General features: G+C 49.1%; 5 protein-coding genes and 1 long non-coding RNA gene across 13 annotated transcripts in view; 4 read left to right on the top strand and 2 right to left on the bottom strand.

Moving 5' to 3' along the window:
• The first annotated feature begins 787 nt into the window (after positions 1-787).
• Positions 788-9,677, top strand: LOC104478482 (sodium/nucleoside cotransporter 1). Of its 2 annotated transcripts, none has more exons than XM_086757124.1 (17): positions 788-1,238; positions 1,317-1,405; positions 1,858-1,949; positions 2,388-2,577; positions 2,945-3,086; positions 3,841-3,954; positions 4,348-4,425; positions 4,795-4,875; positions 5,196-5,276; positions 5,419-5,544; positions 6,773-6,903; positions 7,105-7,273; positions 7,451-7,648; positions 8,114-8,195; positions 8,576-8,674; positions 9,128-9,239; positions 9,332-9,677. In XM_086757124.1, the coding sequence occupies exons 1-17, from the start codon at positions 1,167-1,169 to the stop codon at positions 9,453-9,455; spliced, it is 1,980 nt and encodes a 659-aa protein (XP_086613250.1). In that variant the 5' UTR covers positions 788-1,166; the 3' UTR covers positions 9,456-9,677. The 2 variants fall into 2 exon arrangements, with proteins under 2 accessions (XP_086613250.1, XP_010117133.1); XM_010118831.2 differs by having other exon boundaries at positions 788-1,235; positions 1,308-1,405.
• A 292-nt stretch (positions 9,678-9,969) lies between these two features.
• On the bottom strand, positions 9,970-42,923 carry ALPK3 (alpha kinase 3). The gene is made up of 13 exons (XM_086757123.1): positions 42,712-42,923; positions 30,126-30,247; positions 23,510-23,627; positions 21,169-22,201; positions 16,385-18,251; positions 15,422-15,569; positions 13,798-13,925; positions 13,491-13,526; positions 13,094-13,368; positions 12,659-12,747; positions 12,191-12,408; positions 11,957-12,005; positions 9,970-11,795 (listed from the first exon to the last, which is right to left on the bottom strand). The coding sequence occupies exons 1-13, from the start codon at positions 42,921-42,923 to the stop codon at positions 11,474-11,476; spliced, it is 4,617 nt and encodes a 1,538-aa protein (XP_086613249.1). The 3' UTR covers positions 9,970-11,473.
• A 242-nt stretch (positions 42,924-43,165) lies between these two features.
• LOC147599285 (uncharacterized) lies at positions 43,166-47,887 on the bottom strand. The gene is made up of 3 exons (XR_015259953.1): positions 47,775-47,887; positions 43,536-43,747; positions 43,166-43,436 (listed from the first exon to the last, which is right to left on the bottom strand). It is a non-coding gene; the product is annotated as an uncharacterized LOC147599285 (long non-coding RNA).
• LOC104485229 (mucosa-associated lymphoid tissue lymphoma translocation protein 1) lies at positions 47,175-73,913 on the top strand. Of its 3 annotated transcripts, XM_086757704.1 has the most exons (15): positions 47,175-47,286; positions 48,225-48,319; positions 48,586-48,704; positions 48,988-49,141; positions 49,809-49,987; positions 51,415-51,511; positions 53,608-53,634; positions 54,435-54,638; positions 60,084-60,261; positions 63,710-63,784; positions 64,363-64,520; positions 64,772-64,903; positions 65,050-65,201; positions 71,365-71,490; positions 73,012-73,913. In XM_086757704.1, the coding sequence occupies exons 2-15, from the start codon at positions 48,310-48,312 to the stop codon at positions 73,372-73,374; spliced, it is 1,974 nt and encodes a 657-aa protein (XP_086613830.1). In that variant the 5' UTR covers positions 47,175-47,286; positions 48,225-48,309; the 3' UTR covers positions 73,375-73,913. The 3 variants fall into 3 exon arrangements, with proteins under 3 accessions (XP_086613830.1, XP_086613831.1, XP_086613832.1); XM_086757705.1 differs by lacking the exon at positions 47,175-47,286 and having other exon boundaries at positions 48,214-48,319; positions 64,393-64,520; XM_086757706.1 differs by lacking the exons at positions 47,175-47,286; positions 71,365-71,490 and having other exon boundaries at positions 48,214-48,319.
• Positions 73,914-93,490: 19,577 nt separating this feature from the next.
• On the top strand, positions 93,491-132,221 carry ZNF592 (zinc finger protein 592). 3 transcript variants are annotated; one of them, XM_086757061.1, is made up of 10 exons: positions 93,491-93,589; positions 94,642-94,755; positions 97,777-100,100; positions 115,156-115,334; positions 119,725-119,901; positions 120,461-120,620; positions 123,491-123,769; positions 125,167-125,279; positions 128,652-128,787; positions 130,154-132,221. In XM_086757061.1, the coding sequence occupies exons 3-10, from the start codon at positions 97,785-97,787 to the stop codon at positions 130,682-130,684; spliced, it is 3,891 nt and encodes a 1,296-aa protein (XP_086613187.1). In that variant the 5' UTR covers positions 93,491-93,589; positions 94,642-94,755; positions 97,777-97,784; the 3' UTR covers positions 130,685-132,221. The 3 variants fall into 3 exon arrangements, 2 of the variants coding, with proteins under 2 accessions (XP_086613187.1, XP_086613188.1); XM_086757062.1 differs by lacking the exon at positions 93,491-93,589 and adding an exon at positions 93,951-94,034; XR_015259876.1 differs by lacking the exon at positions 125,167-125,279 and having other exon boundaries at positions 130,154-130,166.
• A 73-nt stretch (positions 132,222-132,294) lies between these two features.
• The window catches only part of SEC11A (SEC11 homolog A, signal peptidase complex subunit), a 7,197-nt gene continuing 484 nt past the window's right edge, over positions 132,295-139,007 (top strand). The window contains exons 1-5 of one of the 3 annotated variants that reach the window (XM_086757063.1): positions 132,295-132,411; positions 132,535-132,644; positions 134,543-134,692; positions 138,324-138,443; positions 138,977-139,007. The exon at positions 138,977-139,007 is cut by the window's right edge and continues 27 nt beyond it. In XM_086757063.1, the coding sequence (XP_086613189.1) occupies positions 132,361-132,411; positions 132,535-132,644; positions 134,543-134,692; positions 138,324-138,443; positions 138,977-139,007 (462 nt within the window). In that variant the 5' untranslated portion in view covers positions 132,295-132,360. Of the gene's footprint in view, positions 132,412-132,534; positions 132,645-134,542; positions 134,693-137,680; positions 137,854-138,323; positions 138,444-138,976 lie in introns of those variants that run through there. The other 2 variants (XM_086757065.1, XM_086757066.1) reach the window with 2 other exon arrangements.

Here is a 139,007-nt window from a genome sequence, read left to right on the forward strand (position 1 = left end):
TAAACTGTGGTGGACCTGGGGAGGGGGGCTCCTCCTGATCCCTGCCAGGGTCCTGGTGAGGGGTCCCTGGGCCTTGGGGGCACTGAGGTCGCTGGAGGCCATGGAGGAGGTCTGGGGTCCTGGGTTGCTGCCGTGCTGTTGAGAAGCCACGAGCCCAGGGACACGCTGGGGGCCAGCCTGCCTCAGAGGTCCCCTTGGTGGCTCCACTGGCCTGTGGAGTCCACCGCCACCTTCAGTTGCTGTGATGTCTCACGTTGAGGAGAAAGTTCTCCAAAACTCCTCACCTCCACCCATTTCATTTGAGGCTGGGTGGCTCGCTTCAGCGTACCCTAATTCTCACACTGCAGGATGTGGGCAATGACTCTGCTAACTCCACCTTCTCCATGCAGACCTCTACGACTCTCCTCCAAAGCAAGGACAACTCTTACTGCCTCTCTCCTCACACAGGAGTGCTCCTACGGGCGATCTCTGCCTTCTCTGTGACTTCTCTGCTCTTCCCTCGTCCTTCTCCAGGTAGAGGAACCGGGAGGGTATCCAAATGGGATGCTTCAAGGGTTCCTGCCCTGGCATAACACTGGTTCTTCTGGCTTTGCTGGACCAGTTCTCCCAGTATGATCCTCCTTTAGGAGCAGTCTCCACGCAAACTACCACTTATTCCTACCCATCGCTCCTGTGCTGTGCTAGTCATCAGCATGAGAGGACCTTCTTCCTTGTCTTACTTGGTTGCACCAAGAGCTCTCGATGAGGGATGCAGCCAGATTTATTTTTTGCAAAATCCCTCTTGCAAAGGGGCTCATGGAGGCCAGTGGCCACTGACATTGACTTGGAGGAGGAGCACCACCTCTCCTTGTTGCATCTAATTGTCTTCTGCATTTCCTTGGAAGCACGGAAGAGCAAAGACCTTCCCAGAGTTACAAGAGCAGAAGGAAGACAGCACACCAGCCCCATGGCTCGAGGACCTCATGGGATGGTTCCTTTGTGTGCTGGTGCAGGAACTGCTCTGCATCCCTACTGCAAAGGGTGTTCTCCTCTCGGAGACCCAAAATTGAGAATCGAGGTTAGACACTTGTCCTTCCCAGAGCTGATCCCATCTTTCTCTCCCCAGCCAGCGTTGGTCCCTCGCAGTGCTATTTATCTAATGCATTGAAGCTGCGGCACTTCTGGAGATGGAAGAAAACCAGATAACCCTGGACAACCTTGAGAAGGGCACAGTTAATCCAGCTTTCAGCTCTGTGGTAGTTACCCCCTTCCCCTCCTGTCCGGGTACAGGAGCCGCTCAGGGTGCTCCAGCTAATGATGTTCTCCAGGGGGAAGAGAGACTGTGGGAGGAATGCGATGATCTGTCTCGTGAGAGCAAAGAGGAGAGGAGAGGAGAAGGGAAAGGGAGATTCTCCTCCTACTGCAGGTAGGTCAGCCCCCGGAGATGCGGGTATGTAGGGTATTTCCAGATGTCATAGCGAGTCTGCAGTCCTTGGGCCAGCGATTCTGGAGCCAAACCTGATCTGGGAGAAGAGCAGGGCATACTGACCACATAGTGGGGACAGTGCCTAGTGGCTCCATATGGCTCTGTAGGGTGGCAGTGGCAGGTCTCTGTCCCCAGAGCAGCCACTCAGAGCAAGCCTCCACTCATGGTTCCCAGATTGGAGCATGTGGTGAGATCTCCCCTGCCACAATGGGCCAGCTCGCTTCCCCCCTAGCAGAGCTGCTAGACGCCATGGCACACCCATACCACCACAAGCACCCTCTGGGATGCATGGTCATGACCTGGCTCTGTTGACTTGAGTTGGGCTGGGTTGGGCTGACCTTCAGGATCCATCTTCTGCACCTCTCATGTCTTTGGCATGTGACTCTCCCCAGGAAGGCCCTGCAGCCGACATCCAAGGCAAAGCGCTTCTGCAAGGCTCATGCCAAGGTGTTGAGAAGGGTTGTCCTGGGGCTCCTTGGAGTAGGTGAGGACTTCCCGGCACTGAGACTCCATCTCCACATCCCTTTGACTGGCTGTGCCCCTAGCCTCCAAGCACTGGGCATGCTCATCCATGTGGAGGTTGTATCTGCTCTCACCAGACCCACTGCCTGCCCTCTCCTCACCCCACCACTCCATGAGGGCCACCTGCACCTCACTGTCCTCCTCCCCTTACCCCATCTACTCAAAGGGTTTGCTGTGCCTCTTCTGCTTGCTCCACATGCCCCCAGACAGCTGAGGTGCTGTCACCAGTGAGCCTGGCTGCTGGGGCGATGCTCCCGAAGTTCTCACGCACAGATGGGAGCCTCAAGGGTTGCCAGGGAAGGGCGTTTGTATGAAATGAACCTCATTGTTGGCCCTGGTTAGTGTTACAAATCCGTGATCCTATGGCTCTGGTTTCTGACCCCCAATATGCCTTCTCCAGCCTACCTGTGCTACTTCATTGCGGCCTGTTGGCTCAACTTCCAGCGAGCCCTTGCCTTGGTTGTCATGACTGCTGTGGTTGTCTTCTTCATCTGCTGGAGCCTCTTCAAGAAGTACTGTGGGGCAAAGGTATTGCTGCTCCTCAGGCCCGTTTGGAAATGCTTCCAGAAGTCCTGGCCATGGCTGAAATGGTGAGTCAGGAAAAGGCAGGGCCAGATCCCTCCCAGCACCCAGGTCCCCTCTCCCATGGCTGCCCTGCCAGCGCAACCAACAGCTGATGGCATTAGGCACGTGCCCTAGTGCCAAGCAGGCACCTCACGAATGATGAGGCATGGCCCACCCTGGGGACTACATAAAAGCCATGGCAGAAACATCTTGCTACTCTACCTCAGTAGCGTGATGGCTGTTCACACCCCTCATTTGTGTCCAAGCCCCAGGTTTCTTCAGATACATGGACCTTCCAGTAGCACCTCCCACACAATTAGCTCCTGCCCTTCGTGAGCTCCACGCCCTTCATGGGGACATCGTCTCTGTGACAGTCTGGTGTTTCCTTTGCAGGCTGCTGTGGGTCGCCATCCTGGGAGGTCTGATTGCATGGCTGGCTTTGGACACCTCCAGAAATCCAGAGCAGCTCATCTCATTAGCTGGCTTCTGCTTCTTGGTGCTGTTCCTGTTTGCCTGCTCCAAGCACCACGGCGCAGTATGTATTTCAGGTGTGGCTTGGCCATTGGTCCCCTTGCAGGAGATGGCCATTCAGCACTGGGGAACAAGTGCTTCCATCCCCTGATGGCCCATCACTGGAGCTCCCTGGAGGAAGCAGAAGCCCAGCAGGGCTCCTGAGCAGAGCTGGGCACAGCCTGGGGAGCAGAGCTGGTCAGCTGAATGGAGTCCCAAAGACACCTCACTGCTCTCCTTCCCCCTGCTCAACCCAGGGCTCCCTCACAGTGACTCCATCCTGTTTTCCACTGTGTCCCTCACAGTGGGTCAGACCCAGAGACCCAGCACCAGACCCATGCCTGAGCTTTGGGTACCCTGGGTGTCTTGGGCGGAAGTGATTGAAGTCCCAGTGGCTTCCAACTCAACCTGCCTCAATATTTTGGGCAATCCCTCCATCCTCCTCCTCCAAAGGGTTAATGAAGAGGAAGTTTTGATCTAGGGAGTCTGTACCACCAGTCAAACCATCAGAAGGTCTCTGTGCTTGTCTCTTCCTGGGTAAGCCTGGCAGGTTATATTCTACCAGCCAGTTCCTGAGTCCCACCAACTTGTCTTCTTCCTCTATCACCAACATAGGTCCGTAGGTTTCTGTCGCACTTTATTAGCAACCCCGTGACCCTCACCCAAGGCACAGTGTAATGGTGTTTGTCACGTGCAGCTGCTGCAGGGGTAGGAAGCCAGAGAGGGAAGTCTGTGGGCTTTGCTAACATCTCAGTCCTCCTTCTGCTCTTGGTCCCCAGGTGTCCTGGAGAGCTGTCTTCTGGGGTCTTGGCTTGGAGTTCTTATTTGGGCTCTTTGTCCTCCGAACAACTCCTGGTGTCCAAGCTTTCCAGTGGCTGGGTGACCAGGTCCAGGTACTACATCTGCTCATCCCATCCCGTGCTTGTGCCCTCCGTGTAGCTCCCCCCTGGGACCAGCAAGAAGAGCAGAGGGTGGCATGGGGCGGAGAAGCTGCAGGAACTGCGCGGTCACAGATGTGTTTGTTAGGGACTAGAGAAAAGCCAGCCTTTTCCTGGTTTTCTGCAGCAGCCCAGACCCTTCGGTGCAGTCTCCATTGCAGGCTGGTGCAGTGGCCCATGGCTTGGAGACAGCCCACCAGTGTCCAGAGCTTAGGTTTCAGACGTTCATTTTCTGGAGGGGTAGTGAAGTGAGCTGTGGGAATGGGAGCACAGATCCCTGCTAGGTGAGATGTCAGGGAAGGAGCTAGTGGAGATCTCTGTCCTACCATGTAACTTCTCCACTTGCAGTTCTTCCTGGGCTACACCACAGCTGGCTCCAGCTTCGTCTTTGGGAACACGCTCATTGAAGACGTCTTTGCCTTTCAGGTCAGCTTGGGGAATGGGCTACGGGGAGGGAGAGGCAGAGCCTGGTTTTCTTCTGGTCTGGCTGCCTTGCTGGGTCCTGGAGAGCACAAACGCAGCCAGGTTTGCTGCAGCAGAGCTCAGCCAGCTCAAGGATGGGTCTCCCTCAGCTTTGTACCCACTCGTGGGCCTCAGCAGTACCATGGGGGATTTGCACTGGTCCCTGTCCCTCCTGCCAGCCTGGCCCAGTGTTGTGGCACCCCAATAGCGTGGGCTGGCTATGCAATACCATGCCATGCCCAGCTCATGACACAGGGCGGCTTGGTCCCCAAGTGTACTTAGGCATGTTGCTCAGCTCTCCTCTAACCCTGTGCCCTGGTGCCTTGCCTGCAGAGTCTGCCCATCATTGTTTTCTTCAGCTGTGTGATGTCCATCCTCTACTACCTCGGCGTCATGCAGTGGCTCATTGTCAAGGTAGGGCCTTGCACCTGGCTCTGGGTGGTGGTGGAAAGGAAAAGAACCTGGCTATGATCAGCTGAGGAATGTCCCAGGAAACTTGGGGTGGTACTAATTTGAGGTGATTTGTCCTGGTTAAAAGGATAGACACAAAACCTCTCTTTCTTGCACGTTCCCCTGAGAAAGCCCAGCCCTGGAGTTGATGTTGCTACCTGGTCTGTGGGCGCTTCTCAAGATCGGCTCTGCGCAGCTTGAGGGTCAAACAGTGCCCTGCTTCATGGGGTGGGTGGCAGGATGCCAGGAGCCTTTGTGAACATGGTGGCCTTGTCTTTCCCCAGATCTCCTGGCTGCTTCAGGTCTCGATGGGCACCACTCCCACTGAGACTCTGAGTGTGGCAGGGAACATTTTCGTGGGACAGGTAAGGTCCTGGGCAGGAGATCCAGCTCCTCAGCCCTTGCAGCTGAGCCTGCCCTGGAGGAAGGGTCTTCTCCTCCCTTCCAATGAGACCTGTGGCCCTCTGTGGCTCTTTCTCAAGGACAACAGGGTTTTCTCTCTCACAGACTGAAGCCCCGCTACTCATCCGCCCGTACCTTGCAGACATGACCCACTCAGAAATCCACGCTGTGATGACTGGTGGCTTTTCCACCATTGCAGGCAGTGTGATGGGTGCCTACATATCCTTTGGGGTGAGTGCACAAGCAGATGTATGCCACAGGCTCCCTGCTATGGGGTCCTGACACGCAAGAACTGCCCTGGACTTGCAGGTGGGAGAAGACCCCCAGCAGGTGCCCCATGATCCCTCTCCATAAGCAGGATGAAGGCAGGGTGCCTCCATGTCCAGCCTCACCTTTGCTGGCCTGGCCAAGATCCCGGAGCCCTGCCAGGTAGAAGGCACCTCAGTGGGATCCTCACTGCGTGTCGTTGCACAGCAAGCAGGGCAGATCTCACTGAATCGTGGGATAATTTAGCCTGGAAGGACCTTCTAGGGGGTCTCTGATCCACCCTCCTGCCCAAATGAGGTGATGGCAAGGCCCAAGGGGATGCCCAGGGCCTTGTCTAGGTTGGTGGTAAACACCCTCACCTCTCTGGTCCACCCCACAGGTGCCTTGGTCATGGGGAATAATTTTTTCCTTATATTCAAGTGGAATTTCCCCACTGAAACTGTGTCGTTGCTTCTCACTGGGCACCTCTGAGCAGTATCTTTCCTCTACTCTCCTTTTAAGTAGCTGGAAATGGCACCTACAACCCCCCCCAGCCCTCTTTTCTCCCAGCTGAACAAGTCCCGCTGCTCCAGCATCACCTTGGTGGTCCTGTGCCCCGGCCCCCCCGGGGAGGTGCCCTCTCCAGCTCATCAGTGTCCCAGCCCTGGACACGGTGTCCAGACGTGGCCTCATCAGCGCTCCGTAATGGGGAATAAACCTTCCCCTCGACCTGCTGGCTGAGGTCCCGCTATTTAAACATTAATTAGTCTCCTTAAATGGGGAGCTGAGGGTGAAAGGTCAGAGAAATGAGACGGTGTCACTGGGCCGGCAGGGCGAGACTGGGAGCTTGGTTCCTTGTCAGAGGGGAGAAGTTCGCAGTGTTGCACAACATATTGCTGTGATACCGATAAAAAGGGACAGGGAAGGGACAAGAATCACGATGAGGTCAAACAGCAGGAGACATTAACATCTCCGAGGCGTGATCGCTGCGGCTCCAGCAATGCCTCCCTCCAGGCAAGCTGCCCTACGTGCCATGGCTGGCTAAGATGGGAAAAATGGAGACCTTTGTTCCCACCCTGAGCAAACGGAGAGCCCTGAACTGCTCCGAGTGTCGCTGGCTGATGCCAGCCGGGTGCTGGGATACCCTGGGGTGGCACATCACGGGGTGCAGCCTCGTGCCGAGGTGCCTAAGCCTGCGGTCTGCGCATTGCAGATAGACGCAGCATCACTGATCGCAGCCTCCGTCATGGCTGCGCCCTGCGCCCTCGCCATGTCCAAACTTGTCTACCCCGAGGTGGAAGAGTCCAAGTTCAAGGGCAAAGCAAGTGTCCGCCTCTCCAGCGGGTGAGTGTGTGGAGAGGGATGGAGTGGGGCTGCACAGGTCCTGCCAGGGTGGGGAAGCTGCGTGGGCAATTTAGGGGCAAAAGTGGAAGTTGCAGGTGGCCCGAGGTTGGGAGAGCCTGTGGAGACATCCACAGAGCAAGAGCTGACCTTGCACAGGGGATACCTGGCCACACAAGCTGATCGGGGTCATTTTCCACGCAGGGAAGAGCAGAATATCCTGGAAGCTGCGAGCAACGGGGCTGCCGCCTCTGTGGGGCTCGTGGCGAACATCGCGGCCAACCTCATTGCCTTCTTGGCCGTGCTGGAGTTCATCAACGCTGCCTTGCGTTGGTTCGGGGAGATGGTGGACATCGAGGGACTCTCCTTCCAGGTATCCCCAAGGGTAGCCTCATGGTTCGGGCTGCCAGATCCCACATCTCCCACCCATCCCCACCTTTCCCCGTTGCCTCGGTAGGCTGCCGAGACCCTTGCTGGGCAAGGGGTGTCCAAGCCGGGGGCTATGCAGATGGTCAGCTCTGAGATCTCCCTTCTGGGATGCTTTTCCCAGGTGATCTGCTCCTATGTCCTCATGCCTGTGGCCTTTCTCATGGGCGCAGACTGGGCAGACTCGCCGCTGGTGGCCGAGCTCTTGGGGATCAAGATCTTCTTGAACGAGTTTGTGGCATACCAGCAGCTGGCCACGTACAAGAAGAACCGCCTGTCAGGCCTGGAGGAGTGGGATGGGAGCCGGAAGCAGTGGATATCTGTGAGGGACACCTGCCACCCTGCTGGGCACAGGGCAGGGATGGAGCCAGCCAAAATGGGGCATGGGACCTGGCCAGGCAGACGGGTGCTGGGCAGGCAGGGGGATGATGGTGTTGGGGGTGTGAGGGCACCTATGGCTAACGAGACTTGGATGTCCACTCACTGCTGGGTATGGGGTCATCTTGAAGGAATCAGTAAAGCCCTGTCCCATTTATCCTGCTCCTTGGTGGGGCAGATCAGGGTGCTACAGGGCCCTCTGTGCCCCCAGCTCAGCCTCTCCCAGGGGCAGGCTGCCCACCACCTGCATCCTGGCTCCCAAAAATAACTGAAGGAGAAGGCACTGGGGTGGGGGACTTCTCTCCATTGTGTCTGGCTGGGCTGGGAGCTGTGACATGGCGCTCAGCTCTGGGTGCTCTGGGGCTGCTCCTGGGCCAAGGCGACCGTCCCCTGCCACTGTGTCCTCCAGGAGCGAGCTGAGAGCATCGCCACCTTTGCACTCTGTGGATTCGCCAACTTCAGCTCCATCGGGATCATGCTGGGAGGCCTGAGTGAGTGTGACTCGCGTCCTGGCTGCCTGGGCACAATGCAGGGTGTGGGCAAGAGGAATTTGCTGTCCTCAAGCCTCCATGTTCCGTCTCTGCCAGCACATAGATAAGAAACAGAATTTGCATGAGGTGATAGGGATGATTTTGCACTGCACCCATGGGCAAGAGCACATGCATGTCCCACAAGCCCAGGTGCCACCCAGCCACGGGGCAAAGAGCAGAGACTTCAATGCCGAGAGCTCTGATTGATCACCCATGGGTGTAGGGCGGGCACGGTGCTCTGCCAGCACCCACCGCTGCCAGGATGGACAGACAGCATGCTGTCCCAATGCCTGGGTAGAGCAAGGATCTGAGTCGCCCTGCTCTCTGCTTTGCCCCCGCAGCCTCCATGGTACCCCAGCGCAAGAGTGACTTGGCCTCTGTCGTGTTGCGAGCCCTGCTCACCGGCATCTGCGTCTCCATGCTCAACGCCTGCCTGGCAGGTAGGTCCCTGTCCACCGCCAGCAGGGCCAGAAAGAGCCGAGCAGGGACAGGCAAAGGGCTGAAGACCCCTATAAATGCAGGTGCAGGGATGGGGATGACTGGGTTGTCCCCAGAGTCTCCAAACCCTCTCCTCTTCCTCCATGACTTTCTCAGGTGCTGCCCAAGCCCAAAAGCTCTGCTGGGGCCCCTCATCCACAGCTGGGTGGGTATCAGGACATTTGGGGCACTGCAAGGAGCTCCCTGGGCTCACTGCTGCAACCATCTTGGGGGTGAGGTGGGACGGCACAGGGGACCTGCAACCACAGTCCCAGGTACAGGAATTGCAAGCAAGCACAGTCAAGGTGTGGAATTTGTGAGCAGGGCTGGGGTACAGGATTTGCAAACATGCTCAGGGTACAGGATCTGTATGCATAGTCTCTCAAGAGCCCCAACCAGGAGACCGTGTCCCCCAGGTCTCCTTCACGTGCCAACGGAGGTGGGTGACTGCGTGACCTTCCTCAGCACGGCCAACTTCAGCTCTACCAGCTACACCATGTACACGTGCTGCAAGCAGCTCTTCTCCAGGTGGGTGTGAGGTGTCCCAGAGCCGTACAGCCCTGCCTGGGACCCAGGTGGTGGGGCAGCAGCTTGTTCTGACCATGCTTCTCTCCTTCCAGCTCGGTGCTCGAGAATGGGACGCTCTCCTTCACAGGAGCCTGGGCCGGCGTGGCGGAGAGCGTGCTGAGCCTGACACAGTGCTGCGGGCACTACAACCACACGTCCTGTGCAGGGACAACCTAGAAACGCACAGGACAGCTGCCCGATCCAGGGGCAAGGGGCTGGGAGCACCAGGGTCTGCCAGGCCTGACCCCAACAGTAGAAGAAACCCCGTCAGAGACCTGTGCATCCGGTCATCTCCAGTGCAGTGATGATGGACAGCCCTGTGCACCTTGCAACCAGCACCCTTAGGTACTGGTTTTGCAAGCACAAAAAAACTGCTCTCAAATAAACCATGGAAATCCCCGTGTGCTTGCCCTCAGCCCGCACCCGCAGCTGTCCCACAGGGCATGAGGCGCTCTGCTCAGGCTGCACCCCACAGCTCCAGCTGCTGTCGCCAGTGTTTGCTGCAGAGCTCGCAAGCTGAGCCTGCACCACGTGCCAGCTTTAGGGTCCAGCCCTGGCCCCCCTCTTTTCACCCACAGAGTGCGGATGGGGGTAAAGCTGTTACCTGAAGACACTTCTTCCCCCGAACACAAAGCCTCCCCATCCTGCTGTGCTTGGGTGCATCTTTTCTGCAGGGACCACAACACTGGGGAACAGGCCAGTCCTTCTTGCTTTATTGCACTCGAGAGCACCCATTCGCCAGCACAGCCACATTATGTACATCGTTATTTTACAATGACCCAACAACAAAGCACCAGGACCCCAGAGCATGCTGCACACCCAGCCCTGTCCCTTCCCTCCTCCGGCAGGCTGCACCGAGCCACCGTTTTGGACACCACCATGCTGGGTGGCATTGCTGATGCCCGGCACCCTCCTCCAAAGCCCTAGGGAAGGTGATGCTCTTGCAGCAAGATGAAGCAGGCAATGCTGGGGCTCTTTGCAAGCCTCGCTGGCCACTCCCACGCTCTGCCAGCTGCTGCACGCCTGAACGAGCTGACAGGCACAAAGGAGGCTCGATGCAACACAGGGTGCTTTACTTCCCAGCATGAACATCCCTGCCTGTCCATCGCCGCCTCCCGCCACAGCGCAGCAGGGCGTGGAGCGGGTGCTGCTAGCTGCCACTGGGGTAGGACATGTGCCAAGCAGGGCTGACGCTAAGCAAGCATGACTAGGTTGTGCTATGGGGCTGGGCAGTGCTTATGGGGTCTGCGTATGGCAGGTGGGCAAGGAGGGGCGAGTCCTGTGGGCTGGACACCCACACGTGTCAAAGCAGCACCTGGCACGGAAGGGAGGTCACCCCCTCGCCCCGCTCCTGGGTGCCCCATGTGAGGTAGAGCATCCTTATCGTGGCGCTGGCAGGCACCCACAGCAGCACTGCCAGCCTCCACCCAGCAAGGGGGTGAGAGGCTCACCCCAGGGTGCAGGGGAGGCCAGGAGAGCAGGGGTGCAAAATCTGATCCCCGTGCAGCCGCCAGTATGGACATCAGCACCCCGCCAAGGGACAGGCCTGCAGCCCGGAGTCCCATGTGATAGCAGCAGGAGCCCTGCAGCTCACCGCTAAACCCCTCTGCAGCAAAACCTTTTAAATCACGGGGTGCCAGGGCAAATGAGACCGCCTGGGAGCTGTGGGGGTTCACATCCTTGACACAGAGCATTGGCAGGGCTTGGCACGGTGGCTTTACAGAGGACACAAAGAGGGGCACAAGGTGCTGGAAGCCAGGAGGGCAGCCCAGACTCCCCGTTTGCTCGGGCGAGCCAAGCAGGGGACACGGTGCCAGCAAAGCCCGAGGGAGCAGCTCTGACTGCCGCTGCCTTAAGGAAGGCAAATGGAGAGACTGGAGAGAGGAAAGCGAGCCCGAGCGTGGGGGGACACATGGCCTCCAGGCTCCACCACTGGCAGCAGCTCTTGTAAAGAGGTACAGGTGAGGGGGTCTGCACCGCTGCCAGCTCACAGCCCCTCCATGACCCTGGCCGAGCCGCTCACACTAGCACACACCACACAACGTAAGCGCCGTGGGCCAGGGCAGGAGCCAAAGGGACAAGAGCAGCGGCAGCAGCTGCTGCCAGGATCTCCCCTGCCTGGCCTGGTTGCACGCTGCCTCAGGGCTGCTCGGGCTGGGGTCCGCAGCGGGGGGTCCCAGCCACAGCAGCTCCAGTTACTGTGGGCAGCCAGACCTACCGCTCTCTCCTGACCTGGGTTTGGAGGCTGTTGGGGCCTCCCCTGTTTCTGCAGCTCTCCGGGAGCTCTTGGGGCTCACAGCAGCCTTGCGGGTACCCTGGGGACTCACCATCCCCTTCTTCTGGAGCTGCGGGCTAGACTGGCCGGATTTCCTACCCATGGAGGGGCTCTTGGAGCCTTTGGGCTTGGCTGGCTCCAGCGTCTTCAGGCCCAGGATGCCGCAGTAACGGTTACACTGGTGAGTGGCCACGAATTGCTCCAGCAGGGAGGGGAAGCAGCTTTCCTTCAGCCCCTGGAACCTGCCAACATAGCCATCCTCAGCCCCTGCTCTGCACCAGGAGATGTCCCGCCGAAGCAGGGAGCCAAGGACGGAGCCCGGCTGCGCTCACTACCATGGCCCTTCACCATGTAAGCAGCAGAGCCGACAGCTGAGGCCACCCAGCAGCTCGGGGTCACTCACCCTTTCATACTGGTAGCGATCCGCACGTTGGTCATCTTCCAGCCCACTCCTGCAATGAAAGGGAGGACAACCAGTCTCTGCCCAGAGAGAAGGATGAGCACTGGCACGCAGCCCTGGGAGCTGGGCTCCACGGCACGTGGGAAAGAGGCAGGAGGACAAAGGTGGGGCTTTTCCTCCTTTTGCAGGCCAGAGGGTGGTGAGAGACCACAGGGATCAGATGGAAAAACCCTTTACCTTCCATGTCAGTCACAAGGATGTTTCCATTTGTCCACTGGTAGACCCAGTGCTGGAAGGTGCAGCATTTGAGCACAATCTCTGAAGTGTCTCGTGCCACCAAGCTGCCATCTCTCTCGGTGACACAGTACTGCTCACAAGGCCTGCCCAGGTCCTCCTCCATCGTGGCATAGGGGATGTTGTTGGCCGGTCGATAAATCAGGTACAGAGGAATTATCCTACATGGGAGCACACAGATGGGGTCAGCACCAGCTGGCAAGCTCTCCCACCGCAGCACATGGAGATGCACATTGCAGTCTGCAACTTTGGCTTTCACCTCCCCCCCGCCCAATATCACTCCTGCATGAGAGTGGGAAAACAGCACGCTGCCCTTTGGGATGTCCCCAGCACCCATGGGGAACCTTCTCACCACCCCCTGAGGTGCTCTGCTGGGATGTCAAGTCAGTGGAGCAGCGGCACCTTACTTACTCGGGCACTGCTCCAAAATCAGGGACGGCCCTTGCCTCAGCAGCAAAGATCTTGCAGTACTCACGGCTGGAATTTTGGATTTTACATTCCTGGAGATACAAGAAGAAGAGTCAGCGCACTGTCCCGCCTTGCACCAATGCCTCCCCAGGACCCCCCACCTGGCCAGGCATCTCCTGGGGCTGCTGCCAGTTGTTTCTATGTCCCAGCGGTCAAAGGACAAGCGACAGGAAAGCTTCGAGCAGCTCTGTGTTGCTCAGAGAGAACTGAAGCCAAGAATAACAAGAACATCACTAGCCCGCTGGCATGGCTCAGCTCCTCCAGAGCATTCAGAAAATTGGACGTAAATAAAGTGAGGACAGAGCTGGGGAGCGTGGCGCACACAGACAGGGAAGGAGTGGGGGACACAGGCAGAGGGAGCCCCCCAAGGATGCCCACCTGGATGGTGATATCGTAGTTCTTCTCGATGAGGCTGTTCTCATTCTTGGTCCCAAAGACAATGAAATTGTGCACTTTGATGATGCAGGTGCAGCCAGACTCAAAGATGGGCTCCAGGCCATAGATGGCTCTGGCACGGCAGGCTTTGTGCAGGAAACCAGCACCCACTTCCATGTCCTCGCTCACCACGCGCCCAAAGAGCTTATCCCCCCAGTAGCCTGCGTCAGCCAAGCCTTTTGCGAACACCATGGGCGTCATCTCGATCTCCTCTCCAACTGTGCAAGGGAATAGCTGGTGAGGGGGAACAATGGGGGCACATCCTGCCCCCTCCCCAGAGCTGCCTGCCCCTCCTGCAGCAAGGGGCAGCAGTTGCAGCTCGTCAGCACACGGTCCTTACCTTCGATCTCTTCCCGCAAGATAAATCCTGACAGCACTAGAGGAGACACAAAGCAAAGAGGTGTCAAAGTCCTGCCAGGATCCCACCCTGCCCCATGCACTTCCACACCCAGGGATGGCAAGAAGGATGGTGTGAATTGCTCATAAATTAGCACGTGGAGGCAAATGACCTTTGCAGAGCTGGTGTTTGGGGCATGCAACGCTCCCCCACCACAGCCTGGCACCAAGCCCTCTGCATGGCTTGCCGTGCTGCCCCATGGCACACCCAGGCAGCCAAGAGAGCTGCCAGCCTGCTGAGGGCTCCTCACCTTCTGGACTGAGCAGGAAATCAGTGGAGTCAGTGCCGTATTCGTTGCTGATCACACACCGGTAGACTCCGTAGTCCTTCTGGGATGCCTGCACGAGAGCCAAGGCTGCCTGGCCCTCGTCACCAGCGCTGGAAGAAACCAGAGCATGGGCCTCAGCCCCATGTGACACTAGGGACACAGGGGAGCCCCATCACAGGCACTGCGGGTGGCCACCACGCTGCCCTTGGAGAGCTGGAAGAGGGCTACAAAGGAAGCCAGCCCAAGGGCATCTCAGCTGCTCCCCTGGCACCTCATGGCACCAGGAGTCCTGCCCTGCAGTTTGTACTCACAGAGATGCTCGTCTTCTAGGCAAGCCCTGCAAATTCTGGCAGGGATTGGGCTACAGACTGATAAAGGTTACTTGCCTCTGAGTGTGGCTGGGTCAGGCCTATGCTTGGGCTAAGAGACCCACATCTGGATGAGATGGCTGGAAGCCAAACAGCCACAGAGGTGTCCAGCTTCATCTTTAGCCGTTCACGAGTGAGGGCAGACACCACTCCCCATCCTGCAGCCTGCCCTTCTCCGAGGGACCGGAAAAGCACAAGCTCTGTATCAGCAGGCTGCTGGTCTTCTCCAGCCTGCGGCACCAAGCTTTAGGCTGGCAGTTCCTCTAGCCAAGGTGATGACACATACTGGGCAGTTTGGTCTCCACAAGAACCAAAGACCTGTTTCTGCCCAGTATGGCCAGCGTGAACCAGCAAGGGGATTGCAGGCTGCAGAGGGAAGAGCTGGGACTGTCATCCTGAGACCCGCTGGCTGAGCAGGCTCTGCTCTGGTCAGCTAGAAGGCAATGGCCACTCCTGGTCCATCTGCCCCAGCTCAAATATCTGCTGTAGGAGATAGCTTCTGCCCCAGAAGCACCTCCTTCTAGCTGCCCATTATAAAGGGAGCTCAAGAGATGCTGCTCAAAGGTATCAGGCAAATCCTACCCAATGTGGGTGATGTTCACATATAAGCTCCCTTGGGCCTGAGAACAAGTTGCCCTCCATAATGCACCTAAAGTAGCACCCAGGATACAGCAAGCCACCCAGCGGTCCAAACATGCTCTCCCTGTGCAAGGGCAGTGCCAAGGGATAGAAAGGCACAGCCAGAGCTGCTTTTTCCCTGTGGGTGTTTGCCAGTGCTGGTGGTACGGAAGCACCTGCTTGAGTGCAGACCCTCCCAGCACAGCTGCCACCCTCACATGTATCAGTTGGGGTCCCAGTTGTGGAGCTCACACCCAACTCTCAAACTCTGAGATGGGCACAGGACCTTCCCTGCCCTCCCTGAGGTTCGGGGTCAGCCCTGTCCATCTCAGGGCCCTGCTACTCAAAGCATCAGCCCTTAAGCCAGGCTCCAAATGGAGCATCAATAGGAGAAATTTGGCAGCAGCTCCCCAGCTGCAGCGCCCCAGCTCCCCAGGGCGATCCCTCCCTCCCCGGGCACTGAGAAGGTAAAGTTCCCAACGTACCGTGCCATGCAATGAGCTTCCCATGCAGCCCAACAGACAGGGCACCTTCACCCCAGTAAATGCAAGGAGCTCGATTGAACACACGAACCCAGGGCTACGCACAAGGACTACAACAAAGCGGAGCTGGCAGGTTACCTCCTTTGGGCTTCTGCTACAGGGATCTCGTCCTTGTACCACATCAGCTTAGAATCACTCAAAATATTGAAGAACTGGCACCAAAGTTTCAGGTTTCCTGATGCATCGGAAAATTGTTCTGCCCTGATTTTACGAATCACCTGTGGAGCTAAGGACAGGGTGCAAAGAGATCGATGGTGAGACACACAGCGCTGGCTGCAGCTCCGGGGACAGGCGAGCCTACCCCGGCGGTGCTGCTCAGGACTGTTGGGGGTATCACACGTATGTCAGCACAGCCCGGTATAACGCTGCCTTCCCAGGGAAGGTCTCAGAGCTCCACTTGGATAAAGATGGTGGGATACAAGTGGTGCCATCTGTTCAACAGCGCAGCACTGCAATACCTAGTGGGGCTCGGCCAGAGGCAATGCAGAAAAACACTACGCGATGATGGAGGAAAAATTTGTCTGCTGAAGTAGGGATTTATCAAGGTTACCCTTACTTCTGCAAGAGTGTTGATTCCTTTGAGGGTGTCACCTGGCTCCCACAAACACTTCAACACCAGGATCATGCTGCTTCTAATTCACTTTCACAAGAGATCAAATTAGCCTCGACTATGGAGGTGGAAATGGGGTGTGCACCCCGCTGATGCCCACTGGACCCCCAACCAACACAAGGCATGGTGAGAACTAGGACATGCAGACAAAGAACAAGAGGATTATATGATTCCTTTGGCCAGGGAAGTTCAGGCCGTGGAGGCAGCCAGCCTCAGCACTGCTGTCTCTTGCGTTCCTCCACTCTCTCTGCACTAAGGAAAGAAGTCTTGGGGCAGACTTATGGCTTTCACATGGCTAAAGGGCAACGCTGGAAACCCTGCAAATGCACAAAACTCATGTGGCCCCAGCTGACTATCCCCAGCTCAATTGGCCAGGCTTCCTTTGTGGGCAACAAGGAAACATGCTTCATGGGAATTGCCACATGCCTTACCTTTAAATGGGTTATTTTCTTTCTTGGACTCTGCTGGCTGTGCTTCTGGCTTAGTATCTTCAGAGACCTCCTGGTCACCACTGCTGTCACCTGTGGGCTCCTCATACAGCTTAGGAACCTCCAATGTGGCCATCTTCCTCGTGAGGGTTGGCGAGCGCTGCTCTGAGGGAGGGGATGGAGCCAGGGCAGGCGATTGCAGCAGGGTCGCGTTCTTCCTGGATTGCTGTGGCGAAATGTTAGGACTTCTCACGCGCCCTGGGCTGCCTGGGGTTGCTTCCTCTTCTTCCTCAACCTGCTTGGGTTTTGGCAGGTATATTTTGCGACGGGCCCCAGAAGCAAGCTCCTCCGGTGTGGCACAAGGTAGCACTGCCACAGGGTCACCAGGGCTCTCTTTTTCAGGGCTCTCTGGGGGCAAATCAGGAATATTATTAGGAGACTGCCCCACTCCTGCTGCCACCATGTTGCCCACCACGATGGAGGGCACAGAGAGCTGGGGTGGCCCCTCCGCCTCAGAAGCGACGCGGCTACGCCTCTTTGGTGGCACAGGCCTGCAAGCCAGCATCTCCTTGCTGGTGATGAATTCCTCGTTAATCATGCCCGTGATCCGCCTGGACGTCCTGGGGGTCAGAGGCAAGTTCTCTGCTGTCTGGAAGAGCTGATTGTTCTGCACCTTTTCCAAAACTCTCCTTGAGGTTCGGGGGCTCAGGCCTGCAATGCCTATCTCCGGGACGATGACTTCCTCAGCATCGGGCTGCTCCTTGTCCTTGTCTTCTTTTGTGGCATCGTTACTGCTATCTGACATTTTTAAAAGCAGCAGCAGATAGTTCTTCAAGGAGGAAACAAGGGTTTTGTGCTGCATCTTCTCCTCCAAAGACATTTCCTGAGGTCTTTCGGAGCTAGGCAGGACCAGTGGTACTTGTGGCTGAACCTCAGCACCTCCTTCAAAAGTGCCTGAAGGTGCTGCCGATTCCTGGCATGGAGCTGTGGCTGTTAAAGTGCCTGAAGGTGCTGCCAGTTCCTGATGTGGAGCTGTGGCTGTTTGCTCTCCTCCTTCCTTCCCCTGAGGTCCCACAGGCACAGATTTGGCTGAAAACTCCTCTTGTGGGGCAGATTCATCTGCCTTTTCGATTTCAGCTTCTTTGCTTGCAGGAGGCAGCAGCTGGGCTCCAGACAGGACCTCTCCTGCTGTGGCCTCCATCTCTGGGGCACCGTGAGCTGCAAGTGGTGCCTCCTGAACCACCGACATCCCTGCTGCAGGAGCAGGACGCGGCTCTTCCTTGGCAACTCGAACTGAAGTAGGAACTGGCATTTCAGTCTCCTGATGTCCCAAAGGCGTCCCTCCCGCCTCCCTGTGCACAGTCCCAGGGGATGTCTCTGCTGCACCGCTCCCTCCTGCCTCTGCACTGGGATGGCTCACAGACAGCTCTACTCCTGCCTCCTTGCTCTCCCCATCTGTGGCTGCTGTGTGAAGTGTGATTTGCTCAAGACGAGTGTTTTCTCCAGGCTCTGGAGGACTTGATTTCTTTAGCAATGGCTCTTCCTCACCTTGGCTTTTGTCGTCTTGATTTAACAGTCCTTGTTGGGTTTCTCTGCCCTCAAGAGCACAGGAATGTCCTTCTGCCTGCTGCCTAGAGGGAAGGTGCTCCTTGCTGGACTGCAAGTGGTCTGGAGAAGGTGCTGGTGGCTTTGGTGGCTCCTGAGGCCTCAGCCGAGGGTTTGTCCTTTTCCCAGCCCCCCTGGTCTCCTGGCAGACAGCCATCTCTTTCCTCAGCTCCTTCAACTTATTGGCTTGCTGACCCGTCTCTACGGTTGGACCGGATACTGGATGTTTCAACTCACTAGCAGACTGTCCCACTGTTGCTACAACCTAGTGAAAAAAAGAAAACAGAAAATTAGCACCATTTTACTGCATGGGTCTGCTCAGCAGGACTTGTGGACCATCTGTACCATATGACACTGCTCAACTTCTGCTTCAATCAAGAGTATTCAGCTGGTATTGCTGATAGTCATCCAGGGACCCCTGGCTCCACCATCATTCCACAGTACTGGGTGCCACAGCCCACTGTCATGCTGCACAAAATGTTTTTTCTTTTAATCAGCTCCAACTCTTCTGCCTTTCAGCGCCTTGGTTGTGCACAAAGAGGCAGGAGATCTGCCTCTCTAAAACATTCAATGGCTTTTAATTCAATCTCCTCTGACATGGTGCCTTCCCAAAGAGCAGAACTTTCCCATTTTCACCAGCCGTTGCCTTGTATAATTTCCTTGCTCTTTTTTAAGACTCAGTGCTCCCCCCGTACTGCAATCTGTACTCTGAGAGGGGGTGATCAGCATGTCACACACTGTCTGGATGAGGCTGCCCAAATGATTTATAATGAAACCGTACACCGTGACGTTATCTGCGCTATTCAACCATCCTGTTTCTCTGACATTCGGGAAGCTCAAATGTTTCCGACTGCAGCTGCACACCAGCAAACATTTCAGCAAGCTGCCCACTGTGATGGCTGAGCTTTATCCCAAGGAGATCTGGCGAAATCCTCCAGCCAAGGGGCACTATCTATTTTTGTAGGATAAGGCTCAGGGGAGGCAGCGATACCGCTGATAAACGCTGTGCCCTGCTGACGCTCAGCTAGCAACATCAGGACAATCGCATGGGAACAGGGCGTGCACACAACGGGTTCCCCTTCCATCCCAGAGGATCTGCCGCTAAGGATTTTCTCCTGAGGTCTCTGATTTAAGCTTTAAGCCTCCAAAATGAGGTCCATGGGAAAGGAGGGCTGTGGCACAGAGGAGGCTCCATGCAATGCTGCTGGTCAACAGGGACATCTCTTTGGCTGAAGAGGACTTGGGCCTTGGGGAAACTTGCTTATCCTTGGTGCAGGAACTAAGGCTTACTCAGAAAAGCTTTCTGGGAGCTCTTCAGAAAAGTATCTATCCTTAAGTAATCGTAAAACACTCAAACTAGAGGCATATAAAAGAACTACAATAAAATAACCAGTTTCAAAGTTAGGCAAGAGTGTTCATAATGGAAATCCAGTTCCTTCTCTGCTCTTCTGTCTGAGGATGTTCAGAGGGATTTTGCAAAACCCTTCTGCTACGGATAAATCCAGCTCAAAAGAGAACTCCTGAGCATGAGGTCCAGCTAGGTCCCAAGGCCAGGAAAACATTCATGCTTCGATCCTGTCTTGTTTAAGAAAAAGATTAAAAAAGAAAAAGACAAGCAACCCGTGTCCTGGGGAGTGAAAATATCCTCAAACACATCCGGAGTCAGCTTTAAAGTGCTCTAAAATAGCTTATTTGGTCACACAAAAGCCTGAGCACTTTCCCCAGCATCACCAACTAGCTGATGCATTCAAATTCAAATCAAAAGCATTCTCTTTTGTCTACTCAAAGGCACACCAGCTGACAAGTTACCAGTTTCCCTCTGTGAGTGGGTTTTTGAAGAGGAAAATACCTTGATGCATGTCAAAGGCTCAAGGATGACAGCCCAAGCCTGGCTGCTACACACCAACACTTTCCACCCTCCTTAAGGGCAAGGGGCGTAAAAACGAACAGAGGGAGAAAACGAATTGCTTTGCTACGGGCTCGAATGCACAGCAATAATTTCTGCAGCAATATGTGATGCTGATGGGCCAGGTTAGAGATGGGTTCACGGTGCTGCACTGCGGCAAGAGCAGGACCCAGATGCTTGCTTCATTGCATAACACAGCAGGTTTCTTACCAGTAAACGGTGCTCCTACCTATGCCTAAAGAACACTAGAAGAGGAAGAAAGGAATTTTTTTTTTCACTGGAGCACCTGTCAGTCCCACTTTCTGTATTATGGATGTTTTCACATCCTGAAGTATTTGCATTACCTACTGAGGGAGCCCTGCTGCACCGAGTGCCTCCTCTGAAAGCCCTGGTCTGTACCGAAAGCGTGCACCTACCACAGCTCAAATGCCAAATCCTGATGGCACCTGCAAATTGGACTGGGAGAACCTTTTACCACAGAAGAGGTCATTAAGGAAAAAAAAAAAAAAAAGACTTGCAGCTTCCAGTCTAACATTTTCATGGAAAATGGTTCAGGTTAAGTGACAAAAATAGAAGTTGACTAAAAGACGCAGTGAGGGTCAGCAGCAGGTGCTGCGGCCTGGCACTGCATCACCACCACAATGAGCCTTGCAAGAGAGTTTTTTCCAACAGGGAAGAGCCAAAAAATAGCCCAGATCTACTGTATACATGTTGCACTGTAAACAAAATTCAGCGCCCTGCCCGGCGCAGCTCACGTGGCGTACCTGGCACGCTGTGCTCATTTGCATAGGGGCTCATTAAACGCAGGCTGAAGCTCAGGCTCAATTGCTAAACTGGACAGATGTCATCAGTCTCGTTGCCCGTTGTATGCACAAGGCATCCACCCCCAACTATAAATAGCCATTCAGTGCTCCCTGCTGAACTGATTTGGAAACATTTCGCATGAGGTCAGCTTGCCGATTAAACAGGAGAGCTCACAGCGTGCCCCAGGCCACCCGGAGACCAGCTGCTCAGCCGGAGGGCCCTGACGTACATCTCTTCTCACCACCTGATCTAACATTTATTCAGAGCTGGGGTAGAAGCACTGCTGTCTGGACACCTAAAGTCCAGAAAGCCTTTTTTCCTGGGTGCTTTTGCCAGTGGAGACCTACAAAGCATCAGCAGTAGATCCCATGGGGTACGCGCAGCCTCCCAGGGCTGGTGCCACAGTACAACCACGCGGCACAAATATTCTCTTGTTGCAGCCCCTGTGTTGGCTGCTTTCTGTCCTAGTTACCTCTGGACTGACGGCTTTGTTTCCCTCTGTCTTCTGTGCTTGGTGCTGGCCTTTCTGTCCCTCGGACGGCACAGGTCCTGCCTCCGGCCCCTCTGAGGACGACGGAGCCTTCTCTGTCTGTCTGCTGACTGCCACAGGCTGTAGGGCAGCCTCGCTCGCCGCCTCTTCCTTGGCTCCTGCCTCCTCCTTCCCTGCTGCTGGCTTCACTTGCTTATCAAAATACATTTCTTTCAAAGAGAAGTGCATGTCGCCATTGATTTTAGTGTCCTGACTGACAGCTTTCCCAGCCTCTTTGATTTTTGGACTGTTTTCCACTTCTTGATCACTTGCAACCCTCAAACGCGCAGTCTTGCGTAAGGGGACGGGAGGGGCAAACCTTGGATTTGGAGAGGGGCTGGCCCTGTCTCGCCCACTTTCTTCTCGCTTGGAAACTTCCTGCTTTGCTGCTGGAGGAACCTCCACCTTCTTTTTCTTTTTAGCTGCAGACTCTTTCGCCTTTGGCTTAGTCGCTAGGTCCTCTACCGTCTCGTAGAGGTACGCGAGAAAGCTGTTCCCGTTCTCCTCCACACTTTCCAAAGAGGCATCTCCATTGGCGGTCACCTCTACTTTCAAAGGTGCTATCAGGTTGTTCGGAAAGCCCTTGATCGCATTGACCGGCTGCTCCTTTGGTTCAGCAATATCTTCACGTAATCTCGTCTGAGAATTGGTGACATGCACTTTTGCTGCATCCTCCTTCTCCCACTGAGAGCCTCCCGACCGGAGATTCAGATCCCTGGCCAGTCTCCGCTTCCTCTGGAGCCGATCGGGGCTCATTCTCTGCAACTTCTCCACCTCCACATTCTCTTTCCCTCGTTTCTTGCCCTGCTCTATCTCTCGCAGCTTTTCTTCAGCTTTTCTCTTAATTTTTTCAAACCACTTCTGATGGATTTTGAACTCCGTCATGGTTCCCACTTCCAGCACACCAGAGCAGGACACGATGCCTTTGTTATTTCTAGCTGAGGCCTGGTAAATACCTGCATCTTCTTCTCGGCACCTGGAAACCAAAAGCTCTGCGTGAGACCTGCCCGTCCTCCCCAGGCACTACCACTGGGCACAAAGGCATGCATGCTCTCCCACTTCCTGCTCCAGAGGAGCCAGAAGATGAAGATCTGGCCCTTGAGCTGTCTGTAGCAGGCCTGGAGGCCAGGGGCTGGCCTCCCTCCCCAAGCTTTGCCTGTTCTCAGCACTAGCTGATAAGCAAGTTGGACGTTAAATCAGTGCCCAGCTCCCCCCTGGGTGGGGGGGGAGGGCTGTGATGGAGAAGGAACAGCTTGCACCAAGCTTCCCAACTGCTCTTGGACATATTCCTCTACAGGATCATCTCCTCTCAGCTCTTCACAGCCTACTTGACATTTCTGTTCTTCCTCCACCCTACTGCCTTACCAAAGCCTTCCCACCCCACATCATAGGCACCAGCACAAGCACACGCGTGCCATCCCTGCTGTCATCCCTCAGGAGTGCCTGGCTCACAGAGATCCCTGCTCCTGTGAGAGGTGGGCCAGCCTCTGATAGAAACCTGGAGCACACCTGGGGCGGTAGAAAAGCCCAGGCACAAGGATGACGGGACTATCAGCAATACTGATATTCTGCACTTTCAGACAGTGCCACACCTGTCTGACATCCCAAATCCAGGACTCAAGGTGCAACAGCTCTCTGCTTGCTGGGGACATGGTGTGCCTGGCTCTCCAGAAACACAGCCCTTGGGTAAACTTAAAAGAAGTTGGTAGCCAGGGCTGAATAAAGGAGGCCTTTGGCTCCATCAGTTGAGTGCCAAAGGAGCCCTTTTCTTCCCTGACCTCAATGTGAGAGCTAGGAAAGGCCCTCCCAGGACAGGGCAGCAGCTCTTTCCCCTCTTTGTGCCTGCTTAGGACACTCCTATGAACTGTTTCTGTCCTTGTCCTGCCTGATCCACTGGACCATCATCCTGGAGGCAGCCAGTGTTTTCCCTTCATTCACCTTCATCCAGCCCTCTACTCAGCTCCTGTCTGGTGCAGCCACAGCACATGCTGCTACCAGCACCAGAAGGCCCCAGAGAGAGGAATTTCTCCTGACCTTCCTTTTGCTTCCAGCATGGCAGCTAACCCTGGATGCAGTAATGGATCTCATACTGATGTGATCAGGGAGTCATCAGAGCAAAGAGCTGAAGGAGAAGGCACAGCTGGGAACATCACAATGGGGAGAAGAAGTGGCCAGCACAGGTGCTGGGGGGAGATCACTGCTGACAGTCAGCTTCTCCAAATACTGAAAACATGCTCAGAGCTCCCATCACCAAATCCAACCGCTCCTCAGCTTCTTTACTCACTTGTACAGCTGCAGGGTGTGGCGATTTCCATGACGGAATATCTGGTACTTGGGTAAGCCACAGTACCGGTCCATCTCTGTATCATCCTTATACCACGTCACCTCCGGCTGCGGGTATCCTGGGGAGCAGACAGATGGTACATCAGGGTGTGAAACATCGCGACCAGTAGCACAGCAAACCTGCTCCTATGGGGACAAGGTATCAATAGCAAAATGAAATACTCCGGCAGAATAGGATATGTGTTATTCTGGGCTCACCGCATTCTTTAAATCACAGAGCAGAAAAAGTTTTGTGAGTGGAAACCTGATGGGCTTATCCAAGTCTTTTATCACTCCTAGGAATAGGGCTATTTTTGAGAAAAAAATCCCAGCACTTCATTCCTGAACAGAGGGGAGTGAATCACACGATCGTCTCCTGTAACACTGGGAGGAAAAGGTGAGCATATTGTCACTTTTATACGAAGAGGCATGTTTTGATGAGACTAAGGCTAAGGTTAGAAAACAGGCGTTCGCCCCTCCATGGAGCTCACAGCATTTCACTAAGTGTCACAGCCTGTAAACTGATCCAAAAGTTTCCATTGAACAGAAACAACCTTGATTGCATCACAGCCAGCTTGGTGTCCTACAAATGTCACTTGACAACAGATGTCACCTGCCTTTTCAGTAGAATTACATCATGACATGTGTGACTGGCTGGCGAGCAGGCCAGGCACGCAGCCACGCTCCCCGCCACTGGCAGTGGTGGTGGATCAGCATGAGTGCCCCACATGGACTAGTACTAGCCACAGCCACAGCCACAGCCCCCATCTCCCACTGACAGCAGCTCTAGCTCAGAATAAGAGCAGTTTTCAGGAGAAAACTGCTCCAGTCAGTGGCCAGCATTGGTTCCCATACTTCACACAGGGTTCCCGGCACAGCCAAGCTGACCCTAAGGGCATGGGATAAAAGTTTCAATGATCACATCATGCCTCTGCTTAAGTCAATGCCCTCTACAGTTGTTTGAAGCCCCAAGGTAGATATCTGAAACTCATCTCCTCCAAATGCCCCTGCTGCCTTTCCACGCTGCCGAAGTGAAGGCATTCGGGATGCTGCTCCCCTCCACTAGTCCCCAAGGGTCTCCCCACCACCCCCCCACAACCCCAAACGCAGTGGGGGTCAGCTCTCATGGACAGCCCTGGCACAGGGCCAGTGAGGGCTCTCCAGGAATATCCAAAGTGTCTGGACTTGGTGGCTCTGAAATAGAGAGAGGGCAGGGACAGGGCACTAGCTACTTATCCCAGATACTTCCCAGCTGCCAACCCACAGGTTGGGCTCACCAGGACCCATTTCATCTCCAGGGTGAGGAGCCTCCTACTTGCACCAGCCAGAGATGCTGGCAGTCTGTAACAACGCCTGAGTCCAGCTTACGCCTGCTCCCACGAAGGTCCCAAAGTGTGACTGAAAGACCAGGAGCAGAGACTCATCAGGAATTCACCCTCGTTTTGGCCGATTTAAAATGCCTTTGACCACAAAAGCAGCAAATGCCAAATTTCCTCCTCATGTATTGCTTGGTTCCCCTCGCCCCAATCTGCTCTTCTGATACACTCCCTGTCCCCACCACTTGCTTTTTGGGGCTCTCCAGTGTCCTCTTGTTCCTCGAGGGATTTAGCCCACTGGAACCAGACAGAGTTGGGGAAATAGTCTCAGAAGAATTTTCCTTTCCCACTCCCCTCCATGAACAACAGCCATTCCTATAGCCCAGACATCCCCGCAGGCCAGATTTTACTCTTATTTTCCTTTCCTCACTGAAGTCTTTTACTCTGCACTGCCCCTGGCATCCACCCTCTCCATCCTCACTGCTGTTGGTAGCGCCTCATTCCTCCTGGTCTGCAGGAAGCCAAGTCATTATTTTCTCCTGAAGCCCTTCCTGCAAGGCTCTCCACCTCCCCTTCGGTCCCCATCTCGTCACAGTCTGCTCTTCGCTGCTGTTCTGGCCCTTCAAACCAGATTGTACTTGGCAGGAGGACCCTGGGCTGAATGAGCCTGTGGTGGTTTCTTTCTACTCCAGGGATGAGGAACAAAACAACATTCATACAGTCACATTTCGCCCAGAGCAATCCTACTCTTCCCAAGGGTTGCTCTGCAGGAGAGACCTTCAGGAGGCCCCCATGGTTTGTAACGCAGGGAGCTGGCAGGTAGATTTTCCTAATACCCTCTGAACAGCAATCACAGCACTTCATTCTGGGAACTGCAAGCATATCATTTCCGAGAAGCCCTGTGATGTCCCCCCATGGCCTCTGCAGCTGATTCCCATTCCCAGCTGACATCTGCCGGAAAGAGCTGCAATTTCTATAGCTGTGCAGTGCCTCAGTGAAAGGCTTTTCCTCCTGTTAAGCCTAAACTCCCTTTGACCTGTAGCACTTGGTGTCCTTGAGGCTACCTGCTCCCTACCAGGGGCTAAAGCCATACCAGCCCAGCAAGGAGGGACTAGCCCCTGCGGCATGCTCCAGCCTGCAGCAACAGGAGCTAAAGGCAAGTGCTGGCTGGAAACCCACAGGCAGAGGGAAAGTCTTCCCACCTCCCACGCAGAAACAGTAGCCCCAGCTGCCTGTCCAAACACCAGACATCCCTCCCCAGGGGCTGTAACCAGAGCCAGGCAGGGGATGGAGAGATGCCTGTGCAGGGACAAGGCTCTCTGGCATGCCCCACGCTCCGTTGCTGCTGACGCTGCAGGCATCTATCTTCAGGCTGCCGAGAAAATAAATTCCCCAGTCTGGGAGTGGGGGCGGGCAGGCATCGCTCTGGCTGAACCCCTGCAGCCACAACATCCGCAGCTCACCCAGCTGCTGCGATGGGACGGGGTGGCTGAGCCCAGGGCTTCACTGGCAGGCATCGCCATGCTGCAGGGCACCAGTAAGCGCGTAGCAAGACAGAGCAGCCATTCATAAATCAGGCACTGGCCATTCCAAAACCCGTCACTCCCGCAGACCCCCCATGCAGCTGGTGTGGAGAGGGATTTGCCAGCAGCTGGTCCCCTGCGTCCACCAGTGATGCCCCGCAGTTGCAGACAGAGTGGTGCCAGGTGTTCCTGAGGAGGAGGGAAGGCATCCGCCAGGCATCTTCGAGCCTAGAAAAGGTTTTTTGGGAAGCATGTCTTCCAGCAGCATGACTCTAGCATGATGGCCAGCCACTGCAAGATCCAGGAGACCTTTCTGAGCAAGGATTTTTTTTTTTTTGTGGAGACTGTCAGGTTTAGATCAAACATTCTTTTTTTCCAAAGCTGTTACAGTCTGAGAAATCTTCAAAGCTTTAGTATCCTTATCCAAAACAGTTCTTGCAACAGCAATCCAAAATCACCCAAAGAAACTCTCTTTAAAACAACTGTCTTTTTTTAATTTTTTTTGCGGGGGCGGCAGTGGGGAGGAGACAGTTTTCTGAAACTTGGGAAGGTGGAAAGAGTTGAGAACAATTACACATAATCTCCATGGTTTTCTGTTTCTGCTCTACACAAGCTATGTGGAGTGGGGGCTTCAGATAGTTTTGGGAGGAAAAGTCATGGTAAGATCTCATTCTTTCTGGCATTATGGATTTAAACCTCCCCACCACGTGAAGGTGATGAGGCTTCCAGCAATGCTGAGAGGAGGGACAGATACTCACTAAGAGCGGTAGTTCCCCATGCCACCAGCCTGCGACAGGTGCTCATCCTCCATCCCTCTCTTGCCCTGGCTGCCCCAAACCCAGGTATCCCCATCTCCCACCAGCCTGCTCTCTGCTCTTCTACTCACTATTCCATCCCCAAACCCATCCACCCACCCCTCCTGCAGCCCCTGCATTTCTTCAGACATCCTCCATCCAAGCACTTCACTCTCATCCTTCAAACATTTCCCTAAGAGGGACACCACGGATGCAACAAGTTGAACTCCTTCATGCTTATTAAAATCCTCATCCACTAAGCACGCAACTGTCTACTCACTTTACCCCAACTCTCTTGCCCAAGCCCCTTGTATGTAGCCCTACAATAAAACCAGACTGCTTCTGGGCACGTTGCTTTGTTACCATCCCCTCTGGGGATGTTGCTGCTCAACCTTGTGCAGATGTCCACGTTGACTGAGCACCTGCATGGGAGAGGTACCAGGCTGGACAACTCTTCAGTACAAGCACTGACCCATGAAGGGAGTGATGGGGCCGAGCTCCTGAGCTGATTATTTCATTAACCAGGTCAGAGGGGTTGAACCTGCCTACAAAGGGCTGAAACGACGCTGAAGAGGCAGCTGTACAACAGCAGGCAATACTGTGTACTGACATACAACGGTCTTGGCTAGATCCATTCATCACCTCTCCTGGCTCACCTCTTTCCCTAACAAGCAGACACAGATCCAGGCCCCTTCATCCAAGCCCCACATTTCATCAGCTGACATCTCTCCTTCTCAGTCCACACTATACAGAAATGACTGAAAAGCTGCAAAATCCTTGTAGTAGCACCTCCAATAAGGGCCGCTCTCTGAAGAGAAGAGGTCAATATTCACTCACTGGGAAGGATCTGTGATGATCCTTAAGATCCTGAAGTTCGGACAGACCCACCAAGCAAAACACTTGGTGTAGAAAAGTGGAGCACACTCTGCTCTGTAAGAAACTGCAGAGTAATGGAAGTGTTCTCGTTTCCTTATTCACATCTCTCAGAGAACAAAGGATGAACTAATTTTGACTAAAAAAGAAAACATGTCATAATTGATGCAAGATTTGACCCAAAACAATCAAATCAGACATACTAGGGACACTGGCAGCAGACAGAACTAGGCAACAGGAGGAAAGGAGGGTTTGTGCAACCACCCAGAAGCATTAGGAAGTCTGCCTCTGCCTGACTTGATTTTTTGTTGCCTGCACCACACAGCACATTTTGGAGACTGGCTCTTCAAACACTTCCATCTTCCTCCCTTCCTAGGACATGTCCAGCAAGTCACTCGTATTCACAGATGTGGAACTACCCTGTAACTCTCATTATTGGTCAAGAAGCAGAAAAAAAGAAAGTATTAAAATGTTATTGTAGGTCATGTATCCATATTTGAGGCTTTAGAGTCAAAACAGGAGTGGCTGACAGTCTGCCCTTTGCCTCCTGCAGGTCTATGAACCAAAGCGTCCCTGGACTCCAGCCACAGCAGTGGGACTGAGCTGGTTCCACTCTGGTCACCTAATTATGTTAGAGGGAACTGTCAACCTCGAGGCACAGTTGATGAAGACTTAAGCCAGTGAGAGAAGCCAGGACTAGGTACTTTAAAAAGGGCAAGAAATTCTAACAGGGAAAGCAGTGCTACCCCATGTCCTTGCAGTAGGCAGTCACGCTCTGGATCTGCAGCACTTCTACAGTGTGCAGCAAGGGGAGATAGAAGAAATAATTATATCTGCTCTTGGGATTTCCTAGTGTATCTAAACATTACTCATTTTTTGACCTCTGACGCTCACGGCTTGCAGAATAGTGAGTCCCATGCTACTATACAATATATCAAGCTTTTAGAAAACTTTAATTGGGAAAGCTCTTCTCACAAATCACTGAGAGGCATGGCTTGGAGGTATCTCCCTAGCAGCCTCCTTTTGCCCTAGAAGCAGGAAGTGGTCTGCTGAAGTTAAGTGTCAATAAAATCAATATATCAGTTGTATCCCTGCAAGTTCAGAAAGTCAGACCTATAAAACAAGTTAATCCATAAGAGAAGAGCCAAGAATTTAAACCCAGCAGCTCTCAGGTCTCAGTCTGTGTTTCCTGGTGCACGGCTTATTTACAGCATGTTTCTAATGGCAAACTAGACTTCCTAAATCTGAGTAAAGTCTTGGTCCTTGTGACTAAGAAGCTCACTGGAGAGACCCTCCTCTTTCCAAAACTTACAAACTTGTTTAATGTCTCTCACTGAGTAACCTGTCAGAATAAATAACATGGCCAACATCAGGAAGGAGTAACAGAGTTCACAGAGTTGCAAACAAGTACATACTACAGAAAAAAAAAAAGAAGTTTTAGAGTCTCCATGTTTAAAAGACAAAAGCTCATCAGCAAAGGAGCCACTTGCCTTTGCACCAATGCTCTGCCATGTCACATCACCACAATGCCCTCTTTTTCAACCTCCCCCGTCCCCTCTTACTGGCCTAATCCCTTCCTGCCCAAGGTTAGATTTTAGCTCACTGAGGAGAAACCAGCTTTTATTTCAGACGTTGACAAACACAGAAGTTTATCACTGATGCAAACGCAGCTCCACTCTAACCATCTACAGCCAGTAAAGAGAGCCCGAGTTGGCTCCAGTATGATAGCTTTAGTCTTCAAAACTGCACATTCCTGAGTTATGGAGTCCAGGATTAGCAGAGATTAGGACAATAAAATGTAGTTGGCCCAGTGACCAGCATATTCAATTTTCTGGTCTTTAATTTGCCTTGTTTGAGGTGCTGGGTTATGCCTTTGCCTCTTTACAATCTCAAGCTTCCCCCCCCCTTTTAAATTAATGCTGAAATCATCATGCAATTGCTGAATCTTTACTTGGCAGCCTCACAACACAGACTTGTTAATGTGTTGCCTTGTTATCACTTGCTCTAGAGTTTAACCAGCGCATGTCCAGCAAGTGAGGCAGGACCAGGTTATTCACTGAAGACACTGTTACCTGTCACTATGCACGTGAATTTAGCATCAGAGTCCTCGGATACAGAACGGGATTTGATAGTGGTTTCAAATAGTGGCTGGGTTTCCTCCGTCAGCTGAGAAATGATTGCGCAGAAGGTGCTCCTGGAAGATTCAAGAAGCAGTTCTTAGAGATCAAAGTACTAGAAAAAAAAATCAAAGGCTTCCCTTCCTATATCTTCTCAGAAGCCTGAATTCTTGTTGCAAGTGCCCTCCTTCCCTCCCATCATCCCTACACTAGGTCGTTCACAAGTCCAGTCCATTGTCAGGGTATTTGACTGTTTTTTTCACTCCTAAGATGAGTCACTTTAAAGTGTCATTTGGGAGATGTTCCCTTTGTCTTAGCCCTTATGGCTAGGGGGGGGGGGGGGGGGTGTGTAATGAATGCCAAGAACCATTTTAGTGCTTGATTCCACCCAAACATTTCTTTGATCAATCAGCAGGCTCAAAGCAAAACTCTAACAAAGTCAGCTTCACATTCCCAGTACTGAACCATCAGTGTTTCAAGTGTTGTTCTGTTCTCTGGGATTTGACTTTTTATGTGAAGACTTCACATTGTAATTCAGGCCAAGTGTGAACTGAACGTGCCTTCTGAACACAACAGCACTCTTTGAAAGCTTGGAATTAAGAAAAGCTGCCTGCTGTGGGGACTGAAGGAGACCCTGAGCCTGCCTTGCAGCTTTTTGAGCTCAGGAATTATATGTGAAGCTGACATCCGTTCCCTGTTTAACCTCTCACCGCTGCAGCTAGGCACTCACACTACGTACTACGTGAGTTCAGGCACAGACCTCAAAGGTCAGGCTGCAACCCCCAAATAGCCAGAAATATCCAAACAGTGCAATCTCTAAAGCTCAAAAATGGACCTTACATTCTCCAGTCATTTAAGCACTGTTCAATGATAGCAACAAATCAGCATACTCATACAGTACTGCCAACCCTGTTGAAGCATCACCAAGAGAGGCCCCAGAAGATCTGGGCTTTCTTAAGTAAAGGAAAATTATTTCATTCCAAGTTGGGTCTTCATTTGGACAGTGCTCTGGGACTCTTCGAAGAGAAGAGCTTCTTCTTTCATTTTTCCCTGCGCAATTAAAGCACTACACATTCATACTAGAAGAGAGGACTCCAAGGTCTCAAGTGCAAGGATCTTAGGAGAAACAGCAAATATTGCAAAAGAATTGGTAGTTGGCAGCTCAACTTAAACAATTTCCAGCAGTGAAAGACATTCCTTAAACAAGTGACCAGCTGCTAGAGACATGCAAGACGTGGAACAAACCCCCAAACCATTCCTGACACAGCTCCACCACGAGCAGAAGGGCTCATAGCACGTGGTGAGGACTCCACAAGGGGGGCCCTGGCCTCACAAGCAGCCCCCGGCTTGCAGGCATGATGCTGGTGCTGCTCTACCTGCTGAGGAAGCAGACTTGTTCAGGAAAAACAAAAAAAACCCCCACATTTAGTATGAACCCAGCAAAGGCAGATGCACTGACGGGCTCTGCATCAGGGACTGAACCACACGCATGGCCGAAGGTGCCAGCACAGCTCCAGCCACAGCAACTGCCTGGTTTCATCCACCCAGAAAACTTACCTGGAGGCTACAGTGCTATGATTTTCACTCTCACTTCCTGCTAGAATGGGTTTGTAAGAGATGCAGGGAGAGGAATTCTTGAGCAACAAACAACTGGGATGCAGCAGGAGTCTCATCTAGCTCCCAGGCACTTTGTGTTAGGTAAGGGTACAGGACAGGGGCAGCTGGGGCTGCTGCAAACCTGACTCATCTACTGAACGAGGGTTATAAGCACTGTCTATATCCAAACACACACGTGGGATGGGGTAAAAATAACAAATGCCACAGCTCAGACTCTTTTCAGTGGAAATCAATGGTCCCCAGGAGACTGGTCCTGGCAAGCAACTCTTCACACAACTGCAGGGTCAGGAAAGGGCTGTGGGAGCCAACAGGTGTTTCAAAGCAGAGAAACCTTCCCATACTCCAACCCCAGGATAAAAAACTCTCATTTCCGAAGAGCAAAGCAGACAATCCAGTACCAAGGTAGTTACTGGTGGGGTTTTGATGGTCCCTTCCATACAGATCCCCAGCCCTAGACCAGTAAATGCCTTTTAGATCCACATAATGAACTTCCCAAGCATCAGTGAACATTTCTTACCCCAGCAGGAGAGCAACCAGATCAGCATATTAAAAAAAGTGACACACACAGAGTGACACTCGGGATCACGTTTAATCCCAGTACCATGCCATCGATATCAGCAGGCAGCCCCAGGAATAAGTCTGGTCCATTCAGTGCAAATCCCACAGTCAGGTGAAATAAGCAAAGGCTACTGAATGGTTTAGGAAAGCAGCATCCCCAGAAGCTGGGGGCTCCACAGGCACAGCAGATGAATTAGAGGAGACTTGCCCAACGTACACTTGGCAGGAAGCCCTGGAAGGTCTATTTAATCTTTCAAAGAAACCACTGCATTAGTCACAGGGAGGTTTTAGAGACTGTAGCACTGTGGGGCTCTCAGCTGATTCACTCTAGCTGCAACCAGACTTGTCCAATTCAAATTGCTTTCTAAACCAGTAATACAGAGCATTCAAGAAATCTGATACAAGGTGGCAGCCGCTCTTCCTCCGGGCCTTGCTGAAGCTGCATCTTTGCTGCAGAAAAAGCCCTGGAGCCTCGGAAGAGGACACCAGCAATTCAGTAGCCTTTTTACATTAAAGAGGGATTTCCATACAAAAGCAGCCTGCAGGAAAATTAGATTTGAGATTCCTCTTTATCATTATTTTCTTTTCCTGACTTTTTGGTTAGCAGTCCCACAGCTATAGGGATGTTCCGGAGAGGCCTTTCCCTCCACCGTCATTCCTCTACCTGCTTCTGCAGCAAACCAGTAATGCCAGCAGACTTACAAGTGTGTTATCACACAGAGGCAAAGTACAGCCCTACAAGTGCATTTCAGGGCAGAGTCCAAATGAATGAAGATCTTCAAAATAAAGCAAGAAATGGCAGGGGGAGAAGCAAATTTATTCTTTGAAACTCTTAGGGCAGGCTCATCTGATTTTTAAACATCTCTGTATGGAAGTCTCACTTTAATATCAAGAAGTAGCTGAACACTCATCCTTTGGCTAAGAAAGAGGAATATTTCTTACACTTTATCAGGAATTACAATGAACATTCACTTTTCTGTCTGCAGTTCAAGCAAGTATTAGGGCTCCAATCATGCAGAATAAGGCTGTTAGATTACTTCAGGGCTCTCTACTAATTAATTAGTACCAAAGCATTACAGATTAATCATGTGCAGTCAGATTCAGCAAAGTGTGCAAAGTGTGTGGTCAGAGCAGTTTAATGCAATGTAGTTTTACCTTCCTAAACTGGAGAGAGAGAATCTGCTGCTTGATAAGCTAAGCAAAAAACAGCATAAAAACCATTAGACAGAGAAGCATGGAAAGGAGCTGAAATAAACAAACCATTACAGAGATGTATTAATGATGAGTCGTTTTGCACAGGTCAGAGTTCCTATTAAAAGAAGGTACAGCTGCCTCACTCAGGCTGACTGCCAGGACGAGCAAGCCACATTGTCAATTGAAACGAAAGGCTGTAAAAATGAAACGGTCATTAACTGCAGAGAATAAGTGTAAGGACATCTGTACAAGTAGGTTTCCAAGAAGCAGCACCTGAGCCTTCCATGCACCATCCGCAGCGCTGTGCTCAAAGCAGGCAACTCCACTCCGGGAGATGTTCGATTAAACCGCAGGCAGGAGTACAGACCGCTGCAAGCCCACTTCTCTGCCGGCAAGCAGGTGACCTGAGCTCTGCGCTCCCAGGGACAGCTCTCTGGAGAAGCTGAAAACTCTCTGGTCACTATGCATTGCTTTCCAGCTTGCCAATCAAATCACTAAGGTCTGGCAAAAAAATTAAAATAAAATAAAAGAAGTAGACTTTAGAAGAATCTACAGGTTTTGCTTTCTTTGCAGGAACATGTTATAACATTAACCAGTTCAGGGAACAAAATCAAACACCCAAGTCCTACACAAGGGACATCCAAATGAGCTACTTACCAGCGGCCATCAGCTCTCCCAAAGAAGTTTCTTCAAGGACTCACATTCGAGCCAAAAGGCCACATCACCATTTTGTGGCAGCAGCCCCTTGCAGGCTGTAGGAAAACACCTCTTGGCTTTGACCCACAGCAGTCAGGAGCAGTCCTCAGACGCTGAGCTCACCCAGATGGCAATCAAAAACCTAAAACTAACTAGGTACCAGCCAGTACACAGTGCATAAGCTCAGCTATTTAATCACACTGAGATACACGTTAGTTATGCCTACACAACAACCTCACCATATGGCCTCAGAAGTGACGCAGTGCAGACCATCCCCTTTGGGACGTAAGAAGTCCCACATCACTACATGCAGACAGATCAAACTTTGCAGCCTTGTGCACTGAAGACCACCAGTGAACAATCGAACTTCAATGCTTTATGATGATGCTACAGAAGACAACATGAAGAACCCAGAAGGGTGCACCTCATCAGGTCTCCTACCCAACTGACCACGTCCAGGCTCTGTGCAAGTCCCAATCACACAGGAGTCAGCCGGACTTCAAGTCTTGCCCTAAAAATGACCACAGAGGGTCTCTGAAAACTGCTTCTGCCAACGATGTAGCACTTCCACCTGTGGAGAGAAAATCTCCATGCGAATAGTAAGTTAAAATGTAGTTCAGCTTGAAGGCCTGACACTTCACACAGATAACTGCATATTTTCATTGGGAAAAAAAACGCAGCACTCTGAAGAGCTCACTGACTCCTCTTCTTCAGATCAGGAGAGCAAAGACAGAAGATGTTTTAGATAGTCATTCAGGAGCATCTTCAACTCAACAAACGTGGGTGACGCTTGCCCTTTTGGCAGCACTCTGTCCACCCCCAGCCACGCGATCCTGATCCCTCCCCAGTGCCAACTGCTGTTCACACAGCCAGAGGATGAGCAGATCAGGCGTTATCCAGCTGGAAAAATCAAATGCTAACCATAACAGGCTGAGGATCAGCCACTCAATCCATCTTGTATGCGCTGTGCTGGCCCATGGGAGAAGTCAGACAGAGGAACTTTGTCATTCAAGCTGGGCCCCGCATCCTTTGAGCCCCATATCCTTTCCAGCACTGCAAGGCAGTACCTGCCTTACTGACCAGCATGTCACCTTGTCCTCACCACTCCCAGCCACCCTAACAGCTTAGTGAGCTCTAATTTCACCTCCAGCTGTTCTCGCCCTGTCCTGACCTCCCAAGGGGATGGAGCTTCTTCCTCCACACAACCCTCCCAAGCACTGCCACCCCAGTTGATCTCAGGGGCAGCAGCACCGACGCACTGTGTCCTTGCGGTAACCCCAGGCAGCTCTGTCCAGCTGGAAGCACAACTCACAGGCATAAGTAGGAATTATGTCTCACCTCCCAGCTTTTCAGCAGCAAAGGAACCCAAAACCATTTTGCAAACCACTGCAAAGGAAAAATGTCCTTTTGGCCTTCAGGAATACTAAGGATGTGGGCATCGCTTCACGAGCTGGTGGTGAAGATCCTAAAACGCTTGCTGGAGAGCACTAGTGTAGGCACAAGTGTGGTTTTAATCATGCTTTCTTGCATAAGACAAATGGGAAGGTGTCTTGTCTTGGACATAAAGCAAATCACCCAAATAGCAAGAGCCAGAATGAAGGGTGCCTGTGTCACGAGCCCTTTGTGCTCATGAATGTGATGAAACAGAGAGCATCTTGAGTACTTTTTTTAATCTCCAGCGTCAAGCACACAACCTGGGCTTTATTCCCTGCACATCCTGAAACACAGTGCTGAATACTGGATTGAGGGTCTCTTGCAGAGCCTTGATATTATCAAAAGAAAAAGGCCATCAGTACAAAGATCTACATATTAACTAAAGTTTAACCTCAATATGCTAAGGGACCAAGCAAAATTTGCTTTACAGACTAGAGATTTAAGCCCAGAGAGAGCAAGATCAAATTCCGAACGCTTCAGCCAGAACAGCCCTGCCTGCAGGCAGCTGGCATTTCACTTAATTTTAATTACATTCACAGCATACCCGCACAGAGCTGCGACAGCATAACTACATCAGACTCTAAACCAAATCTATCCAGTTGGAAACGTCGGACTCCTGAGCAAGGCATGATAGACACCCCAGCCTGCCTAGTCTGGTATGCTTTGGGATTGGATTGTCTGTGTCCTCAGCTCTCCAGAGACTTGTTAGTGCACACAATAGAGGGCTCTGCTAATGAAATGCAGCACTGGCACCAGATGTGTGTCTCCCGAGCAAGCTTGGGGCCATTATAGTTACTGGATGAAGACAAACACTTATCCTGAGGAACACATCTAAAACAGGTGAATTGAGGTTTAAAGGTACTGGTTTCTCTCTACTGGAGGAGTTCAGAGAGGTTTGCTACAGGCATGTCTGGCATCAGTGGGAGGAAGTCTCCTCAGGTGTCTCACATCTATGAAGTGAAGCATAACTTGTTAAAAGCTAGCCCTGAAAATACAGGTTTGGTTATTAACTGCCGTTACACTCAATCCTGAGAATTATACTCCTCTACTATGTACCTTCTACCAGTCTCAATTCTTCTTTAAATTCAGTTTCATCAGATGGTTTCAAACTCCTTTGGACATCTATCATTTACTTGAAGGCTTTGGCCCTTCAACTACTCATAATTTTCTTCAGAAGTAAAGACAGTCTTCCCCATTTTTCATGCACTTGCCAAATTTCAGTCTTGCTGCAAGGGCAGGAGGCAGAACTGTCAACCAGACTGACTTTTTTTAATCACTAAAAATATTGCTAAAGTTGATGGCCTAGGCTCGTACATCACCCCACAAGTTAACTGCTTGAAAAACATGGATTTTAAATCCAGTGCTTTTTCCAAGCCCTCTCATGCAATTGCTGCGTGAAATTCTCCTCTTTCTGTATCTTCTTCCCAAGAAAAAGAAATCTTTCTCTTTCCAGTCCATATCCTCACATGGAAGTCAACAAGAGCTCAGGAGACCCTGAAATAGGCTTCACGGTGGCTCCATCCTCACATGTACAAGTACATGACTTGATCTGCTTGAGCTGAAACAGTCATTAATATATTTCAGTGCTCTTCCACAGCACGAAAACTGAGTCACACAAGCTATCCAGCACAGCAAGCAAACAGCAAAATGTGTCAATGACAGCAAAGCTGAGACCTCCGAGTTTTGTTTTGAAGGAAACAGCATTGCACAAAAGCTCCTCAGAAGAACCCAGCGAAAACAGGGCAGCCCTTCCCTCCCGGGAGCAGGACAGAGGGATGGCCCTGGCGGTCCCCTGCAGACACTCCCTCCTGCTGGCACCCTGACCCGTGACATTATTGGGCATGTTTTGCACATGCAGACTTCCAAGTATAAGATTTCATATGAACTTCTCTGCCTCCAAGGTTAATACTACTTGAGACAAATACAAGCCACTCCGTCTCTTCACCTGTCAGAAGCCAGCCATTTTCAACGTTTAAAAGACAACAATGAAACTTTCATGTACATATGGTTATGCTTAACACCTCTTTCCTGCCATGTATCCTGCTTCTTATCAAGCACTTCATGCACACACAGAACGGGTGTGTTTGTGTTTCATATACCATGGCAGTAATTATCAGCACTGCTGCGATAAAGCAGCTGTGAGTGCTATGGAGCTGTACAAGACACATTGTTATTTCACAGACTGGAAAATGGATGTATTGAGTCTTTCCTTGTCAAGGTCACGGAACGAATCAATGTCGGAGCTGGAGAAATACGGCGGTTTTTCCGCAGGTAATTTGCTTTGAGCTAAGATGAACATGGACTTACATGTAACAATTTAGAGCTAGATTTCATTAACAGAGAAGGTGGAAAACAATAAATTAAGTTACATGTTCCTCTATTAGCCTCTGCAACTCTCTGAAGAGAGTTCAGATCTGTGTATTCTAACTCTGAATTATTGCTGCCTTTACGGTCCAAATTAAACAGGTAGCTAGGTGAAAGGGATCGAGGAATGAGAATGGAGAGAAGGAAGAAAAGCAAAATTGGACAACGAGATGCCTAGGCAAGTTGACACCTTCCTGGCAACTCATTCTGCATAGAAGATTTTTATGGCTGTGGGTTACAAAAGAAGCAGGATGAAAATACTCAATTGTTTGTAACAGCTCCTCTGCCTTCCTCTTCTTGGACCAGGCGATGCTGTGAATGGTGAGATTGAGTCGCTGTGAGATAACAGCTTCATTCACCCGAGACCTGCTCCTCTTGCTGAAACAGAGTCAGGATTGAGGAGGTTTTAATTCCATCTCCTGGAAGCTGCCTCTGCTGTGGCAGAGGTTCAGAGAAGACCACACTCTCCCCTCCACACAATCAGATAGGATCCCAGGCCTGGGAAATGTTTCCATTTATGAGGTTTCCAGAGAAGAGCAAAGTTCACACGTGATATATTCTGTATTTTAACAGTGGTCCTGAGGGCACTGTTTGTCCAGGTCCATATCTTGATCTTCCAGCCTAGGTTATTGGCTCATCAGCCTACATATTTCAGCTCTGCTTAATGTTCTAAGAGATATGGACAGGAGACTTTAGAAAGGGGGCTGCAAAATGCAGCTTGGGATTTTTATTCACTGTGCACAACTGGCAAGGAGCCCCACTCAAACAGGGCACTACTGTGCAGACAATTACACCAACAGGAAAAAGACATCTCTACTCTAGAGACCCTGGAGATGAACACACCAATGCCTTTATGTTTGCCTTTCAAGTGTGTATTGGATGCCTCTTCTCAGAGTTTGGGATGTTTCTGTCAGACAAGATGGATGCACTAACTCCCTCAGATGCCACAGCTGGTTTCTTATCAGGGATTTACACCACTTCTTGTCAAAAGCAAGGTCCCGTAAGAAGTTACAGGTGCCCAACTGCTGAAGAGGGAACTCCTCTAAACAAAGAAAGCTGAACATGCTTTTCAGGAACTAAGCACTCCTGTGTTTTCAGCTCACTTTATTATAGTAACAGATCTTTCTCCTTCATTTGATATTATGTGCAAAGCAAGAGGTACAAGATTGGGAATGGTTTCTAGCCAGAAAAGCCAGGTGGCAAAGCACTCTCCTGAGCTCAACTGCCACCACAACCAGAGAGAGCCGTCCAAGAAAAGATCAGAGGCAATGTCACTCTACTCTAAAAATATCTGCATATGATGAAGCTATGACAGTAGAAAGATATTTAAGCAAGGAGGCAACGCTGTAACGAGATCGAGGAGCAGACATCTGCATTAGATGAGAGGTGCAGATCACTTCCAGCAGAGGAGTTTGCCTAGGACTCAGATGAAGCCTCTGCCATAAGATTTTACATAAAATTGCATCTCTCTGCACAAGACATTCTCCAGACTCAGCTAGTTCTTACAAAAAGGAGACCTAAAGAGACATCTTGAAGTTGTGCTCCACAAATGTAGCTAAGTTAGACTCTGGATAGGACTGACAGCTTCTCGTCTCACTTTGTGAAGTACTTATAGTCAAGTGCTTTAAGACAAAAAGTTTAAAAAAAAAAAACAAAACCTATCCCAAAATAAAAGTCCTGTCAGCTGTGAGGGCAGAAGGCAAGTCACCATGACCATGAGCTGCTCCTCACATTGTCTGTTATCAGGTATGTTAAAAGACCAACAAAGGAAAGTCAGGAATCTCCTGTCACTGAGCCATCTGCTCACAAGGAAGATTTTTCCTAAAGGCCAGTTCCTAAGGGCAAAAAACGTAAATATCCTGACTACTACTCTGTTTAATAAAGGAAAGATGTTCTCTCTACGGCCATTTTCAACACCTCTATCCTTTTGGCCCCTGCAGCACCACCTCTGACAAATTCTACAAGTTAAAAAAACACAGGGGGGAAAAAAAGTGTACTGGTTTCTGAAATAGTATCCTTCAATTTACACAACATCCTTTGCCTCCTATAGGATTAGGGAGACCAAGTAAGACGATCCAGACTTACATGGATCATGAATTCAAGCACATAGGTGAAACATTCATGAGTCACCCCAGAAGAAGGGATTCCCAGCCTCAGTTTCTTTTCATAAAGGTATTTCCATGTCTGTAAGTACCTCTGTCATGTTGCTCCACTTTCTACAGCTTTAAGAACGGGTGAAGACAGCAGGCAAATATTTTGGTTAAATGCACTTGACAAATACATACAAAGAAAGAAAAGGAGAAGCCTGAAAAAACCCACACTTTCTTCATATCAAAATATCCATTTTTGCTTTCTAACCACCACAGCAGCCTCCCACTGCAACTCTGTGTCTGTGTCACTTGTGTACTTTTGTTAGCTCCAAACTCACCACATTCAAATACCTTCTGCGTTAAAAAGAACTCCGGAATGTTATCTGCTGTTATGCATGTCGCTCATTTCGCTTTTCAAGTTCTCCCAGGCAAGCTCTCCAGATGTTCCTGGATTTAATTAAACTCCTAATTGCTTTCTGCAAGTCTTCTTGCTACACCATTCTACTCACTTGCTCTCCAGAATTGTTATGATACATTATTTAATTACAGGACAAAAAGCCTCACTCCATTCAAGCCCTTGCACTGCACCATAGACAACAACACAGCTTCCACACATCCTGGCTCAATCTCCAGCACTTTGAGGTGCACCCAGGGCTGTGCAGGGAACGAGACTTTTATATTACTCCTCCTTTATTCATTAGAGAAACTCGAGGGTGTCACGAACACACAGAAAGGTCAGTTTTGCTATTTAGTGAATATTTATTCACTGCTTCTTATAACAGAAGGGGCAACCACTGAAGTTAACGGGTAAAATGAAATTACCTTGTCATAGACTTTGATGGCCACGTACATAAGGGGGTTGAAAAGGAGATTGGACAATTTGTGGAAAACTAATGCCTTGGTGATTTCAGTGTGGCAGTACAGTGTCGCTTTGCCTGCAAACGCATTAGGCTCCCATGGATGGAAACTGGGATGCACCCACCCGTAGCACTAGCCTGACAAGTTCAGGGTGCTCATGGCCAAGACCTTTCCAGACACAGCCTGGATTTACTGTGCCTGAGCTGCAGTGCTGACCCAGCCAGAGGATACCAGGCTCACTTCATGTGAGCGCTACACCGCTCTGCGCCTTCCTTAGCAGCTTTGAGTGAAACTTCTGCAGTTTCGGGAAGTCGGCTGGGAACATCGAAGGTATTGCTTGCAGGACTGACAAACCCTCCTTGATGGCTAAACTGATTAATGCTGCAATTTGAACATACTCAGGAGGCAAGCTATGGGCAACCAAAACACCTCAACGTCTTATTCATGAAAGGCTCTCTCTACTTGTAATTCGTAGAATGGAATCATTGGACTTGATTACAGATTTCATTCGCATGGTATGGTCTGAGGTCACAGATTCGTTGTGGATGCTGTATGGGCGTTTGTCGGTACTGAAGATGCCACGATATGCAGATAGACTTAAATTAGATCATACGCTACTATACAAGCACAAGGAACTGAATTAAGGCTACTTAACTTTGGCATTACCCCAGTTTTAACATCTGACTTCCAGGCAGTACATTGTTATCTCTTTTGGTCTTACATTTATTTCTACGAATCTCAGATTCTTTGAGGCATCAATCCTTGACACACTGGAAATGGATTATTTAGAAATCATCAACAGTGAAGAGGCACATTCATTTCAAGAGCTTACAGACTGAAGAGTGTTTCTAGTGAATTCAAAGTAATTTATAGGCTTTATTTTGAACGACAAACACAATTACCAACAACTTTGCCTTTGCTGGCACGTTGCCTTGTATTTGCTAACCTTAGCCAGTCTCAGTTGACAACATGTTTATCATTCTTTCTCCCATGTGAACAAAGCATTATTCCTACCACAGACCCCCTGCCTAAGGCCATTTTTGACCCAGGAATGCTGTTCTCATCACTGCTCGGCCCCTATCTACATTGTAGAAATGCCTTTTTGGCAATAAGATAAAGCACACGCGCAGCGGGCCCCTTGCTCGGAGTCTGGTGTCGATAACACAAGCCGCTTCACTACAATGAAGGCAGGAAGGTCAGCACAGTATCCTGTACGCAAGTTTAACTCCAGGGATGCAGAAGCTCGTGTCCATCAGGATTTTACAGCACGGCAGTTGACTTAGCACACCTGCCCCTCTATAAAATGATGTGTGACTCTGACAACCGCTGCCCCAGCAACAACCGCAAAAAAAACCCACATCCCTTTTCTGGGAAGCAAGAGGCAGGCCCCCAGCAAACAAGCTGCTTTGGCGAGCACAAGCCACGGCTTGGTTTTTCCACCCTGGAGATCTCCGGGGTGGGAAAGGCCCAGGTGGCCATGACGCTCCCAGCTCGGCTGTCACCTCGGTTGGTTGGGGGCCGGGGTATTGCCTTACGGTTTGGGAGGCCGCCAGCCTGCTCCCCTCCCGCCTCCCCTCCAGCTTCTCCACACTTCCCCTGCGCCTCGGCCCACGCCTGCCTCTGCAATGTCACCTGCAGGCCACGTCCCCGTCCCAAGGCCCATGGCGGCAGCTGGGCAGGGGGACACTCGCCTGGCACCAGCCCCTTCCCCCGGGCCCCGGCCCCCTCACCTGTTCTGGGGACGGATGGCCAGCAGGTAACTGCGACGGTCGGGCCGGGCGATCCAGGCCGCCTTCTCGGCCTCCTCCGCCCCCTCGATGCTCTCCGTTCCCCTCCCGTAAAGGCCGGCGACGGCCCGGCTGGGGGAGCCCATGGCGGCGGCCGGGCTGCGGCTGCCCCTGCCCCAGCCGCCGCTGCCCGCCCTGTCCGTCACCGCCGGCATTTATAGCCGCCCCGCACATGCCGCTGTCACTCGGGGGCGGTGGCGACGTGACGCGGCCGACGCGGCCCGGCCGGGCCCGGCCTCCCCGGGGCCGGGGCCGGGGACTGGCCTGCCCCGGAGTCTGGCTCCTCGGCCTCTCGGGGGCCTGGCTCCTCGGCCTCCGCCTCCTTCCACCTGCTTCCACCTCCTTCCATCATCTCTAGTAAATCTTTTTGGGAGAAATGGCATTTTATTTATTTTTATAATCACCTCCACCCCTCACCTCGGTTTGGGGGATTTCTCACACCTCGAAGATGTCTCAGGATCAGCTAAAACGCTCCCTGATTTCTTGCAGGCACAAGGCTCCCGCCCTGGCCAGCAGCACCGCACACTGTGGTCACGGCAGTCGCACCCTCGCATCGGCCTCAGGAGCGTATCAGCCCTCGGCATCCTGATATTTATCCCAGGCTGCCTGGGAGAACGTCTGTGCTGGTATTTATTCAGTCTCGATGAAAAGGACAGCACAAAAGAGGGCTATAAAAGGTGGGTACATGTCACAAATTATTACCAGCTCTGATTTAATACCAAATGAAAACATAACACAGAATAAAATGGGGTTTATTCTTGTTCCACCTTCGTCTTGCCTGTCAGGCTGCTGTATTGTGCGCCGCAGGCACGTCGCTGGTGGCACCACATCTCTCCAGCCTGGGATTGAGAGATTGAGGAGATTTGCTGCAGATCAGCTGTCTGCCCACGACTGCACAGCAGCGATTGCTGCAGGAGTGGGAAGATGATGGTAGAGAGCTCCAGACCGGGAAAGACAGCAGGCTTTGAGCTGATCCTCCCTGGGCAGGAGAGAAGATGAGTATGGCAGCAAGCAGCAGGGCAGGTGATGGCTGCATGGATCACTTGGTGCGGGACACCCTGATTCTTCTTCCCCAGCAAATGCTGTGATTTGGAAGGTGGCTTTGGATAGGGACTGGCACAGGGGTTCACAGGCATACGCAGTGTGTGCATCACCGATACAGGTATGCGGGCATGCACAGAAACACAGTGTGTGCACCACCTACGCACGGGCACGGCGTGGGCACAGACACACACACTGCGTGTGCTCCAGGTTGATATAACTCTGCCTTGGCCTACACCATTCTTGTCACTGGTCTATCAAACCTCTGTCTAAATGGAGGGGGTGTTACAGCTTGAGCCAGATCTGCATGTGGAGAAACTATTGTTCCCAAAAAGAATTGCCAAGCCCAGCAGATGCCCAAACCTGGGCATATGGGAGGGCAGTGGCATCTGGGTACCAGGGGTTTGGGGACAAGTTCACAGGGAGAGGTGGTGACTGGGGGGGATTCAGCCATGCAATCCAGTAGAGTGGTGCTTTTTCTCAGCTCAGATCTCAGGATAGTCTTGCATTTAAGCAGTGTTTTGGAAGCAGCTTTCTGTCACCTCAGGTGTAGGTATTGGAGTTTATTTGCTTTTTTCAGGCCACCGTGGCAGCAGATTACATCATCAGACATGTAAATAGCTGGATTTGTGATAACAGAGAGGATACTTGGTCTTGGCAAATGCAAAGGAGATGGACCTTCTAAGACATTTGGATGTGGTCCTAGGAAATATGGGGAATAAAGTGGGTATTCACAGTGCGTGTGCCGTGATCTCACACTCTTCGCAGTGTCCTCGCTACCACTTGATGTGGAAGGCAGGATGCTAGGCTGGGAGGACCCGAGGTGGTGTTCTGCTGCTCCCATCTCTTTCTCTGAAAGGAGGAGGACTTTCAAGGTCCCACAGCTTTAGGAAACCTGAGTTCAAGTCGAGCATATAAACTACACATTATTTTACCATCCCATCACCATAAGCCCCATCTCTTGGGGTGTTGATCTGATAGAAAAGAGCCCAGACCATCTTGAGAAGGGTGTCCAGAACAGGTGGATCTCTGTGTCAGGCTTGGAACTGTGTCTGGTTTCACACTCCCAAATTGAGGAGAGACACAGATATACTGGAGTGAGTCCAGTGAAGGCCACCAAGATGATTCAGGGAGCTCAGGCACATGACATAGGAGGAGAGGATGAGTGGGTGATCTCTGTCCTGGGAGACAGTCAACTGTGGATGGGACGAGGTGCCAAGCAACTGATCAGCATCCTGCTCGGAGTGGGAGGCTGGACCAGAGACCTCCAGAGGTCCCGTCCTGCCCTAATCATACCATGGTTCTGTGCCTCACCCCAGCAGTGGAGGGAAACCTGGATGGTGAGCGCAGGGTTAGCTCGACTGTGGTGACACGAAGCCTGCTGTGGTGTTTGATCCTCCCCCCAGACACACAATGAATGTGGTTTTTTGAGCCCTTTCAGACTCTGAATGGTTCTTGTGCCCATTGCTCTGCTGAGACAGCGCTTCCTCTTACAGCGTCTGCTCTCCCATCATTTTGTTCACAGAAAGTGACAGTGCCCTCTGCTCCAGTCTCCGTTTTGAAACACACTCTCTCACCGTTTAGTTTTTGAAGCCTAAGCCAGGCAGCCACAAGGCTTCAATCCTTATTAGCAAAGCTTCCTCCTCTGCCTGCAAATCCAGCGCTGACTCACAGCAAGAGTCGCAGACGTTTTCTCACTCCCCTCACACAATATATCCTTCCCTTTCCCACCCTGCACGCATACCCGTAGGTTCTTCCCTTTCTAAAATCACAGGCTTCTTCCTGCTCTCTGATGTGATGTCAACAAGCTCTCACTCCTGGTTCTTCACCAAATGTTCCTGCAGACTGTCCCAGGCCAAGGCTCTTGTAGAGGACAAGCACCACGGACATTTTGTCTAGGTACCCGATGGAGGATGCTCTCTCTGAAGACCAGTCTATGGGGAACACAGCAACTTGCAGCTGCTTGAAGAGGTGCTGCATCAACCAGAAGTGTCATCTTTAGCTCCGGGAAAGGGCTGGGGTTAATTTAATGATCACTTTCATTAGCTACCTGCACTGCATTTATAACAACTCTGCATCACAGGCATGAGTTACATGCATCACAGGAGCTACTGGCACATATTCAGCTGGAACCTTAATTTGCAATACATTAATATGTTTATTTTAAACCTGCAAGGGTTTATCATCAAATGCTTGGCTGGACCCTCTAGAAATTAAGAAAAAGGCGGGTCTGTGTGATCTCAGAGACAACTGGGGAGATGAGCACAAAGAAAAATCCTACAAGTCTATGCTAAGCATCGGGAACCCAGGAAAGGAAACAACCTGTGCCTGCAGGAGCAGGGATTGCTCTGGATCGTATTGGATGGATGGAGTGTAGCATGTTTTCCTAGTTTTGTAGGAGTGCAGTGTGACTGTCCTACACAGAGGAGAGGATGTGGAGGGAGAAAATCCTTCCTCCATCCACCAATTGTGTTGGGTTTGGCTTTTTCCTACCATCTTCTTCCCCATCCCTTGTAAGAGAAAAGCAGCGGGTAGAGCTGCATTCCTCGGCCTTGCTTAGTCCCTCCGACCCTATGGCATGGCCCAGCCCTGCCCTGCGTTCCCTAGGGAACACCATGGAGGTCATCCATGATCGCTCTTAGCTACCACTGCTTCTCTCTGCCATCCCGGAGACTTGCCTGTGCCCTCCTATGCTGCCACTGAAGGCACTTGAGAGAGACGTCCCTGATGGCCTTGTTTTTCCTTGGTCAGCCACCATCACAGCCACTGCTGCAGCCCGGGGAGAGAGAAGTATCAGCAGCGGAGCAAGAGTCTCTTTTACACTTTCTTCTCCAGATGGTCCGCGGTCCCCTTCATGCTGAAGTCCTGGTCCCTGACACTCCTGGCACCACGGGGACCTGCTGCCCAGGACCTTTGGCTTGGGGAAAAGCCAGCCTGGTGGGAATTTCTCTGCCCTGGGGCTGGGAACCTCTCAGCAGGGCCCCCCAAGTCCTGAGCTCAGATCTGCTTCATCCCTGTTGGCTTTGTGTCACACCCCCTGCCCAGTCAATTCAGAGTAAAGTCCTTTGGGAATGACAACCAGTTGCTCCCTGTTCACTCTCCGTCCTCTCCATTTGCCATTTCACAGACCTTCAGCTCCTTTCCATGTGGTCCTGCCGTCTCCTGAAAGGTGACAGGTTTTGGGTTGATCACACTTGCCCTAACTGTGACAATGAAAGTCACGGCACAGCAGTAACGAGTCCTGACGCTGGCTGCTGGGTCGCTTCCCCAGCAGCAGCAGGCCGGAGCGGCTTGTGCAACCTCCGGCCAGGTTGGCCCAGCGCCACTTCCCGTGGGGCCCTCGTGATGCCGGGCGCAGCCGGCGGCGGGGATTTCTCGGAGGAAGCAGCTCAGCAAGTTTCTACTGGGCCAGCTGAGCAGGGGCAGCAGAGCTGTGGCTCCACCATGAGCCTTGGGGCTGTGTCCCCCAGGAGAGAGGTGAGGGTGGCCATGGGGAATGGGGTGCGAGGGCAACAGGGAGGGGGTGAGAGTGGCTGTGAGGGTGAGGTGAGGACATCCATAGGAATGGGGGTGAGGACATTCATGGGGATGGGGAGGGGGCAAGGACACGCGTGGGGAGGGGGAGAGGAGAGCTGTGGGGATGGAAGCAAGGTGACCTGTGGGGAGGTGGGTAGGACACACTTCGGGAAAGGGGTGAGAATATCCATGGGGATGGGCTGAGGATACCTGTGGGGTGGGGGGTAGGACACCCGTGGGGATGCAGGGGAGGAGGACACCCGTGGGGATGTGGGTGAAGACAGCTGTGGGGATGGGGGTGAGGTGACCTGTGGGGAAGAGGCAAGGACACAATTGGGGAAGGGGGTGAGGACACCCGTGGGGAAGTGGGCAAAGAAATCTGTAAGAAGAGGGAGTGGGACACCGTGGGCAGGAGGTGAGGACACCCGTGGGGTCGGAAGCGAAGTCACCCGTGGGCAGAGAAGGCACGGCAGCCTTGGTGCCCGGGCGAGGGGAGCCTCCCGCTGCGTCCCCGTCGCAGCGTGCCGGGCCTTGCCGTGTGGGGCCAGGCCGGGCCGGGCCGAGGGGCAGCCCCGGCGTCGTTGGGTGCCGCCCCTCGCGGTTTCGCTGTGGGAGCGGGGCGGGCCCGGCGGCGCGGAAGTGCGGGGCTCCCCGGACGGCGGGGCCGGCGGCAGGGGAGTGCGGGGCCGCGGCCCGGCCGCGCGCGGGGTGGGGGAGCCCGTCGAGGCTCCGGCTCGGGCGGCCGGAGGCCGGAGTCCGGCCTACCCCGCCCCGGAGCCCGGCCTACCCCGCCCCGGAGGGCGCCGTGCCCGCCCGCCGCCGCGCCGGGTGAGCGCTTCCCGCCGGACGGCCCCGAGCCGCCCCCCCAGCTCCGGCCGCTGCTGTCCCGCCCGCCGCAGGTGCTGCCGCCGCTTCCCCGGGAGAGGAGCCGCCGCGGGCCCGGCCGGCCGCCGTTGAGGCCAGGGAAGAGCCGCCGGCGAAGCGATGCAGGAAGGTGAGCGGCTGCCGGGGAGTCCGTGGGCAGGTCGACCTGGGCTGTCGGCAGCAGAAAGTGCTGGGCCCCGAAAGACCGCCCCCAAAAAAGCCCTGTGACATGCCCTGGGCACCGGAGGCCGAGCATCCCTGGTTTTCCAAATCTCCCTTCCTCCCGGGATGGCTGCCGGTGTCTTACAGCCCAGCGTGCCCGGCCACCGGCTGGGAGCGACCCCCTGGGTTGCGTCTCCCGGGCTGTTTCCACCTCCACGTCCTCTTTCTCCGCAGCCATTGCGATCACCGAGCAGCCGGTCTCTGTCTCTGTCCCCGTGGGATACACCTTCACCCTGCGGTGCAGAGCTGAGGGACGCACCTTGCTGCAGTACCAGTGGTTTTGTCAGCAGCAGGTAAGGGTGGGAGCAGAGGTGGCCCTGGGTATGGCACCAGACCGGGTCTGTGCCCGCAGCGATGGAGCTGATCCTCTGCGGGCAGAGCCGGTGAGAGGGGCTTCTGCAGATGCTGAGTGGGCACATTCAATGGCAAAGCTTCTTCTCCTGCATCTCTGCAGCTGGAGGAGGGGAGAAAACCAGAGATATCCACTTTTCCTGTTCTTATGAGGGGCCTGTTGGTGCCTTCTACTACTAGCAATGAGGGGAGACTCGCTACCTACCTCCTGTGTTTTTCTTTTAGTCTGTCTGCCGCCAGATTCCTGGTGCCACCAAGCCAGACTTGCCCATCACTGCACAGCAGACCCAACTCTACACCTGCAGAATCAATGACCTCTACAAAAATGCCGTCTTCTCTGACTGGGTGAAGGTGGAGGTCCATCAGTGCGTTGCCAGAGGTAAGAGTGTGTCATCCAGCTTTTCTATATTTTAGGCTTTTCCTGCCCTTGCAGGAATGATCCTGTGCAGTTCCCAGGTCTGTGTGTTCTCCCAGCCTAAAAATCCCAGTACAGAAAGATTGTTCCAGTGACGTGAGCTTGCAGGTCTAAGCCAGACCTCTGCATCCATCCCCTGGATGGTTTGGGTCCCTGTCGTGGTCCAAATAACGCCAGCTGTATGTACCTGCTCCTCCTGCTGATCACTCGTCGTGGGTTTCCCAGAATTATACTGAGTGTCTGCCTGTTTGCTTTGGGCAGAGGGACTGGAAGAGGTAACCTGGCTATTTCAAAGCTGAGCAAAAATAACTCTGGGTGTGGTTGACCTCAGCATGTTGGTTGCACCCTTGGCAGGAAAGGGCGAGCATCAGGTTTGGGAAGCCAGAGGCAGGCTTTGGTGTGTCATTTACTATTGCGATGTCGCTCTCAAGGATTCCCTGCTCCCAAAGCAGAAAGGTGAAGTGGTGACACTGCAACTGCAGCCATCCTGTGGGACAGCATCTCTTGGTGCGGGTGGAAAAAGCTTGCTTTTCTGGCAGTACACACAGGGTCTTATACAGGGGCAAAAAAAAGTCACTGATGTTTTCTGTCCTTGGGGAGGGAGGACCAATTCTGTGTTGCTGCTTTTCAGGACTGCCCCCTCGGCTGTGGCGAGGAGATCCCGTCATCGTCCTCAACCCCACTGAGCAGAGAGTGGAGGTGGGGAAGCCGCTACAGCTGCAGTGTGCTGCCATGGGGGTCCCAGCCCCCAGCTACCAGTGGTATCAGAATGGGAACCTGCTGGAACACCAGAAGAAAAAAAAACTCTGGGTAATGTTGCCTTCAGATAGTTCAGAAACTTTGGCTGCTGAGGTGGGTGATGGGAGAAGCTTGTTGCTGGATGATGGGCGTGGGAGAGCCTCAGAAGCCTTGGAGAGCCTGCTGAAAATTGTGTTATTGTCATCCTGGGCAGGACAGGTGGCAGTCTTTAAGCATGGCTTATATCTGCCTGTGAAGGCTTGGGTGTGCTTTGATCTGTGAATGCCAGCAGAAAGCAGTCTCTCCCTGCCTGTCCTCCCTGTCTCTCCAGCCCTTGTGAAGCAGCCTTGTGCTCAGCAACCCTGCCGCGTTGCAGGGTTGTGAGAAAGCACTCCACGTATCACCCCTGTTGCTCTGATAGCTGACTGAAGTACTCCGGGTGAAAAGGGAATATGTTTTATGGGCTGCTTTCAAAGCTGTGGATGTTTCTCTAAAAAGTATCCGATTCATAGATGCGTCAAGGGCTTTCAGCACATCTCTTGTGCCTTTTTGCAGCAGTGGCAGAAGAACAGCTATTGTATGTCTGCGTAGGGGACTGAGGAGCGATGGAACTGCAGGAGTGCTGCCTGCCTGCGGGAGAGCTAGAAGGAAAAGTGGTTAGTCCTGACAGAAAAGAGTCAGGGAGGCAGCAAAAGGTCTGCATTTATTTTGGGTCACTGGCTGAATGTAAATCAGTGCAGTCTTCCTGGTGCAAGAAAGGCATATTTTCTTCTGAGGCATCACGTGACCGGTAACAAAGACAAGAGATCCAATCTTTTCTCAGTAGTGGCAGATGATATTATGGGGACTGTGGCCTCAGATTGCGCTTTGACGGGGAAGTTCAGGCTGGGGATTTGGAAGAAGTTCTTCATTTGGAGGTGGAAAGGAGCCAGAAAGGCAGTGAGACCCTTGGAATTTTTCAGTACTTGACTAGACAAAGCCATGGCCAACCTGACCCAGTGATGGCTTTAGTTCCTCTCTGAGCAGGAGCCTGGGCTGGAGAACCACAGAGGTCATCACCAGCCAGTACTGCTCTGATTTTTGTCCCATGTCAAGAGAGATGGGTAAGAGTTGGAAACTTGCCAGAAGAGAACAATAGGCATAATTAGAAATCTAGAAAATGTCACCTAAGAGGAAAAACAGGTAACCTTCTGATGCTGGCCATGACCTACCCTCCCAGTGAGGCTCCTTTGGGCAGAGTATGGCTATGACACAGGGCTTGGGGGCTGCTGGAAAAAGGAAGGAGGGCATTTGGGCAAAGGATTCTTGCTGAGGTTGGCCTTAGTGCGTGGCCTTACTGACCTTCTTAGAAAGACAAAAGTCTTGGGAAATCTCTTAGCTTTCTGAGGCTCAGCAAACAGTAAGAAAAAAGATTTTTTATTCCAGGAACACGGGTGCATTTAGCAGGGGGCTGCATACTTTCACTATAAATAATGTGATTTAACTTTTGATCTGTCTAGATCAGTCACGCAAAGGTCAGTGACTCTGGCACGTACCTCTGCTGTGCCTCCAATAGCCATGGAGAGCACTGGACCAACGCCGTGGATATTCACGTAGGTGAGCAGAACCAACCCATGTCCGCTTTGATGCATATCGCTTTCTAGCATGAAAATAACTGGAGGGCAGGCAGGAGTCTAGTGCTCTGACCTGGAAGCACCAGGCTGGTGAAGAAGAATCCCAGTGCTGACATGTTACCCTGTGGCTCAATCGGTGCAGGGGAAGCTGGGCTCCGGGGCGTGGGATCTTGCATGGGCGCTTGCACCTTCCCCCAGCTTGGATGGATCTTGCATTATTACCAAAAAGAGCGGCCACCGGTTTTAAATACCACTTCTGCAGGGAGCCAAAGGTAAGACACTTCAGAGCAGAAAAGCAGCATGGGGGAAAGCAGGGAAGCTGGAGTGTCCTGGCAGTCCTGCGGCGGCTGTCACGGGAACAGCCTGCAAAGCGCAGTTTCACGCTCTGAATGTACTGGATACGGTGATCTTAGCAGATCTGCGCAAGCCCTGCCGAGCAGGCATCCGTCAGCCCCATGATAAACAGGATTCCTTGATAGTGGGGTTCAGATGTACCAAGGGAAGTAGTGTCTATAAAAGAAAAAAAATCAAAAACCCTGTGATCCACTGTACTGCGTCGTGGGCTGCTGTTGGTTCCTGCAGTCTGCCGGAAACCTGCTGTGTTAGAGCAGGCTGAGCGCTCTCAGATGCTTACTGTGATTTTCTTGCCTTATCAAGGTGCTGGTTTCAGAGCTCCCTTGCCAAATTGCAGTGGGGTCCTTTGCTAAAACTCATTTACAGCCTTGCTGAGATGAAGTGATGTTCTCAGAACATGTAGAGCTGGAAAGGATGGTGTTTATTTTGAAAAGGTTCAGGCCGCTCGGGCTGGCAGCCCAGGCCTGGTGCTGCGTGAGCTGATGGATCCCGGGGAGAAGATGGGTCCCCAGAGCCGCAGGCATGCTCCACCTTTGGAGTGACAGCCGCTTTGGCCCTCTGCCTTTGCCCTGCCATGAGACAGGAATAGCGTGGGCTAGCTTTGCTGGCTCTTTACTCCATCTAGAGATTTTTCTATGCCATAAGCTTCTTTTTAGGCTGGCTTTAAAATTCCTTCAGAGTGCAAATCGCTCCTGTATAGCCAGAGAGCCCTCTCCCTGTCTCCTTGCAGCTGCCAAAACAGCATTCAGAGCGGGACAGGCAGCAAGAAAGGGGCAGAGGATTAGGTTGAGTTCAGAATGTTATGGCTGGGTAGCCTTAACATGCAACAGGCAGCTCTGTCAGAGGCAGAAGAGGATGAATGGGCTTGTTCTGATGGCTCTCCAGGCATCCCTGGAGCATTAGCAACACTGGTTCAGGTGCTAAAGGTCTTCCAGACCCGTGAGATTTACGCAATTAAAATGATACCCTTAATTTCTTCTTTTGGAGCCTGTCAGGCTTTAGAGTTTTCTCCTGGGTTGTTTTTTTAAATTATTATTTTTAATTTAAATAGGAAGAGCTGGAGCTGTTAGGGTAATGATGATTTTAAAAGGCTGGGAGCGCTCAGGCAGGGGAGGTTGCGGAGCTCGTGAAAGTGAGTCACAGTTGGGGTGGCTTTTCTGAGCCGGAACTGCTGAAAGGCAGGGAAAGGCAAAGCAGGGTTGTGAAAGGAGCTGGGAATATTATCGCAATGAAAAGCAAACAGTTGGCTTCCTCTGTGCTGACCGCTCATGGGGAGAAGCTCTCTGTTTTGAAGCTTATGTTGATCTTGAGTTGTCATGCTTCCTTTGCTTTCGCTGCAGTGAGGCAGCAGGCAAATAATCTCGGGAAGTGCAGCAGCCCAGGCAGGGCTGGTACAAACAGCACAGACCTGCTGATGGGTACGAGCTCCTCCGTGCTGGCCCTCCTTCCCCTGGCCTGCCCCTTCTCCAAAGCTTTGCTTCCCACCTGCTCAGATTTCATAAATCAGGCAGGATTTCATAAATCCTCCCAAAATCATCAGACCAGTGTCTTTAAGTTTAGCAGTCAGGCTATGAAGAACTTGCCCAAGGAGTGTTGCTTGTGCGGATGTTCTGCAGTGTTTGATCCAGCTTTGCATTGCCAGGGGCTGTGGCAGCAGGTTTCAGACCTGCAATGGAAGGTGACACTGGAGTGCTTGAGCTTATCGCTTCCCCCTTTCTTTTCCAGGTACCTGTCACTCTGAAAAGTTTTTTGGTGAGTAGTCATCTTTTCTTCCTGAGCAATTATTCCCATAATTAAAAACCATGCTCCAGGGTGAATGGCAGGATAGGGCACAGGAGTGCTTTTCCTGCAGACACCATTTGAAGCTTTTATGCCCACACTGCCATGGGTTCTGCACTTTCAGGATAGAGCTGTGAGGCACAGGATGAGTCCTGTGCCAAGCCCTGATCAATCTCAGCAAGTGGCATTAGATTATTCCTGATGAGTAACCCAGTCTCGACCTCTGTACCCACCAAATGACTTTACAAAGTCTTGTTCGTATGAACACCTTTTCCCTTCCTTGAAATACCCCCTCCGAGCAGGGCAAAGCTCTTTGCTCCCATCACTGCTAAGTGCCGTAAATCTGGTTTTCCTACAGTGGAAGGTGGGGATAAAATGAAAGCAGGAGTCTGGATTTTCTCTCCTTCAGCCCCATGGAGGAAAGGACCTCTTAGCTCGGCTCGGTGTGTCCCCCTCCCAGGCACCGCTGGCACACAAGACCTGTAGTCTTGGTAGGGCAGATGCCAAATAACCTTGATAGCACAGATCCTCCTGTGTTCCTGGGGTTCTGCTTGCCAAGCAGAAAACTTTTCAAGTCTTTATTTCAAAATGATGGTTTGTGTATTTTGTCAAAGTGTTCAGAAAGCCAAGAGTGCTCCAGGCTCCTGGCAGTGTAGGCTCTATCCTTTCTGCCTAGATGTAAGAAAAGATTTTCCATACCTTTAGTCCAACAGAAAGTGAGACTTTGCCTCCTGCTGAGCATTTACAGCTTTGTTGCTTGGTGTTTCTGTTAGCTACAGAGAAGATAGCGCTTTTAGTGGGCAACAACTGCTACCAGCATCATCCCAACCTGATGGCTCCCGTCACGGATGTGTTTGAGCTGAGTCTTCTTCTGAAGCAGCTGGGCTTCCAGGTTGTCTCCCTTCTGGACCTGAACAAGGCTGAGATGGTGACAGCGGTCAGTCGGTTTCTGCAGCTCCTGGGGAAGGGAGTCTACGGTAAGGCAAAGCTAGCCCAGCTACCTGCCAGCGCTGAGCGGGCAGCAGCCAATGTGTGGGTAGCAGCAGTCGATGCCAGGGATGAGCAGAGATTTGGCAATATTCTGAAGAGCTGATGAATTAGAAGAGAAGAAATGGAACTTTCCTTTGCAGGTGACCTGCAGCACAGTCTGCAGTCGTGCCAGGCTTTGCAGAAGCCCCCAGGTAAATGCTATTCAGTTTTGGCCAGGTTACAGGCAGGCAGAATAGGTGTCTCATGCTGAGGTTTTGGGGAGCCAGCACTTCTGATGACAAATGGGAGAAGGTCTTTTGATTTTTCCTTAGATGAAAAATTGAGATTTACTTTCAATTGCCCCCATCGTGTTCCTTTGCGAGGAGAGGAGCTCCTTTTGAGCCCTGACTGCTACAACTAGCCAGAATTTCCTTCTTTCTCTTTCCTGATGGTCTAATTTGAGCCTCTGATAGCCTGTTTGTAGAAGTGCATTCCCAGCTGCTTTGAGGTTGGGCTTTGAGCTTATTGCACGCTGTCCTCAGTGGGAAGTGTTCCTCAAACACAAAACCAACCAGCAGATCTTGTGGATCTTAAAGCAGGTGTTCAGATTTGGTGGTGAAAGTAGCTTCTTTGAGGTTTCTGAGGTTCTTCCAGCCTGACAGATACCCTGAAAACACCATGCAGATGGTTTTTTTTGCTTCCAAACCTCAGCATGAGGCTTATCTTCACTGCCCTTCCAGCTGTATGGGATACAGGGGCACTAAGACAGCGAAAGCAGTCTGGGCCAATTCCAGGTTGTGCAATGGACAGGGACATGGCCACAAGTGAAATGCTGCAAAGCCATCTCTTTCCGGGAAGCACTGACTCACTCGGGGAGGCTGAGCTGGTGGGGAAGGCCAGCACGCGGTTGTTGCTGCTCCGGCCAAGCGCGTCATCTGATGACAGCGTATTCCTCTGACTTCACTTGCAGCTTCCCTTTGTGGTTGCTCTCCAAAATCCCCTTGCATCTCAGGCTTTACCTCCTCTCCCAGGCCAGAGTCATCCCTGGGGGGCTGCTACGCTTTTCCCACAGCACTGTCGTTCCTACCCTCTATCCACAGCACGTGATGACCAAATGGCATTTTGTCCACAGCGCTTCCCTTGTTTTCATAAGCATTAGAGAGAAAAAAATTTTGGAAATGGCAAAGTTTTCATGCTGTCATGCCTTATTTAAACTTCTAGTGCTTTTCTGCATTCATGGCCACTGATCCTTCCTGCCGAAATTGATTTTGTTCACTAGCAGGGAAAACATTAACAGCTGAGTTACTGAACCTTGATAAGCCTCAAGTGTTTGCTAGGCACAGCCTGCTCTGGGTGGTGGTTTTCTTTACAGCTTTCTAAGCTGAGTGGTCTGCTATTATTTGGAGGCAGTGAACCCCAGCGCAAGCTGGTCCCAGCAGCGTAATTGAGTTGAGAACTCTTGCCATAATTGGTGGCATCCAGACCTAATGGTGGGGCGATGGGTCAGTCTGCCTGCTGAGTGCCCCAGGGTTTATCTATCGGAAGTGTGCTGCTTCTCACTGTGATGCATTTTCCAGCATTTTTTTCAGCTGTTTTCCTTACAGAAAATTAAAAGAACCAAGTGAAGTGAAATTAACTTGTCTTGTTAATAAAAACACACATTTAGAAGAAGCTAACAACTCCTCCTAAACCTTATGTATCAATTTTTCCAGGCACTAGCTCCAGGATAAACATCTAGAACTGACTGAGACTTTTAGAATTCACATGACTTATATGCATGGGAAGACAGTGGTGAGATAGCAGCTCCAGGAACAACCTAGGCATCCTCTTAAAGCTACAAAGACCCAGAGGTGCCTGTGGTGGCCAGTCATGTACATCCACATGGGTGTCTCAGACGTACAGTTGCACATGGGCATCCTGGTGCTTCCACCTGGTTTTTCTTGCTCAAGGAACCTGGAGGTGCCATGTCCTGTGTAGCAATCGCCACAGGTGAAGTCAGGAGAGCTTTGCGTAGATATATGGAGCGAAGCAGGGAGCTGGGAGGAGAGGGCTGACTGGTGAAAGACTGTCACTGAACTGAAGTGGGAGACTGGTGTAACACAGACACACCTCTCAGCATGCCCGAGAAGCAAGAAGTGAGGCTGGCTGCCTTTTGAAGTTTAACTCCAGCAGCAGAGATGCTGAGGCACTCATGCATCTTTCTGCTGGTGTGGATCAGAAGAGAGGACGTAGCCACGGGGGTTAATGTTTGAGCACAGTGCTTGTTGTTGCTTCTAGAGTTTTATTTAGCTTCAGGATGCTGATAAGAACTGAACAAGATGTGTCTGATCTCCCTAGACCTCTTTCTTATTGTGGAGCTCTCTGGATGGCTGGCCCTCCCTCACTGACCTGTCTGTGATTTAGACTCCTACAGGGGTTGGTGGGAAGGGGCTTTGGAGTCGTCAACACAAGGTCAGAGTTGGTTGTGGCTCTCCTTATCAGGTCTTGAAGACTTCCAGGCATGGAGTCCCTCACTTCTCCGCCTGCCTGTCCCAGGACTGCACCTCACTCCAGGGAAGTCTTTCCTTCTGTCAAATATGACCCTCCCTGGCTTGGTGCTCATTGCCCCGTGTTGTGTGGTCCACACCAACAAGGAGAGTTGGGCTTCATTGTCTCTGTAACTGCCTCCAGGAACTGTAGGCTGTTGTTAGATCTCCGTTCGCCTCCAGGTCTCTAGACCATCCCAGCCCAGTTCCTTCCTCCTCTCTTCCTAGGCCCAGGGCCCCAGAATCTTGGTAGCCTCTGCTTTTTCTAGTTTCTGCACCTTCCTCTTGAACTGAGCTCCCTAAAACTGGACATAGGACCTAAGCGGTGTCTACTTGGGGCCAAGGAGAGCGGTGACAGCTTCCCTGGCAATCCTGCATCTCCTGGCATAGCTCTGTCCACAGTCAATGCTGACTCCTCTTCAGCATGGTGCCCACTGTGACCCCAGGCTCACTGCTCAACCAGCGCCCAGACCCAGCCAAAAAGCTGTCTGGGGCTTTCTGTCCCCATGCAGGACTTTGTCCTCCTTATTACTGAACCTTCTCTGAGATTTCTCAAGCCTAGAGCAAAATCTGACTTCGTTTTCAGGCACAAGGATATTGTTTGGCTGCAAGTTCAAGGTGATCCAAAGGCTTCTGCAGTTCACCGTGCGGAGATGGTGAATCATCTGGCTGCTTTTCCTCCAGATCTCTTTTTAGAGAAACTGCAGAGGATTTTTGAAAGCCCCAAATATCCCCTGAATGGTATAATTATGCAACCCTCAGGCAAACGAGGAATCCCCCTAGATGTTATTTCAAGCATCCTAAAAAGTCCTGAGTCAAAAAAATAATGTCAGAAATGCAATGAGAGCAGAAAGTTGCGAGTGAAATACTAGGAATGTGCTGTCATCCCTTAATTAAGCTGCATGCTGACATTTCCTGTATTATAAGCAGTGCCTGGAGCTTCCCCTTTTTAATTTGGTACTTGGAGGCTTATCTCTGATCAGCAGTTTTGACTTGTGAGATGTGAGAAGAGCGTTGAAATGTTAGCTTGGAATAAAAAAAATCCTTTTCTTCTCTAGACAGATTGTTGACTTTCCTGTTTAGGAGGTGAGATTAAGTCCAGGAGAGGTTTGCAAAGTTGTTCAGCTGATGTGAAGCTTACATCTTTTTTGATTTGAATGTGAGTCTGTGGTTTATCTAGCATGGGGAGCACTTGGTGGTGCATTCATGGTGTGCAACAAGACCTCAAAAGTTAGAAGATTGAATGATTGAATTATTCTTTGTGGGCTTTTCTGTAATATTTCACTTTTTTTCCAAGTGTCAGTGATGCTGCCTGGTAATGGATGTCATCACCTCCCTTTCACATATAGGAGGAGAGGCAGGGGGATGAAAGCCATCAGTGCACGATGACTTGAGGGGCCAAACTTGAAGCTCCTGCATCTGATTTTTCCAGAAGGCTTCCTATTTTATACTCTTATAGTCTCAGGGGAGGGTTTTGTGGCTTTAATTTGCAAGTTATGGAAGTTTAAAACTTCTGCAAATCAGAGCCCACTGTCTTTGGCTGGCGATCCACAAGAAGAGGAACCCAGACCTTGTGGGCACTTGTGAAAACAGCCATTTGAGTAACTTTCCATTGTCCCCTGAGAATAGAAACCAAAGGTGACTTGAGGCCTTTTTTACTATGAGATCATGCTTCTTTCCTCCATACGATGAGATCATGCTTTCAGTCCTTCAGCTCCTGTCCTGTTCACTGCATCCCTTGCAGCATCAGAGATCAAAGTGAGCGTCCTGCGAACTGCAGGGCAGAAACAGCGGAGGTTATTCAATGAAGCGTTGGCTTTGGCAGTTAATCTGACTGGAGAATTTCTCCTGCTTTTGCCTCTTAGCCACTTGTTCCCATTTCTGACCTCTCATACTTCACTGTCCCTCAATTGCAGTAGTGCAACTGTTTGTGTCTCTTCACAGAGCTATTTTTAACCCATTTCAGTTCCCTGAGTTGGCTTTTCCCAGCATCCCCCAAGCAGTTGCATCAGTGCTGGCTGCTGTGCGTGTACAGCCCACGTGGGGATCCCTCTACAGAAGGAAAGCCCTTCGCCGAACACAGGGGTCAGAGAGAAGCACCAGCTTGGGCCACGCTGAGCTCCTCAGCGCTATCTTTCCAAGCTGGATGTCCCCATGTTGCCATCTCTTGTGAAGGCGGAAACCATTACTAAGTTTCACATGCTTAAGAGTAAAACTCGGAAACCAAATTCTTGTTGGGTATTGGACATCCCACCAACACAGGGATGAGTCTGACTCCTCTCCCGCCTTACAGGGCTGGTATCTGGTCTGAGGTTGCTGAAGCATGTGGTCCATGTGTTCTGGACATCTGGAGAACTCATCCCTCTCATCTCTGTCTTTATCTCATTTTTCACCAGCTTGTAGTGTGTAAATACAGGCAGACCTTTGAAAGCTGGAGAGTGTTTCCCACCACCTAATCTATTCCTAGTGTCTCCTCCAGAACTAGGAAGCTGAGGAGCTTCTCATTTGAAAGCCTGTTAATTTTTCAGCATGGTGAAATACTTTATCTGTTGTCATGTTCTTGCAAAGGGATGATGGTTAACCGAAACTTGTAACAAAGCCTGGCAGATGCTGAGCTTGGCTGTTGTAGCACGGATGGTTATGGAAACTTCTAAACTCAGTGACTTCAGGGTCTCCTGACAAACGGTGCTGGAAACCACAAGTACCAGAGAGCCTCTCAGGGCTGCCTCCAACTCTGCTAAAGGGAATGGGCTGGAAAAAAGTTGAAATTGTGAGGTCAGCTTATCTCCAGTTTCATAGGTGCTACTGGTCTAGGTCTGCCCTGCACCAGTATCCCTTCAGAACAGGTGGTGGGACATGGCCATGGGGAGCTGGTTACAGACCTGCAGGTTTGCATCGTGACTCATCCTCTGCTCTCCCTGTTCCTAGCTGTATTCTACTACGCTGGTCATGGGTATGAACATTCGGGGAGGAACTACATGGTCCCTGTTGATGCTCCACAACCCTACGCTCCTGAGAACTGCATCAGTGTACAGAGGATCCTCCAGAAGATGCAGCAGCAGCGGACGGCCCTGAACCTCATCCTGCTGGACACCTGCAGGAAATGGTAGGGTGCTCTTCCCCCTTCCTCGCCCAGGATGGGCAGAGCATCATGTTTTGAGGGTTGGGAGAAACATCTGTGGGCCTCAGCCCCTGCTTTGGCAGTGGGCTTCTCCACAACCACGTAGGGTGTTCCTGTGGATTGCCAGAGCCACGTCCCCCATTGTGCTGCTGAGCCCAGGCCTCTGTCAAAGTTTATTGGGCTATGTCATAAAATCAGCAAGACTGCAGGATCTCCTGGGAAGCCCAGTCGGCCACATGTTGGGTGCAGAGAGCATCAGATGCTGCCTGAGATCTGCTGGAAAGAAGGGGCTGTTTACCCTTCCTTGATTTTTCAGGGTGAAGAAGCCTGGCAAATACAGGCAAGTCACTGAAAGCCTGCAGAGGGCTGGTCTGCCTTAGCATAAATTGTTGGCTGAAACTCAGCATAGGGTTTTTCTCTTTGTTTCAACTCCCTGCCCAGAACCACCTGGCCCTGGCAGGCTGTAGCAGCACCTCGCTGACCTTGGGCTTTCACAGTATGTGTAGGACCCAGGCTGCTGCCAAGGTTAGGGATCAGCTTTTTCCCTCTGTCTGCAAAAAGCCCGTCATCCTCCCTTGCCCTCCATTCTGCAGCTTGTAGGCTGCAGAAAATTACTACTTGCCCCTTTTCAGCGGAGGTAGGCAGACTATTCCAGTAGAAGCTGTCTTTAGTTCATTTATTTTGGTCTCCTGAGGCAGATTTACAGGTCAGAAAAGACCTGGAGGGAAAATGCAGAAAAGTCTCCCTCTTCCTTCTGTGGTTCCTGCACTAAGAACCAGAAAGATGACTAGGATTTTGATATCACTGCCTTGAAGCTGCTGCCAGCCCCTAGAAAGATGTTATGTCTTTGATGCCTTTTAGCTGCAGAGGCAGGAACTCTCACAAGCTTACAAGCTGACTGTGCTGGGTCTTATCCTGTTGCTGCAGCTCTGAGTTGCCAGCATCGCTGGAGCTTGCTGTCCCTTGATACCCGCCCTGAACGCCCTGTAGCAAAGCATCCCCTTCCTCCATCTCGCTCACAGCTGCCGCTGAGAGCAGAGTGAGTTGCGTCCCTGCACTGCTGCGTAGCCCACCAGCACACAGGGCAGCACCTGGCTGCTCTCTCCAGCACGATATGAGCCAGGAGACGGCCTGCAGCTGAGCGGGATGTGGGTTTTGCAGATGCATGGGTGGAGATGGGCTAGCATGCCTCTGGGCTGCTGGTAGCCCATCCAAGGGCAGTGTGGTGATGTGGAGGCTGCACGGGGATTGCTAACACAAATGGCGATGATTTGTGAAATAGCTTTTGAGCCGATGTCTCCTTTCTTGGCGTCACCAGTGTTTTCCGTGCTTAGTGGAATCTTAACACTCTGGGAAAAGGATGCAATGTGAGATCTGCTGTGATGTTTAGGCAGGTTGCGCGGCTCTTTTTCTCTTTCCCGCCTCAAGATCTCACACTTCCTTCCTCCTCTTTCCCACAGCAAGGACAACACTTACTGCAGTAGGTGTTATCCCCAGGCTTGCGGGGGATTGCTGTAGAAGCTCTCTCCTGAGCTTGTTTTTCTTTAAAAGTCACCATTTCAGCTCAGCCAAGAGTTTGGATTTCATAGTTGTGTGTGTTTACACTGCTTCTTAAAACAGGGCTGCTGGGGCCTCCTTTCCCAATACCCTGTTAGTTGGACTGATGCTGCGAGTCTGTGGACGGTTCACTCAGCCATGCTGAACCAGGAGGAGCTGTGTCTGTGCTAAGAGGGATCTCACCCAGAGTATCTCTTCACCCAGTATGTCAGCATCAGAAATGCCAAGGGGATGAGAAACACATTCTCCTGTGCCAAGTGGTAGCAGATGTTCAGCTTCAGCAGAGGAGGAACTAGGAACACGGAGCCTGTGTGTAGTGTCATACACATTTTGGGTGGGTGTGCTTGCCTCTTCCAGGAATTCCTTGATTTATGAGAGTTTGTAGTGTGTGCTGCTTAGGTCAGAAGGACACCATCTCCTGTCTGGGATGTAGATCAGAACTGGATTGCATGAGATGTGCTGTGTAAATAAGACAGAAGAGAGCGCTGCCACCTTCTACGCTGTCAGCCTCTCCCTGTGCTTGGTCACCATCTGGAAATGCTTCTGGAAATTCAAGCCCCTGCTGAAGCTTGTGTTCTGCTAGTGCAGGTGACCACAGCCAGCATTTCCACTGTGCGCATCTCCAGCCTTCCTGGAGGTGTGGATGTCTGCTGGTGTCATCATGGAAGGATTACATCAACTCATGTCTGCACAGCCTTGAGTGGATGTCCCCAGCAGGAGGACAACGGGACCTCTGTTTATTTTGGGATCTCATGTCTCATTTCTCCTTGGACCTGGAATCCCAGATTTCTGCATTCATTAGGAGTAGCTAAGGGGCAGATAAATCTCTCTGTTAAGTGTTCATATTTAGAAGCCTATCTCCTTTTCCACATTCTCTCTTCTGATCATCTTCAGAAAACTTACACAAGCCAGAAGAATACTGCCATTAAACATCTCCAGGCTGCGCCACCAGCAGTAGGTAACATGCTGGCTGCTGGCGGTACAACCGTCCCTTCTGCTCTCCTTAGCGTGCCAGCTTCAGCCCCAGCAAACTGTGCTGGAGTTGAATAACACCGAATTATGCCGCCTCTGTGTCTGGCTCTTATCCCTGCGCAATTGGAAATGGCTCCAAGTCACTGGTGTAAACTGGAGGCAGCCAGTCCCCATGCTGTTCAGTCTGGTGGGAGTTAGATGGGCAAGGCTTGGCCATTAAGTGCAACCACTTTTCCTTTTCAGAGGAAACCAGGACTGTCACCCCAGATCTACCTCATCTTGGAAATAACAGGGTCTGTGCTCATTTTGGGCTTTAAGACCTCAGTGTGTGTCCTGATCCCATCTCTTAAATGAGATCTGGAGGTGTATCAGCTGTAGCATGCTTTGGTGTCCTGGGGCAGAAGGTGTGTACATGGTTTGGAAGGGAGCTGTGGGGCACCCCAGACCCCTGCGACAGGCAGTTGAGCTGTAGCCGTGCAATGTGCACACCACCAAGTCCTTTAGGGACAATTGTCCCTTGGGCCACAGTGAACCTGTGTGTGCCCTGCACCACTGCCTTGTGACAAAACAGCCTCAGGAGGGAGGAGGCATGGTTGCACCCACAGCTCCAGCCTTGCTTGCAGGGTAGGGAGCAGCTACCAGTGCAGATAGGTCAAAGCTGGCCCTATCTACTCATTTTCCCATGGTTTGAGTTCTTTGTAGGACTCCTAGCCTTAGCCTCTGTTGCTGCCCAAATAACATGGGTGGTTGTATTTGGCATGAGGGTTCATCTTACTGCCATCTGCAGGAGATGGATTTGATGGAGCACACGGGCTCTATCGCCTCCAGGCACATACTGATGGATATCTTTGACACTGGCTCCAGTGTCTTCTACACTAACTTATACCTTTGTCTCCTCTTCCAGGTACAACCCGCAGTGTGCCCTCTCCCAGGTGCAGCCGCTGGAGCCCTGGGGCAATACCGTTTATGGCTATGCCACGTAAGTGCACTTTGCCATCCCCACACCATAGCACAGGACCAAATGCTGGCACAGCTCTGTCTCCTCGCATCCCTTCATGCATGGTGGCTTTGGAGGCTTGAGAGAGCTTTGCTCATGTTTCCTCTGGCTCTCACCCTCCATCTCTAGCATTTCCTGTTCAGACACTTCTTGTCTTCCTCCTGACGTCACTAGTGGCAGCCTGTGGATCAGTTACAGGTTATGCGTGAAGGTGGCATCAGCTCCTAGAATCTGACTTCCATGCCTGAGCCTGATTCACATGTGCCACAAGCATGCCACCTGAAGCCTCCTGAGATGATGATGAGCGTTGCTTACTGCTCCAGTGCCAGCTCCATTGGCTTTTCAATGGCTGTCACCCACCTAGACTGGCAACAGAGGCTGTGTTCTCCTGTCTTGTCCCCCTCCACTGCTTTTTCCCATCCCATGCCCTTCCCACCCTTTCCTGGGCCAGAAACAAGCACTTTGAACCTCTGCATGAGGAGCGAACTCAGACTGAGTCAACAGAGTCTGGATGGAGTTGGCAAGCCCTGAGTCACCCCCAGGGCTTTGCTCTGTTGCAGAAAGGTGAGGACAAGTCCTTACTCTTGCAGGAGTGAAGATGCAGAAGCCTATGAGTTGCAGGATGGGGAGTTTAGCTCTGGGATCTTCATGAAATATCTGAAGAAGCATATTCTGCAGGAGAAGAAGGTTACACACATGCTGGAAGATGTGTTGGAAGGTAAGAGATGAGCTAGAAACCACTTGCTACAGTAGCAGTGATGAGAAGAGATATCAGCAGAAAGTGAGTGGCTCTACATCACCCCGTCCCAGCCATCCTAGCCAGCCACCCATGCCTAAAAACCAAATTGTAGGCCATGCCCTGTGCAAGCTTTTAGTAACCTGGCAGCAGTATCAAGATGTTCATGTACAGGCAGGGCAATAAATAAGGAACTGGGAGTAACCCTTGCACTTCCAATATCTCTTTCCCAGACATTGGCCGGGATCCCTTGGTCACTGGGAAGCAGGTGATGGAGATCAAACACACTCTGAAGGAAGCCCGGTCCCTGACGGACCCGATCTGTCCCTCAGGAGCAGCTGCTGAGTGCTGGGGACGCAGCAATGGTGAGCCATGCAGGGCGCAGGGAGGGTTACGAGGTTGGGGGGAGGAGAGGGGCTGGGGGTCCCTGTGCCCCTCAGGGACACTGTTCTGCAAGGAGGTGCTAGTGGGATCCTCCGAGGAGCTGACCCTGCTGGGCTTTCCCTTCCAGAGCCAGTGAGCAAAATGGTGACCTTCCCTTGCGGGGCGCGAGTGGAGCTCCGTTTCCACCGGCTCTTCACCAACGTGGTCTACGTGTGCGCCAAGCTGCAGCCCCTGCCAGCCCACATCACTGATGTCCGCCTCCTCCTCTGCCGGCCCACCGTGAGTCCTCTGGCAGAGATACTGATCCCCTTCCCTTCAATTCCTGACGGGCTTCTTTCCCTGGGACAGAGGAGGGAGGAGGGTTATGGCAAGCCTGAGAGGCCCCAAAGGCTGGACCCAAATGGAAAAGGATTCCCTTCTTTGCTATCTCTGATGCAAATAATCCTCTCTGCAGGACACTTCTTTGAGTGCCCTTTCCACATATCAGTGCTCCACAGACTGGCAGCCTTGCTCCTAATGCATTGCAAAATAGATTTGGTGCCAGTTTTGATGCCTTTAACCAGTTACTCCTCGGACCAATTTCTGGCCTGTCTGATTAAATTATTGCATTTAATCTGATTGAGATGAAGAGCCTTTCTGTTTTCTATGTTTGGAAGCAGATCTGGCTTTTTGAATGATGCCTTCTTAGCCCTCTGTGCTAATATATCTTAATGGAACAATACATCCTCCTGTACTTGTTCCCAGTTGAGCCGTACCAGCTTCCTTGCACCCTTTCTCACACCTTTCCAGTGTGGTCTTTTCTGGTGGTCTCTGTGCCATCTCTAAGGATTTAATTTGCTGCTCCTTTTTGCTAACCATCTTCCTCATTTTCTGTAGTCCTTTTGCTGAAGCGTAGCGTGACTGTGGTGGATTTTTCAGCCCTTGTTGCTCGTGGAAGGATGCTGCCCCTAAGTACGTTGTCACTGATGCAGAGTGGTGTGTCCAGCAGGAGGTTTGGAGCCTGATCCTGCCCATTACCAAGCCGGAGCGTCGTTTCCCCTCGTGAGCTCCCTAACCACGCATGAAAATTGTGTGTGTGTACATGTGTGTCTGCACATGTTTGTGTGCATCCACCCCCCATCAGCGATTGTGGGGAAGGAGGGACCCAGCTGTTTGCTCCTGGGTCTGGAGCTGGTTCAAGAGGGATTGAGGAGACCAAAAAGGGGCCCCAGTAGAGCCAGGGCGGTAGGATCCACATCCTGACCCTGCTCCACAGCGGTGCTGGCTCACACTGACCTCCAGTGGTGTCTGCTGAGGCGGCAGCAGTCCTCTCACCGCATTGCAATTCGTCTGCCCCACGTTAGACATCCTCAGCGAGGCCACCCACTCTCGCCTGTGGGACCACAGGGAGATGCATGGGTGTCTGCTGGAGGGCACCCGGCTCCTTTCAGGGTGTGGGCAAGCTGGCTGCGTCCTCACTGTGCCAGCCCTCCTCGGGGATGCTGAGGGGAGCTGTTGGCCTGTCTGAGCCACACTTGCAGTGCTGAGATGCAGGAGCTGGGGGCTGGAGGCCAACAAAAACAGGCTCGATGTGAGATGCGTGTTTGGAGCCCTGGGGAGTGAACCCAGAGAGCCATTTGGTTGAGGAAATGGTAGTTTTCCCACCATTTGCCACGTTCTGCTTATCAAAGTGACTTAAGCAGAGCCAGAGACAATTATGATGGGATTTTCTAGCATTGATCCATTTTCTTTAGTTGTCCAGTGGTAGTGGTCTCTCCTAGTCTTGCCTGGCTTGCATCTTTATTTGACAAGCACTGTCTTCAGAGAGGCTGTTTTAGGACATAGGTAGAAGGGAATGATGCTGAGAGCTAAGACATTTCCTTTTTTTTTTGCTCTGTATGATTTAAATGCTTACTTTAAAAAAACTTTTATGTTGGATCTCCTTGTTTTCAAGTCACTTGATCTGGAGCTGTTTGACCTAATGGCCTCTCCAGTCACTAAATAAACTTTCCCCAGTTTATTTAGAATATCTGAAACTCTGAGCCAGTCAAAACTCTGGCCTTGCCAATTCCTGGGCATCATCTTCATTAAACAATGCATTCCACCACAGGGAAACATTTATAAGTAATTATGAATGGGCTAAAAAAATTAATTTAGAAAATCCTTTTCTCTATTTCCTGACTCCTGAACAGTCAGAAATGATAAAAGAGATAATGGAAGGAAATACTTGCCTGCATGCACTGTAATTAGATTGTGGAAGTCATTGGCACAGGAGGCTGTCGAGGCTGGGAATTTAGCAGAGTGCAGATACTTGTGGATAACGAGTTGCTGTCAGCTGAGGGGCTTTGAATCTCACATGTCAGGGCCTTAATTGATCTCTTGAGATTAGGTCACTCCTTGCTCAGATCTTGAAGGTCACTAGGCTGGAGAGCTGTGTTCCTGTGGGACATGGCCCTGAGAGACAAGAGGTCCAGGAGAGCTGCTGGATTTTCAAGGACCCCGATGAACAGAGAGACAAGCAAAAGTGGCAAGAGACCTACATGGATACGCCGGGGGCTCCTGACTGAGCTCACACATGAAAAGGAGGTATGCAAGAGCTGGAAGGAAGGGCAGATGATGTAGGAAGACTATAAAGATGTGGTTCAAGCACATAGGCATGTAGTTAGGAAAGCCAAAGCCCATGTGGAACTGAATCTGGTGGCAACAAGAAGAGCTTCTACAAGTATATCAGCAGCAAAGGGAAAGCAAGAGGAAATATGGGCCCTCTGCTAAATGGGGCAGGGTCCCTAGTGACCCAGGGCATGGAAAAGGCAGAGGTACTCCATGCCTTCTTCACCTTGCTCTTTACTGGTCAGACCAGCCTTCAGGACTCCCAGACCCCTGACATCAGGGGGAAGGTCTGGAGCAAGGAGGACTTACACCTGCTGGAGAAGGACCAGGTCAAGGAGCAATTAAACAAACAGGACACTGACAAATCCATGGGACCTGACAAGGTGCACCCACGTGTGCTGAGGGAGCTGGTGATGAGACTGCGAGGCCACTCACCGTTGTGAGGCCTGGAAGAAAGCCAGTGTCACTTCTACCTTTCTGAAGGGCAGGAACAAAAATCTGGGTATGTACAGGCTGGTCAACTCACCTTGATCCCAAGGAGCCAATAAACCCTGAAGTCATTTCCAAACACAGCAAGAACAAGATGTCTGGGAGCAGCCAGCATAGATTACAAAGGGGAAGCCGTGCCTGGTAACCAGCCTTCTGCGTTGGAATGACTGACTCGGTGGATGAGGGGAGAGCAGTGGATATTGTTTATCTTGATTTAGCAAGGCTTTCGACACTCTCTCTTGTAACATCCTCATAGATAATCTGACAGACGAGATAACAGACTAGATAAGTAGATGGTGAAGTGGGTTGGAAACTGGCTGAACTGCCAGGCTCAAAAGGTGATCAACAGCATGAAATCCAGCTGGAGTCCACTAGTGGGGAGCCCCAGGCATCAGTACTGGGGCAATACTGGTTTATATCTTCATTAATGATCTGGATAATGGGGGGAGTGCACCCTCAGCAAGCTTGCTGCTGGCCCAAAACTGAGGGTTGTGCTGACATCCAGAGGGACCTGGCCAGGCTGGAGAAATGGGCCAACAGGACATTATGAAGTTCAACGAAGGGAAGTACAAAGTCCTGCACCTGAGAAGAAATAACCCCATGGACAAGTACAGCTGGTGCTTGGCAGGCTGGTAGTCACCTTGGCAGAAAAGGTACTGGGGGTCCTGGTGGACACCAGGTTGACCATGAACCAGCAATGTGCCCTCACAGCAAAGATGGCTGTCGAATACAAAATCATTTAACAATGGAGTCATTTAATCAGTTAATCTCTTAGGCTGCTGGGAGATCCTGCAGGATGCTGAAGGGACTTTGGACATTTCCCCACAGCGCTGAGCATTTGCTCCTTCGCTTCAAGATGCTCCCAGGTCTGCGCCAGAGAGAAACGGCACATCTGTTTTGAATGTTCAGCCCTTGGGACTGGCTTCATTCCACTTGGGGTGACTGTGTGGTTCACCCCATCCAAACTTCCTGATGCTGCTTGGCTTTTCATGAGCTGCAGTTTAACTTGTGATGCAATATTGTTATATTTGTGCTAGTCACGTCTGTAGTACACGGGGTATTTCTTAGGCTGAAAAAAAAAAAAGGGCAGCTCAATTTCCAAGGGCTCAAAATTGCAGAGCAATAAGCAGACGTCTGGGAGAAGAGTCCAGTGCTTTAGCACAGATCTGAGCATCCCTGCTCTGCTAGCATAAAGCCAACTGCGATGTTAATCGCTGAAGATTCAGAGTGTCTGCAAAGGCTGCTAATACAATTGCAAAAGCAGGCACTTAGAGGTCATCTGATCCAGAGCACATCTGCGCCTGCAAGAGACAAAAGGGAATGCTGCCCAAACCCAGCTCCAACAGGCTGATGAATCCCTGGAGGAGCCACTCTTGGAGAGGTCACAGATGTGGGGATGGATCAAGGGAAGTCAAAAGACACATGCAGAAACAGCCATGAGATGGCTATGGAGAAGGTTGGAGGAGAGTGCTACAGCACCATCAGATATGGGGAAGAGAGGAGAGTAGCGGTGGGATGACTATGAAGAGGACTTCTGGCCCTGGACTGTTTTCCTCCTAGTGATTAGGATCTCATGGGTATTGCAAGTCTAGCAGGGTTCAAAAATAACTTTGATACCTTCATAAAAATCTATAAAGGCTATTGAAAGCACAGACACCACCTTTGACTTGGAAAGTTGCCGATTTTCCAACTGCAACAGGCTGGCAGAGTAGGTTCACCCTGGGCAGGGCTGGCAGCATGCATATCCTGTCCTTCCTCAAGCATGAGCTGGAGGATGGAGCCGTCTGGACACAATAGGGCCATTCCGCTCCTTTTTGCAGTTCTTCTGCCAAAGCCCTGTGTTGGTGGCATCCAGGCTGATCTGCTTTGTGTCTCTGTCTCTGGTCCCTAGGTTTAGTGTAACCTGGCTGCTGGGCTCAGCATAGCAGTGATGCATCAGCGTAGCTGGGAGCAGGTGCCTGATGCAATGAGGCAGGGAAGGAGTGAGCAGGAGAGGGCACTGTTCATTTGCAGAGGTGGTGTGTGTTGCAGCCTGTCTCCTCTTTCAGGCACAGTTCAGGCTGGTGGAAGGAACCAGGATGAGGCTCCCTGGGCAAGAGAGCTGCTCCATCCCCCTGTGAGCTTGTTGGCACATCCATCTGCCTTTCTGCCAGCTCCATTCACTGCCCTGATCTTCCCTAAGCTCTCTCCAATTTATCTTTCCAGTAATGAGTTGTCAAGTGTGAGATGGGATTTGGCTTTGCTTTGTGCAGATATAAATGGTATTTCTTCAGTCTGCCTCCAGCAGACCTACTGGATCAGCAGTCATGTTTACTCCTGCCAGCCTTTCAAGCAGAGGTGACCCTGATGCCTGCAGATCCCAGACAACATTTGGTATCCAACATTTTAGCTTCTACTCCCAATATTTTCCTGCCCAGAAAGAAATTGCTTTGGCCACTTGTAGGCAGCAGTTCAAAGCAGGTGTGTAAAGGCTGGCAAGAGCTTCCTGGGCTTCTCTAACCTCTGCCTCCCTGCAATGTCCTAGCAGCCTCCTTCATCGCTCAGTGCAACTTCTGCCAATAGCGAGAAAGTTTTGCAAGGGTCAGACCCTGCTTACGTGCCACCAGCTTTATGTGTGGCTGCAGTGAGCCCACCCGGGCTGCTCAGCTCCCATGGCCAAAACCAGGCCAGCGCATTCCAGTGTTGGCCAAGGCGGGTTGGCAGGATCGGGCCATGGTAGATGCCAGAGCCAGCTGGCAGAGGGAGGAGTCTTTGTATGGAAGAGGCTGGTGGGCTGTGGGCTGTCACCTATCCTAGAGGGCTCAAATCCAAAGCAAGATGCACCTTCACAAGGCACCTATTCCCTTGTCTGTTCTTGTGCTATTCGCAGCTCTAAGATAAGACCGTTACTGAAGAGGATCTCATAGAGATGTTTTGGATAAGTTTGAGTAACTGAGCAAGAACTGACAGTGCTGTAGATAGCGAGGGGCATAACTCAGAGTTTCGTCCAGCTATGCCCTCAGAAAACTTGCTCCCTCCTCAACACGCTGCTTATGCTACAGGTGGTTGTGATACCAGCTGTTGCTGCTATCTACACTGCTGGAAATCCCATTATACCACAGTTTTCCTGGTGGATGCCCTCAGGGGATGTTTATCTAGATCTTCCCATTGATATGCACGAGGCAGGTGTGTAAAACCTCTCCTTCTTTTGGCTTGCTCTCTGTAGTACTTCCATTGGGGCATGCAGCATTTCCATCAGCCAAAGTGTCAGGGGCACAAACCAGCTCCGGACACTGCTGAGTGTAGAGAAGCAGCGTGTTTGGTGGGCGGTTGTGCCTCCATGCCCAGGCTGATGCTGAAATTTCCTCTTGTTTTCCTCACCCAGGAGATGGACAACATGGCCATCCAGAAGGAGAGCCGCCTGGACCACATGGAGTCTCTGCTCGCCTCTGTGTACAAGCGGGAGGAGCTGGACTGCGTCTTCCAGCTCTGGGGACTACAGAAAATTCAGGTAGAGAGCTGCCAGGTGCAAATCTCTACAATTCTCCTACAGCCTCACATAACTGGTACTCCCCATTCCCACTGGCACGAGCTGGATGTGCCCCTCTGACCGTATGTCTTGTGACTCCATGCGGATAATGTCTGGGATGCCTGTGTCAGTGTAACATCCACGTTGATGTTAGAGGAGCTTGTTGATCTTCAAGGCACAAAAGCAGTCCTCTTTCTGTTGGTTTGCTCTGTCCTTCCATGCTGCTGGGCCAGGAAGGCAGTTCTTTGCCTGTAGGGGAGATCAGATTAGCCCAAATATTTCAGCTGAAGGCTGAATATTCTCTCTAGGCTGTGTGCTTACCTGAGAGATGGGCTCATGGGCTGGCCAGGATTTCAGGCAGTGCGAGGGTTTATCCTTTGTCATCAGGGTGATACTACCAAGCCTGATCCAAGCTGTGCACACTTCAAAAGATTCTCAAACTATTTAAAGACCATGAGAGAGGCAGAATTGCTAGTCCCCTGGCTTGTCTCTTCCAGCAGATTATGTCTCCCCAAAAAGCAGTGTGCACCTTGTTTCTCATTTGATTTTTTTTTTTTTTCCCCTCTAACTCCCAACCAGAGTATCTTGCCAGCTGCTTATCTGCTCTGCTCCATGCAGGCTCACAACGAACATTGCTCTCGAGCTGCTGCCTGGATCTGCCTACAAGGAGCTCCGTTTGCCGAGTGCATGACGTGCCTCAGCATATGGCAGCTCTTTCAGTTCCTGATTGTTCCTGGAGCTCTTTTCTGAATCCTTCCCAAGCGTTCAGCTTTGCTTTTAAAGTGCAGACATGAGACCTGGACCCTGCATTGCCTGCCAAAATCATCTTCTTGCTCCATTATACGTCTCTCTACTTTGTACAGCCAGGCGTCTCAGGCACAGCTCCGTCCTATGAGTTCATGTTCAGGGATTTAGCTGCCATGAATATGGTTATTTTCTGATTTCTTCACCATCTTTTATAAAAATCTGAAATAGTGCTAGACTGTGAATGGCTCCCTGTGGAACGCTGCTGTTTAAAGCTGTTGGCTTTTACTGTGTGATGTGTGTTTTATTTAAGGGGTTCATATCCCTCCCCTTGCACATTTTTCTCTTGTCTGTGCGGCAGTCCTGCGCTGTGGCCAGGATGGATGTTGTGCTGTTCCTTGTGTGGGTTCAGCTTGCCTGCCTGCAGTCCCTCTCCCTTCCTGCTCCCCTGTCCCAGCATCCTGGAGGTGGTGCTCCCTGTGACAGTGTCCTCATGGGGCTGATGAGGTCTCAAGTGAGGTGGCCCGATTTCAGAAGTCCTGAAATCCAGAAACTATGGCTTCGGGCCCACAAACGTCATGAGTGTATGTGACAGCTCATTTTCTCTGTCAGTAGCATTGCTCCATTGCGCCACAGCATGGGGCTGTGAGCCTGCAGAACAGCCAGCCAAATCTGTCATTTTTGTTGATGGCGGCAAAAAAGCTCTGCTTCAAATCTTAGCATCTGATTCACTTTGTGTCATTTGCTGTTTCATTCCAGACGGACGTGATCCTGCAGTTGGATTTGCATTACACCCAGCTGAGCACAAAACAGAGGACTTGTGAAAGCCTGCAAACAACCCTCCAGAAATCTCTGTTAGGGCAGTTTTTCAGCCAGAGGAATTACCCCCAGCCAAACTATCAGAGAACTCCTGCCTGTGCAGGCAGCATGTGGCTCCGGAATGCGTCGACACTGAGCACAGACCTGAAGGGGCAAGTGTTTCTGAGGACAGGCTCTGGCCACAGCTTGCCCAGCAGCAACCCCTCCCACTCCAGCAGCGAGCCGGAGGAGAACGACGAGAGCGACCTTAGCGAGCTCTGCTCAGCAATGCTCCGGGCTGGCCCAGGGCAGAACTACCCCTGACCCCCACGGGCTAGCGTGCCCAGCCCTGGGAACTGCTGTTTTTAATAGAGGCAACGGTTATTTGAGTGCTAAATACATCAGAGTGATTCAGCTGCTCTCCAGCTTCAGCGATCGCCCTGTCCAAACGAGGCCAAGGCTGCTTTTTCAGAAAGGCTTCTCCCATCTGTGCCCTGTGGCGTGCAGGGCCTGAAGCCTGCTGGAAATAACCTCTGTCCCATGGGAGCAGCTGGGATCAGCAAGGAGTCGTCGTCATGTCTGGCAGAGAACAGGGCCACCCAACAAGTCATAACATTTCCAGGCAAAACCCAATATCACTTAAATTCAAGGACACCAGCTGATGTTTTCTTCCAGTGTGGCTTTGCCTGATAGCAAATGTTACAGCATTAAAGGTGTTAAGTAGCCCATAAACACTACAGACCTGTCCTACAGCAGTGACACAGCCTCAAAACCCAACTACGGCTGCTGACTCTTATCACACTTGTGCGAGGGACACAAGTCTTGAACAAGGGACCTAGACAAAACTGTGTGAATGTATAAGCTGTCCCAATGCGGTTTTCTGTCTTTGTGAGTCCTGCCTGTGTCAAAGCAGGTTTTAAGTTATGCATTTATATATTTCTAAAGAATTTATTTATACTTGGAGTAAGACAATTGCTTTCCAGGAAAAGGAAGGTCCGATGTTCTGTCAAGGGTGTGTTTACAATGAAGGCTGGTTTTCCATCAAGTAGCCACACCAGGCAGGTACACTTCCACGTGCCCCTTCTAGGATGATACACAGGGGCATTAAAGTTGTTAAGTCCTCTGCAGTCCTCAGTTCCTCTCAAATACAGAATTGCCTACATGTGGGAGATGGAAAAGAGCAAGATGGAGGAGGAAGAACCTAAAAAAAATAATTATTAGTGCAAATTTTGTTTCTAAGTGCCTGCCTCTGTGCATTCACTGTGGGCAACCTCAAACACTGCCTTTCATGGAGAACCAGCTGTCCAGAGAGCCACAGGTGAGCAGGGCCCAAAGGACGACCCGAGTGGGTGCAGTCCCCTCCCTGCCTGCTTCTCTAATATTTGTTTGATAAAGGTTTCAGCATAGCTCCAGGTGATTGCTCAGCAAGAGCCTGAGAGGTTGATCAAACAGTTCAACAGGGGCCAGTAACCCCAATGAGGTGTGGGATCTCCATCCTTGGAGATAGTTCACTCTGGACTGGAGAAGGCACTGATGAACTGATCTAAGCTGTTAGATCTGCTGGACCAGAGACGGCCGGAGGACCCTTCTGTCTGTTTTGGTCCTGTGAAAGAAAGAAGTTGGGGATCAGAGACTTCTTGAGAGTTCAAGGATTGTGGGGGGCGGGGGGAGAGTGCCCAAGCTCTGTCTTCTGTCTTGGTCTAAAAGAGGGATGGAAGAGAGCGTTTTCTAAGTTTTGGATCTTCTTCAGCAGTGAAGATACTTGCATCTCTGTCTATGGTGTCTATGGCAGCATGGAAGAATATTAGATGCTCCTTCCAGATAAACCATCCTACAAAAGCTGGAAACCTGTCCAAAGAGAACAGAGCAGGCTTTTATTCTCCTCACAGTGAGTAGAGCCAAGGGAAAGAAGAGAGGCCTCATCTGGCTGAAGTCTAGAAAGTCTCTTAGGAAAAAACGTAAAGCTCAAAAAAAAAAAATTACAGGGTGTAGTTTAAATAAGATGGACTGATAGAAAAGCTAAACCAGAAAATAATAAACAAACTGAAGGGGGAACCAAAGATCAACTCAAAACCGTCAGAAACTTAAGAGAGGTCAGTGGGAATGGCTATGCAGGCATTTGGGAGCAGCTGGGAGTCTCGTTGCCTCTATGAGGATTACACAAGCCCTCCTATGCTGTTGGGGCAAAATATATTTCTGGCTCACATAATCATGGCAGATGTCATCTCATGTGAATGTTAATCTCATTCCAAGCGAGGCTGTTTATTTCCTCTGAATAAAACACTATTGGTGTTTTTGCCTGCATGAAGCTTCACGTGGCTCCGAGTTAACTGCCTTTCTCTTTCCCTCTAATTGCCAGGGTGGGACTTAATATTGACCTACTGGTTTTTCTGTTTTGAGCTCTAGCTTCTAGGCTCTTATGTGTGAGGACTGTTTCTTCTTTTAGGTAACTGCATATTGAAGTGTGGATTTAGAAGCTGGATCAAATGACACTAGATAGGATGAAATAATGTCAGGTGAAATATGTAGACAGAGTGCCAGGATTCACTGTGAATTATCTGTCAGTATCGTAAAGTGTAGCCCTCAGGTGACTGGGTCAGGCTTAGGAGGCCTCCCGTCCCAGTGCCAACAACAGGACCCTGCAGCCAAGGCCACCACGTTTCCATGCACCTCTGTCGACAGTGCGTTATACCTGAGACCGTAAGCACTTGCAAAGCTGAATTGCAGAGGTGGAGTTTGACTGCGTCCCATGCCTCTTGGCCACGACAGCCTGCTGCCCTGCCGCCAGCTGGGTTCATTGTAGGTGGGAGTGAAGCTCTGTCTGCCTTCGTCCCCCTACCTTACACATGAAATCCAAACTCCCCCATCGTGGTATAACTGTTTAGTGCCAGTAAATTTTCCTTTGAACCTGTGTCTCCGTCTCCCAGCATGGAGGATGGATGACTCATCCAAGATTACTGTGTTTCTCTGAACCATGTCCTTCCCAATCTGCAGCCGTAATCCTTGGGCTCCATAAGCTCCCCGTGGCCAGCCGGAAGGGTAAGAAGGAAGGAGCACCCATCCCCGTGCAATGGACCAGCATTTCGTACTCTGCTCATGGCATGCCCGTGGCTGAGTAATCCAAACAGCCTCTGCCCACTCGATGCTAAATTTCTCTCTTCATTGCTGCTCCTTCCATCCGTTGTCTCCTGGACAATGCTGCTTCTCCCCCACTTTCACATGACCTATCCTCACCTCTTGCTGCTGCATCTCTCTGTCTTGTCCTCTGCCCTGGCACTGACCCTGCAGCAAGCAGCCATTCTTATCGCTTCCCTTTCTCACCTGACAGCATGTATCCCCCCCATCTTGCTATGTTATTTCAGGCTGTCCCTCCATCCCCATTGACTTTGAGTAGATTTCCATGCCTTTTCATACATTGTCTGAAGTAGCAGGTGATATTTCCAAACTTAAACCCCTGGAACTTTGATGCTATCCTGTTGCATTTCTTTGCAGGGTCATAGCCTGGTCAGATCCTCTGGCTGGGCAGTATGGGTGGGCTCCGCTGTGTCTAGTTTTCATATTACCTTTAGTAAGAAAACCAGTCCACTATTTGGTTTGATTCCCCAAGAAGGACTACAAGACCCATTTAAGGCTAAGACTCCTTCATCAGATGCACAACTGCAAGCAAAGTTTGCCCAAGAAATCAGCTCCAATTTACATTCCTTCTCTGCCTCCATACCTTCACTTACACACTCATAACCACAGCCATCGCCCTCTAATTCCGACTGTTTCTGGGCCAGTCTGTGCCCAGAGGCTACGAAAAGCCGCTCGGCATTCAGAAGCATTTGTGTAGGTAGTACAGCTGTCTTGGGCAGACTTTGCCCAAATCTGCTATGTTTTCTTTGAGAAGCACCAGGCGAACCAAAGCTTTAAAACATCCATTAACCGCTGGTGAAAATAGCAACACCTGAATGTTCAATCATTTTATTTTTAGATGGATGCCCTTTTCCTCCCTCTCTGCTAATGCAGATGTGTTGAAGGGAAGGACCTTGGTCAACAGCCTGGTGTGTTCTTCTGCTAGAGACGGAGTTCATTTGGGATGCACATCTCAGCTCATTTGCTGACGTTTGGCAGTTCCTGACAAAACAAGGCAAGAGCATGCCCAAAAGGAGTGAGAAAACAAGGCAGTGAAAATCAGGGAAATGCCATTTCTGTCTGGTTTTATTTAGTTACTGGAAGATGACTGGCCCAGCACGCAGCTGAGAAGTGTGTTGTATGTGCACTGGCATCTATATCTGAACCTGGCACACTTCCCCCAGCTGCAGATTCCTTAAGGCTTGTTCTCAGTTGCCTTTTTTTTTTGTGACCAAAGCAAGGAAAGGGTAGATTTGTCTCAGATCAGCCACTCTCCAGCCTCACCCAAAGACAGATAAGCGTAAGGCAGGTCTTTCTGCACCTGAAGAATTGGTCACGCAAGTAAACCAGCAAGTTAGGGATAAGAGGCAGCAGAAGCAATGGATTCATGTCTTGGGCCAGGTAGGTGGAGGATGACACCAGAGCATGTCCTCATGCCAGGAGGACCTTCCTGGCACCCTTGGGTAGCTGCATGTCACTGTATTTCAGACACCATGTGCTGTGCTCGTGTGTCCAGGGAGCAGCGTGGAAGCTAAGGTAGAACATGGGATGTTTCTTGGTTTGTACAGCACTGAGCCATCCCTGCTGGCTCTGGGCAAGAGCTGTCTCCTGTTGGACTCAACAAAGAAGAGAAAGATTGGGACCTGTGAACACTTCCATTCCCTGTAGCGCGTAGGCACGTTTTCTTCCTTAACTAGCTAGACCATGCAATAGAGGAACAGAAATGCCTCCATCAACTCCTGGGTCATCTCTCACCGTAGTCACATTAGTGAGTACAGAAGAACCAAATTTTAATCCCAGCCATATTGGCCAGCCATTGAGTTCCGCAGCTTATCTGGTAAAACCTGGTGATATTCAGGTTGTCGGCGACATGCTTATAGCTGGATTAGCCCAGCTGACCGAGATGATTTGCAAGCTGTGCTGTAACCCAGGTAGGTTACAGAAAAATGGGTGGCACGTATGCTGTCAGCACAAAGTGAAGGTGATAAGCATACCTTATAGAGTGGTGCACAGACAGGACCACTGGACACTGTGCAGTTTTAATTAAATGGCCTCAACAGGGCGGAAAATGTCTGCTCCATGCAAAGCAGCAGCTTCTTATTTGCGTTTTCAGGGTTACGCTGCCTGCCGTGCAGGTCTGGTTGCTGTTTGGGCTGAAGGAGCATCCCAGAGGTGTCTCCTCTCCGTGAGGAACTTAGGAAAAGCCCTAGATGGAATCATGTAATGTCTGCAGTGCAGCAGTGTGGCAGCACACCTGAGGCAATGGCTAAAGCACAACGTCACTGAAAGAGTTGTTTCTGGGGAAAAATGTCCATATGTGGGAACGTTGAGCCATTTCACTTACCAACTCACTTATCTCTTTCCAGCTTTTTGGAACAAATCCTTCTCCCTCACACAAGAGTGAATTTGAATTTACTCTTTAGAAACTGTTAGGTTCTCCTTAGTTTCCACTTGATAGAGATTTTCCGTAACAACTACTACAGAACCTGCCAGATCATTTCCTACTCCGCATTGCAAGGCAGAGCTAGTGGTGCTGTCTACTGATACACTTGCTTGACACCTCCCACTATCGATGCTGTTTGCTGTTGCTTATAGCTGCCGAACTGACACGCTGAAATTTTCTGTGCTGTAGGCCAATCTCATGCTGTTTTCTGACCTTTCTGACCATAGGAGCATTTGGAACTTTGCAGCCTTGAGGATTTTCTTTCTTTTATCCCAGGACAGCAAGGTCTGAAGAGCCTCCTGGGCAACCTAACTGGTCTTATGGAACAAATGCGTGCAGTATAGTAGAATATACAGAGGGACATAGGAAGGAAACTGCAAGACTCAAGAATGCTGGTTTGGTCCTCTTTTCCTAATTTTTGGAAGTAGCTTCTCATATAGGCAGGAAAGATCCTGAAGGCATCAGTTAGCCATTCCTCCCCTAAGGGCAGGTTACTGTGTTCTTTAGCAGTTATGTTACTTTCTTGTAGACAAGGATTGAAGAGAATGATTTCTTGAACTGATCTAACAGGGGAATTTATTTTTTCTAAAATTCACTCATTACATCATTAGCTGAGGATTGCTTCTGCAATACCAGGCAGTGCAAACTACTCCCCATAGGCATAAGAGAACCATACAGAAGACAGAAATTGAAGATACCAGACTCAGGACTAGTAAGGAGGTCTTGAATCATTAAATCCAGGTGGTGCTATCCAAGGCAGTGTGTCACAGATGGCCTTTATCCATCATGCTTTGCACTTGGAGACACCCACGACTCTGTTCTTCTCTCTCCTAACGTTGGCAATCATCCTACTTTGAACAGGAGGTTGGACTAGGCCCCTTCCAACCAATCCTTCTGTGATTCTGCTACTAGAATATACGCTCAAAAGACTATACATGTTCTGAGTGGTTCTGAACAGCGAGCAAACTGGGAGATGCAGGATTGTGTTTTCAGTGAAATATCCATGCTCCCTGTCCAGAAAGCAAACAAGGACATTGGTTCAGCTCAGCTGGTTCCAAAGCTTTAAAAACCAAAAACTTATGGCAGGTGTAGGAAATAAGGGGAAGGTGGTAAAACAGTTCATTTGAAAATGCAAGATGGTTCAGATTCAGTTCTTCCAGGCTTCTTCAACAAGCAGATTGTTCAGTAATGAAACCAGGAGGATAGTTTTAAATAAAAGAGGTGAGTGAAGTCATCCACTGTGAAGACAATAAACCCAAGATTACTCAAATTAAAAAGAAGATAAACACCGTCGATCTGCATTCAGGCAAGCTACCCCTCTGCAGAGCGCTGGGATGCCTCTTTGGAGAGCAAAGACAGAAGCAAGTTTAGTGTCACGGTGAAACCTGCAGACTGAGACTTCATATATGGTGAGAAACTATCGATAGCACAGCTTCTTCGTATGCCCCCAGAGCTCCCTCCTCTATCAAAGATTATTTCAATGACTCTTTTGCCATTGTTACTAATCACTTGAAATTAGGTCCCTGACATGTGGCAGTGAAGAGAAAAGCATATCACCAACAAATGAGACTCCTTGAAGTGCTTGAAATTCCTTCTTATCTTCACAGTTTGGATAACCTTTTGCATAATAATCAACAATTTCAAATGTATTGGTCATATCACCTCCTCAAAGAGATGGAAGATGCTCTTTGAAATTACAGACCAGACTTCATACACATGAGAAGCACTGACATGGTGTCACACAGTAACGAAGATCTAGTGTCTCTTTGATAAAGCTGTCTTCACTGAGTTGGATTTTCTTGCCATGGTGTCAGGGATAGTTGATGAGACAGACATCACATTAAGTGGTAAAAATAAACAGATGGAAGAGACAAGTGAGAGATTTCAGCTATGACTTTCCAAAATGTTTCAGCAAAGAATAATCTCCTAATTTCCATTCCCTACCAGAGATGAAAAATATGAGATACTTACCCAAGTGTTACATGGTCACAAGTCCTGTGCACCAATGGGGCACCCACTGTAACGCTGGACCACAGGTCCCTTGAGCCTACAGCTTGTCCCTGCTGGACCGCAGGGCCCGTGAGATGAGGCAGTTCATGGGCCTGGAGAACAGGAGCTGGTCCTGACCTGCTGCTACTCTGGAGGCAAAGTCATCATCGTGGAGAGTATTGATGCATGTGTGTGCTGATTGCCTTGGTTCCTGCTGGGCATCATGACCTAGTTTTGAGCCCTCTTCCTCTTTTCTCACTCTCCCTCCCAAACCCACAGCGGTCTCTTCTCCTCAGCTTTCTTTTTGTCTCACCTCTTCCCACTGTGGAGGATGCAGCAGTTTGGCCAGGGCTGTGCCAGCACTCTGCCCGACCAGGTGAAGGACAGAAGATGTCAGGCAGGCTGAGGATGCTTCATCCATTGGGATTGCAAAGGTCAGCTCCTGCATAGATGTGACAGTGAAATAGCATTTAGTGTCAACGTTGTGAGTGTGGAGGAGTCTGCCTTTGCATCTGGGGGCCTTACCACAGCAGGGCATGGCAGGAAGCCCTCTTTTCTGTAGAGGCGATAGAAAAGGGCTTTTGCTTCCAGACCTGGCTCCTGCCCAGCCCGCTGGACCATACATTACTGGAAAAGTAGAGGGCAGCTTCTGCTATCTCACTGCAGCCACCTCCTGCCTGCCTGCCTTATTCTTCTGTGTTGCTTAATATCAATTATAAAATATTAAATCAGATAAATACCTTTGACCTTTCTGGATGATAAGAAAATACATTGTTCTGCCTCCTAAAATGCTGTTGTTTTCCCTGGAAATGCTAATGGGATTATGTAAAGGTTATTTCAGCCTCCTCTCAAGTCTGGAGACGTGGCAAAACAATCATGATGTCCTTTGTTTATGCCTTTTTAATGACTGCTTTTATCTCCAGGTACCTGAGGTGTCTGCATCCTCTCAGGTGCTCACTCGTGGGGTTCTTGAGCTGCTTTTGAGGGGAAACTACCTGGGGAATAGAAATGTATCTGTGCTGTCATATTGGAGATCTGGAGGAGAGCTGGTGTGGTGGAGAGCTCTGGATGGATTGACCTCTGGAAGGATTTGATGTTTACATCTTGATATTTGTGGGTACGCGCCCTTCTGCAGTTTGCAGTGTGAGCGTTGGGGAGCATGCATGCATGGGTCCACCACGCTCCAGTGGCACATCTGCGCAGCAGCATCCGCACTGCTGCGCACCAGTGCACCCCTGGGGCTCCGTCTTCTGGTTTCCTTTCTTCGAAGCAGCTGTCTGTGAGCCTGTGCTGGGATGCACGCATGAGCGCGTGCAGTTCTCGTGATGAGCAAGGTGTGTGGCACCGTTTGCAGCCTGCAGTCTAGATTGGCTTCCACTGCACCGTGCAGAAGTGATGGGCTGAGTAAGAAGCATAGTTCACGAGCCAGAGACAGCGACGGACATAACCATGGTGCTCCACTTGTACTGTTCTCGGGGAAGGTGCTTCCAAAAGCATGTTTTCCTCAATGTTTTGGGTCTTACTGGATTTTTGCCCAGGCTCTTGATTTTTACTATGTCATTCCCTGGCATCCCAAAACAGCCCCAGTGCAGGGGGCTTGTAACGGCCTGATAATCTCATTGCTTTCCAGAGAAAAGCAGAGCACCAAGACAGACTGTCAGAATTTCGAACACCAGAAACATTAGGAAAGAATTGGTTCTCACTGGAGATCCCCCCACATCCCTGTCTTCATGTGGGCTGATAAATACAGATCTGCAAACTGGCACTGACCATCAGGGTCACAGATATCCTAGACATTAGAATCACAGCATCATAGAATGGTTTGGGTTGGAGGGGACCTTTTAAAGATATAGCACAACTCCCTTGTTGTGGGCAGGGACATCTTCCACTAGATCAGGTTGCTCAAAGCCCAATCCAACCTGACCTTGAACACTTCCAGTGATTGGGCATCCACAACTTCTCTGGACAACCTATTCCCATGTCTCACCACCCTCATCATAAAAAATGTCTTCCTTATATCCAATCTAAATCTATCCTCTTCCAGTTTAAAACCGTTGCCCCTTGTCTTGTCACTACAGGCCCTGATAAAAAAAGTCTTTCTCCATCTTTCTTATAAGCCCCATTTATATACTGAAAGGACACATTTTGAGTGGCCTGAGCAAGTCGATGGGGCTCTGAGCAAGTTGACTTAGGCCTGTGAACAGCCTTGCTTCGAGCAGGAGGCTGGCCTGGGACATCAAGGGGGTTGTTCTGCCCAAAGTCTGTCTAGGAGCCTATAAAAATTGCTGTGAAATTCTGTTCAGCTGCAGTCTTCTGCCTTTTCACGCTCTTCTGGAGCTTGTTTTTGATGAGGAAAAGACAAAAACAGAAATGTGGCCAACACAAGGACATTCCTCCCTTCCCACACCGGCTGAAGCTTCACATTGTCCTGGGTCATTCATCCCATTGGCGGCAGAGGATGGGCATGTGTGCAGATACTCTGAGGGATGCCTGGAGTAGTAGGATGGGGATTCACACTTTTCCTGAAAAATTATTTTATGAACCTGAGAGATGAAATGGTACCTTGGGAACAATTCTAAGCACAGCTTGACTGTGTTAATAGATCGATTTGAGAGGAACAAGAGATGGCTCCTGGAGAGCAGAAGGGCACATTGGCTAGGACGGATGGGATTACGTCTTTCACAGCTAGCCGAGAGAGAGCAAAAGAGAAGGCAGTTGTCTCTGCCTCTTGAATGCAGAAGCATTTAGCAAAGAGCATGGGCAGAGAAAGGTGGTGCATCCCCGGTGTTCAGCAGAGATACAAATTGTGAATCCTGTTACTAAAAGTTGTAATTCTCTCGACTGAAGTTATTTTGTAGGTCCCCCTGGAGGACCATGCCTGAGAGGTCAGAGACAGCGCGGAGCAGCTGCTTTAGGAGGACTGACGGGGGGGCTTCTCACGCACATTGGCTATGCAAATTCATATGGCAGGCTTGGTTTTTCTCACCTAGTTTCAGTGAGACCGCTCGAATCCTCCCAGGCTAGAGGATTTCATGGTGTGGGAGGGACACAGCACAGTTCGATCGTACTGTGACGGGCAGCGATCTTGGCCATGTCTGCAGGACAAGATTCACATGTGGTGCTCCCGCTTGGTGTGCTTCTATGCAACTGCTGCTGCCTGCAAGTTTGGTTTGGATGATCGCTTTGGTAGCATTTGAAGGGAGAAGAGGGAAAAGACTTCAGAGGATGGTGGTTTTTCCAATATACGTGCCATTTGTGTAATGTTTTTTCTGGAGAGGTGCCAGATGAAGTCGGTAGGGGACAAGCAGTGGAGGTTCAACAGGGGAGCTTGTCTTTTCCCCCCCAATAGTATCAGCTGGTCCAATGAGATTTATGCACTCTCTCTCTAGCCCTTGCCAAGTCACATCCTTAGACCACTATCACTACTGCTAAATTGATAGCTTTGTTCACTGTGCTGTTCTCCAAAGTCCCACTGCTGCTAAGTTACTCTCATCCTTCCACTTTCTCTATGTCTTTCCAAAGAGTCTCCCTGGTGTTAATTACACAAAATCTGAAATTTAATTACTAACACAACATTTCCAGTTTGGAGATCATCTTTCCCTGTGCACTGCTGGCATAACAGAGCCACTGGACTCCCCTCTGAGACTGCTGAGACCCACTGCGGTCTCGCAGGTGCCCATCTGCAGTCACCCACCACATCGTCATCACTGATGGGACTCCCCGTGATGCAGGCTGCACTGAGTCAGGTGCCCACAGCCTCCCTCTCCTGCAGCCAGGGAGACACCATGGACCCACCCTGGTGACTAAAATCACAAGAAGCAGTAAGATGATCCGCAGCTGTAAGCCTGGACCAGCTCTGTGGGCAGGCAGCAGCCTCAGCTTGAGGTCAAATTTCAGTTAATTTTGGATAGATGTGTGTCTTTAGCTCTTTTGTGCATGTAGCCCTTGAATGAAGTGTCTGAATGAATGCCTTGAATGAAGCTTGTGATGTCAAATAAACATCAAAGCTAATAGTTTCACATGAAAGGTGAGATCTCATCTGGAGGGTCCAGTCTCGGCACTGGTTTGGGACAGCTCTGCTGAGGATGCAATAGAGAACACCAGGAAACATGCTGAAAAGTACAATCAGTCTGGGAGGGAAAATGGAAGGATCTTGGGCAGAATATTTATGGAAAGTGTAAGACTGATCCTTCTAAGTGGTTGGCATGCTGTGTCTATCAGGCTTTGAAGTTCCTCAGGTGAGGGATGCTTATCACTCAGTGAGACGAAGCAAGAGCCTATTCAATGCTCTTGCCTTTGATATCAGCCCAGTCAACCCATCTCAACTCCACCAGCAGGAAATTAGGAAATGTCTTGCAAACCCCCATTACATCAGCAAACTCCAGTGGTTTCCTTCAGGCAACTTAAGTGGCTGGATCGAAAGGACTATCTCAGACACACAAGGCCCCTGTGCAGTTGGCAGAAGCGCAGCAGCTCTTCCTGAAGTACTTGTGTGCTGTGCATCCTTCTCTGCTGGCCCTGACTCTGCAGGGCCTGGCTCCAAAGTCAGGGTCTAAGCCCATCTGCAGAGCAACGCATTGCTCCTGCTCTCAGCCCTGGTAAGGCTGATGGCCACTGAAGAAGCTTAGGTCTGAAAAGAGACCGCCATCCATTCCAGACCCACGACACCATGCCTTGAGTGCAAGCGTGTTTTGGGCACAATGTGCAGGTGCTTAACCGAAACATGGGATCTACAGGATCAAACACTGTCTTTGAAAAGCACCTTAAAGTTGGGGGTTTGCAGGTGATGCTGATAGCAGTGGCATTAGAGAGCAACATGCTGATGCTGAGGACTCTGAAAGAACTCTGACCAACTTGGGCAGCACTGCCCTGGGGAAAGGGAATACAGGAATAGAAAGGACGTTCTCCAGAAACCCCTTCTGCCCAGTATATCACCTTTAGCGATGTGACGTGGCAAGATGCTCCAGGAGAAAATGAGAAACCTGCTGCCTCCCGCACAGGTAAATTCCTTTATTGCTCACTTCCTTCCCACACACCAAAGCTGTAGGTTATAACTTTACCCTGTCTACCCCATTGTAATTTTACTCTTTGTCTTCATCAATGTTTTAACGAGCCCTACTCAGCCCTTTCATAGGAGGAGGTTTTTTAATCCACAATGCAATAAAGCTGCTTATTTATTCCTGGCTCCTCTCCACTGCTTTCTCTCACAGGAAACTCTTCTGCTTCCAGGTAGGCTGCAATAAGAGTGCTTAGCACATCTCTGCTGCGCTGGTAGGAGCCAATACGAGTTCAACCTTTGGAAAATTGCTTCTTGAAGGCCAGAGACATTTGTTTGTCCTCCACTTAAATGTCTTTCACTGACACATCAGAGCAACCACAGCCCATCGCTTAGCATCCTGAGTGACAGCACAGTGTAACTGAGGGCCCAATGAATGTCTAAGAGGATAAAAAAGAACATGAAAATACTCTAATGCCCACAGTTAATGGGGTCAAAGGAGGCCTACTATGGAAAACTTCATTTTCAGATTACTTTTGACTGTGCTAGTGCAGTGCTTTCTTATCATCACAGTCTCTAGTGTTTTTAAAGCATAAAAATAATTTTCTCCATAACAAATCTTAAAATTGTTTTTTTTTTTTCTGAAAAGCCTCTTTGTCACAGCCCCTTATAGTTTCCTATTTTTCTTCATCTTTCTCCCAAAGAACAAAAAGTATTCAGCGCCTGCACCTTTCATGACATGCTGTTTCCTGAGACACAGTGTTATTTTTTTTCCTTTCTCCACACCCCAGTCATCTTTACGGAAAAGTAATCAGATGAGATAGCTTCTACCTTTGAACAAAACAATTAAAAAGTTAGTGCCTTTTGGTGTCAGAACCCTCCCGTTTTTTGTTGACTTGTAGCCCAAATTTGCCAACAGGGCGCAAGCCTAAGGAACCTCTGCTTTGCATCCCGGTCCCAAGGAGACAGGATTTGGGAGGCAGGCAGCGGCACGCCCTGCTGACACTCTGCAGTTCCTGTGTCAGTGTACAGGCTGCGATTCCGCAGTCGCAGCCCGACCCTGCGTGCAGGAGTTAGCTCTTTTTCCAGGGACTTGTGAGTGTGAAGGCAACTTGTTACCAAAGGCAGAGTGGAGACCAGTTCTGCCTGCTCAGTCTGATAATGCCGCAAAAGCCTGTGGGTCACAGGGGACACACCAGCAGTTGTCTTGGCTAAAACCAGGTTTGAATTTCAGGACAAAGCAAGGTGAGAGAGGAAGGAAAGATTTGGTGTATAAATTCCCAAATATCCCTCTAGGGATAAAAAGCCAAAGGTCTGGAGAAGGGAGAGAAAGTCATTGGCAAGCAACGATGAACTTTTAGGAAATAGATTTTGCTTCTCAGGAGCTGCAGCACTGAGAGATGCTGCTGAAGGCTGTGACCTCTCCAGGGGAGTAATTACTGCTGCTGTATACCAGCCTCCTCCTCCAGCTTTTTCTCAGTAAGGCCTACAGAGGGGCATCGAACTGTGTCCTACGTGACACCAGTATGGGCTCCCCAAACTGGAATGGCTCTGTCCATGCCACCTCCTGTGGGACAGATGATGCAGAAATGAAAGGTGATACAGAAGCAAAGGCAACGCGGAAATGAGAGACGATGCAGGAGGCAGAGGAGATGCGGGAGGGAGAGGCGATGCAGGAAGGAGAGAAGATGCAGGAGGGAGAGGTGGTGTAGGAGGCAGAGGCGATGCAGAAGGCAGAGGTAAAGCAAGAGGCAAAGGAAACGCAAGAGGGAGAGGTGATGCGGGAGGCAGAGGCGATGCGGGAGGGAGAGGCACACATGTGCCAGGCAGCACAAGCAGAGGGCTGAGGAAGAAAGCAAGACATGCTGCAGCTGCAGCAACTTGTCTACATTTATCCCCCTGCTGCATAAACCTGGGGAAAGTGAGCAGATGTGGGGGGCTCTGCCCTCATGTGTGAAATAATGCGAGACACAGATGAAGGCAAGACATTTACATTACCGAAACCCAAACCAGATTGAAAATTTATCAGTTTTTCCGAGACATTGATCTTTCCTTTGACTGAGAGCTTGGTGGAAGGACTAACCAGGGAGCGGGAGACAGCAGAGCGCCCTGGAGCACACCTCAGGGGAGCTCAGTGGAGACACGTCGGGGCACCACACAGGTGAAAACCAGCTCCCAGCGCAAATGCATGAGCTGAACCGCATCCTGTGTCGCTGCGGGACTGTGTAGCCATTCCAGTGTTGGGAAAGGGTGACACAGAGCTGGCCCTGCTTCCCAGAGAGCAGAGTCAGGCACGGAGCTCTGGGTGCCTTACCTCCAGCGTCAGCCTGGCTGTGCGGCCAAGGTGCAGGGTTTCCCTGGAGAAGCGTGAAGTGAGCTGCACTGGGTGCACGGCAATTTAATATTTCCTGGTGTGATGGAGACTATCCTGGCAAAGCAAACCATTTGCTTTAGTATGTAAACTTAAATAACGGTGTGATAACAAATACTCGGAGACTAATGCTGTGATGAACATAATTCATACATAAACGTTTCCAGTGTAAAGGTTCAGCTGTGTTTTCCTACCATTGTGCTGAGAGAGAAAATAGTAACATACAATTATGAAAACAAAAATCCACTGAGTTTTTAAGTGTTGAGTGAGTGAAAAGATTTTGTTAATATTTTCCAGGAAAAAAAAAAAAAAGGAACTATGAAAGGGTGGAGATCAAACACGGAAGATTTTGTTTCCTCATCTGTGGGATTCCTAGGAACTCACAATGTTTGGAAAGCAAGAAGAAAAATCCTCTGGTTGCTAGCTATCCTCTCAACCCTAGCTATGAAGAAAAGCCTCCGCCCCAGACTGGGCACAGTTTAAAATCCGTCCATGCTTCTCAGCCCAGGCTGTGGGATAAAGCCTCAACATGTGCCACCCTGCCCCGGGCCGAAACCGCCCAGCGTGCCGCCCAATTGTAGATTAAATTGCTCAGATGCCTCGCAGTCCCCAGCGACCTTTCCCCCATGCCCTGGGGAGGATCAGTGGGTCTCCTGCGAGCACCTGGGAAAGTGCCTGAGATCATTTCAACACGAAGAAGCACAAGATGGGCGTTCGAGTGTGTACGGGACAGGGCAGAAACGGCACGGTCAGTGGGGCTGAGCTATTTCATTCTCACTGTAGCACTGAAATTAGCTTCTGTACATGATGGCAGTTTTAGCATTTTAAATATGAAAACCCTCCAGCCACTGGATGATGCCAGAAGTGTCAGATTTACTTTAGGATTATCAGTGCATTTGCACAGAAAGCAAAAATCCTACACCTCATTTTGGGGCTACATTGTGCTTAATCTGTGTTTGACACCTGGAAACACAGTAATTCATTCTCCTAAATGACTCTCCTAGCTATATGAGATAATTTCCATGTAGTGCAATTTCATCCTTTCTTGCATTACCTTCAAACCGGGTGGTATGGACTGTCCATTCCTCCTGTAGGAAAAATAATCCAGAGTTTGTTATAGCCAAAGGCTGTGGTAACGTAGGGACATGAGCTTTGCTTTCCCAACAAATTAATCTCAAGAGGGTAAGGACGGAGCAAAAGGGCAGACTGTTAGGGTTTCTGGGGTATTTCTGTTTGATGTAAACATTTTACTATTAAGCTTAATTAGAGAAACTAACTGAAGAAAAGGCTTTGTGCAGAAAGGCCAGTCTGGGACTGAGCCTGCCCACACTGGACCGCCCTGTTGCAGTTAAATGTGTTGGCCAAACTATGGGACAACACAACGGCTACCACTAAGCCAAGAACATCTCACTTACCCCCCAGCCATGCCTGCAACACAGACCAACTTTGCACCTGCATCTACACTGCTCTCTCTTTTTGTGAGCGGGCAAAGCAATCCCTTGAGCTTTCTTGGTGAGGCTTTTCAAGGTGCAACTGCACTGGAATTGCTGGGAGGGTGCTGTGGGCAGTTCAGGATGAGAACCCTTGCAGATTTATTCTTCTCACAGTTTTCTCAAACTTTGGTTAAACTTTCTAGCAAAGTTCAGGAGAGTTTGTAGGAGCGATGTGGGCTGTGGCTTGACGCTGCTGGTTGTTCTGCCCCAGCAGCTCTCCCTCTGGCTGGCTCCCACCTGGGAGCCAACTATCCCGGTTTTCATTTTTGCCCACACAACTGCTTGTGGGACTATGTCCAAGCTGATGAGAGAAGTAACAAAGTTTATTCCACAAAGAGGTTTATAAAGCCTGGATCAGTTCTCTCCAGTTCACAGAGCAGTCCCGCTGCCATCACATGGGGCAGCTGGAGGCACAAAAGCAAAGAACAGCTCAAGCCAGTTTTGTCACCCTGGGAAATGTATGAGGAAACCACTATGTCCCCTGGCCACCCCAGTCCCGAGGCCAGGCCTGGAGCTGCAGTCACATGAAACATTGCTTCAGCAGGAGAAACATCTTGAGAAGATCCTCTTGCCACAGCCTGGAGCATGGCAGTGAGCCCACCTGGAGCTACCTTGAGAGGAAGGGGGTCACTTTGAACCCAGCTCGTGTTCAGCAATCAGGTGCAGAACATCCCGAGCAGTTGCGTCACCACTGCTCAGGCGAAGCAATACGAAGCCCACGGCTTTGCGCCATCTTTGCTGTCTGCACAGAGGATTGTGCAAAGGATCCTTGCTTGCCCAGACCTTGGAGCATGTCCGTACCGCACCGGAGCCTGCAGTTCTCGTGGGTGAAGAAAACTGGCTGTTTGGAAGTTATTCTCTCAGTTTTCTAGTCAAGTAGTAAAATAGGTTTGCTATTGTGCTAGCAAAAGCCGATATGGGAAATGTGCATCCTCGCCATTGCAGCAGCCTTTGACCACAACCTCCCCACAAGAAATCAGTCTATCTCATCGCGTCTCCAGCTCCACTAAATGGGAATCAGAAGTGTGGCAGGGCATGGAACAGTTCTTCTCTAACCAGATTTTGCCAAATTAGGATTCTTAGTCCTACTCCCAAACTCGCTGGGATACACAGCTTCTTTCTCTTTGACTTGATGCAGGAATTTAAGGTCAGGTCTCCACCATTGCAAGTGAGTACCACCACCACTGACTACAAGCTGCCTTTAGCACAAATATGGGGTAAGGGTAAGGGCAAGTTTTTTCCATGTTTGTGGTGGACCAGTGGTTGTATACAGAGATCTTCATGTTGGCTTACCAGCATATGTGTCAAGAAGCAAAAAGAGGGGAAAAAAATCTGTTTGGGCAATGCCGAGGGCATGCCCTGGGAGTCAGGGAGACCAGAAAGCCAGGGTGAAAGGTGTAAGTGGTTTTAAATGTATACAGATGACAACTGTGTAATTAATTGCCCAGATTCAAGTTACACTGATTTTTTGTGTGTGTGTGTAGATAACGCCAAAGGCTACACTGTTATCTTAGAGGAATGTTTGTGTCTAGAGATTCATTCTCACGCTGCCAATAACAAACCTTCCCTGGAGTTTCTGAAACATTAATTATAGTTTTGTAACGCGCAAGTTTTGCAACCAGCTCAAGGTAATTCTCTCTAACACCGAGTTCTGACAGAAACAAATTAATAGCTGATTTGAAAACTGACAGTTGCCTAGGCATGAGCACTCAAGACTTTATTACGTTTGTTATGTATAAATAAAATGGGTCTCACCATACTTGCCAGCCTGCTTGCCTACATACGCACACGCACGCTCTCCAGCATAGCCAGCACCTGCGAAGAACCAGTTTCCCCCAGCTAAAAAGCAAGCACCAACAACCCCAAGCAGGAGGAAGGATTAAAAGTGAAGATCTTGGATGCAGCTGGACATCGTTTGAGTATTTCATCCAGGGGTGGAACCAGGACACCGGGGTTCCAACTGATGCTGCTTCTCGCTCCAGCCTCGGCACGTCCCAAGCGCAGAGGGCTGCTTTGTAACAGCATCTCCTTTAGGTGCACAGCTTTCGTCTCTACCACATCAAATCCTTTAGTTCGGATCATGAAACAAGCCTAAAGGGACAAATTTAAACCTGGAAAAAAAAAAAAAAGGAGGAAGATTTTTTTAGTTCCAAAACTATCAAGTTACCACATTGGACTAAAAATAAAAAAAGAAATGCAAGTTTTAGATCGTGCAGAAGATATAGATTCTCCTCGTATATAGAGGTAGATTCTTCTCGTTTTGTGTCGCTGAGGAAGGGAACGTAGCTTCCTACCCAGCCATTCTAGGGCTGCCTCTCCTCCTTGGCCATCTGGGATGGAGCTAAATTCCCACTGGCATTATATTTCTTAATTAGCACAATCCTTCAAATTACAGTGGCTTTCCTGCAAGCCACAACATGTTCAGGACTGTGGCAGATCTTTATAAATTGTGTAAGAAATGTCAGCTCTCTTAGTAGGTACAATTTACACCTCCTGAGCAGCTTTTCATAGAGAGGTGCTAAAAATACAGGTAACAGTCATGATATTGAAAATGTTTTCTCTGCAGGACTTCCTTTGCCCTTTTGCTGGTCTTTAGGGACCAGCTGTCACCTCCAAAAGGAGAAAGGTGATGACACCAATTCAGAAATGAAGGAAGTGAAGCTACGGGTGTCAAAAAAAAAAAAAAAAGAACAAATCTTTTGCCCATGGGACTGATGACAAGGGAAAAAATTATTTAACTAGATGAGAAACAACTGCAGTATGAACAGTGCTGTGCATCAAGTACCAGGTGTAGATGGTAAAAATGTCATGTCACAGGAAAGACAAACTCAAGAAATACTTGTCTTTTATTATGATGGCAGGCTAACATAGTCATCATACCTGAAGACGAAATGCTTCACAGCATCACAGACTGGCTGAGGTTGGAAGGGATCTCCAGAGGACATCTGGTCCAACCTCAAACAGGGCCACCTAGAGCCAGTTGCCCAGGAAATCTGGGTGGATTTTGAAAACCTCCAAGGATGGAGACTCCACAACCTCCCTGGGCAACCTGTGCCAGTGCTTGGTCACCCTCACAATGAAAAAGTGTTTCCTGATGTTTCCTGATGTTCCTGTGTTTCAGTTTGTACCCGCTGCCTTTGGCCCTGGCTCTGGGCACCTCTGAGGAGAGCCTGGCTCCATCCTCTTTGCACCCACCCTTCAGCTATTTATAGACATGGATGAGATCCTCCTGAGCCTTCTCTTCCTCAGGATGAATGTTCCCAGCTCTCTCAGCCTTGCCTCGTATGTGAGACGCTCCAGTCCCTTCACCATCCTGGTGGCCCTTTGTTGGACTCGCCAGTCTCTCCCGCAGTGGTGAGCCCAGCACACGACACAGCTCTCCAGGAGCGGCCTCACCACCACTTCTGAACCATTGCTATAGAAGATGTTAAGCACAAACCATTACAATTATTTTTTTTGAACTGTAGGGCTTGATAGTCCATATCCATGAGTTTTATTAGCCAAGGAAGATGCCAAGCAATTAGCATCGACAGGCAATAAATACTAATGGCCTGTGCCAGCTCTGCAGGGCTGGGAGGGCAAAAACCCAACGCCATCCGCGCATTTGTGAAAAGAAAGTGATTAATTCCAGGTCAATTAGCCTAATCATGAGCAAAATCCAAAATCCCATCAGTGTTGATGTGGGACACAATGAGGAAGGAGCTGAAAGACAAGGAGAAAGGATCAGCAGCGGGTGCCTTTCTAGAAAACACCTTTTGGTGAGAAAACCTTAAAAAAGGAGAAGCGTGGCCTCTGGGAAGGCGTGAGGGGCCCGCGAGGAGGGGCGGCGGGGACGGGGCCGGGCCACACGGCCGGGGTGGCAGCGGCCGAGGCTCCACCGCCTCCCCGCCCCGGGCAGCCCGCAGTGCCCACCGGGGCAGCGCAGGCCGCGGCCGAGGCGGCGGCTCCCGGCGCCGGAGCGGGGAGGGGGATCGGGGGGGGGAGGGCGGTCCGCCGTGCCCCGGCCCGGCCCCGCCCCGCCCCCGGCCCCGCCCGCCGCCGCCGCCATGTTGCGGCCGTTGGTGCCCGGTGCGGGGTGAGGCCTGCGCGGGGCCTCGGCGGCGGCGGGGCCCTCAGCGGAGCCGCCTGCGTGGGTGAGTGCAGCCCGGCCGAGCCTGGCCGCGCCGGGGCCCGCCCCTCCCGCTCGCCCTCCGCCCTCCCTCCCTCTCGCCGGCCGGGCGGGCGGGTGCTGCCGCCCCGCGGGCAGGGCGGGCGGCCCCGCCGCCGGCAGACGGAGCCCTGCGCGCCCGCTCGCCCGCCGCACCGGCTCTTCCGGCCCGCGGGGCGCCCGCCGCCTTCCACTTCCAAAACCGACCCCGGCGGCGGCCCCGGGCACGGCTCCGGCTCCGGCTTCGGCCCTGTCCTGGCCCAACCCGCCCCGGCGACGCCGGGACAAACTTAACTTCAGCGGGGCTCGCCCACGTGCGGCCGGGGGGCGGCGGGGCCGGGCCGGGCCGGGCTGTCAGCGCGGGGGCGGGCGGCGGGGCCCGGCTGGCGGGGGGGCGGCGGGCCGGGGAGGCCCCCGGGCCTTTGTCTTAGGTGGGTCGCGCGTGGGGACGGCGTGGACCGGGGTGGGGCTGCCACGGTCCAGGCGATCCCCGAACCCCCCGCAGCCCTTGCACCGTTAACCCGGGGCGCGCCGCGTTCCCGGACAGGGCTCCTGAAACTTTAACACCTGTCAGAGCGCTGGGTCCCGCCGGCCGCTTGAAGCCCCCGGGCTGATCCTGCGTTTCCCTGTTCCCGTGCCCTCCCCGCGGGCCTGACAGCCCCTGGGCAGCCGCTTCCCTCGGCCTGCGCGGCCGCTGCCCATTGGCCTGCGCTCCCCGCTTCTCTCGGCCCCTGCTGCTGACGTCCCTGCCTTCCCAAAGCCTTCCTCTGGCAGGCAATCCCTGTCCGTGCTTCCTCGGCCCCTGCTCCTGGTGTCCCTGCCTTCCCAAAGCATTCCCCTGGCAGGCAGTCTCTGTCTGCCTCCTCCCTGGATCCCCTCCAGGAGATGCCTGCCTCTTTGGGACCCACAAGAGCAGCCCTTGGCGGATGTTTTCTCTTGTACCTCCCTGTTGTTTTGCAGATTTATCAATATTTATTATTATTATTTTCCTTTATTCTTTAACCTTGGTGTAATTGCGTTTTTATGCTTTCTGATTAGGTGGCAATCTTGAACCTCCTTCTTGAACAGTATGGTACACGCTGGTTTGAAAGCTGCAGAGGAGCTACTGCAGATCTCCGAAAGTCCCCGGGAATAGCACCGCTAGTATAAAAGGTTTGTGTGGTGTGTGTGCGTCCCGCTGGTCCTGTGGCACTTCTGCCCAACTGCAGAGTTTGGAAGCTTAGCCACAGCAGAAGGCCCTGGGGTTGGACATACTGCCTCAAGCGAGTTCACGGGGTTTTTTTGGATGGCTTGGAGGCTTCTAGGTTCTCCTCTTCCTGGAGAAACGCACTACTGCGAGGTTGGTTTTGCGCATTGAAATACATGCACTCCACTCTGTAAGTCCTTCTTCTGTGCTCATTTCATTAACTTCTGTTGCTTTGCAAATCTCAACCTCCATGTTTTCATAGGCAAGTGGAGAGAGAAAATTGGATTCCGAGCTTGGGTTCTAAGGCAAGACCCTTGCACAAGAAGGATGGAGTAAGGATGGAGGTCTTTATTCTCAGCTCTCCTCACAAGCCCACTTGCAGGAGGCTTTGACGTAATTTCCCTTAATATACTTCTTCTGTTTGTTGTCTGAGAACAGAAATAAATGGTGTTTTGTCAAAAATCACTTCTCTTGGCAAGATACTTGGTCTTCTCTAGAGTCTGGGTCCAGCTTTGCTTTATTTTGAGATGTTTTAGCTTCATGTATGACAAGTTTAAGGTGCAATTTTGTGGAGAAGTACTTGAGTAGAGACTCGTGCTCTTGTAATAGCAAAGAGCATAAACTAGTCTTATAGGACTCAGATATGTACACGAAAGCTTCTGAAAATGCAGTGTCTTCCAAGAAAAGCATATTTTCTAATGCTACAGATACTTCAGACTGACTTTGTCTGGTGTTTTAAAACACTGCCGCGTCCAAAGATGTGCATAGGTGTTTGAGAGTAAGAATGGAAAAGTCAAGAGCAACTGGCAAGCTCATTTTTCTTTATATAAAACTTGAGCATTCCAGGTTATGGATGAAATGTCTTCTTTGTGGAAGAATTTGTGTGCCAGAAATTTTGGGAGCTAAGTGTTGCCTAGCTCTCTCCCAGCTGGCACAAGTTTTCCCACCCAAAGGATGGGGAAGTTTCAGGTCCTGCTGTGCCAACTGCAGTAATCTGCCATGTTTCAGAAGCCCTTATCAAGTGCTGATGATTCGAAGCGTATGGATAATCATCTTCTGGCCTTCCAGGGACTCAGCTACCCTACCTTGCTGAGGGATTTGATTGTAAATTATTGCACAGCCCTCTGTGGACATTCATATTTGTGGTTTAATTTAAGAATGAGGACAAGTTTAAGCTAAACCACAGCAAGCCACTCTTAAGCCAAGTAAATCTCCGCAGGGTGTTTTGCAGTAGATTAACTAAAGCAACATCTCTGGGCCTTGTCTGTAGGCACAGCTGAACTGAAGCTCAAAGACCAGTGTCCTGGCCCAGCTCTGTAAATTGTTCCCCATACCAGCAGGCTGGCAGGAAGGGTTGTGCTTTGTTTGGTTTTAATGTGATGCTTGATAAACTTTTAAACCCAATTGTAAACAATGAAAGCAGCCTTAAATCAGTGGCCTTTTGAGAAGGTGTCAGACAGCTCCTTTCTCTCCCTCCGCCTTGTCCTAGGATCCTCCTCTCTGCCTGCAGCTCTGCTCCCAGCTCTTACTCCCTCTCCTGGGCTCCTGCCACCCTCTCTGTCACCCTCACCTCCCTCGCTTGCCGCTGGCTTTGGCAGCACTGGTGCAGCCAAGTCAAGTGAGCGTGGCAGGACTTACCTTGCCTGTGGGTGCTCCTTGCCAAGTAGGAACTGGTGCTCTGCTAGTTCAGTTGATGCTCTTTGGTTTGTTTTTTTTTTCCTCGCCTGCATACAACATAAATCAGTTCGCATAAATTTGGGGTTTAAATGGAACATATATTAGAAGGATGGCTTATTAAATATTTGGGAAGTCTATATGTTGCACCAACTTGAAAACAGTCTGGTTAAACGGGGGAAAACCAGCATCCCTGACAGTATGTTCAAGTAATTCTGTGCTGTCAGTTTTCATTATGCATCTCATCAGAGCTTGATTATTGCTGTCGTAGGTCTCTGTGGTGAGCGTCTCAGTTCCTGCTTCCCTTCTGGAGGGCTTATAAAGAGAGAGCTGGCTGGGAACACCATTTCTTGTTATGATTTGGATATGATCCTTTATTCTGTCTTCGGGCAGTTTTGCCTTGCATCGTTACCTAATTAAGGATTGCCCCTGTTCGAAATAAATCCTGCTTGGTTTACTGTGCTTTGAGCTGCTGCATTGAAATATTTACTGAAGACTTCTATTATTTAAATTGCTCTGGGTAGGAAATCATCTCACTTTTCACTCCTGTTTCTCTTGGGCCACCTGTTTACTCCTACATTTTTTTTTCCTTGAAGGAGAACTGAATTCTTCACATGTGACCCTCTGTTGCAAAATAGGCAGTGATTGTTGCCTATTAGCTTGAGGAAAAAAAACGCAACCAAACAAAAAAGAAACCCTGTAGTGATGTACTTCTGAATGTTTCTGTCGAGGCTTGACTGTTTTTGGAGTAGTGATGCATCTGACAGGTTGAAAAGATGTCCCCTACATGAGCTTAGTGTCATTTCAAAGGATCACGTTTGAACCAGCTCTGTTCTCGGTGATCCTAGGAGAAGGGGGTGCTGTCTTCCACGATGTTGCTTCAAGTGCCAGGAGCAGCTCTGCCCGCAACCTGGAGAGGATGGGTTGTGTTGCAGGACAGGAGTGAGCAGCTCCTGTCACTTGTCACCTCCCTTTGCCAGCTTGAGCGGGATGGGACCTGAGCTTTCACTGATCCAGGTGCAGCCAGGGCAGGGTTGGTTCCCTATCTGTGATGCCCTGCAAGACAGCACTGTTGTGTTGAAAGCTGTGCTGAAAAAGCTGGGCTGATATCTTTGTGTATAAACAGTCAGTCTTAGAATAGTTAAAATGGGAGCTGAAGTGTCTGCAGCAGATGTTTCTAGCCTGCTGTGTTAGTGTTTTGGACAGTGTTATTTTTTGTCGTGTAAGATGTTTATGCAAACGAGTCTTACAAAGTTTGTCCTTGGGGGAAATGTACCTGACAAAGTTTTTTTTTTTTTTGCTTTTAATTGTAGCTTTCATCATGGGTGACATGAAAACCCCAGACTTTGATGACCTCTTGGCTGCTTTTGACATCCCTGATCCAACTAGCCTTGATGCCAAGGAGACCATTCCATCAACTGGAGAGGAGAACGAGAATCACCTGAAGTCATCAGGAATCTGCATAGATGAGAATGTGTCCTTATCCCACTCTTTACCTCCCTCTGATGCTCCTGTTGTCAGTGTGATAGTGAAGAACACGAGTCGCCAGGAGTCCTTTGAAGCAGAAAAGGAGGGGAATCACCTCGGGACTGCTCTGCTACACAACGGGTTTCGTGGGTCCGATCTGTCATCGGAGGCTCACGCTTTAGTGCATAGTTATGGCAAGTTTGACTCAACTTTTATTAATGGTGACAGCTCAAGAAGTTACTCTGATAAACTGGACCAGTCCAAATCGGAGCCTTTGCCGACGTTTAGTCAGTTTAGCCCGATTTCCAGCCCTGAACCAGAGGATGCGTTCAAAGAGAACAGTATTGGTGATAAACCCAAACACGCCCAAACTCCGTATTTTCCACCGCCTTCGATGTATATACCGACAGGAGCCTCAGTATTAGATCATCTTAGGAAGGTACCAGAACCTGAGCTAAGCATGTTTGATCAGTACTGTAAAAAGGACCAAAAGATGGAAATCCACTGTCAGGCGGAGAGTAGGCTGGAAATGAGCAGGAGAGAACACGACAAAGCAACAGAGAGGTTTGTGGAGTCAAGCAAGGGCTTGGTAGATACCAATAGCTTTCTTGGAGAAGGCTTGGTGTTTGGAGACCTCCCTCACAATAATTTAGGAGAAGGTAAAGGGTCTGTGCCCGAGCTGAACATGTCTTCGTCAATACCCCCTCGCCAGAGGTTAAAGCCAACTCATTCGAAGTTGTCATCCTGTGTGGCAGCATTAGTAGCTCTTCAGGCCAAAAAGGTTGCATGTATTCCAAAAGGTGATCAGCCAAACCTTACCAAGGAACCTGGTCCTTTTAAAGACGGGACGAAGGGAAGTCCAAAAATGCCCAAGTCGCCAAAGAGTCCCCGAAGCCCCTTAGAGGTGGTGAGGAAGGCCAGCAAGCAGCCCGAGAGTCCTCGAAGCGTGTGCAGCGACAGCAGTGGGAAAGGCTCTCCTTCCATGGCAGCCGGCTCTCCGCCAGCTATTCCCAAAGTTAGAATAAAGACTATCAAGACATCCTCTGGTGAAATTAAAAGAACTGTAACTAGAATTTTGCCAGAAAATGATGAGTTGGGCAAGTCTTCAGAAGAGTCGCCTATGGAAACCTCATCTGCTGAAGAGTTTAGCAAATCTTTCCCATCCCCTGACACTAGCGCAGTTATGGAAAGCGAGGCTAGCAAGAATTCAACCAAAAACGGGGCTGCTGTGGCTATCCAGCTGTCAAATGTAGCGAGTCCTTACATGGATGGTATGAAAACAGATATTGCTGCAAGCAGCATGTGTACCGTGTCTTTATCTCCACTGCCAAACTGTGGCGGCGGTGCCATAAAAGTGGGTGTTAAGAGGCAGCAGCAGGGTATCGTGATGCAGCCGTCCAACGCAACCACCTCCAGCCTTCTTCCCAAAGCCGTGCACTTGGCAAATCTCAATTTAGTCCCACATAGCGTTGCCGCTTCTGTTACGGCGAAGTCGTCCACGCAGAGGCGAAATCAGCCTCAGGTTACACAGATGTCTGTGCCGCTGGTGCACCAAGTCAAGAAAGCTGCTCCCATCATTGTGGAGGCGTTTAATAAAGTATTGCAGAGTGCCAATCCGGTGCCAATATATACTCCAAACCTTAGCCCTCCGCCTGACACCAGTATTAATTTACCTGCCTCTGGGTATTGTTGCCTGGAATGTGGGGACTCGTTCGCTTTAGAGAAAAGCCTGACTCAACACTATAGTAGACGAAGCGTTCATATTGAAGTCATGTGCACTCAGTGTTCAACTATGCTACTTTTTTTTAATAAGTGTAGCTTACTTAAACATGCGCGAGATCACAAGAGCAAAGGATTTATCATGCAATGTTCTCAGCTGCTGCTGAAACCCATTTCCTTAGACCAAATGTTTTCACCTTCTCCTACAAGCTCTTCGGCCTCTCCGACTCCTCAGACTTTGCACTCGCCCTCTCCTTCGCGTAAGCCCAGTACTGCTTCAGGAGGTGGGGCAGGAATTTCTGCTAACGCTCAGCCAGCCTTGCCTCTCTATACGGACCCATTGAGACTAATCCGTCATGGACTTAAGTGTTTAGAGTGTAACAAGCAGGCACAGGATTACATTGCTTTAGCAGCTCATTACCAGAGAACCTCAGAAGATAATGAGAGACTGGTAAGTCATCATTTTAATGTTATTAGTGAAATCTCTCTGAGTTTAAAGAGATTGTCCTCTAGGGGAAAAAAAATAGGCATCACAGTGGCAAATGAGTCGCTTTGCCTAAAAAATTGCTTGTGGGGAGGATTTGGGATATGCATGAACCTGGACATGTGCGCATGAAGAAGTGTTTAGCATGTCTTGCTTGCCCTCTTTTTACCCTTTGCCAACCAAAAGAGGGTAATAAGGAGACTATGGAGATCCTTGAGCATCAAAGGAAGGTGTTATCAAGATCATCAAAGGTCACTTGGATGAGGTGTGCAGGAGCCACCTGGGGAGGGGAGGACCAGCACCTGAAACAGGTTTTTGTGCTCTAAGCATGGCTAGAGGAGATCTGACACAATTTAATTTTACCTTTCCTAGAACTTTTGCCAAAATCTTCTGTGTAACACTTTGAACTTCAGGTGCTGGTTTTACTTTTAGCGTGGTAAAGTGTATGTTGGGACAGGACTGGCTGAGAGGTGAGAAGTGTGGTATGTGGGGCGGGAGGCTACTTTTGCCACTTTGGGTGGGAGAGTGATGAGCCAGTGCCACGTTTCCATAGGAGGGCTCAGGAGCCCTGTTAGTGGCTTTCCGCCTTGCTCCGGTGCTGTACTGCTGGGGTATCCACTGCCTTTGCTGACTTCCATCGTAGGTGCAATGGGAGGGGTCTGAATCCACTTTGGAACTCCAGCTTGGATCTGTAATGATGAAGAGGGGCAGATGCTCTTCAGTGTGTATCAAGACCATAGACTTCGGGGGTTATTTTCTTTATTTTGGAGGATATGGTCAATCCCGTTTAAGTATAAACCGACCTGAAGTTGAACAGGGGGAGGAGTCCTCTCTCCCTGTCTCTTTAGATGAGGTGAAAGCCTTTCCATGTTGATCTGTCTGCCAGCACAGCTGACAGGCTCCCAGTGCAGTCTCCTCCACAAGCTCCTCGAGCAAGGACTCCATGCCAACATGAGACATTCAGGGAGATGACTGCCAGTCTGCCATGGCCATCGTAGTATCTGCGTGCTCCAGAGCCTCCCTTTGCTTGTTAAATGGCTTGCAGGAGTATTGAGGTCGCTGTGGTCCCCTGTAGATGCTTTGTTATCTTTCTCTTAAATTCATCATCAGCAAAAAAAAATAGATTATGGCTGAATGGTTTTTATGTCATGAAAAATGGTGAGGCCAGAAGAGATCGGCATGGCCACGTAATCAGATTTCTTGCCCGAGGCAGACCAACGAGCACGGCACTCTGTCAACACCATAGCTTATTTTTCAACTATAATGCATTTTTAGGAAATGTCAGCAGTCTGGAATTAAAACCTTCAGGTGAAGGGATACAGTGAGTGCTCCAAAGTGCGCTAAAATGTTAATCAGTCGCATTAAAAATGTATTTCCTATTTTTATTGTGGGAGCATCAATGCAAGAGCTCCTTAAAGAGAGAAGGAATGTCTGATAGTAAGTATTTTTAGCCTATAATCAAATAATTTATTCTGTAACTTAACCAAGAAGATAGTTTAAGCCTTTCACTTTGAGTTAGGTCTGCTAGATGTGAGGTTATTTTTGTTGTATTTTTCTAAATAGAAGTGTTGAAAAGCTGGAAAAAAGAGGCAACATTAGAGCTTGTAAAACCACCTCCTCCCTGTCCGATCTTCTCATGCTTGTGCTCAACGGGATGCGTGCATTCAACCTCTTGCTTCTGGGAGTCCTTTTCCACTGAATCTGCTGTTCTCCAGACTGCCCAGTGGTGTTCCATGCTGTTCCCAGAACATCAGCTTCAGCAAAACTGTTACATTTCTAAAGGAAATAATAATTCTTGTTATGAATGTAGTAGTTCTTAATGAACGTAAGCAAGTATGGTATTAAACGTGGTGTGAGAAGGATACAGGCTGTTGGAGGATGCCTCATAAGCTCCCACAATGGGAAGACATGAACTGGCCGAACCCATTCTGAGAAGATGCTGTGGATATGCCAGACTCTGCATTAGTGAAGCTGATTTCTTGGGCTGCTATTTTTATTTCACTCAGAAAAAAGAGGAATAGTGGTAGGAGCTGGATATTGATCGAGTGACTGATTTTACAGACACTTTCTTGGGTGGTAGAAGAAGCAGTTGGAAAATATTCCTGTCTTCTCTTCTTGCTCTCACTCTGCTTTCCATCTCCAGAGTTCTACACCTGTATTCAACATAACAAATCTTTTCGTGCCCCCAGTAATGGATCAAAACCACTACCTCCACCTGGCAGAAGGCATTGATGTATAGACTGATATTTCTAATTAAAAAAAAAAGAGCTTGTGAGCAGCAGTCGTGTACCTGTGCTTAATCCAGAGCACGCTGCTGTTGCAGAGCAATCTGCTAGGATGCAGAGGTGGCTTTAACAGTCATGGGCAAGCAGAGACATGAACCACATCCCCAAATCTCAAGAGACTAATTATCTAGTATTTATCATAATTTTGCACATTTGAGTAAACAATAATGTGTATTTCTTCCTCCATACCTGGTGTTTTTCTCACTGTATTGAAACGTTGGTTTAGAAGCACCTGTATGGGGTGGGGGGGAAGATTATCATAGTTCCTTAAAGCTAACAAAAAATTGCACTCTAGTGTTTTGGAAATTTTTTTTTTTCCATTTTTAAATTTCTTACTCAGGACTGGAATTGAGACACAAATTTTTCACTGTGCCTCCTTGAGAAAGTATGGAATATCTTGATAATATCTACCTAAAGCTGTGGCTTGATTTACACCTTTTAAAGAGCTTCAAGAAATAGCAAGGCAGATCCCCGCTGTATTATGGCCTAAAGCTTATCATCTGGGACCCGGTACCAGATTGTCCCAAACCCAGGAATTCTTGGGAAGGATAGATGGATGTATACGGGAAAGAGCATCTTTGGATGAAGACAAAGGGTAGAAGTGATTCATCTGCAGCACCTGGATTTGTACTGGAAGGTGGAGACCCCTGACCTATGGAAAACGAGCTAGGAGGATTTTTGATCGATGTTCTTAGAAGCTCTTCTGTTAAATGCTACCAGATCTGGATTATTAACCATGACTTGCACATCTAACATAACCATAACTTGAGAAACTGAGCAGACTTTGAAAGGCTCAGTTACAGTGCTTTTAAGTCAAAAACCTTTTTTGACCTCATACAGAATGGGTGTGTCACCTTGCTAAGAAGGAAGGGTCGATCCATCAGGGTTGATGAAGAAAAGAAATAGCAGGAAAAAGACTTATTTTTCAATATGATGTTTTCAGTTACCCAGAAGTTGCTGTGGTCTAGCTGAAGGACACACAAGCTGCAGTAAGAGGCAGGAATGATTGGATTGGAGAGGGGGCAACGGCCTAAGCTGGCTCTGCTCCATGAGAAAACTTATCCTGTGTTGATACTTAAAACTTCTCACGTTAATTGGAATTTCTTACCATGACTTTGTGAATTACTTTGACATTTTCACATTTTCTGTATCTGTTTAAAAGGAAAATAAGGTGATTTGGGGGTTTTCTGTTTGTTTGTTCCAGTTGGTGGCTTGGGAAATACTTGGTCTTATCTTTTTGAGTGGCCTTGGGTAAAGTCCATATTAATAGGACTGATAACGGGTAAATGAGTTTCCTAGGTGTGGCTGAAATGAGAATGACATGGCTGGGTCACAGTTGTTTTGGAGGAAGGAGGAAAGATATGGATGCGGTCTGGATAGCAGGGAAAGGAGGAGATTTGGAGCGGGTGAGAGGAAGGGAAGGGGACTGTGGTTGAGAAGGTAGAGTGGAAAGGCCTTTAGGCAAACGATTGAGAGCTTGACCTTAATGTTACATTTTAGACTTGGGATGGCTACACGGTTGCAGTTGTTCAAAGTACAGCAGGGAAATCCCACCTGGCTTATTTTTGTATGGAATATGCATAAGACAAAGGCAGTTCATCTCAGCCAAATACTGCAGTGGGATCTCTGTGGCTTACAGTGACGATACAGAGTTTGCAAATTGTGAGCTAATCCACTTCAGAAATAGAACTGGATTTACTGGATATATGTTTGGAGCAGATCCGTCTTTTAACGGATTGCAGTTACTTTTTTGGAAACTAGTGGGGCCAATTTTGCCATTTTTGCAAGCTTGTGAATTGAGTCACTTGATGGGATCTGTTTGCTGCTTTTCAAGTGCAGAACTGCAAGAAGAAAGTGGGATGTGAATTGGAATATTTGGTAGGTTGGATTTTGTTCAGACTAGAAGCTGTGCTGCATGTAGACTTTATGCTTGTCCAGGTGTTCAAAAGGTGGTAGCAGATGTTTCGTGTAACTTCAGGTCTGTTTGGTCTGGTTACAGCAGTGTTATGTTCTAGAGCAAGATTTTTCTTGGGGGGAAAAAAAGGATATGATTAAATAAGTGCAATTTATGCCGAATTAATGTGATATACATATTCTGGCATTTATTTATGGAGTAAAGAAATAAGTAGATCCTAATTTCTTGGTGGTCAGTGGGATGGTTTGTGGAGTGCCATGTGAGGAATGGCTGTACTGAAGAAGTTGAATTATGAGGTTGGAGCAAAATCAGGTAAAAGGGAGGAAACTGCAACTGGGGACAGGTTGCATGTAAAATTTCCCAAGGGGTGGCTTTAACATCTGCAGTTAGTGTTTGTATTAAGGACCGTGGAGGATGAATGTGTAGGTAAAATTTGGTGAACCATCAGAGTAAAAAATCGTGGAAACCTGGGTGTATTTTACAGGAGGACCTAGATGATCTTCAATACAGAGTAGAAATGGGATGAAGCGACTGAGAAGCAGGATGTGTGTGTTTGGTCAGGAGAAGACTCTGAATGACCAGGATGACGGTTGTGCAGGGGATTTATGTTCACCTGCAAGCAGGCAGGGTTGCGTTAATACTCCCTGTCGTTCCTAGAAATGACCTAGCTAGAGAAAAGTGTATTGTTTTGTTTATCAGGGATAAACCGGAATAAGTGAGTGAAGAATGACCAGAGAAATGGAAACATGATCTCCTGCGGGGAAATTAAAAAACCTTTATGAGTTTAGCTTAGCAAAGACCTGGTAAATCAGGGTGGGTCTCCTTCAGTACTGTGGTAGACACAGTATTAAAGTGAGGGTTTGTGGCACTTTTTTTTTCCTCACCAGAAACTAAATCTGAAAAAGAAGTGCTTCCTGAACTTGCAGGGGTCACCCTGGGTAGTTCATCAGCATCAGACAGTTTTTTGTAGCCTTTTCAGAGCTGAACTCAAATTACAGGAGATGAACAAAAGCCATGGAGCTCCTGGTGCCTTCCTCTTAATGTGCTTTTCCTTAAAGAGTGACAGAGGATACAGAGAACTGTATCCAATGTGTTGCTTATGGAAAAGAGCTTTTTAAATTTAGGGGCAACAATGATGCAAGAACAGACTGAAATAGATTTACACAGAAAATTAGAGGACAGTGTGTAATCATCAGAGGAGTGGATTCTGGAAGAGGTTTGCAGCAGAAGTAATGAACAAAAGACAAACTGGTTTTGAGACAGAGCTTATTTGGTTTTTTTGGCAAGGACAGACCAGTGCACAATAACATGTGCAATAACTCAGAGTACTTCCTGACCCTCTTGGGCATAATTGTCCATCTACTGGTAACCAGAGATGTTTCATTTTTTTTTTTGTTGGTCTTTTTTGACTTGACCACCCAAAATCCACTGAGGGAGCTAGGCTTGAATAAAGTACAAAATGTAAACTAAGGACCTCTGAACTTTCTTACCTTTGTGCTTTTGTTCTGTCCCCTCTCTTTCTTCTTCTGTTGCCCTTTATTTGTCCAATAAGAATTTTTCAATGAGTTGTGACGTATCCTGTTTACGCACCACCTACACTGGAGTTATTTAAAAGTAATTTTATTGCTGCCTTTTTCTTCTTCCCTCCCCCTCTTAAATCAATGCTTTATAATTTATTGGCTAAAAGTTGCCAGAAGCTAGTAGGACCACATGCTGCACTGGTAATTTCCCAGCAGCAAAGTAGCAAGCAAGAAAGACAGCAGCCATATCTTTGCTATACTTTTCTTCATATTTTTTTCCCCCAGCATGTTCCTCTTTTAATTTAGAAAACAAGGGGGTTGAACATCAACAAAAATTCCCTTGGCCCCATAAAGCACTGCTTTTTCCCTCTTCCAACCAAGGGTGTTTAATGCAGTTCTTAGGTACTAGCGAGGACAGATTTTATTTTATATGGAAATTTTCCCTCTGGATTTTGTAGAAGCGAAGGGATGGAGAATGTTACGATGAAAGCATGTTGAGGGAATGGAGCTGCAGGCAGGGATCGCTGGGAGCGCAGGCAAAGAGATGAGTGAAGGGTAGGAGTGAGAGCCTGCACCCTGAAGGCAAAACAGAGTAGGGATGAGGAGGAGGAGAGGCTAGGGAGGAAGAAAAGCTAGGGTGCGGTTCCATGGTCTGCTTAAATCAGTGTGTGATCCACTGCCACACAAGGCGACAATCCCACCCTCTCCTTCCCCACCCATGCTTGCTTGCCTGGCCCTGGTGCTTCTGCAGCCCTTGGGGGACAGAGACCAGCTTGGGGGAAGAGGAGAATGAGCATGGGTACAAACTGAGGGCCACACATGGCTGAGAGCAGGAAGGAGGGGACAACTGGAGGCAGAGTCTGTCCCAGGCAGGATGGAAACTGAGGCCAGAAGCTGGTGTCTTCTGGCACCAAGAAGGCAGCTCCTGCTCCCCTGTTCTTCCATGTGCGCACCAGTGATTCTGCCAAGGGCAACTAGGAGAGTATCAGAAGTGACTGCAGAGTTCTGAGGGTGATGGGCAGGGGCGTGTGGACCCAGGTAGTGGTCTGGTCAGTCCTGCCGGTGAGAGGAAAGGACATGAGGAGGAGATGCCTCTCTGTAGTGTCTAATGCTAATGCACGCAGCATGGGGAACAAACATGGGGAAGTGGCGATCTGTGTGCAGTTGCAGGGCTCTGAACTCGTTGGCATCGTAGAGGTGTGGTGAGATGGCTCACATGACTGAAACGTTGCAATGGATGGACACAGGATCTTTAGGAAGGACAGGGAAGATGAGGAGGTGGAGTTGTCCTTTATATGAGGCAGCTGGAGTGCCTGGAGCTCTGCCTTGGGATGGGTGAGGAGCCAGTTGAGAGCAACTGAGGTCAGGATTAAAGAGCTGACCAGTATGGGTGACATTGTAATGGATGTCTGGTATAGGCCACCTGACCAGGAAGAGCAAGTGAATGAGGCCACCTACAGACAGCTAGAAACAGCCTCACATTCACAGACCCTGGTCCTCATGGGGGACCTCAGCCATCCTGATACATGCTATTGGGACAAACCAGCAGGGTGTAAACAGTCCAGGAGGTTCCTGGACAGCATTGATAACAACTTCCCGACCCAGCTGATAGGGGAGCCAATGAGGAGAGGTGCTCTGCTGGACCTCATACTCTCCAACAAGGAAGAGCTTGTTAGGGATATGAAGGTCAAACACAGTGACCATGAGTTAGTAGAGTTCAGAGGCCTGAAGACAAAAATCAAGATTACAACGTTGGACTTCAGGAGAGTAGACTTTGGCCTCTTTAGAGGTCTGCTTGGGACAGTTCAGTGGGATAAGGCCCTGGAGGGAAGAGAGGTCCAAGAAAGGAGGTTGATATTAAAGAGCCACCTCCTCCACACTCATAAGCAGTCTGTGCCCACAAACAGCAAGTCATGTGAAAATGCCACAATGCTTGCATTGATGAACAAGGAGCTCTGGCAAAGCTCAGACTTAAAAAGGGAGTGTACACAAGGTGGAAGCTGGGAAAAGTAACCTGAGAGCAAAGTGGAGGCACTATCTGAGGAAGCACTTTTTGACTGTGATGATGACCAAGCGCTGGCACAGGTTGCCCAGGGAGGTTGTGGAGTCTCCATCCTTGGAGGTATTCAAAAGCTGTCTGAACATGTTCGTAGGCAACTGGCTCTAGGTGGCCAAGGTTGGACCAGATGACCTCCAGAGGTCCCTTCCAACCTCAACTGTTCTGTGATTCCATGACTGCACCTGGGTTGGTAGGCACTCATTTGTTTGGCATAAACCAGTCATGAAATCCTAGGAAGCAAGAAGCCACTAGTAGTGATGGGGCCTGAAAGAGGCTGTTGGAAGGGGAGAATGGAGGAGTTTACTGCGTATCTTCCTTCTGGAGCAAGAGCTGAAACCTTTGAGTTGGGATTAGCAGAAAAAATGGTTGATCAAGTAGAAAGAGAATCAGTGAAAAAGCAAAGTGATTGGTGAAGATCATGGCAAGAATGGTATTTGGACAGCTGTGGTACTGTCTTTCATGGGGTGCAAGCACAAAGAAGTTCAAGATGAGATGGAAGAAGTGAAGTTGAGAGCATCACCTCGGATGGATGGGCAGAAATCAGCTCTGCAGGGTAGAGGGAAGAGCAGAGGTCTAAATGTTGTTGTCATAAGAAAGGAGAGGGAACATGTGCTGTGTAGCCTTAGGAATTATACTGATGACTGATACGCATGTGAAAACTCAGTGTAATCCTGCAAGTGATCATTTTAGCAACTGGGAGTTCAGATTTCAAGTCGCAGTGTGAGAGGCAGACTGGTTGGTTGGTGGGTGCGGTGGGTTGACCTCGGTTGGCCAACAGGTGCCCACCCAGCCGCTCTGTCACTCCCCCTCCTCAGTAGGCCCAGAGGAGAAAATGTGACAAAAAGCTTGTGGGTTGAGGTAAGGACAGGGAGATCACTTAACAGTAACAATTGTGGGCAAAACAGACTCGACTTGGGGAAATTAATTTAGTGTGAATTAATTGTAGCAGAGCAGTATAGTGAGAAATAAAAATAAAAACAACGGCTGTTCCTCTCACATATTCTCACTGCTCTCTCTGCTGCAGCTGCACTGCAGTTTTTCACCTCTTCTTAACCGTGTTATCACAAAGGCGCTACTGCCGTCACTGATGGGCTCATGTTCACCAGCAACAGGTCCATCTTGGAGCTGGCTGGAGCCGGTTCTGTCCAACATGGGGCATCTTCTCACAGAGGCCGCCCCTGCAGCCCCCCACTACCAAAACCTTGCCATGTAAACCCAGTACAGTGGGTCAGAAGAAAAGATGTAGAAAGTGAAATTCTTGAAATTACAGCTGAGATCATAAAGAGAAAAGAGCTACAGACTGAGAAAATTCAGAACTAAGCTTATTTGGTGCAACATTGTCCAAGATCTATGATACTAGCGTTGTTTTCCATTGCAATTGCACTTTGTTTCCTAAAACTGTCAAGTTTCCAGGTCTACATTGACGCTTTAACCAGGGATTTTTCCACATACACAAAAATGTAGTTTGTGTTTATTGAACAGCTTTAATTTCCAGGGAGTAAGGTTTTAGTCAAGTGCCTTATTTTATTGAGGCTTAAGCACCCTGGTGTCTTGGGATGATTGAGTTGTGTGTGTAGGAGTCGTGGTGAAGACCTGAGGAGGGTACTAGGTTTGGGAGCGTTGGGCAGTGAGCGAGAAAGGAGAGTGAACAAGGTCAACAGGAGCAGGTGGAATGCAACGATGAGGCTGAGGATGAAAAGATGTGAGTAAGCTGGAGTTAGCAGAAGAAAGGATGGATGGGAGATGTTTTGGATTGAAGGGTGTCTTGTGGTTGTGTCCTTTAGGCTGAAGGCCAAGCACACTCCCTCAGTGGCACTGGCTCTCAAAACAGGCGACTGTAACAAAGGAAATAAAAATATCTTTGCTGTGCTTGGGTATGACAGTGTATGAGTGTATAGGAGTTATTTAGGGTAAAATGACCACTTTAGGGCTGGACTTGACACGTGTTCTGTCACTGGAACCTGAACGCACTGGTTTTAGCAGATCAGTTGGGTTCTAGATTTTTCTTCTTAAAATTAATAATCTTGAGTTTCTATTGTAGGGGTTTTTTCATCTATAAGTCGAACATGCTAATGTGATGGTGCCTATTCATTTAAGGAGAGCCTGAGGAGGAGCACAGTGTAGTTGAAAGAATTTTTCTGCTCGCCACTTCTGCTCATGTTGGTAAAATTTTGTGTAGCAGCATTGTAAACTGGATTGTTGAAATAAACCAAGTTAAAAATAATCCTCCAGGCGTCTGGATCTTGACTGTAGCGTGGCCCAGCAAACAGTCGTACTGGTGGGAGGTGGGGAAGGGGAGCACGGAGTTGCAGAGATGAAGGTGTTGAGACCAGCTGTGCCCAAGCCAGCGCATCACACAGCTGCACACTGGAGCGTCTACACTGAAGGATGCAGGTTGCTGGCATTTACCCCACTGAGGCAGTAAGTGAAAGCTAATGTGAAGTTAAAGGTTAACTTTCAGTAGTAATTTGCTGCTAATTTTTTTTATAGCAGAAGCATCCTGCTAATCTCTAACTGCCTGTGATCCCTCAGCTGCCAGAAGTATCAGCTGCTCCTGCAGCTCTGCCTAAAGTAGAAAAATTAAAGCTCACAGAAGGCTGGAACTGGGAAGAACTGGGGCTTTGGGGCACCACTGATGGGGGATTTTTGGTTTTAATATGTAAAGGACAAGCAGTGTTTAAAACATATGCATTCTGAAAATATAATTTCTGTTCCCCTCTAACTGTTTCACTTTGAGTCCTTAGAATATTTTTTTTTTAAATGTAGAGATCATTAGACTTATAACTCTTTTCCTCTTTCATAGCCCTGATCCCATCCTGTGTTTTTAGCTGAAGCTGAAGCTACATGATGATCATATCAAGGAGGACTCTCATAGTCTGAGGGCTCTCTTAAATAGATGAGAACTTCATCAACATCACCTAACTCTATGACAGCAAAGAGACTTCAAAACTGGTGTAAAGTTTCTTTGCTTGTGCTGAAGCCAGTTCCCTTTCCGCTTGCACATTGGGAGTAAGTGAAAGCAAAGAGTTTTGTGCCCCAGGTTCATCTTTCTGTGGTGCCTTGGTGGGATCGTGCCCTCGTTGCTCACAGGCTTTGTCTGAGCAAGAAAATGGGCCGTAGGAATTTTGCAGTGCTGCCTATGTGAGAAGATGGGAGCTTGTTCTGACTCTGATCTGGCGTGCTTTGCACGGCTGGCCGTTAGAAGAAAACATGCTCATGAATGGGTCAGATGTGACACAGAGCTGTGCAGTCAGTCCTTTCAGTGAAACAGAAGGGTTAACGGTGCTGCCTCTACGCAGGTACTTTGCAGAGCAAAACTGTATGTTATATATGAATTTACTGATTTGCAAACGCCTCTGTGGCCACCGGGTTGGGTTTAATAGATGAACTTTTTTGGAGTGACATGTTTTCTCAACCTTCATTCTACTTCAGTCAGAATTTTTTTTTTCCCCTTCTGAAGAAGCTAATAAGTAAAAATGGGAATAAAATCAAGTGTTCTGAAATGGCTGAGCTTCTGAGCATTTGTGTGTCTGTTAATATGACTTCTGGAAGAAAAGCCCAAATGAAATGTGGCAGGCAAGCCTGAATTAAAGAAAACTTGTCTTAAATAACTCTTGATTAAAGTGTAGGTTATGGGAGTATATGAAAAACACAGACATTACACAACTCAAAATCATATCCTGGTAACATGCTTTAGAAATAACTGACTAATGAATGTCTCAAATTGCTGCCAGACTTCTTTGAAAAGTCATGGAAAACTAGGAGAGAGATAAAAATGTGACATCTGGAACCAAGTTACAATTTCTCATACAGAGCAGAAGAGTTGCAAAAGAAAAAGCCACTCCGTCTCCAAGATGAAACCTTCAGTGGGGGAGCCCGCACGTGGCTGCCTCTTTGCTCCTGATAAACACAGCAGCTCCTGGTGCAAAATGGGTGAGCGGACCCTCCTCAGTACCCCTGGGCAGGATTTCTGGCCTCCTGTTAACAAAAGGATAAGCATGAGCATAAAGATGCTGGTTATAATTTTTTCCATCTACTGAACTTTTTTTAGCTCTACTGTATTCCTTTCTTGATTCCATAGATAAATATAACCTGCTGTCTTATCACCGGGTCACTCAGTCCCATGCAGTCATTTTGCAGTTCTTTGTGGTCAGCCCTTATCTGTAACGTGCTGAGTTACTGGGTTGTGATCATCAGTCTTTGCTGTTTCACTGCTTGTTTCCCTTTCTCAGATACTTTGAACGTATTTTGAAGAGCCCAAATCCCAGCGGAACTTCCTCCATCGAAGAACTGACTGTTTATTCCTTTCTTCTACTTACTTATCCATGTAAAAACCTTCCTGTCTTATGCCAGGGCAGCTTAGTTTCCTTAAATCCTTTAGTGAAGGCTGTTGCAAAACCACTTTGGAAATCCAGGTACCCTGACCCATCTGCATCTTCCGTACCCACGTGGTTGTTGACTCCTCTGGAGAGCTTGGATGGGTTCGTGAAGCAGGAAGGGAGAAGCTGTTTTGACTTTTCCCAAGTACAGAAGTAATGCTGGTTGAAGATGACAGTTTTCCTTATTCTTACTGATTTATCCTTGTGACTCATTGCTTTTCATTTTGTCTGTTTACTCCCTTCTTGTCTCTTCCGCGAGACAATCTGAACTCGGAGGCTTGGGCTGGTTTTTCTGTGCCCCCCCTGCAGAGCGTGGTGTCAGCGTGGGAATCCTTCCAGCTTCTTCCCCGGCGTCTGCAGACGCAATAAATTCATTTAGCCTTATCCTCACCGAGTCTTGCTTTTTATTCCCATATCATGTTTACGCACTCTCTGGCAGGCTTCCTGCTCTTGCAGAGCCTGAAGAAGATAACCACTGGTTTTGATGCCTCTTGCTAGCTGTCTCCCACACTTTTCTGACCTACGTTAGCGTATTTTGGTCCCCGCTGAGGCTTTCATGGAACGAGGGAGGTGATGGGAGCTCGCAGATCTTCTGCCATAGCCTGCACATCCCCAGGCAGCGCCCAGGCATGGAGCCCATTAAATCTCAGGTGATTTTGGTGTATTTTAGATCCAGCACAGGCACACACATCAGTGAAAACTGAGGTTTTTAGCATGTGCTGGTTGCCAGGGTGCCAAGGGAGCCTTTGGGAGCGGTGGATGTAGCATGCCGGGGAGGAAGAGCTGAGCCCCAGACTGCCTCTTTGCTGCCTTAAAATCGAGGCTGAATTGGCTTTGATAAGGCAGGATCCTCACTAAGCTACAAGGGCAAAGGTGCTTTCTGCTTGTGTTTGTGCTGACTCTGCTTTAAATACTAGGTGGCGTCAAAGCAAGAGGAGTCCTGTTTTAGCAATGCCAAAAAGTTACATTTCCTGTAGCAAATCAAAACCTGGTTAGAAAAAAGTGCCATAAAAGACAATAAAACTGCCCTGAAAATTAATTTCTTCTCATGGCTCTTCTTTGGAGATTTGAGAGAGCTTTGGAGAATTTACGGTCCTGCTCAGCTTCTCGCGGAGGTCCTGGGGCATTTCTGTTTCCCATTTTCCCATTCCTGTTTATGTTTCATGGCTCAGACCATGGCTCAGCAGTGCTGTTATTCTTTGCTGACATCAGGGGGCTTCTCCAGCATTTGAGGAAGGACTGAAATACTCCTGAATTTATTTCAGTTGCATTTGGGTCCTGCAATACAACTTCTTCCACTCATTTCTCTCTTTCCTGGGGAAACCTTTTGTCCCCTCAGCTTAGGTTGCGACATGTCTCAGATCATGTGTCTGAGGCTTTTGATGTGTTTGGCAATTTCTGCGGCTTCCTCCTTTGAGAGCCTAATTTTTTTCCCTCCTCCCCCCACCCCAAACCTTTTCAGATTTGTCATGGCTTTGCATTTTATTATAAATTATGTTTTCTATTACCTGCAGTGTTTTGGACAATTCCTTGATGGATGTTATATAGTGGAGCATCACAGAGTTGCTGCGTGAAATAGCAATGATATAGAAAATGGAGTTGGCCCTTGATTTTTTTTTTTTGTCAGATTTAGGGGCTTCTATCCTGGATTTCTACCCTGGTTGCCAGCAGTGAAGCCTGCAGGGCTTGGTTTGGTCCATCTGTGTGGGCCCATACATTAAAAGCTTTGCTTGACCTCTGGTACAACTTCTCACCATCTCTGATCGAATGAGCCCCATAACCTTTAACCGTAGCGGAAGAAATGATGTAGTTGAATTACCTGATTTGATAATCCATAATTAACTTCTTGCTCTAGTTCATTCTTAAGCTAGAGTTAGGTCCAGAGGGGTAATTTTGCATGGGTTTGTTAATGACAGAAGAGAGTCTGAGCTCCTAGAGGATTCAGGCCTGGAGGGCTGGTATCTGCTCCTTCTTCTCTGCTTAGGCATCAAGTAATGTGCACCCTGCAGAGGATGAGTAGCTGCTCCTGGGCATTGAAGGAATGCAGAAGAGTTAAAACACCTGTGAAAGGGAGCAGAGGTTTGACAGCTCTTGGAACTGGGACAATACATCCACATAAAAAACTTGACATGTCAAGTAAATTATACTTCTTCTGCAAAGCTGTGTTGATAGTGAGTGTGGTTCTTCTAAGGGTAACAAAAAAACCAAAAAGATTTCATAAAGGGTGCAAAAACAGGGAGAGAAAGAGTCATTGCATCATTTCTGGTTGTCAAGAAGTTTCTATAAGGGTATCATAGTACACGTGGTTTGTGGTCTTTGAAAGTTCAGATTTCATCTGGTCCAAAAAAATTTTGCAAGAGACACAACTGTGTGTTTGGTGGGGAAGGCTGCTGCACGTCAGGACTGCACTGCGTTCAGCAGTAAGGGTTCCGAGTTGGAGTATAATGAAGTTTTCCTGCTTTTTGGGGGTGATTTTGGTGCAGGGTTGAGGCTTGTTGAGAGAAGTTCTTTACTTCTCAAGTGCATTAATGCTGAAATGAAAGCAGTGACCAAGCAGAGCATCTTCAGAGCTAAGAGGTGAAAGATTTTGTTTTCATTTTTTAGGGGGAAAATAGGAAAAAAACCACAGGGGACATGGTTTAAGAGTAGATATTGTCATTGGGAATGCTAATGGTGGAAGCTGTTAGGATTGTTGTGGAAAAGGATGATAAGGAGGCTCGCCGAAGGGCTTCGTAGAGTTAATGCTAATACTAGAGGAATGTGCTGGAACTTCCTCTAAACCTGAAAGTTTTCTAGGGTGAATTATGCAGAGAAAAAAAAAATAAATAGAGAATAACTGACTAGTGTGACTTTTCTTTCATCAGACGTGTCAAGTGTGCCAGATGATGCTGCCCAACCAGTGCAGTTACTGTGCTCATCAGAGGATCCATGCTCATAAGTCTCCATACTGCTGCCCGGAGTGCGGAGCCGTCTGCCGCTCCGCCTACTTCCAGACTCACGTCAAGGAGAACTGCCTGCATTACTCCCGCAAAGTCGGATTCAGGTTTGTGTGGTTCCAGAGGGTCTGTGCCGAGATGGAGAGAGGGAATGGGAAACCGGGATTTAGATCTTTGGAAATGTGTCTTCCTTACAGCAGAAACGAAAGAGGATGTAGCCCGGGCCTGGCATGGTTTTCTGCATGACAAAACACGTTTGAAATGGGGAATTACTAAATGGATTTAAGAGGAGGTTTCTGAAAGCAGAAATGATTTTGAGGCAGCTTTAAGCTGAAAGACACTTGTGTTGACTTCAAGTTGCAGATGGGTGTCTCAGGATTGATATTTACAGCAAAAAGATTGCAGATCTTAATCCTGTCAATCTCTTTAAGGTTTGAACTTGCGTTCACGTCAGTTATAATGGACTGAAGGATGTGTGCCTTCATGAGTAGGGCATAAATTATTTTCTTGTATGCCCCTACAATTCTCCAAACACTTCTTCTGAACTGAGACAGCTAGAGGAAGGCTCACAAGGTTCTGGATGTAGTGGTGTATATGTGCAAAAAAACATAACTTCAAGGAATCTTAAAAGGTCAGCTAGTATCATCTCCCAAGCAAATGATCCATGTCTTAAGAGCAGTGCTGCAGCTGAGGTGATCTAAACATGCCAAGGAGGAAAGGCTTGTAAGGAAAAGTAATGTCTTTTATTAAAGCAATCAATTTGGTTGGAGAAAAGACATGTTTTTTTCTCCGATTGCCGTTAAATGCTTTGAGATTTAAAATGAATAGGGCAATTTCTGCTCTTGGAGCTGTTCTTTTAAGATGTCTGCAAATTCAGGAAGCCTCCACTGTGTGGTTTGTTCTGAAGTCACACTTAGGTTTTCCAGGGCTTTTTCTTTCAGCTGTGAAGACAAGAGACACATAACAAACCGATTCTGAATTTAATTATATACAGATAAGGTTTTTCATGTGGGATCTGATTTGAGGGGGCGCAGCCCACAACAAAGAACTAATTCCATTGCAAATTAAATGGCTGTGATACTCAGGCTGTTTGAAAAATGATTTAATTTGAAAGAAGGAGTAAAGCTGGGAAAATATTTTTTTTCCATAAGATGGAAAAATGGGAATGGAGTAGGTGTCAGAAAACTTACCACAGGGTTGGTGCAGTTCTTTGGACTTTACTGGCACCTGAGAATCCCAAATGCAAGGCAGAACTTCATCACCTGAGCTGCTTGTGCAGCATCCCCATCCCCATTGATGCCTCCTCGATCACTAATGTGTCACAGAGTTACGCTGGCCTGAGCTGCGTTACGTAGGAAGCTCAGGGTTCTAGCAGTGATCCAGTGCGAGTTCTTTCTCCTCTGTTTCCAACAGATGGGCTCGCAGGGAACAGCGGAGCTTGGTCCTGACTCTTAAGTGTATGACCTGGCATTCTTCAAAAACATTATTCATTCCAGTCATATTCCAGCAATATCTTTATGGTGCTTTAATCCTTGTCAGCAACAAGATCTTCCATCCGTCTGCAGATGTCATGAGCAAATATCAGTTTTCTGTGCCAGGGACACTAATGAAGATCTAAACCAAAACATAGCTCAAGAATGATACTTTAGATTTTTTAGCTTTACCCAGCTTCTCTAGAAGCTAAATTTCTTTAACTTCTCTAATTCGCATCTGCTCAAGCTCATCTGTGAAAACTGAGTCCACCAGACGAGTGAACTTCTGGCTGTGCCATCCTTGTTATCCTGCCTGTCTCTGCTGCAGAGTTGATGTCGTTGGCCTTGTTGAAAACAGAAGAAACAGATTTTAGCTGCAGAACTGTATCTAGATAATCTGTGGCATCTGCCCTGTGGTCACATAGCGACTTTACTTCTTTTCTTTCACTTTTGTTACTCGCAGAGCTGAAAAGCCAAGGAGTTCTTTTAAATCCTTCCCAGGATCAGCTTGACTTTTGCTGCTTCTCACTATATCCCTATTTTTCTTGAATTTCTGATGCGTAAGTTTGGTTTTGTTTCTGTAATCAGTCCTTATTCTGTCTCCTTTTCTGCTAATACCATAGTGCATTCAGTTAAGTTTGGAGTAAGATTGTTTTATTTGGGTCATGGCTAATACTTACGCTGAAAATAAGAAAGGTCTTCTGCAGTTAAAAATTAAAATCAGCAAGCCTGTCCTAAATGCTCCTTTCCACTTGGCTCCAAGTGTCACCTCCCCACTTTTTCCAAGCACTTTCCAGCTGTCCCACTGACGTGGCACCCGTTTTCCTGCTCATTGCCATCTGAAGAGTTGAGGGGCTGGAAGGTGACGGCATAGGAAATGTTCAGAGGGTTAAGACAACATCTTGTAGCTTTATCTTCTCTCACACGATGCTTTCCAAGACTTTTACGCCACCCCTCCTTATCCTGAGGCTATCTGAGAATCTTCTCTTGCAAATTATTCCCCCAGCAAGGGTGGAGATGATAGCAAAATTTGCAATTTGCAGAAATTACATGGCAAGCCTCTGACATCCTCCATCCACTTTGTTCTGCTAATTAGTTTACTTTATCAAACTTCATCCTTCTGGCACTGGGATTCTTGATTACAGAGTAAGTGGCTGTTGTTTAAACTTCCATTTACTGTAAATTAAATTAACTTGTGATCATTTGACCCTGAGTACTTATTTCATCCCTGATTCTAAGTGAAGTACTTACCAAAATGAAGCGTAATGCAGCACCATCTCTTACTATTTTGGGGAGTGTTTGTGGAAGAAGCCTGTCGGATATTCCTGGATGTACCAGCCAGACCTTACTGTCAGGATTAGCATTTGTTCTTCCATTTTTACTGGGGGAATTTATTCTTCCATGATAACACAGTTCCTGGTGTTACTATACTAGAAAGTCTCTCTCCCCGTCTCACATGAATGAGGATTAGGCTTGAAGACAGAGCTACCTAAGCAGAATGTTTTCATGCTTCCCTAAAAATGACACCAGCTGTTGTCACTGCTTCCCTCTCTAAATTTAAGAAAATAGCGTTTCTGTGTATATTTTCAGGGGAGAGGGTTTGGCTCCTTCAAGCTGGCTTCTGCCTAACGATCTTTTGAAGTGTAGCTTCAAAGCGCAGGCTCGCTTCCTAAACGCTGTTGGGAGGCTCGTTTGGAGGGAAGGATAATCTAGCGGCTTGTTTGGTTTTGATAGAGGCTTGGAGCTCTTCCAGTTGCTCAGTAGCTGGGGTCCATCTGCGACAGCAGCGTCCGTGCCACGGCACTGCCGAGCACACAAAGCCTAGTAGCACCACAGGCAAACTGCAGACTTCAGAATGAAGGAAAAAATATATTTATGAGGTGACTTAACTCTACGCTCACTGGAGGAAGTTATCCCTTGTATGTCTCTCACATCCCACTGGCACAAGCGTTGGTGCCCTGGATTGCCCGGCTGAGCTCCTCTGCTGTAATGGTCCATACATGCAGCATGGGCTTAAGCGGAGATCTGTGGTTATTCATTTTGATTGAATCTTCTTAGGAGAGGCTACTCTGGTCCCGGTTCAGCGTAGGTGCTCCTATGGGGATGATAAACCCTGCGTCTGGTGTGGCCGGGGCAGGCGAGGGCAGGTGTCTGCATCCTCATGTGCCCTTGCAGTGCTGGTGTGTGGCTTATCTGGGAGCACAGCAGGCGGGTGGGTTCTCGGGAGGAGCAGTAAAGTTAAATATAGCAAGGCTGCCGGTTGTTGCCATCTCGGGGGTGTATCAGGCAAGGCCTGTCGCAGGCACGCGCTGGGAGGAGAGGCAGGCTGGGACACGCGGGGTGACTGACTCTCCTCCTGGCCCCAGGTCTATGTTTTCAGCTGCTGAGCTTCCTCTGGCTCCACGTGTAATCTCTGCTTTTTCCTCTCTTTCCTCCCAGAGCATCTATGCAGCTCCCAGACAAGCACTTTCCAGACAACATCTGTGTCTGAATGATTTTAATGAGCTTAATCAGTTCCTTGGGTGTTTCTGTTGCTGTTTTCAGTATCTGTGCTGCTGCTGTCATTATTTTCTAGTGCTTAGTAGAGTATAAGAAGCAATTGTTACAGGGTTACTGAAAATTTCCTAGCTGAATATTCTTTTTATTTTGTACTGGGAACTAACTGATGTTTATGCTGCTTATTGCTACCCGGAGATCTCATCAGATACTTTTAGTTTAGTTCTTCACTTGTGCCTGTGGCGGAACTGTCTTTCACAGGGCTGTCATTTTGCTGAACCACATCTTCCTTTATTCTTTCTGGGTTGTTTTAGTCTCTGAAGCCTTATTTTATAGATCTTATTTGCTTATTGCTAACATCTAGTTATGAAATTACACCCAGCTTGTGAATTCCTGTATCATATTCCTCCTTGACTCTTCCACATTGCTATTGAAGAGGCTCAGTGAGGATTCACTGTAGCTTGGTGCTTGCCTCCATCTGCACCGCTCTGCAGGCTGTAACTCGGCTCTTTCTTTGTGCATCCCCCAGGTGCATCCATTGTGGAGTCGTCTTCATGACTCTCGCCATGCTGAAAGTGCACATCCACGAGAAACACTGCGAAGTCTTCCACAAGTGTTCTTTTTGCCCAATGGCCTTCAAGTCGGCCGACACCACCACAGCTCACATGACCAGCCAGCACCCAGCAGAGCCTCACAAGACTACTCAGTAAGTATTTTGGCTTTATCTCTTCTTCTCCTTTGCTGGGTAGCTCCAGGATTCCTCCTTTCCCTCCCAATTTTTTTCTGGTTTTGGTTTCTGTCCTCATACGAGGGGGTCTATTCTTAGTGAGAGCGTGCTCTCCTTGGTATGAATGTGCTCTGCTGGGTAGGAGTGGAGTTTGGGCAGGGAAGAGGTGAATATCCATAAAAAGAACTTAAGTGTTGCCTCTTTGTCCAGCAGGACCCACAGTGGCACCTCTTGGTAGATGGCACCAAGGGCACATGCGTGCACACTCGTGTGCACATACACACACCCCGACAGGCACACTGAGGTCGTTATGCATATGCATACAAGTAACTTATTTTTAGAAAGCTGTGGTGTGTGCCTGAGGCATTTTGTTGTTCTTCCCAGTTGAGTTAATGGTTCAGTTGTCCACGTGGGTGTGTGTTGACAATGCAGTGAAAGCACAGCCCTCCTCAGAAGTTCATCTGAGATAACTTTTTCCACTGTCTTCTTAAGACAACTAATGGAGAGAGACTGAGTTTACTTTTTTCACTTGTTCCAGGGTGATCTACAAATGCTCCTGCGAGACGGTCTTTAACAAGAAGAAGCTGCTCCAAGAGCACTTCCAGCAGAACACCAACAAGTTGTTAGTGGGAGTGTTTAAGTGCCCGCAGTGTCAGCTGGTGTATATGCAGAAACAGCAGTTAATGCAGCACGTTAAGGTAGGTAACTCCTACCACGTGTTGATAGGAGGTCCTGTTTTTTGAGTTCACAGAGGATTTACATCACGCATGTAAAGAAATTGGTTGAAGAAGTGGAAGGTTCTTGAGCAATGTATTAGTGGAAAAATAGAGTACAGTGAGTTGCACTGTTATCTGGAAATATGAGTGAAGCCTTTTGTGTTAGCTGGTAATAATGCAGGCAGTTACTCTCATCTATATGTAACTTAACCTTATGACAAAGACTTGTTTTCTACAGATAAATCTTTTTTATTTTTAACTGTTCCATATTAAACCCAAGGAACTGATTAAACTAGGGCGAGAGCTGTATCTTTGGTTGGGAGACAGGGAGAAGTATTCTCTGCCCACAGTGTTACTCAATTTATATAATGAAAGCTGACTCTCCCTCTTTTGGGTGCTCACCTAGAGAGCTTTGCGCCTATTGCAGCTGCGTGGCATTTAACACGCCGGTTCCCTGCCTGCTCCACTTGTCTACAGAGCCATGCCAGATTGCAAGAGGGGGCAGTGACAGAGGCAGAAGTGATTGCCCTGGAGGTACCAGCCTTCCAGAGGTGGGACCCCCTTGTTGTCTGTGTCCACACTGGTACCACTCAGGCTGCTCCAGAAGATGATCTGAAATAGATAGTTGTGTGCAACCCCAAAACTTGGTGGAAATGGTGGTCCGGAGAGTGCTTCGAACCTGCCCTCCCTCAGTAACTGCTCACTTTGCAATAGGCACTGCAATAATCTCACTATCATTCATCGCTCTTTTGTACATATGAGAGGCCAGTTATTGTCCATGTGGTGGCAGTTTCTAGCAGGATGCATGTGAGGACCTGCAGACCTGATTATCCCGTGAATGTGTGAGCGAGGCATTTTTCTGTGTCTTAGGCGGTATGTTTCTGTGTACAGGGTCTAACAACACTGCTGTGGAAATCCTCTCAGAAGATTTTGTGGTGGCATTCTGAAGAAAGAGCTTGCAAAGTCATATTCCCTTTGATTAGAAATAAAGTGACATCATTTTTTTAATCAGTGACTTATTTTGTTTATACTTACGCTTAAAAAGCAAGAAGATTCGTTAGCTCACTCCTAAAAGCAAAACCCATTCAGAACTACTTCGTTGCTCTCTCCCCCATGCCTTTAACTTGCAAATCTGGCAATGCTTTGCATGCAGTAATGAATTAAAATTTGACGCCTTCCTGTGAAGCTGATGATTGCTAATCTTCCTGTATTATAGCCAGGAAAATAGAGTTGAGATTAAGGGTGGGACCTTCAAAGAGACATTCAACTCCAGTGCTAAAAGGTGGTTTGAGTTGAGGTACGGATTTGTTGCGGCTCATGTGCAAATCCCATCCCCAGGGACCTGCCTGCAGCAGTTTGTGTACCAGCACCCTGACTTCTCCACTACAGAAACTTTTGTCTGTTAACAGCGAGGCTGTATTTGGCCATCAACAGGTCTTTGAGATGGTAATTGAAGAAGGCTTTTTGGCTGTGGCCAGGTAATAATTGCACTAACCCATCTCCTCTCTTATCAGATCCCACTCCTTGATGCGATATAGAGTTTATAGGAGGTGCTGTCTAATTTGTGCCTACATGCAAAATAAAGAAATAGTGTGCTTTCTTATCTTCCCTGGCTTTCCGTTGTTAAAGTGTAAGAGTAGGAGTTAGAAGGTCTGGTTCCTGTTATTGATTCTGCAGAGAAGTCAGTTCATTTTTCTGTGCTTGTTTTTTTTTTTTTCCCTTCCGGTGGTGTAATCACAGGAGGAACGGAGTGATGGGTACTAATGTACTCTTTGCTCATAAAACACTCTTGGGATTTCCAGATGGGGAGAAAGGTGAAGTGCTCGTGTTACCTCAAACAGCTGGCAGTGCTGTGGAGCACGGCTGTCATTGCCCTGCCATTGGGTGAAAGAGCTGCTGCAGACAGCAGCTGGATCAGGTGCAAAGCACGCAGGTTTCTCAGATGAGACCTTGTGTTTTGAAGTTTGTTTGGTGTCTAGCCCACAAAAAGGCTTCCAAAGGCCTGGGGCCTTCGTGTGTTGAAACTTTACCCATTATTAATTACTGTGCACAATTAAACCTCTAAATTATCCTTTTGTGTGGATGAACTGTTGTTGCTCCTAGGGGAGTTTCTTGAGGTTTCTTTGGTATGTTGCTATTTTATTTGCTTTTCTTTCCCACAGCTCTTAGTTTCTGGATTATTTTCCTTATGTTCAATTTTCTTTGTTAAAATAACTTTTTGGGGGACTTTGGATTTTGGCCTGGTGAACAACCAAAGAGCCTGGAGACATATTCCTTATAAGGCTGGTTTCTGGATTTCTGCTTGCTTTTATTTGTCAGGAGCAAAGTTTTGAACCATGAAAATGTAAATAGCAGTAGACGGTGTGGAGTTGAAGGAAGTAGGGTTGGAGGAACCGAGAGATTGTCTCTTCCCGTCCCTTGAGCAAAGATGAAGCAGCTTTGGAGCCCCCAAGATAACAGCACACATTTCATTCAGAGCTTACCAAAGCTTGAAATAATAGCAATTGAAATAATGACAATTAACATTTCTCTTCCATTACATCTTCCCTGTTTAACCAGAGTTCTCAGAGCTCATCCAGAATGTTAAACAGGCAGCACCAGGGAGCTGCTCTTGTCACACAGGAAACATAAATAGAAGCTTCTTGGGAAAATATCTTGCTGGGGAAAGCACTGCACTAGGTTCAAGGGTATATGGGAAGATATGCGGGAGCAAGACATCAACATATTGTTTTGGGGGGTGGGGGACTTAAATTTTGTACTTAAATAGTAAATGTTCCTTGTTTATAAATACAGGTGCATAATGTGAATTACATTGAAATGTTATGTTTGATTCCATTATTACTGTTATCCAGGGTGTTCATGGAGTCCCCCAAAATCCTGAGGAGCTCTCAAACTTTCGACAGAAGTCTGAGAAGGCATCAAGGAACCAGGTTCATACCCCACCAAAGGAGCTGTCGGTAGCCAATGGGACTTCCCACTCCTCTCTACTGAGGAAGGACATGAGGGTGGAAGGATACAATCCTGAATCCAAGTCGAGACTGAGAAGAACTGGTTGGACTTGCAAGGAATGTTCACAGTGGGTCCCTGATCGCGAAACTTATGTGTCCCACATGAAGAGAAATCATGGAAGGGTAAGGACTCAAATTAAATGCTTCAACTAGGTAACAAGATATTTTTAGCAAAAGAGTCTGTTAATCATTAATATTTGGGGCAAAAAGAAACTGAGAATCTGTTTGCCAGCTCACTGAGCAATAAGCTCAGGGCCAGGACAAAAACAAATGATGTAGCCTGTTGTAAGCACACTTTCTGTCCTTGGTCGTATACTCTACAACCTGCATACCTCATCCTCTGTGCTGTTCCTTCTTCCACTGCGTCTAATGTCAGGCTTCCTCTTCGGCTCATCTGGGTAAGTGGATGGAAATTCATGTCTTTTCCAGTTGCTAGTTCAAAAGTCTGATCTAAACTATCGACACTGAAAGTTACAGAAGGACATACAGTTCCTCTACATGATGTTGTATTGTTGGTAGGTATCACTACATATAATTGGGGAAGAGTAACAGAATCATGCAGAATCCAGAGCTGTCATTAGAAGAACTGTAAATCTTAATTTTGTGGCTTCATCTAGCTCAAGCCTTGAGTTGCTTTGACCTACTTCTGTCAAGCTAATCCTTGCTTGCTGGCAGAACTTAGGCCAAAATGTGTGCAGCCAGATTTCTTAGTACTTTGGCATCAGGACTTTTTGTCTGGCTTACTGAGTCACCCTTCTCAAGTCCCATAAGCAGAGACTGTGGAAATCTGGATCATATCTTTTGATTGCTTCTAGCCTGACTTGGGGAGTGCTGGATTGCCCATTTGTTAAGTATCAAGAGAAGAAGATGAGGGCAGGGTGAGAATGCTGGATTTTCCCATTTGAATTCTAGACAAGTAGGAAATTTGCGAAATGTTTAAGTTTGGTACATAGATGTATTCATTAAACAAGTCTAAGAAGATTTTAAAAGGAATGCATGCAGGTTATAGGAAGGACTCTAGGAAAAGGAGGACAGTTACGGGGCAGAGTTGCGTAGGGGGACGTGGATATCATAAGTGGATAACAAGTGGGACTGTGTGATGCTCTTTAACATCTTGCCCTTTTATTGTGCTGAATTATGAGGAGACAGAAGGGTAAGTGGACTTCTACTTCACTGGCGTCCTGCCTTCTGGGGCAGAAAGGACCTTCCACTGAATTAATTCTGCAGAGGGTCCTGTAGTGAAATGACCCCTCAGGAGAAGCAGCTAATGCAATTCCTATTAAAAAAAAAATCAAGCATGTGCTTCAACTGTTCCTGATTTTTATAAGACTGGGGCTGGTATTAACCAACTGTTGGGCTGAGTATAAGTGGGACCCCAAAATCTCAGTGATCTTTGTCAGTGGAAGAGGGATTTTTTGCACCTGAGAGGTAAGGTCCAGATGAAGAGCATGGGAATGTTAAAATCCAGTCAGTGCCTTCCATCACCCTGTTATTAAAAGATATTTCTGTTCTTCTGCTAGTCTATGAAGAGATATCCCTGCCGACAGTGTGAACGCTCATTTAATGCCTCCAACAGTCTACGTAGACACATCCGCAATAATCACGACACAGCAAAGAAAGTTTATACTTGCTGGTACGTACTGAACACCACTTTTCAAATTTGTTTTCAACCACAGCCAAATCCTTCAAGTTTGGAAGCCCTTTGTAATAGAGCCTGTCTGCTCCTATCTACTCCAGGCTGTAAGTTACTGAGGGAGAGTGAGATGAAGAATATGTTAGATATGAGAGACTTGTTGGCTAAAATAAGCCCTTGCTTTTGACTGCAAATGCCCTTTGGAAACTTAGGGTAAGGTTTAATTTGAGATCTGCAGGTTCAAAATGAGAATTATACTGCGCACCCTTGTGAACAGCCAATAAAATATTGGGCTGATCTTTCACTGCTTTGTGGTTGGTGTAGTCCTGCATCACTCTTGTGCCTTCCCTTTGGAAAAATGGTAGAAAAAGTGTGTACAATCCTAATGAATCAGAACACTAGGTTTTGCCGCCACTTTACACAGGCAGAACTGACTGCACAAGCTGAAGGGCAATGGAGAATTAAGCCTGCTGGATTTACTTGGGAAGATGGATCTCAAAGTTGGAAAATGGATTTAAAGACTTCAGATGAGCTATGTAAATCAGCAGTGCATGAAAATCATTGCTGGTGACTGTGAATACAGTCTCAGTCCAGGACAAAGCCCAGTGTTTACAAAACTGTCTCTACCACTGTTGTGATGTCATCTGCTGTTGCAGAATAGGTGTACACTGAGTGACCGTGCAGACCTGCTTCCTGCCTTGTTCTGAGACATCCTTCTGAAACAGAATTAAAGCACATTTGTGTTGGGAGGGAAGTTTGCAGTGATGTAGGTTGGGTTTTTTTTTTTCTAGCTAAAATTTTGGTTTAATGCAAGTATTTCGGAAGAACGTGCTGTCACTTTACTGCACTTAAGTTACTGAAAGCTTGTCTTGAAGAGTACGTCCCTCATGTGCTTTATTTCTTTGGACTGCCTGTTGAGACACAATAGCTTTTAGTAAATGCATAAAGTATTGGCATCACTACTGGGGCCTTACAGGAATACATTCCTGACGTGTTTTTCAGCCAGGACTTCTAAACTTTCCATTTCTTGTAACCGTGCTCTCATGGAGAAGGTGAAACGTTGGCTCCCAGTATGATTCATTCTGCTTTAAGTTGTGGGTGATGGTCTTTCGAGTTATGTGCACCGGGTTTGTATGAATCTGTTCTCTCTGGATCAGATGTTTTCAAAGTGGAGTGTATCAGAATCAAAATGAACATGAGGCCTAGCTGGGAAGAAGGATTAGTATAGAAATCCTTAACAGCCTGGGACGTGCCAGCCTGCTTGTATGCATTAGCTTGTAAAGGCCCTGGCGTCCAGTTTTTCTGTTACTTTTCAGAATGACCCACAGTTGTGGATCCACAGCTTCAGCCAAGGGTCTGCATTTACAGCAGAGAAGACACAGCTACAAATTGAAGTGAATTGTGGTCATGTTTAGTTCTCAAGTTTGTAGTTGCTCCTTCCTAAAATCTGCTGATGAAGTCTTAATTGGACAGTGGTTGTCTTTAATCATTGTAGTGGGAGACTTGCTGAAATCACAGCACTCTTCAAATGAAACCTCTTCCTTGAAACATTTATTCCAATATCTCCAGCAGCCTCTATTTGTTTGGATCTGAGGTCTTCTGTCCAGTCTCCCCTTCAATCCCTCTTAGTTTGTCCAGACCGCTGTTCTAAAAATCACTTCTATCAGCCTCACCTGTTTATCCTTCAGGGGCTTTGGTCCCTTAACTTCATGTAACTCTCTGCTCCCGGATTGCCACATAAAGCATGAGTAAAATTTGTCATTGATCTGACAATTGAGTATTTTTATGACTCCAGCATGCTGTCCTGTAGGTGCCCTCCCTCTGGCTTCTAACATTTCAGGCTGTGATTTCCCCTTCTCCCCCTGCCCTGCTTATGTTCTCTGCCTTCTGTTAAATTTGTAGTGAGAAACCAGTGACGGAGGACTTGCTTGAATACCCTCGTGCCACTGGAATAATTCAAATTAGGAAAGCATCTTTCTTTGCTCATATGAAAAAAATTCTAAATTAAGACAAATTGCAAAATATTCTGATGTTTTGTGTATTTTCTTTCATAATTCACTTGGTTATTGTTATGGGACTTGCTCTTATTTTCCAAGTCTAAAGTACAAACTGTCTGGAACGCTTGATCTTCAACATGTTTATTTTTGATAAATACCACTTAATAACCTCTCATCTTTCCTGCATGAGGGAGAAAAATTCCATTGTTATTAAATATTGATTTATCATCTAAGTGGATCCTGTTAAAAACTAGAAGTATTCCATGAGCACGTCTGCATTTTCACATCATTACTGACTGTTGTTTCATTTCCATCTGCTTACTGAAAGATCAGTAGGAATCATTTTCTCTCATTTTAGGAGATGTCTTTGTTGCCCAGAGACACTTCATCTCCTCTCTGTTGCTTTTCATCCCTTGCTGCTTACATTTCAACTGCAATTTGTGCATTTCAGAGAAGTCTGGTGTCACTTGCCTCGTTGCTGGGGTCGATGCGTAGTTGATGGACCTTCCTCGTGTCATGCTGGCAGGCAGCAGAAGAGTACAAAGTCAGTCTTGAGTTTCCCAATTGCTAATGGAGACCTCTGTGCACTTCACCAGGCTGCAGGGGAGCGGTTTGTGTCTGCAAGACCTGGTGCTTATTTCCAGTAGCCCTCGGTCATTCGGGAGTGAAGGTTAACAGATGGCACATCCCCTTCACATCTCCTTTTGAAATGTCAACCGTGCTCTCTGGCAGCTCTTGAATCCTGCCAAGTTTTGACGTGAATAGTTCTGTGTAAATAATCCGTTCATGAATGCTTCTGCCTAGGTTATTGTTACCAAAGTTGGAAGTTCAGCAGTTTCGTAAGAATTTTAAGTCTGTTATGATACACGTGGTCTTGTGGATGGGATGCTGCACTGGTGCTTGGGAGCGCTGGGTGCAGAACCTGGTTCTGCCTCTTTGGTGTTACGCAATTCAAAAACAGGTCCCTCTATGCATAGGTTTCTCATCTGAGTCGTTTTTCTCCCTTGCTTTTTCAATCTTGATTATCTATCTTGTGCTGGTGTAGCATGTATCACTGTGGGCCTTATCTCCACTAGTGCCTGTGTTTATTTAGTACTGTACTGTAAATAAGAAGTGCCCTACTTTCATTCTCATTCATGCTTACTGTGGTAAACTAAACTGTTCTAGATTTCTCTCAGGGGTAATGTTTTATTATTAAAACGATGATTTGCTGCATATTTTGGTAATCTAATAGTACATTACTCACCAGCATCTGTCTCCAATTATACCCATTGGTTTGGCACATAACGAAGAGCTGTTTGGATCAAACAAACAGCTGGGCATTTCCTCTAATAATTTTTTTTTTTCCTTTTTTTTTTTTTTTTTTATTTCCAAGGTACTGCACAGATGAAAATCAGACATTTCCTCAGCCATTCATGCTGGAGAATCACATCAGCCTCATGCACGGTATCAAAAACCCAGACTTATCCCAGATGGCCAAAGCAAAAGCTCCAGAGAGAGACACAGCAGAAGTAACTGATATATTTTCATTGAAAAATAAATGTACCTGGCGAGTAGCTGTTCACTTGGGGTGTTATGTCGAGCTGCAGCCTTGTGGCAGTCAAGCCCTTTCCTCCATATGGCAGATTTCCTTCCCCTCCTCTCAATTCCATCCAGTTTGCTTCTCCCTGGCAGTGTTGGACAGGATCAGAACTGAAAGCGCAGCTGGGCTGCAGCAGCACCAGGGCAACATATCTTGCATTTTTTCAAGATACCCTTGAACGTGTAGCCCTGTGTTTTGCTGGCCTTTTTTCAATATACTTTGTAACCAGGTCTAATTTAGGTTTGTTATTACCCCTGGTTTCCGCTTGATTCTGTTCATGTGTCTGGTACATTTTTCCTCTTCTTCCCTTGTTTTTTCTGCTAGTTACAAAAGATTTATTTTTGGTTTTAAAATATTTACTATGATTTATTACCTATGAGAACTGCATTACTCCTAAGTAGCACTATGTAATATTTTTCAGCAAATGTTACTGTTCAACTAATCTTATTTCATGTTAGTTTGGAGTGGAGGCTTGGCTGATTTGGCTTCTTTGCTCCATTTCCTTTAAAAAAGGATGTCGGTTTTCTGTATCACTGCAATTTATTGTTCATCTGTACCATAGCACAGAGGGACTGCAGCCAAGACGGACTCCCCTCTGTAATTATGCCGTTACCTGGGGTAACTCAAGAATTCACATCCATGAGCTAGTGGCTGCTTCCCCCAAGCAGAGCTGATGTACCAGGGCACCCGGCTGAATGGGGGCAGACGGTGGCTTCACGTGGCTCGAGCTGGGTCTGCAAATAGCAGCCTGTAAGCTGTGTCCTGATCAAAGACTGCTCAGTGCTGCTGGATAAAGAGATCATAAAATCACATATGCAAGCGAGCCATCCTTATGGGAGGAGGAGCACACTGTGGGATTGTAAGAGAGACGGGATGAGTTAATGAGAGATGCCATGAGGAAAAAGCCTGAGTGGAGAGGAAAATGTTCAGAGTTAGATCTGAGAAGCATTGTCTGGGCTAATTACCATCCCTGCGTTCCTCAGCTGTCCCTGCTTTGTGGGCTTCTCCTTCCCACACCAAGTTCCCATTCTCCTTTCCCATCACCGTTTCCTCCCTAGCCAACCCCTCCCGTCTCACATCGCAGGACAGCAGTTGAGATCCTGCATGCTGAGGTGAGGTGTTCAGGTACTGTAGGAAAGGCAGTGCAATAGGAGTCCCTAGGTGTGGCTTCGTTTAGTTTGTGTCGGAATACCGATGTGCATTTACCCCCAGCTGTCTTCAGATACACGTGTGGAATTTAGCACTTCTTACATGGGCTCGAACAATAAAGTAACTTGTAATCTTATTTTTTTAAGGCAAAATCTCCAAAGAGGATGGCAACAGATGAGCTGGGTCAGGCAGAGACCACTGCGGGTTCAGACGCGCCACCAGCCAAAAAACTGAAAGCGCATTGGAAATGTGCTAAGTGCGGATTTGCGACTGACATCAGTACTGAGTTTCAGGAACACATACCTCGGCACAAGACAGACAGCTCCACCTACCAGTGCTTGTTCTGTGGCTTGTGCTACACCTCTCACATCTCTCTGAACAGACACCTCTTCATTGTCCATAAAGTAAAAGATGAGGAGGAAGAGGAGGAAGAGGAGGAGGAGGAGGAGGAGGAAGACGAGGAGGAGGAAGATGAAAGGCAGAAGTTACAAAGACAGAGGAGTGAGAATGGACATGAGGGGTATAATGGCGAGATGAACACTACGGCGGAAGAAGAAAACCTGAAATGCAAAGAGTGTAAAAGTGACTCAGCTCTTTGTGAACACAGTCAGCTGTGTGGCGTGGAGGGTCCTAACAGCACCTCGCAGAACAATCATTCAAAGTCTCTTAAGACTTAAAAAACAGAAAAACCCCTTTTGGTTGGTTGGGGTTTTTTTGTTGGGGGGTTTTTACTCAAAATAAGGGGTGGGGATGGGGCAAAACTTTGAAATATTGTGTTGATTTCTTGGGATGGACACTGCTTTCCGTTAACTTCTATTTGTAAGGGAAATTTAAAACAGAAAAAAAACCCCTGCCATTGCATCCTAAGCACTAACTCTCTGCCAGACCAGAGAGGTGAAAAGGGAAAGCAGGGCGAGAATCCTCGCTGGAGCCTGTCCAACTCCTGAGGATCAAGGAGCACTTTCTGCAGCTGCAGTTTCCTTAAGATGAGCTCTGTTCCTTCGAGTGTGCACTGCCCCAGCCTCTGCCCGGAGCCCCAGCCTTGCCTTTCCTATCTCGCTTTCTTTCTCCTTCTATTTATGCCTTCTTTTTTCTCCTCCCATCCTGCCTTTGTTTTACTTATTTTAACTCACAGCGCTGTCTCAGCAAAACATGCTTGTCAGGACCGTGCGGGCCGATCCAGGACCTTCTGTGTTACGCGGGATGGGTTTGAGCTGTAAGTTGTGCTGGTTTTTATTTAATTGCCCGAATAACAACCTTATTTTCCAAAAGGCGATTTAATGAAATGTCTTGGACCTGAATCGTCCTGAAAGAGAATTTTGTAGCCCCCATCCTCAGGTGAGCACAGCTCGAAGCCACGTGTCGCGTTAAGGAGGGCCTGGTCCCCCTCGGGGACCCGCTGGCTGCGTGTCGGTGGAGTTGCGCTGCTGGAGGCCGTCCCGGCGGTGAGTGCAGCCGGGCCCGGTGCTCGGTGGCTCGTCCCGGAGGGGAACTGGGGGAGAGCCGGGGGGCAGGTGAGCAGCGCTGGGGACGGGATGGCACTGTACCCAGAAGGGGAAAACATCCCCTGCTCCTGTCCGTGGCGTCAACTGGAGCAGAACCATCCCGGCACTCCTGACGGCGTCGGCTCAGTGCCGGAGCTCCCCGAGCGGCTCGTTTTGAGCAGAGGAGGGGAGCGCAGCCCGCAGAGGAGCTGGCACAGGCAGGAGCCGCCGTCCTGCGGCACTGCGAGGGCTGGCGTCCGTCGGTGGCTCTTCTGCTACTGCAGCTCGGTGTTGTCACTTGGGAGACGTTTCTTTCCATGTAGTCATATTGACTCTCTCGTTCCTTACTCGTTCCCCTTTCACACACTCGCTTCGTGTAACACAATTATCCTCTATACCATTATTTTTTTTATTATTATGTTGAGCCAGAACCCCCGCTCGTTATTGTTTACTATGACGATGTTTAAATAATTTAAGAACTATTTATCTTATTGCATTCGGATCGCTCACCTTCTCGTCTTGACATGTTTTGATACGAACAGTTTGGACTCTTTGTATTTTTTGATACGGTGTACGTTAGCCTAGGGGATGTTTTACCAGGTAGCCTACGTAGAGTTAAGGGTAGCAGGGGGCACTCCCGAGCCATCACGTATCTATTTAACCCGCAGCGGCGTTGGTGCCTTGCTATGATGTTTACTTCAAAGTATTGCAAATAAAAGCATCCAAGGGTGCCGGCCTGCGCGTCGTTCTTGGCTGGGGCCGCCATGGCCGGAAGCGGCGGGGAGGCGGGCGGAAGCGGGGCCGGAAGCGGAAGCGGGGCCGGGCGGGCGGCCGGGCGGGAGGTGCTGCCGCCGCCGTCAGTACCGGCGATGCTGTCGCTGGATTTTTTGGACGATGTGCGGCGGATGAACAAGCGGCAGGTGCTGAACCGGGGCGGAATGGGGGTGGGAAAGGGTGGAGGGGTCGCGGGGGGGGCGATGGGGCCGGGTCGAGCCTTCCCTGCCAGGCTGCGGGGCCTGACCGAACCCCCGCCACTCCCCCAGCTGTACTACCAGGTGCTGAACTTCGGCATGATCGTCTCCTCCGCCCTCATGATCTGGAAGGGGCTGATGGTGGTGACGGGCAGCGAGAGCCCCATCGTGGTGGTGCTGAGGTAAATCCCGCCGTGGGGGGTGGTTAAATGGCGGCGGGGTGAGGGGTGAAACCCCACCGGGCGGGGGTTAGGCCCCGGCACTGCCGGCCTTTCTAGAGGGGACAGGGGGGCTGGAGGCTCTCGTCCGCTCCCGCCTCTCGAAGAATTCGTGCTCTCGTGTAACGCAGGGGAAGAGGAAGCCGGTAAGCGAGGCTGACAGCCTCACCTCAAAATAGCATCTCGCCCTTCTGCTTCTGTTGGCCGGGGCTGGCGCCTTGGAGAGGTGGTCCTGAGGAAGGACTTCAAAGAAATAATGGTGAGAGCACAACCCGGGTGTTTCTGGATGGTACCAGACCTCATGGAGAAATGCTCGGCAGTGTGAGTGAGGGTCGCTTGGAAAAGGCAGGCCTTGAAGCAGGGGTCTGGGGGATCATCCCTGTCTAAAACGCTGTTTGTAGCTTCTCACCACGGCCAATGACACTTCCCTCAGTGGAGGCTGTGGTGGCAGAACATTGCAGGGCGCTGGTGTCTCCTCCTGTGCCTGTCAGCCTGTCTTGTTGCTGCTACATGAACAGTTGAAGTATGTGGTGAGTCTTGGTTAGTGAAAAGGCATCTCCCTTTGAGATGCCAGGGAATAAGCTTGTATAGTAAAAAGGATTTGTTTTTTTTTTTTTTAAATGGGAACTGGCTTGCTGACGTGCCGGTGAGCATTATTATGTGTTACGCTGCATCCTTGAAAGTATTTAGTAACTCTTCTTTTGCAGCTGCTTGACTTTTTATCCTGGCCTTCTAGTGAGCTGAAACATGGCCAGGAAAAGGGGAGCTGTAGCTGTACCCTTTTAAACACGTGGCTGAAAATAAGTAGTATTGCTCTGTAGCTGGATGTGGTTTAGGTGTTGCATGTTGTCCTCGCAGAAGTGCGGTGTGGTAGGTCCCACCAGTGTTACTCCCACCCTCCTACTGTCTGGGACAAATTCCTGTGGCCAGAGTTCTTGGGCAGCCATCGGACACTGGTGTGGGTATTGCACAGGGCCTGTTGTGTGGCCACATTGTCCTTTCTGTGTGTTTCTCCATCAGTATTAATTACTGCATGCCATTTAACAAAACTCCCTCCTCATGAATGTGTGAAGTACAAGGGAGATGTTTCACGCTCTTCCTCCCAGTGAGTGAGACAGGGGCCACTCGGTCACGTCCCTTCTTTGGTGATGTGATCTATTCCCAATAGCAGCTTCTGCGCTGTCTCAAGATAAAACACAAATATACGGGGTCCTTAAAGTTCATCATTTTGTTTTGTACTGCATTATTTATTTGGAATTAAGAAGGTTAAGTATTTTGTAACAATTGCCATTTACAAGACAGGAGAAAAATAACGTGAACAGCAGTGCCTGAAATGAGATCGTTAAGCAAAGCGGTGAATCACAATAACGAATTTTTAGCACAGCCGTCTGTCTGTTCCAGATGGGAACACAAGAGCGCATATGTTTTCAGTGCTTTGCTCACGAGGATGATCTGTCTACCTGCAAAAAAAAAAAAAAAAAAAAAAAAATTTTTAAAAAGCTTCCCACCACCACAGGGCTACCAGTGTAGCCCTACTAATGAAGAGCTCAGAAGTCGAGAAGATACTGCTTGTCATCAGCTTTATTGTTATTAAGAAAGCAAAAGCTTTTCCCATTTGTTGTGCTTTTAACCCTGACTGATGGCAGTGCATTTTTTTCCTAAGAAATCTAAACCGCTGGTAGTGTGGTGATTGAAAATGTGGTTGTAATAGAGGTTAGACACCTGCCTGGTCTCCAAGGCGGTTTTCTTAGGAGCTCTTCATTGAAGTTCCTGTGAGTTCTTGTTTCTTAAAGGCCTATGAACTCCGAAACCTGATTCTGACTGTTTAAATATTGTTCCGTTGCTCCTCTTCTCTTTTTCAGTGGAAGCATGGAGCCTGCGTTTCACAGAGGAGATCTCCTGTTCCTCACAAACCGAATTGAAGATCCAATCAGAGTGGGAGAAATCGTGGTCTTTAGGATAGAAGGAAGGGAAATTCCTATAGTCCATCGCGTCTTGAAAATTCATGAAAAGTATGTGGAGAATTTGAGGGGTTGCACTGCAGATGTTTAGCTAAATTGTATTTTTCCTCATCTCTTTGGGTGAATGAGTGGGTGGGATGTCAGTAACAGATGTCCAGGTGCTGTAGGAAGTGACATAGAAGTTTTGGACAGACAACATCTGCCCTTCTTGGTTTACTTGCAAAGATCATCCAGCAGAATGCACAAGCTGGGGAGTCTGCCAGTATCCTGGGCTTCTCGTGTCACTTAATGTCTCCTGTGCCATCATTTCCATCCCGAGCTGATACGTAATGTTGCTGTGTTGTCTCCTGTAGGTGCTTTGTAGAGAGAACTTAGAGAAGAAGGGTATTTTGTGTGTAGTGTGCATTATTTTAAAGCTTGTCTTTATGGTCCTGGTTCCTGCTCTCATGCAGAGGCAGGGTGTTTCTTCTTTGTAGGAATTTTTGTGTTGTTGCACTCAGAGTCTCTGTATGCGCTGTGCTCTACATGTACTGTTCGTTCTCTGAGCATTTAGCAGGTTGCACGTCTGAAGGAATGAAGCACGGTCACTCTGGTTTCATTGCTGAACAGGGCTTAGTTTTCCAAGCAGCAGTGAGCCTTCCTGTTCCGCTGGATGGAACTGTGGCTGCTTCAGGCCAGTCTGTGGTGATACAGGCCAGCCCTGTGAGGCATTTGAGTGAAAACTAAATCTTGAACTGAGTCTCTGAGAGGGCAACAGTTGGATGGGATCCCAGCATCTGTTTCTGCTGAGTAAATGCCTGCTGCAAGATGAATCTCAGCACTCAGAGATCTGTTAAGTGAATCACTTGAATTGTATGTAAAGGTGGCATTTGAGGGTGGCTTTAGTCAAGCGATGTCGATGGGATAGAGACCGTCCCTTGCTCTGAGCATTCGTAGCAGCCGCAGCTGTTGGGACATCTAGACCATTTGTCTGGCCCAACATCAAGGCTGACCAGCTTCGTGCACATAAACAGTCCAGCTGAAGTCCTGAGTGGCACCTCTCCCAGTAGAGCAGATTCTTTGCTGTTCAGATTTATTCTGTACCCAAAACTTTTAACAATGTCAGGTTTCAAGGTACTGTTCTTTGATACCACTACTTTAAGAATAAGATCTGTGTACTTCATAAATATGATATCTAACATTGCATGTGCACTTTTTGTGATGTCTTGGGAACTCTTTTAAGTGAAATCCTACTTTCCTCTTCCCCTATTGCACGCTAAAGGTTCAGCTGGGCTCCAGTGCTGCTGCTTGGGCTGATTATTGAAGAGGCAAGAAAGGTCAGGATCAGGATCTTCTCTCTCCTCTCTCAGCTGGTGTATGGGAAGGAGAAGCAGAAATGTGCGTTCTGTGCAGCAGTTCACCTCAGATATTAATGCACCCTTCTTTTTTTTGCCTGGCTCTCTCTCAGCACTAGGTATTAAGGTATCCAGAGCTTTTTTTTTTTTTTTTTTTTAAGGTGTAACAGAACCATAGTGCCAATCTTAGATTCTGTAAAATAAAGTAAAGCCAAGTATTTTAGGTTTCATTTAAATAAAACAAGCAAACACAAACCTGATCTTCATGTTAGGAAAGATAAAACTGAAAAATCCGTACTGTGACCTGAAGCTGGGTGCTGAAGGCAGAACTTTGAGGTATCAATTCCTTGTTTCACTATTTAAAGAATGTTTTTCTAGTGCCAGTCTGGAATTCAAGAGTGTCCTCTGAACGGCTGGAGTTTCCCATTTCTTCTGTAGTTATGGAGTGAATATGAAAACTGTGAAAAGTCTCTGCAAAAGCTGACAAGAAACCCTGTTCTCTGTGATTTCGTGGCAACTTGGGCTCCAGTTCACATCAGTATTGTTTCAGTGAGAAAATGTTTTTTACTTGCTAGCCTTTTCTTGTTTGTTCGGAGCAAAATTGAGTTCATTCTTTATCACTAAACACAGAGTCTGCGGTCAAAATTTACTTAGTGGTTTTGGTGCAGGACGTTCAGACCAGATCTCATTTCAGACAGCAGAGAACTGTGCTGTGGGCTTCTTGCACTGGTTCCTGATAGAGCATTGAATCTCCTCAATAACATGGTGTGCTCCTGCACTATCAGTCTTCAGAGCTGAAACTACATTATCTGCACCTTTGAGTATCTTTATCTTTTTCCAGACTAGGTCTCTAAGTTCCTAGAGCGTTTGCTGTTCCCACGCTGTGAGCCAAATGTGCTTTGAAGAAAGATCTGTTATTCCCCCCCGCCTTTTATTCCTTCCAAGCTTCTCCTGCCAAGTAACACACATTGGTTGGTATTCAGGCATGATGAAAACAGCACGAGCTCTGAAGACCTTCTGCATGCTTTCCCTTGTTGCGTTTGATCTGTCGTTTATGTGAGTAAGCTGACAGTCAAGCAACAAGAACGCTTCTGCTTGGTCACAGATGCCACAGGGAGATGACAGTGGCCTGCCTATCCCCGAGTCGTGGCACAAGCTGCTGTTTAGAAGCAGGCATTGCTGGCTATCCAGCAAGCTGAATGGAAATGACTGGGGAAGGGTGCGTGAAGTGGTGTGTAAAGCTAGAGCATAACAGCAGCTGTTTCTAGGTCAAAGCAAAGGTTCCTCTGCTCCAGGATCCTGTTTCTGACAAGCTAACTAATTTGCCTCAGGAGGAACTAAAGACTAGAGAGAGTGTGTAGCGATAATTTCCCTGCTTTCTGCAAATGACGATTTCAGGCACAAAGTGACGGTTCTCTATTAATAGATCCCTTTTCTTTTTTACATGGAGTATCTGGTCACTTTTTGAACTGAGGTAATTTTTTGGCACCCAAAATATCCTTCCAGAGGGATGTGATTCAGTTTGCAGTGTGTTAGTTAAGCACAGCACCTTCTCTGTCTTGTTTTAACCTGTTCTCTTGGAGTTTGGTTTGGTGCCCTCTACGTCTTGTACTAGTAGAAGCAGTGAAAAGCTGTTTGATTGTTGCTGTCTGTGTCATTTGCATTGGACTACCGTCATATCTCCCATCAGTTCTGTCTTTTCCAGGCTGAAGAGTCCTGGTCTGTTGTTTCTTGTATGGAAGTGGTTCCAGACCTTGTTACCCATTTCTGAACCTTTGCCAGTTCTTCCCTCCATTTCCAAAAAGGATGTAGGGTGTTCAGAACTGCACAGAGCGTTCCAGATGTAGGCACGTCGTGAGTTCATGCAGTATCATAATGGTATTGTTTGTTTTGTTCTGTCCCTCTTTCCTAATAATTTCTAAGTTTCAGCTTGCTCCTGACCACTACTGCGTAGAACCATATGCTTTAACCCCAAAGTCTCATTTTGGGTGGTAGAAAGCCAGAAACCAACGTCTGTATATGAAACAAGAGAAGCATCAATGTGAGAGAGGTCAAAAGCAAAGAGGTGATAGCTGCACCTTCGCTAGAAATGGCTCATCCTGCTGGTTCTGTTCTTGAACTCTGCCTGAAAGCTTGGCTGGGGCCAGAATTCATTCTTTCATTGGCAGTTTTTTTCCAAACTGTCTGCTTTCCACTGCATTTTACAGGGTTTCCCTCTTTCATCCCACTCGAACATGTAGGACATGATTACTTCTAATATCTTTGTGTTAGTCTCTACGCACTTGTTCTAAAACAGCTTTTCATCAGTCCTTTATTTCTGACTTACCTGGCTGTCTTGTCTTTGCTAGACAAAACGGTGACATCAAATTTTTGACAAAGGGAGACAATAACGCTGTTGATGACAGAGGGCTGTACAAACGAGGGCAGCACTGGTTGGAGAAAAAGGACGTCGTAGGACGAGCAAGAGGGTAAGTGAAGTTGAAAAAGATGTGGCTTTTTACGCTGCCCTCCCCCAATGCCATCTGTTAATCCCCCTCTCCTCTCGAACTCTCCCTGCTGGGTTTTTGTGACCTGCATGAAAGCATTTCAGAAGGTACTGTGGAGAGTTAAAAAACAAAGGTAGTTCAGTTCTTAGCTTGGCTTAAGCGGAGGTATCAAGCTGTGAGCTGCATCCTGAGATTTTGATGCTGGATGGACACTGATGCAAAGGCAGTGCACGCTCAGGCGTGATCAGAATTTTCATCAGAATTATTCTGCAAGGCACAGCCTTTGCAGACAAGTGAGATCTGAAGAATGCAGAAGCTAAAACACGCTCTGGGGCTGATTGTTGCTCAGCCCCAACTGCCACGGCGTCCCTGCTTGGTGGGAAGAAGTCCCAAGCCTGTTGACCGTCGCCCTCGGCATGCTTGAGTGGCTCTTTCATTGTACAAGTACCAGGGCAGTGCTTCTCCCGTATCCGCCCTTGAATAGTTTGTTTTAATAAAACCTTTTATTCTTGTAGATTTGTGCCCTATATTGGAATAGTGACTATC

This window comes from Chlamydotis macqueenii, chromosome 12, assembly GCF_036417535.1.
Source record: "Chlamydotis macqueenii isolate bChlMac1 chromosome 12, bChlMac1.mat, whole genome shotgun sequence".
In the NCBI taxonomy this organism is placed as follows: Eukaryota; Metazoa; Chordata; class Aves; order Otidiformes; family Otididae; genus Chlamydotis; species Chlamydotis macqueenii.

Bases quoted from the DNA above. Each gene is read 5' to 3' on its own strand.
- LOC104485229 (XM_086757704.1), top strand. The intron at 63,785-64,362 runs GTAAGTGCACTT...GCTCTGTTGCAG, and splicing joins ACCGTTTATGGCTATGCCAC to AAAGGTGAGGACAAGTCCTT. The intron at 64,904-65,049 runs GTGAGCCATGCA...TTTCCCTTCCAG, and splicing joins GTGCTGGGGACGCAGCAATG to AGCCAGTGAGCAAAATGGTG.
- ALPK3 (XM_086757123.1), bottom strand. From the start codon at position 42,923: ATGCCGGCGGTGACGGACAGGGCGGGCAGCGGCGGCTGGGGCAGGGGC. The intron at 30,248-42,711 runs GTGAGGGGGCCG...TGAATCTTCCAG, and splicing joins GCCATCCGTCCCCAGAACAG to GAGCACCTTCTGCGCAATCA. The intron at 23,628-30,125 runs GTAACAGTGTCT...TCTGCTCCCCAG, and splicing joins ATTCACGTGCATAGTGACAG to GATACCCGCAGCCGGAGGTG.
- LOC104478482 (XM_010118831.2), top strand. From the start codon at position 1,167: ATGGAAGAAAACCAGATAACCCTGGACAACCTTGAGAAGGGCACAGTT. The intron at 1,406-1,857 runs GTAGGTCAGCCC...GACTCTCCCCAG, and splicing joins AGATTCTCCTCCTACTGCAG to GAAGGCCCTGCAGCCGACAT. The intron at 2,578-2,944 runs GTGAGTCAGGAA...TTTCCTTTGCAG, and splicing joins TCCTGGCCATGGCTGAAATG to GCTGCTGTGGGTCGCCATCC.
- ZNF592 (XM_086757061.1), top strand. From the start codon at position 97,785: ATGGGTGACATGAAAACCCCAGACTTTGATGACCTCTTGGCTGCTTTT. The intron at 115,335-119,724 runs GTTTGTGTGGTT...TGCATCCCCCAG, and splicing joins TCCCGCAAAGTCGGATTCAG to GTGCATCCATTGTGGAGTCG. The intron at 120,621-123,490 runs GTAGGTAACTCC...ACTGTTATCCAG, and splicing joins AGTTAATGCAGCACGTTAAG to GGTGTTCATGGAGTCCCCCA.